This window comes from Canis lupus, chromosome 21 (assembly GCF_048164855.1).
Source record: "Canis lupus baileyi chromosome 21, mCanLup2.hap1, whole genome shotgun sequence".
Lineage (NCBI taxonomy): Eukaryota > Metazoa > Chordata > Mammalia > Carnivora > Canidae > Canis > Canis lupus.
The window spans coordinates 44729838-44874016 of record NC_132858.1 but is presented as its reverse complement, the minus strand read 5'-3'; the positions used below and the strand labels follow the sequence as shown (position 1 = coordinate 44874016).

The 144179-nt window shown below is 38.8% G+C and overlaps 3 long non-coding RNA genes and 3 gene segments (V, D, J or C); 4 read left to right on the top strand and 2 right to left on the bottom strand.

Moving 5' to 3' along the window:
* The first annotated feature begins 20826 nt into the window (after positions 1-20826).
* Positions 20827-36223, top strand: LOC140613127 (T-cell receptor gamma chain C region DFL12-like). The segment is given in 4 exon segments: positions 20827-21528; positions 29889-30218; positions 33485-33532; positions 35981-36223. Coding segments are annotated over 3 exon segments (315 nt in total).
* Positions 36224-58055: 21832 nt separating this feature from the next.
* Positions 58056-85447, bottom strand: LOC140613124 (uncharacterized). Of its 3 annotated transcripts, none has more exons than XR_012014258.1 (5): positions 85002-85447; positions 80184-80945; positions 77335-77458; positions 76251-76462; positions 58056-58550 (listed from the first exon to the last, which is right to left on the bottom strand). It is a non-coding gene; the product is annotated as an uncharacterized lncRNA (long non-coding RNA). The 3 variants fall into 3 exon arrangements; XR_012014256.1 differs by lacking the exon at positions 58056-58550 and adding an exon at positions 68865-69134; XR_012014257.1 differs by lacking the exon at positions 58056-58550 and adding an exon at positions 68865-69134 and having other exon boundaries at positions 85307-85447.
* LOC140613125 (uncharacterized) lies at positions 78028-81525 on the top strand. Its single transcript, XR_012014259.1, has 3 exons — positions 78028-78564; positions 79426-80259; positions 80369-81525. It is a non-coding gene; the product is annotated as an uncharacterized lncRNA (long non-coding RNA).
* Positions 85448-90468: 5021 nt separating the features above from the next.
* Positions 90469-118932, bottom strand: LOC140613126 (uncharacterized). The gene is made up of 5 exons (XR_012014260.1): positions 118592-118932; positions 116361-116414; positions 106475-106604; positions 92748-92848; positions 90469-90912 (listed from the first exon to the last, which is right to left on the bottom strand). It is a non-coding gene; the product is annotated as an uncharacterized lncRNA (long non-coding RNA).
* LOC140613575 (T-cell receptor gamma chain C region DFL12-like) lies at positions 107120-114548 on the top strand. The segment is given in 4 exon segments: positions 107120-107134; positions 108316-108676; positions 112160-112207; positions 114073-114548. Coding segments are annotated over 4 exon segments (567 nt in total).
* A 10546-nt stretch (positions 118933-129478) lies between the features above and the next one.
* Positions 129479-143849, top strand: LOC140613250 (T-cell receptor gamma chain C region C10.5-like). The segment is given in 5 exon segments: positions 129479-129537; positions 129591-129667; positions 137044-137373; positions 140886-140921; positions 143251-143849. Coding segments are annotated over 5 exon segments (645 nt in total).
* Positions 143850-144179: the final 330 nt, after the last annotated feature.

Genomic DNA, 144179 nt, shown 5'->3' with positions numbered 1-144179 from the left:
TGCCTGCTATTACTTCGCAGTGGAGAGTCAGGGAACAGAAGCTCAGGAAGCTGAGGGCCTACTTCTCAGCACCTTCCTGCACTGGCATCTCTGGGGCTCAGCTCCTGTGGGGGGACATGATCCTCAGTGAGGTTGATGCATCAGCCCTGGATGAGACTCAAGGCCCTTTGCCTTCTACTTGTCCTTAAATACTACTGCATATGGGATTTGGAGTCCAGAGTCCCTGAACCTCTCTTCTCTCATGTGTAAAATGAGGTGGTTTAACTGCTATAATTATATAACTGATTTCTGCATAAGCAAAATTACACAAATAAGATATCACTATGGTCACTACCTTCTTATAAAGGTAGTCAACTTTGGTTGAAAAGGCCAAAAAAAAAAAAGAAAGAAAAGAAAACTAGTATTACTGATTCCACAGCCCCAAACAGGAAAATCCCTGTTGCTGTAAGTGGGAAAGAAGAAAAAGCACTCTGAGGAGGTCTAAACTGAATTAAAGTCATTTTCTTTTATTTTTTTTATTGGAGTTCAATTTGCCAACATATAGCATAACACCCAGTGCTCATCCCATCAAGTGCCCCCCTCAGTGCCCATCACCCAGTCACCCCCACCCCCCGTCCACCTCCCTTTCCACCACCCCTTGTTCTTTTCCCAGAGTTAGGAGTCTCATGTTCTGTCTCCCTTTCTGACATTTCCCACTCATTTTTTTCTCCTTTCCCCCTTATTCCCTTTCACTATTTTTTATATTCCCCAAATGAATGAGATCATATAATGTTTGTCCTTTTCAATTGAATTTTCAAAGTCTATGGAAAGCTTAGTGGCATTAATGTACATGATTACTCAAAGTCTAAATGATCTCAAGGTTCACTAACTCCTCTTTATTCTCTGAGCTTCTGTTTTTGTAGTGGGAGATTTTTAATTTAGACATACCTTCTTTTGAAAGAGCCCAGCTAATGCTCTGACTCTCTATTAAAGGTCTGAGCCTTCCAGCATATGCAGGAAGGGGTGAGGATAGAGGGGCAGAAATCTATCTTGGTCTGTTTGGGGTATGTCTTCATCCCCCATTTTGTCTTCCCCATTTCCTAATACAAGCAAACCCTCTCCTCTTGTGGAATCCTCTCAGGGCCTAACTCCACAGAGCATGACTCTGAGACCTATTAAACTGACTATTAAACTTAGAGGGAAACTAGCTAAATATGAAGACACTCTCAGGAGAAATCAGCCCAAGTCAATTAAATTACAAGTTTTCAACATGATTCCATATGACCTTTGAGTTATACATAACTGGAAGGACAGTAGCCTTGGGCATGGAGCAATCAACCTTATGGTGGGAAGTGAGGGGCAAGCCCAACTTTTGAGACATTTCCTCCATCTGCCCTTCTCATCTTGGCTAAGATGAATTTCACCAAGGACACTTTGGCCACAAACACCGAAGGCAGACCAGCCAGAGGCCAACCAGCCCTCCTGTCCTAAGTAAACATTTGCTAATTAAATAGTTGGGTTTTTTTAAGATTTTATTTATTTATTTGAGAGAGAGAAAGAGAGAGAGAACAGCAGAGGGAAGGAGAAGCAAACTTGCCACTGAGCAGGGAGCACAATGTGGGGCTGGATCTCAAGACCCTGAGATCATGACCTGAGCTGAAGGCCCAGGCTTAACCGACTGAGCCACCCAGGTGCCCCTAGATGGTTGTTTAAATGAATGATTCATAAAAACACCGAACGCTTCTTATTCCAATGGATAACACTGGGTATAGTGGTGACTACATTAATGTCCGTTGAGGTGAGATTGATATTTTGAGTATTAGAGAGGAGCTCACATTACCTATCGGTGGGGGATTTTGCATAGATGAATGCTCAAAATGTCCTGATAATTTGGGCTCAACTCATTTTCTTTCAGTCTTGAGGTGGGTGAGACACAATGAGTTTGAAAAATTTGACTAACATTATGTTATCACGTTAAAGCTGATTAAGTTTAAGGTATCTTAAATATCATGATTTCATAGTAACATCCATTACCAACTGACCATACATAGTAGTACTGTGTAAAAGTTGATGTCCGTTACATCAGACTCACCTTGTAAAAATCACAATTCTAAAAATTGCCTGGTAAACCTGGAAATTCACATTTCTGTTTTGTTTCGGGTACTCTTTATATTCAGCTCTGAGCACAGGTTCACTGGCACAGCCTGGGCCATAGGAATGGGATAACTTTGGAGAGGTCAATATTAAACATTAGAATCAGGAAATTTTTTTGTCACTTCCACATTCCCTAAATTATCTCATAGACACCTTGCATTGCTTTTAAATTTTATTTTAAAATTTATTTTAAAAATAATTCATGGGGTCCTTAGTCTCAGGCCAAAGCAGTGATGGATTATACAGGTATGGCCAAGACTAAGGATCCAAACCATCCAGACAAGAAGAAGGAGGAGCTGCTTAAAAAGCAGGAAGACTAAAGATGGAGCTGTCCCAGCTGCACATTGTCGAGGTGACAGGAGGTGCTGTTTCCAAGCTCTCCAAGAAAGGACTTATTCACAAATCCATCACCTATGTTCTCACCATCATCAACCAGACTCAGAAAGAGAACCGCAGGAAATTCTACCAGCATAAAAGGACAAGCCCAAGGTATGGTATGAATATGTAGCCCAAGAAGACAGGTGCCATGCTAGCTGAACAAACAGGAGGAAAACCTAAAGACCAAGAAGCAGCAGTGCAAGGAGTGGCTGTCCTGGTGGCAAAAGCATGTTGTCAAGACCTGAGCACTGGTATCAATAAAACACAAACTAGTGGAAAAAAAAGAATTCACCTGGCTCGTAATGCTAAAAATAACTGCATATTATTGAGCACTTAGACACCACATGTGAAATTTGATAGTTAGAAAGGCCAATAACTGGCTCTGTCTTGATCATTTTTCTCTCCTCTTCTCAAACAACCTTGGCTTCTTTACAAAATAAAACCTTATTTTCTTTTTCACAATATTAATTCTGCCAATCCATGAGCATGGAATATTTTTCCATCTCTTTGTGTCTTCCTCAATTTCTTTCAGAAGTGTTCTATAGTTTTGAGGGTATAGATCCTTTACATCTTTGGTTAGGTTTATTCCTAGGTATCTTATGCTTTTGGGTGCAATTGTAAATGGGATTGACTCCTTAATTTCTCTTTCTTCAGTCTCATTGTTAGTGTATAGAAATGCCATTGATTTCTGGGCATTGATTTTGTATCCTGCCACGCTACCGAATTGCTGTATGAGTTCTAGCAATCTTGGGGTGGAGACTTTTGGGTTTTCTATGTAGAGTATCATGTCATCGGCGAAGAGGGAGAGTTTGACTTCTTCTTTGCCAATTTGAATGCCTTTAATGTCTTTTTGTTGTCTGATTGCTGAGGCTAGGACTTCCAGTACTATGTTGAACAGCAGTGGTGAGAGTGGACATCCCTGTCTTGTTCCTGATCTTAGGGGAAAGGCTCCCAGTGCTTCCCCATTGAGAATGATATTTGCTGTGGGCTTTTCATAGATGGCTTTTAAGATGTCGAGGAATGTTCCCTCTATCCCTACACTCTGAAGAGTTTTGATCAGGAATGGATGCTGTATTTTGTCAAATGCTTTCTCTGCATCTAATGAGAGGATCATATGGTTCTTGGTTTTTCTCTTGCTGATATGATGAATCACATTGATTGTTTTACGGGTGTTGAACCAGCCTTGTGTCCCAGGGATAAATCCTACTTGGTCATGGTGAATAATTTTCTTAATGTACTGTTGGATCCTATTGGCCAGTATCTTGTTGAGAATTTTTGCATCCATGTTCATCAGGGATATTGGTCTGTAATTGTCCTTTTTGGTGGGGTCTTTGTCTGGTTTTGGAATTAAGGTGATGCTGGCCTCATAGAACGAATTTGGAAGTACTCCATCTCTTTCTATCTTTCCAAACAGCTTTAGGAGAATAGGTATGGTTTCTTCTTTAAACGTTTGATAAAATTCCCCAGAGAAGCCATCTGGCCCTGGACTCTTGTGTCTTGGGAGGTTTTTGATGACTGCTTCAATTTCCTCCCTGGTTATTGGCCTGTTAAGGTTTTCTATTTCTTCCTGTTCCAGTTTTGGTAGTTTGTGGCTTTCCAGGAATGCGTCCATTTCTTCTAGATTGCCTAATTTATTGGCATATAGCTGTTCATAATATGTTTTTAAAATCGTTTGTATTTCCTTGGTGTTGGTAGTGATCTCTCCTTTCTCATTCATGATTTTATTAATTTGAGTCTTCTCTCTCTTCTTTTTAATAAGGCTGGCTAATGGTTTATCTATCTTATTAATTCTTTCAAAGAACCAACTCCTGGTTCTGTTGATCTGTTCCACAGTTCTTCTGGTCTCGATTTCGTTGAGTTCTGCTCGAATCTTTATTAACTCCCTTCTTCTCTTGGGTGTAGGATCTATTTGCTGTTTTTTCTCTAGCTCCTTTATGTGTAAGGTTAGCTTTTGTATTTGAGTTCTTTCCAGTTTTTGAATGGATGCTTGTATTGCGATGTATTTCCCCCTTAGGACTGCTTTTGCTGCATCCCAAAGATTTTGGATGGTTGTATCTTCATTCTCATTAATTTCCATGAATGTTTTTAATTCTTCCTTAATTTCCTGGTTGACCCTTTCATCTTTTAGCAGGATGGTCCTTAACCTCCATGTGTTTGAGGTCCTTCCAAACTTCTTGTTGTGATTTAGTTCTAATTTCAAGGCATTATGGTCTGAGAATATGCAGGGGACGATCCCAATCTTTTGGTATCGGTTCAGACCCGATTTGTGACCCAATATGTGGTCTATTCTGGAGAAAGTTCCATGTGCGCTTGAGAAGAATGTGTATTCAGTTGAGTTTGGATGTAAAGTTCTGTAGATATCTGTGAAATCCATCTGGTCCAGTGTATCATTTAAAGCTCTCGTTTCTTTGGAGATGTTGTGCTTAGAAGACCTATCGAGTATAGAAAGAGCTAGATTGAAGTCACCAAGTATAAGTGTATTATTATCTAAGTATTTCTTCACTTTGGTTAATAATTGATTTATATATTTGGCAGCTCCCACATTCGGGGCATATATATTGAGGATTGTTAAGTCCTCTTGTTGAATAGATCCTTTAAGTATGATAAAATGTCAATGTTACCCAGGGCAATATACACGTTTAATGCAATCCCTATCAAAATACCATGGACTTTCTTCAGAGAGTTAGAACAAATTATTTTAAGATTTGTGTGGAATCAGAAAAGACCCCGAATAGCCAGGGGAATTTTAAAAAAGAAAACCATATCTGGGGGCATCACAATGCCAGTTTTCAGGTTGTACTACAAAGCTGTGGTCATCAAGACAGTGTGGTACTGGCACAAAAACAGACGCATAGATCAGTGGAACAGAATAGAGAATCCAGAAGTGGACCCTGAACTTCATGATCAACTAATATTCGATAAAGGAGGAAAGACTATCCATTGGAAGAAAGACAGTCTCCTCAATAAATGGTGCTGGGAAAATTGGACATCCACATGCAAAAGAATGAAACTAGACCACTCTCTTTCACCATACACAAAGATAAACTCTAAATGGATGAAAGATCTAAATGTGAGACAAGATTCCATCAAAATCCTAGGGAAGAACACAGGCAACACCCTTTTTGAACTCGGCCATAGTAACTTCTTGTAAGATACATCCACGAAGGCAAAAGAAACAAAATGAACTATTGGGACTTCATCACGATAAGAAGCTTTTGCACAGCAAAGGATACAGTCAACAAAACTCAAAGACAACCTACAGAATGGGAGAAGATATTTGCAAATGACATATCAGATAAAGGGCTAGTTTCCAAGATGTATAAAGAACTTCTTAAACTCAACACCAAAGAAACAAACAATCCAATCATGAAATGGGCAAAAGACATGAAGAGAAATCTCACAGAGGAAGACATAGACATGGCCAACATGCATATGAGAAAATGCTCTGCATCACTTGCCATCAGGGAAATACAAATCAAAACCACAATGAGATACCACCTCACACCAGTGAGAATGGGGAAAATTAGCAAGGCAGGAAACAACAAATGTTGGAGAGGATGCGGAGAAAAGGGAACCCTCTTACACTGTTGGTGGGAATGTGAACTGGTGCAGCCACTCTGGAAAACTGTGTGGAGGTTCCTCAAACAGTTAAAAATATACCTGCCCTACGACCCAGCAATTGCACTGTTGGGGATTTACCCCAAAGATACAAATGCAATGAAACGCCGGGACACCTGCACCCCGATGTTTAGAGCAGCAATGGCCATGATAGCCAAACTGTGGAAGGAGCCTCGGTGTCCAACAAAAAATGAATGGATAAAGAAGATGTGGTTTTTGTATACAATGGGATATTACTCAGCTCTTAGAAACGACAAATACCCACCATTTTCTTCAACGTGGATGGAACTGGAGGGTATTATGCTGAGTGAAGTAAGTCAGTCGGTGAAGGACAAACATTATATGTACTCATTCATTTGGGGAATATAAATAATAGTGAAAGGGAATATAAGGGAAGGGAGAAGAAATGTGTGGGAAATATCAGACAGGGAGACAGAACGTAAAGACTGCTAACTCTGGGAAACGAACTAGGGGTGGTGGAAGGGGAGAAGGGCGGGGGGTGGGAGTGAATGGGTGACGGGCACTGGGGGTTATTCTGTATGTTAGTAAATTGAACACCAATAAAAAATAAATTAAAAAAAAACCTTATTTTCTCTCCTGATTCCCATTAACTCTCTTCCAAGTTATAGACAAGGTTCCTGCTTGGGAGATCCCAGAGTAGCTTCTTGACCACAGTATGTCTTTTCCTCTGTGTAGGATAGACACTAAGTACTACAGAGAGTGGCACAAATACTCACTCTTCTTATTAACACTGTACTATGACACTGTAGTATATGGCTTTCTTTAAGTCTCTTGTTCACGTGCAGATGCAAGAATGAGATGGTCTCTAATAGACTTGCACACAGTATTGCTCAAAACTATAGTTTCTTTCAGGAAAGTTGTTTGGGACTTTTATTGTCTGAAAGCACAATTTACTAGCTTTCTTGGAACAGGTGCTAAAAAATCAGCCTCATGTGATCTTCACTTGGGACTAAGAAAAGATAGACTTTCAAGTAGGACTCTGTGTGTCCCCTTAGTTGGGGACACAAAGTTCTTTCCCAAAAGAAAGGCAAGGATGCTGAGGGACAGGAAGGGTGGATCCTCTGAAACCTGTTTTTTCCTCAGGATCGACACTCCGTGTTTCTCCATACTGGTCTGTGCCCTCTTAGGCTAATCCCTATGGGTTCCACTAAGGAGAATCTTTGCTCTGATTGCTATCAAATCTTGGCCAATCAAAGTTGAAGTTCAAAGAACCATCACTATGTCACCTGACACAAACATTCCTTCTTGGGCATTAGATTTCCAAGCATGTGGATCTGAGGTCCTGGGAGCAAAGAAACAAATATTTCCAGTGAGTTAATTAATATGAAAGGGAACAGGCACTCTCACCTGCACCTCTTAGTTCCTGAGCATAAACCTCTGGTTCTGGGGTAGATGGCACCATATGTTGGCTCTGGGGAATGATGCACATCATCTGTCAGGGAGGCATCTTGAGCTCTCTCTGCTCCCACTTCTCAGTCTCCTGGTGATGCTCTAATGACTGCTTCCAAGCAGCACCCAGAAGATAAGGAAGACCATAGATGCAGCCTATGAGGGTCTGCCTCATAATACTTGGGACAAGGTAAAGAGAGATAGCAGTCCATATGCAGGAGCAAAAGGGATAAATCAAGCAGATGATTAAATGAGTGAGTTATGTTTGTTCCAAATTTAGCAAAACAATTTGAGACATAGGGGGAAGATTATATCTAATTTGTTTCATTTCACTCTCCACAAAGCCACCAAGTCCCATGTCTAACAGAACAGGATGTGCCCTGTTCCTTTGGTAACAAAACAGGAAACAGGACTAGAGTTGAGAGATTATCATTAAATTCTGTGCTTTTCTAGTTGATAAACTAAGAAAGAGCATGTAGATTATTTGTAATGCTTTTGTTCTTTGGTTAAATAATGGATTCTCTGGTATTTGTTGACATTAGGTAAGTCAACACATAAGTCAAATAAAATAAGTAATATAAAAGAGATCAATGTGTAGATATATGATTATACTGCTTTATGAACCAGTACTATGATGAATCCAATTCTGCATTCTTGATGTTCTTTAATACAATAAGCAAGTGTATAGTAGTGAAACAACTCCAATTCTTATTAAATAATTGAGCCTAGAGAAATGCCTGCCACTTTCATAATGTCAACAAAAATTCAGCCTCATACATTTGTTATACTTGATTTATCCCTTCTGACCTTCCTTAATCTACTTTCCTGCCATCTATGAGTCAACTTTTAACTATTTCAATCACAAGTTGATCATTCCTAGCTATAGTAATTCTGTTGCCTTTATTTTTTAACTTCTAAATTAACTAGTTATAAAATAATTACCAAAAAAATCTGTAGTTATATTCTGGAAATAAATGGTAGTATTAGCATTTGCACTTCAAGGGTTAACGGATTTCTTTGACTCTACAATCTGAGAAGTTGGGATTTAAAGGTAGAGAATCATTTGTGAGTAATATAAAACACCATGGGATTGAAGCCAGGCCAGCTACTCAATACTCCCTGAAGGTGTCCATGGTGGGAAAATGGTGAAGTTAATTAATGTTGCATTCAAAATTTGAAACACTAGATGTCTACCAAAAATAGTGACTTCAAGGAATAAGCTTGAAAATACTAACTTGAAAAAAAATAAAACAGCAGAGTATTGTATATGTGGTCAGCTCTCAGATATGTGAATATGTATATTAATAAAATCAAGGTAAATTTAAAAGTTATGCTGAGTGAAGTAAGTCAATCGGAGAAGGACAAACATATGTTCTCATTCATTTGGAGAATATAAATAATAGTGAAAGGGAATATAAGGGAAGGGAGAAGAAATGTGTGGGAAATATCAGAAAGGGAGACAGAACATAAAGACTCCTAACTCTGGGAAACGAACTAGGGGTGGTGGAAGGGGAGGAGGGCAGGGAGTGGGGGTGAATCGGTGACAGGCATTGGGGAGGGGCACTTGACAGGATGAGCACTGGGTGCTATTCTGTATGTTGGTAAATTGAACACCAATAAAAAATAAATTTATTTAAAAAAATAGTGGTAAAGCCTGTGATGGACAATTTTTACTTCCTTGAACTTTTTCTGATTTTTTAAATGTTTAAAATGACTTCCTATAAATTTGTTATAAAGATACACACTGTAAAATGTTAAATTTATACTTACCTATAAATTTCAGTTATAAAAGTATTCATAAGTCTATAATAAAACTAAAAGTATAAATGAGTCTATATATAGAGATGATCACTTAAATTATATATGTATATGTAATTTAAAATTATGCATGTATATAATTTCATATTTGCACATAATCATATAATTTTATATCTATCTATTTATCTACTAAGCTGTAGGGGAAAACCCTGAGAAAACAGTGAAAATAGACTTGCCTACAGTGCTATAATAATGGAGGCATTTATTATTTTTATATATTTCCCTTTCCACAGAATTTTTTTATTGAGTTCTCATTTACTTATCCAAGCTCCCACATGTACCAGCTGTGAAAGTTAACATCCGTTTGTTACATTTCTCTCATTTGTACAGCAGTGACTGTAATAATATCAGCATCTTAAGACTGTTGAGAGACAGTGCCTAAAAGATAGCAAGTGTTCAAAAAATAGTAATATTAATGGTGTCTATTCCATGCCAAAATTACTTTTAGAAGTTCTTCAAGTATTGAGGTATATTTGAGACAGACAACAAGGTTTAGGCAGGTTTCAAGCCACTATCCACTCTACACACAAGTCTACCTGGTGTTATCCAAAACAAGTGAAAGATAGAAATTGAAATTTGGATTTTGTGAAGTTGTATCTGTGTTGAGATGTTCAAATTAAGTTTTTAAATCTATCCTACTGTTTGTTAATTTGGTATCCAAATAATATCAATAAAAATTACAACAATGGATATAAATATTGAAAAATACTGCAATGTCTCACATTTCTCTGTCCTGAATCCACAAAGTGAAGGGTTTTACATTGAACAAAAGGATCTTCTCATTTGTTCTGTATAAACAACTGAGAAGGACAGGGGTTTAAAAAGGAAAATTAAGGCAATCTCTGCATCATCACCAACACATCAACCAACGCTGTCTCCCTTGATCTTCTGGGCACCCATGGGTGTCCTGTCTGTCTGCAGCCAGCACAGAAGAGCCCTAGGGAACCACGTGACCCACGCAAGTCAGGCCACACCCTTCTCCCCCTGACCTGAACTATCTGGTCATTAAGTTCTTATTTTCCTGTCTTCTCAGGAAGATGTCATTGCCAGAAACATTCATCTCTTCCCTCTGAGCTCATAGCTGCTCCTAGTCCTTTCAATTTTTGATGAGAGAGCAAAGAAATTATTTAATGGTGCATATTTATATATCAGGTGTATAGAATTTCTCTTTTTGATAACAGTTTGGTTTTTACACTTTAAGTAGGAGTAACCTGAAATGTTAATTTTCCAGATAAATATATAAAAAGTCCAAATACTGTGTAAGATGATATCTACCCACTTGTACCAGTTAAAACACACCCTGATATATATTTAACAACAATGTCATGTGCTCAAGTTCATTTAGGTTCTGTAGCCAAAAACAGTACTCCCAGGTTCATTTTGCCTTGATATAAATTCACAGGAAAGGAAAATGTGGGTATTTACTATTGTGCCTGCTACAAGCATAGTATAGAGGTGTCCATAATGAAGGATAGTCAGATGAAAGACAGGCAGGAATAAGGGGTGCTGCCTTAAGAGGAAACCACCCTTAAAAAGATTTTGTACCTCTCTGGAGGGAGCCCACCACCTTTTCCCACCTGAACAACTACATGTTAGATAGATGAGCACACAGACAAAAACCTGGTTAGTTGACAGGTGCATGGAGGGTTAATCAGATTAATACATCAACCAACAAGCTCACAAAAACCACTAGACTTAGAAATTCTGGGGGCAACTTTCCCAGGTCCCCTTCCTCTTTGAGAGCTTTGTACTGTCGCCCAACAAACTTTGCTTTGCTACACACCACTCTTTGTCTGGTCTACCTCTTCATTCTTGGAAGTGGTGTAACCAAGAACTGTGGGCATTAAAGGAAAAAGAAATCCTGCAAAACCCAGACAACCCACACAGAGCCTCTTCTCAGGTTTGTGTCAACCTGAGCAGACCTCATTGGCTCGTTCTCAGGGCTGACCAATGTAAACTTGCATTATATTCACACATTAGGACCTACAGAATCCAAATCATGTGCTCTTTTTTTCCTTAACTGTCTAGAGATTTCATGAACATTTAACATTGCTCAGATCCAAAGAGGAAACCATTAAGTGCCAGGAAACATGCTGCTGTGCTGATAATATATATCACAATTGTGATATATATATATATATATATATATATATATATATATATATCACAATTCTCTCTCTCTCTCTCTATATATATATATATATACATAAAATCATCACATTTTTACAGTATAATATTGATTTTGTCCACTGTGATATGAATAATCTGAGACTTAGAGAGATGAAATAACTTTCAAATCCCTCATCCCATCTTTCTTCATCTCCATCAGTTCATCTGCAGCCATTCAGCATTTATTTGCTCTATACACACTGGAGGAGAATGTGGACAGGAGCTCATACCTTCTCCTACCCTGAAGAGTATAGATTATTTCACACTGTAGGATCAGGCTACAGCCCAAGCAGCATACTTCCCTCTGTACAAGCCTCAGATCCTCCAGGGCAGGGGGATGGACATTAGTGATCACAGAGTAAGGTGGAAAATCCTATCAGGACCCTTTTCCCCCAAGGTTCTGCTGTGAGCCTAGAGAGGACTGCAGAGGCCATTTAATCAGAGCTGCTGCTCTTTCTTAGGCACTGTTCTAAATCCCTTAGATATAATCTAGCTCATCCTGTGACAACACTGTGACATTGGCACTGTCATAATTCACATTTTATAGATGAGGAGACAAAGGCATAAGGACATTATTTACTTTGTGGTCACAGAGTTGCCAAATGGAGATAGAGGGCTGGTTTCTGGCTCAATTTCTGTCCTTGTACACAGAGTACTATTCTGCCTCTGAAATACAAGCAGTAGAAATGGCATTTACTCTGTTGTTTCTACAGCCAAAGAGAAAACAAACTGTCATTCACAAGATAATTACCGAAGCAGATAGATGAATATCTATGCTGAGTCAGAATTTGAGCATTGTCTTCCTAGAATAAGTCTAAACATGTTGGCTGATTGGACTTTCAAATCATAAAACAATAAGCTACAATAGCAAACAATAAAACAGTATAAGAAAGAACAAAATATAAAACAAAACCCATAACATAGTATTTTCTTTTTTAAAAAATAAAAGAAATAAATTTAAAAATAAACCTTTTATTTTTAGACATTTATAATAGGACACTTGCCCCTGACACTGAAACACAGCCATGCCTATTCATTTCATAACTGTCTATAACTTCTTATGAGCTATATAGCAGAGTTAATGATTAATCACAACAGAGATCTTAAAGTAAAAAAGCTTAAATAAAATATTGTTATCTGACTCTCTATTAAAAAATATTTGCCAGGCTCTGCTATGCAACATAAAGTTAGGGAATGAGTTTGCAACTATAACTAAAACTCAGGATGCAATAAGAAAAAGATAATGGTAAATTACTACATGGAAATGAAAAAAAAAAAGCTTGCATAACAAAAAGCAGCAAAAGTTAAACCAAAGGACAAATTATAAATCATTAGGAAAGAGTTGCAACCTGTAAAGCACATAAAGGCCAACTACCTCCAATATAAAAATACATTTTAAAAATGGAGGTAAAATATTTAAAATACCTATAATAAAAAGGCAGAAGACATGAAAACCCAACTTATGGAGAGAAACATAAAAATAGCCCTTAAAGATATAAAAAGATGATCAACTTCACTTATAATAAGATAAAGATCAATTAAAACTACATTAAGATATCATTTCTCACTCATGAGATTTGCAAGAATTTAAAATTTTGACAATACATTCTGTTGGTGAAGCTGTGGGGAAAAGCAGGCACTCATACATTGATGGTAAGGATGAAAAATACAATCGTTTTGTGGGGAAATTTGGAAATATCTAACAAAAGCTCTTATGCATTTACCCTTTAACCTAATAAAAGCACTTTTAGAAACTTAGTCTAAAGGTACAACTTTCAAAAATGTGAAAATATATATGGACTTTCATTGTGTAACGGCAAAATGTTGGAAATGACAAAAATATCCAAATATAGAGAGATTGTTTGAATAAATAATGGCACATGCACATAAAGGAGGGCTAAACACCATAAAATAGAATGTGAGATGTAAAATCAATTGTAATTATAATGGCAATTCACAACTGGAAAGTGAAATTTTAGAAATAGTATCATTTACAGTAGCAACAGCAACAATATAAAAAAACCTCTACAATATTTAGAGGTAAATTTAACCAAAATGGGAAGGATTTGTATGCTGAAAACAATAAAACTTTATTGACAGAAGTCAAAAAAGAACTAAATAAATCTAGAGATATACTATGTTCATAGATTGCAAGATATACCATGTTCATAGTTACAAAGTTAGACATTCTGCAAACTGATAAATATATTCAATGTAATCTCAACCAAAATCCCAGGAGTGCTTTTTCTAAAAATCAATAAACTGTTTGCAAAATTTATATGGGAAGACAAAAAACATAGTATTGCCAAAATAGTTTCTTTTTTTAATAAATTAATTTTTTATTGGTGTTCAATTTATCAACATACAGAATAACACCCAGTGCTCATCCTGTCAAGTGCCCACCTCAGTGCCCATCACCCATTCACCCTCACCCCCCGCCCTCCTCCCCTTCCACCACCCCTAGTTCGTTTCCCAGAGTTAGGAGTCTTTATGTTCTGTCTCCCTTTCTGATATTTCTCACACATTTCTTCTCCCTTCCCTTATATTCCCTTTCACTATTATTTATATTCCCCACATGAATGAGAACATACACTGTTTGTCCTTCTCCAATTGACTTACTTCACTCAGCATAATACCCTCCAGTTCCATCCACGTTGAAGCAAATGGTGGGTATTTGTCATTTCTAAGAGCTGAGTAATATCCCATTGTATACAAAAACCACATCTTCTTTATCCATTCATCTTTCGTTGGACACCGAGGCTCCTTCCACAGTTTGGCTATTGTGGACATTGCTGCTAGAAACATCGGGGTGCAGGTGTCCCGGCGTTTCATTGCATCTGAATCTTTGGGGTAAATCCCCAACAGTGCAATTGCTGGGTCGTAGGGCAGGTCTATTTTTAACTCTTTGAGGACCCTCCACACAGTTTTCCAGAGTGGCTGCACCAGTTCACATTCCCACCAACAGTGTAAGAGGGTTCCCTTTTCTCCGCATCCTCTCCAACATGCCAAAATAGTTTCAAAAAGAGTTTAAACACTATTAAGCTACAATGGTCAAGATAGTGGGGGTATTTGTGAAAGCATAGATACATAGAAAAGACAAACAGAATCCAGAAATAGAGTAACACATAAATGATTAGCTAATTCCTAACGCAGATGCCAGGAAAATCCAATAGACAAAGAATAGAGTTTTCTACAACTGGTTAAGAAAAATTTTTCATGTATGTAAAACAAACAAAAAAACTTCTACCCATACTATACATCATATACACAAATTTAAAAATGCATTGGAGGCCTAAAAGTAAAAACTAAAACAATAATACTTCTAGATGAAAATATGGAGAAAATCTCTGTGACTTGGGTTAGGAAAAGATTTCTCATACAAGACACAAAAAGCAAGAGTCATAGGAGCTCCTGGGTGGCTCAGCAACTGAACACCTTCCTTCTGCTCAGGGCATGATCCCAGGGTCCTGGAATCAAGTCCCACATCAGGCTCCCTACTGGGAACCTGCTTCTCCCTCTGCCTGTGTCTCTGCCTCTGTGTCGCTCATGAGTAAATAAAATTATGCTGAGTGAAGTAAGTCAAAGAAGGACAAACATTATATGTTCTCATTCATGTGGGGAATATAAATAATAGTGAAAGGGAATATAAGGGAAGGGAGAAGAAATGTGTGGGAAATATCAGAAAGGGAGACAGAACATAAAGACTGCTAACTCTGGGAAATGAACTAGGGGTGGTAGAAGGTGAGGAGGGCGGGGGGGGTGGGAGTGATTGGGTGATGGGCACTGGGTGTTATTCTGTATGTTGGTAAATTGAACACCAATAAAAAATAAATTTAAAAAAATCAAGAATAATAAAAGAAATATGTGGTCTATTGCATTTCCTCAAAATTAACATTTCTGTTCTTCTCAAAACTGAAAATTGAAGGAAAATAGAAATTTCAAAAAAATGGAAAGAAAAGCCACAGGTTCAAAGAAAACATTCTCCATATATATATCAGAGGAAAGGTTGATGTCCAAACTACAGAGAGAAGTCCCAAGACTCAATAATGAGAAAAGAAATCCTGTTTAGAAATTGGAAAGGTATATAATGGGAATTTGTGCAGAACTCAACTGAAACTTACTTCTCTTCTTTTTTTAAAAAAAGATTTATTTATTTATTCATGATAGACACACACACAGAGAGGCAGAGACACAGGAGGAGGGAGAAGCAGGCTCAGCCCAACACGGGACTCCATCCCGGGACCCCAGGATCCCGCCCCAGGCCAAAGGCAGGCGCTAAACCGCTGAGCCACCCAGGGATCCCCTGCTCTTCTTCTTTTGATAGAAGAATTTTAATGTAAATAGCAATTTACACTAAACAAACTAACAACAACAACAAAAAAGGAAAAGGACACACATGTGCTCAGAGATGTGGAGAGTTGGCAATGGCACAGCTCTCATCTTACTGTAACATCCAAAAAAGCAAGACACACTGAAATTTGATACTTTGTTTGAACCCATCAGATAACTAGGGTTTCAGGGTTAATGACTTACACAAAAACTGGAAATAGAAAGGCACTTGCAGGGAGAAACAGAATGCTCACCTTGGACAGATATTGTCAAACACATTCATCTGGTAACAAGACTAAAGTGGACATTTTTAATGAAACAGTAAGAGCTGAGTATAGACTAGTGGAAGAGTGTAAACCCTGGGGGACCATATATATGAGGTACTTCCTATCACCTTTTAAGCTTCTTCTCCAGGATCTCCATAAAATTCTTGCAGGGAATATCAGGGACAATTCAGAGAAAGCTTCCCAGGAGGGTATGAACAGCTACTGCTGAAATCCACCCAGACCTCATCTACCTCAATCATCACTGTAGGAAACAAGTGACTTCACCTGCAAGGGAAGGTGCTGGTGGAATCGCACTGCAGATAAGAGAAGGCAAAGGAAGTGACCACTGAAACTGCTCAGAACATCTCCCCTCTCTTCAAAAGTAACAAATTTTCACCTGCAGAAGAATGGGCATCAAAACTACAGCCTGAAGTAGGTGGGTACTTACTGCAGTTGGGGGAGGGGGACAAGGATTTAAAATATTCTACCGGTGTGGGTGCCTGGGTGGCTCAGTTGGTTGAGCATTGGACTCTTGACTTTGGCTCAGGTCATGATTTCTGGATCCAGTCTGTGTTGGGTTCAACGCTCAGTAGGTAGCCTGCTTTGGATTCTGTTTCTTCCTCTCCCCCTTCCCCTGCTCATGCTCTCTCCCTAAAAAAAACAAAATCTTTTAAAAAAATTAAATAAAATGTTCTACCTCTGAAAAAAAAGAAGCAGGATTACTTGTGAAAGTACATCCTTAAGACCCAGTTTCACTGTATCTGGTTAAAATTGAGACTTCATAAAAATATCAGAGAATGTCTCCTTTCCTGATCTTTCACCCCCATGCTAGCAATTCTTGAGTAAAACTAACAGTGAAATAGAGCTAAGAGAGCTCCAAGAGACCTTTCTTCGGGAGCAGAACAAAGACTCAAAGACAAGTGAAGAGACAAAGACAAAGTACAACTAGAGAAATTTTAAGTGTCTGAAGTCACAACAACAAATTTCACAATTTCACAACTTACCAAACTTCAAATCCAGTCTAACTCCTGACCAGTGAACCCAAACCCTCATACTAAAGGCCTAGCAAGAAAGATGCATAAAATATGTTTACCTCAGTATCTTCTACACCATACAACATGTTCAGCTTCCAACCAATAATTTCAGAGGCATACAACAAGTCTAGAATAAAGACAGTCTGATGACACAAAGCAATCACCAGAACAGACTGAGGCATTACCTAGATGTTAGAACTATCAGGGAATTTAATATAACTATGATTAACATGTTAGAGACTCTAATCTAATAGAAAAGGTAAACAATATGCAAGATCAGACAGATAATTTTAGCAGAGAGATTTCGAGAACCAAAGGAAATGCAAGAAACCAAAAGTACTTAACAGAAATGAAGAATGCAATGAATGGCTCACCAGTGTATTTAAGAGATATAAAGAATTGGCACAAAGACAGGCCACTAGAAATTACACAAACTGCAATGGAAAGACATGAGAGAGAGACAGAGACAGAGACAGAGACAGAGAGGCGGGATGGAGGGGACAGAGAAAGAGAGACAGAAAATCAGAACTCTCCTCCTCCCTTCTCCCACTCTGATTTGAACCAATAAAGGAACAGTCCTTTAATAAGAAATGGCTTCTTTACACTAATATCATTGGATGGTAACAACCACATAATGATGTGAGAAATCTGCTGATAAACTGACTTAGAGCCCTGTGTTGCAGGATGTTTTAGGGTAAATGCTGTGGGCCCCTTCTCTGCAGTCTATGAGTCTTTGCTGTGTGTTCAGAGCACCACTTCCTCTTACTAAACCAGCCCTCAGATTTGCTCAGAGATCAGCCCGGTGTTCAGTCACCTCTGACAAGAGCTGGTAGGATGCTGCTCCTAACACACGTTATCCTTGTGACATCCCTGTGGAGCTGTAAGTGGCTTTACCCATGGGGGATTTCATTTCGTGAAGAAAGCTGGCAGAAAGAATGGGCAATCAAGTCAGCCCATAAGGGCAGAAAAAAGCCCACATGGCCATTCACCTTAGGCTGATAAATTACACCATGACCTTGAATTCTTCAGGAAGAACATGTGAACCTCAGACCCCAAGCTTTTCATCAATAGAGAACAATGAACACTATTTAAAATAAATGTCAAAATTTTGCTGATGCTTTTCTTTTTCTTTCAGACACCAAGGCAGACACTTTAATAACCCAACTCATGCCATCCGTTATCAAGAAGCAAGGCAACACAGCATTTTTAGAATGCCAAATAAAAACAGGTGCCTTTAAGAAGAATGTATATATACACTGGTACCGACAGAAGCCAGACCAGCCTCTACAACGAATTCTGTATATTTCCTCGAATGAAAATGTGGTCCACGAACAAGGTGTTAGTGAGGAAAGATATGAAGCCAGGAAATGGAAGCAGGATTTGCCTGCGAGTCTCAGGATACACCGAGTTAATGAGGCAGATGCTGGGCTGTATTACTGTGCCTGCTGGGATACACCATATGGAAATGCTCCACTGCCACTGAACAAAAACCCTCCCACAACTCCACACCCCTGCAAACACTTACATGCTCCTTTCTACCTTCCAGAGGGACCTGGCTACTATCTATACAGGGCTTTCTCCTGCATTTGTGTCCTCGGGAAGGTCTGAGCTAGGAGTCCAAGGATGCAATCTGTGTTGTTTCTTTCAGTAGGTCACTTTATTATCTACCTCTCTGGGGTCTAGGCTGGCTTTTGTTAGTGACTTAACTGGTATCCTAGTTAGTGTCCTACTTCTCCATTTATGAAAAGTTTCTGAGAAGGAAAGTCAAATCCAGCATGCAAAATGGTGTGCTGACTTGGAAGGAAGGAAGGAAGGAAGGAAGGAAGGAAGGAAGGAAGGAAAGATAGATGATAAATAGATAGATGAGAGATAGATAGATAGATAGATAGATAGATAGATAGATAGATAATAGATAGATGATAGATAGATAGATAGATAGATAGATAGATAGATGATAGATAGATAGATGATAGATAGATAGATAGATAGATAGATAGATAGATAGATAGATAGATGATAGATAGATGATAGTCTTTGGAGTAACATGGACCTGGATTTGAATATCTGCTCAGCACTTAACTGAGAGCATAATTCAGAAAAGTTACTAAATCTTTCTCATAGGGTTGCTGGGGATTAAAGAGGTTCCATACAGGACAGATCTAGCACAGGGTCAACATATCATGGAGTTCTTTCCCATTACAACTAATTGTTTCACTGAGCCATCAAAACTAACTGTAGCATTTAAAAGTCACATTTTACATTGTTCTCCAAACAATAGCAAAATTTCCTTTATTTCGAAAAGCTAAGAATTGTGAATGGGAAAATAATTGAGGATAATAAATCAAAGGATAATTTACCTCCAAGAATTTTCTTTCATTCACATCAGAGCACAGGAAACATTCTAGCATCTAAAGCAACAACTACAATAATTGTTAATATTCACCAAACCTTGGGAACTTTCTGCAAATTACTGATGTATAGAATGTACGTATTTCTGAATAAAATTGTGGAATTATTGTCTCACTTGTTACTATATAAAGTAATAAGAATTTCTTCCAATTCTCACAACAGCCATATAGCTTCCTACACTCTCCAAACGTATGGTGGAAAATCTATAACTCAGTGTGAAAAAGAGCTCAAGGATAGGTGTGTTTGGAGCAAAACCTAAGGGAAAACTTGAGGGTGTTGCTCCAAAGGGTAAGATAACAATGAATTATTATAACAGGGGATTTAGATGAGGTCTTATGACATCTGATAGTTTTGTTTTGTTTTTTTTAACCACGAACATAATAACACTGAGACAGAAAGTGAGAAGGTCTTTCATTGGTTCTAAAGCAATCTTCCTCCTCAGTCCCTGCCTCTAAAGAAAAGGGGCTGCCACTGCCTCATGCCCCATCTTGGATTCCATTCTGATTAGTCACTGGAAATGCCATCCCCATGAACTTATGTGCCTTTGCCTTGGATTTGCAGGTTGACTATACCTTTTTTATGCTTTTTCACTGTTAACTTCTTCAAGTGCCTTTGAATTTCCTCTCTTGCTTTTCAGATGGAAACACCAAAATGAGAACCTCTCAGAATCAACTCTCTTTTACCCCAACATCAGACACAACAGTGCACGTACAGTGCACATACTGTTGCACTGTTGCAAGCAGTCTGAGGTTTTCCTGGAGAAGGCCACTGTACCCACCAAAAGAAGGAGAGCCCCTGAAATAAATCCTATATAGCCCAACCAATATTCCCTGTATGACTAGCGCAATTCTGGCTTGGACACTGATAAGAAAGACAACAGAATCTTGTACCTGATAATCATTGAAATCCTCATGTCCAATGAAACCACCTGCTGTTGTGCCTGCTGAGATCTCACAATATCACAAAGTCAGAAGGGACTTGTAAGAAAACCTGAACTCCTTTCTCACTTAAGCAATCAAAGCAGACCTTTTTCTGCTCTCTTAATCAAAGGTTCATAAAGTCTTGGAACAGGAAGAGCCCTTTGGACTTACATAGCCCAATGCCCACACAACAAATGAGGACATGGGGACTGAAGGATGGCAAATGCCTTGTCCAAAACTAGTTAACCTCAGAAGTAGAGCTGCACATGCATTTCTGAAGAACATAGAATAGCTTCCAAGAAGTTTTTTCTTTCAACATTTCAGAGAAATGGATTTTGTTTTGAAATTTTGGTTTAAATAGGAATCTATTATCTCAAGGGAGATAGATTTCTACAAATTTCTTTTTTATTCCAGGAACAATAATGTTGCTACACAAATTAGTTTCTCGTTTTGCCTTGTGTGGTAAAGAATCATGTTGCCAAGTCGTAAAAGTAGCCGATTTTAAAAATGGAGAACACTGTTCACATTTCTTAAGTATATTTCTGTTGGCATATTTGTATTTTTGGTTACTGAAGGTTTCCTCCTTTAAAAATACAATCCCAAATTACTAACAGAGCAGGTCCGGTGTTTGTGAGAACAGAAGGGCTTTTTCCTTTGATGCAACCTCTGAGAAGTTTCACACACTTGAACACCTGGAAATCAAAATCTCTTAATTGACTGAATACTTTTCCTGGTAATGTAGATAAGTAGTTGGTTGATCAGTTACCCCCAATCTCTTCATCTTTTTTCTTTTGCTCTTATTGTTTCTGTTTCCTATCAGCACTTCACAGAAAAATTTATAAAATGTCAGATACTATGAAGCCTATATTCAAGGATTTCCAAGGGAACCCAGATCAAATTGCGAGGTTTTTTTTTTCTACCTACTGGTCATGCCATGAAGCTCAGGAGAAGGCTGACATTTTTGTAGAACCTCCAACCAGTGTGATAACTCAGGCTGGATCAAGATATTTGGAGAAGGAACTAAGCTCATAGTAACACCCTCAGGTAAGTAACTTTGTTTTATTTAAACCCTGTGACCGAAGCTTTTTAGAAAGAACAATGTAGGATCACCTCATCATATGGACAGTAATTTTGCAGCCACTGGGCCCTCTATATGGAAACACAACTACTTTGCAAATGGTTTATTTACTTCCGTGTTTGCAAGCAGATTAAAATTCTACTTTTAGAAAATACCTGCACTGTAAAATATATTCAGGATTGAAATTAAGATATTTTGAGAACTGTGTCTACTAACCATTACTGTGAGTTATTGGTTCAACATGCTTTTCTTGTAGACAGTCACTTACGTGAGAAACACTTTAACTCCCTCTAGTATTAATACTGCCCCTTTCTTAATGAGTAGTGCTTCTTTCTCTAATAACCTGCAAAATCGGTATGACTGCTTTGATCTCTTTTTAAGTGCAGTGCAAAAAAATTAACTCCTACAGTAAATGACTATAGAATATCAATAAATCCCACTTATTCTTATTACTATAGCATCTTAGAGGGGAGGCTGAGACTAGTCAAAATTTGGGCTATTATTATTCTTGCGATATTGCCTAGAGATCATCCATTTTAATGGAATTTGTGAGCTCAGTAAACCATTTCAGCTACAGAATCCATGAAAAGAGTCTTGATGCTTTTACATTTTCATCTGCTCATTTATTGTCTTAGCAAATATTTATTGAAGACAGTTTCTGTGATGGACAATAGAGATAAAAGGGTGAAGAAGACAGTCCCAACACTCAAAAAACTTCTAGACTGGAGGACACGTACTCTAGATTTTGGTCATTGGGCCCCAAATTTTTCGGCTTGTGGCTGCCAGAGACACAGAACATCTTAGATTCATGAGCTCTTTTGCTTTCTTCATTTATGTAACACCTATTGCTCATAAAATTCATATATTTGTTGGAAGAATTTGATAAAATGGCCTTAAATCATACCAGTAGAGGGAATAATAATAATAGGTAAGATTTGTTAAGGGCCAGATACCATGCTGACTAGTCTAGTGCATTATTTCATTCAACTGCCCTATACAAAAAATCCTCTTGATCCGTTTCACAGATAGGCAAACTGAGGTTTGGAGAATTTCATTTATTTGCCTAAAGTCATGGCTGGTTACTCTGGCAAAGACTGGGATCCAAGAGAGACTTGCCCACTCCAAAAAGCATGGCCTCAACCATTATGTGTTATGAGAAACATTAGGCCGTATTTTTTTTTTAAGATTTTAAGAAAGAGGGAGAGAGAGTGCACATCATTTAGTAAGTAGCAGAGGGGAGGGAGAGGGAGAGGAGAAAGAATCTGAAGCAGACTCCATACTGAGTGCGAGCCCAACATGGGACTCCATCCTAGGACCAGGAGATCATGACCTGAGCAGAAACCAAGAGTGGGATACTTAACCGATTGAGCCACCCACGTGCCCTAGGCCATATTTTTATATTCTGATTGTGTAGCCTGACATTTTAAGTAGACTCTTCACCTGAATGCTTAACTAGTAATAGCTCATAATTTGTATTACTATTCATGTGGAAAAGAATGCTTCTACTTCTAATCATGGCATTAAAATTGCTTCTCTTCTCCACAAAAGATCAAGCAAGTCATGTTGAATATGCATTTATTAAAATTTCTTTTTTTTAATTTTTTTATTGGAGTTCAATTGGCCAACATATAACATAACACCCAGTGCTCATCCCACCAAGTGCCCCCCTCAGTGCTCGTCACCCAGTCACCTCAGCCCCCCACCCACTTCCCCTTCCACTACCCCTTGTTCATTTCCCAGAGTTAGGTGTCTCTCATGTTTTGTCACCCTCACTGATATTTCTACTCATTTTCTCTCCTTTCCCTTTATTCCCTTTCATTAATTTTTATATTCTCCAAATGAATGAGACCATATAATGTTTGTCCTTTTCCAATTGACTTATTTCACTCAACATAATTCTTAGGGTATTTCTAAAGGACAAATCCTTCTGACACCAATGCATTCAGTCTTCTTTCTGTATTGGCATCAAACTGACTGGAAATATTGAAGCTGGCAAAAGGATGGGAGCAGTTGCACTGCATGCAGGACTCAGCTACATAACTCAAAGTTGCCTTTGCACTCATGCTAGAACAACTTCAGAAAGACCAAATCAAATAGGATCCTCTGATGGGCAGCTCGGAATTTTACCCTGGAATCAATACCCTGGAAACTGTTACGGCAATTTCAGGTTCAAAGGAACAGTCTTTCAGGATTAAATAGGTTAAAAGAGATCATCATTATTTCAGACTCTGTAACAACTCATCAGGTCTTGTATCATTGGAGATTAGATTCTGGAAACTCACTTTACAATCAAACCAGATATCCACCCCTCAATACATAGAGATAAAATAATCCTGTAAAAATATTGAATATTAATTTATTAAATACTCAAATACATTATTTCTATTTTTTCTTCTTTGAAAATTAAATAAATAATAACTATAAATTATATTCTAGAAAAAGAACTGATATTATAGAAGAAAACCCTTTAAGGGAAGAGATTAAACGTTCAGGAAAATAGTCAGAAATTCAGACTCTCCAACCGTTGTGAGTAAAATGAGAAAGATGGAACCAAGATGCCCAGGGAGAGAGGGGTCAGTTCATCAATTCATATCTAATGTGGTTTTGCTTGAGCTTCATCGTTGTTTAAAATTAGCAGAATTTGGGGGTCCTCAGTGGCTCAGTCGGTTAAGTGTCCAACTCTTGATGTGGTCTCAGGTCATGATCTCAGGGTCTTGAGACAATTTATTTCCTTGCCTGTTGGTCATGCCTCTCTCCCTGTCCCTCTGCTCCAACTCCCTGCTCTCACTCTCTCACTTTCTCTCTCTCTCTCTCAGAAAAAAAAAAAAAAAAAAAAAAAAAAACCTTAGCAGAGTCCTTTTTTATAAATTTATATAAATGTTGAAAAAACGTGGGCACAATTTTAAAAGAGGCACAAAGGGAGTTTTTTGGAAAAGCCTTTTAGACAGTGAGTGGGTATGGCTGGAACAGCAACAAAGTGATGGGTCCTGACACACAGCTCAGGGTTACAGGTAAATTTTCTTTACATTCTTCCCTATAAGGTAGGGAGGGGAGGCAAATAATACAGGGGCTGCAGGCTAGGTGCTGGTGCTGGCTCAGAATTCTAGGATTTGATTCCAGTTTGGTCACAGGTAGTAGCATGATCCTTGGAGAAGTTGGTGACTTTGTCCCAGTTCTTGGAGGTAGTTGCTGCCTGAGCAAGCTTGGAGGACATTAATTAACAAGGAGCTAACTAGCTAGAGCAACTGCAGGTCCCTAAAAGGAGGATATGTTAGGTGTGCTTGGGATTTCTGCATTGAAAGTTTTGTAAAGAAGATTGTATATGTTATTCATGTGATTCGAAAAATAACCAATGGAAAAGAATGAACAAAAATTATTAAACTTTCATTCAGTCAGAGGATGATTACTATCAACTATCAAAATATTTAACTATGCAACATATTCAAGAATATGCTAGGGTTTTTTTCCCCCTTAATCTCAGTCTAGTAAATTGGTTCATTCTTCATTAGCTTTTTTTAAAATAATAAATTTTTATTGGTGTTCAATTTCCCAACATACAGAATAACACCCAGTGCTCATCCCATCAAGTGCCCCCTTCAGTGCCCGTCACCCATTCACCCCCACCCCCCACCCTCCTCCCCTTCCACCACCCCTAGGTCGTTTCCCAGAGTTAGGAGTCTTTATCTTCATTAGCTTTAAAGATGAAATTTTTCCTGCATGAAGGTTAACATCTTAGAAGGATGTTTCTAGAGTACTAGGTCTAGTCAAAAGTTTTCAAAGAATCTTCATAAAGGCAATAAAACACTGAAAAAATGAAAGACATATATTTAGTTTTCCTTACTAGTTGTGATCAGGGGCACACATGAATACACAAATTGAAAAGGAAGTTTCTGTTGCTCTTTTTTCCAACTGACTACATAGTCAATGTAAATTCTAGCAATCAAGTTTAATAATGGTGGCACAGTTATAATTCATGAGGACCTCAAAAGATGTTTTCGAGGACAGTATGGTGCAGAGAAAAATATGGACTGTGAATCTATATCTATCACTTTCTGTATAATCATCCTTTAGTAAATAAATTTTGATTAACTGGCTATTGCTTTCTTAAAATTATTAAAATAATATACGCTTATTATGGAAAAATTGGAAAAGGGAAAAAATAAAGAAAAATTAAAATTTTATAGTGACACTGTTATTGTTAACATTTTGGCTTTCCATCTATTCATTTATCAATATAACAATAATCTAAAGTGAATGGTGATAGGAGTATATGAAATTAAATATAGAAATAGCTATCATAAAAAACAGGACATGATCAGTGATAAATAATGTCTATTCTCCAGAATTCAAATGAACACCACTGGAAATTTTTATGAAAGCAAGAGTACAGAAAAATATATTTATTACAGGTCACTTTAGAACAAATGGTCTAATTTGTGGAATACTTCAATTTCTTTTTTTTTTTTTTAATACTTCAATTTCTAATATTCATTGTCACCTGCTTCTAAAAATGATGAGAGTGTAGGGGTGCCTGGGTGGCTTAGTTGGTTGAGCATCTGACTCTTGACTCTTGATTTCAGTTTGGGTCATGGTCTCAGGGTCATAGGATCAAGCCCTGCATCAAGCCGCCTGTCCAGCCACAGGTCAAGCCCCATGGTTGGCTTCACACTCAGCGAGAGTCTGCTTATCTCCCTCTTTCTTCCCCGCTCAAGCACTCTACTTCTGTCTCCAAAATAAATAAATAAATAAATAAATAAATAAATAAATAAATATTAGAAAAAAATTTTAAAATGATGAGAATATAATAAGTATTGTCTCAAATATTGTTACCCTGAGTATAAGGTGGTCTCTCATTTTTCAGTGGAAATGTCCAGATATAAAGGAAAAAAGGAAGAGGTTTTACAGCCTGAATATATAAACTTATAGTCATATGGATAAAAGTCAAATATTCACTCACATATTTAATATCTTAATTGAATTAACCTACAAAGTTAAAAATTATATCAATGCAAACATCAGTTGAGAAATGCTACTTTTGTTTTGTTTTCACTAAATTCCATTAAAAACTTTTGTTCAGGCTCTCCACACGCATCTAAAACATCTACTTTAGAACACATTTCTGAGTTGTCTCAGAGTCTGAGTGTCTGTTTTTGGATCACATTACGATAAGGTCACCAGATACACTATTTGAATATAAAATTACCCACTTAAAATTTTTTTGAAAAATATTTTTTCATTTACTCCGGTATTGTATATTTTGCAATGCAAGCATAATGTGTAGAGACTTTTGTTCCAAGTAATATTTAACAAATCCATATTAAACTTCCTTATCGTCCTTTAGTAGAACAACCTCTAAAACTAGCATTGAGATTTTTCAGGTTGTTATCTTGTCAAGTAGTATTGTTTGATCAAAGTTGAGCATTAGAAGTGCCTCTTTAAAGTGAGAGATTGCCCAAGGAAACATAAGGCAACCCTGTTGAAGGATAATTGGGGGAACAAAAGACTTGCCTTATGCCCTGGCATTTCAGTGTGTTGAATTCTGTATGTTTTGCATCTATATTGCAGTGTGGAATTTGCAAACATCTCCTATTTTTCAAATAGACTTTAAACCACCAAGCTCTGGGGCAGAAAAAGAAACAAGCTCTAATGCACAAACTATTTCTCATTTATTTAAACTACTTCCAAAATCTATTTGAGAAGAGTTAAAATGAAATACACAAGTAGAGTTAGACAATAAAATGAAAATAGAAGATCAAAAGCACTAAGGAAATCAGATGAAAAAAGACCTGTGATTATCTAGCAAGAAACACAGGATAAAATTTTATGTTCAAAGATAGGAGGTATGTGGTGGAGTACATACTTTATATTATCTGAGAAAATGAAGCACACCAAATATTCAAATTTGTTATGTCTTTCCCACCAAAAAAATTAGAAAAAGACTTCAATGTATGAGTCTCTTAGGGGGAAATGTGAAGTGAAACAGTGGGCATTGGCTTCCACGGCCATTTTATAAAATGGAAGAAATGGTCTTTAAACAGTGCATTTCATGCTACCACTGCATCATTACCATGGGCACCATGACTTTTAATGTATTCACAGATGGTGACCTCCAGCAGACATGGTTAGACATCAACAAGTCTGGCCCTCATGCTCATAGTTATCAGAAAAAGTTTAAACTTTTTAACTATAGTTAGAACTTTAAATAAATTTAGGAATGTCATAAATTTGAAATATATATTTAAATATGAAACTGCTCTAATTATTTACTTAATAAAAGAAAAATAACAGAAAAATAGAGAACAATTAAATAAACATTAATATGGAGGTTTGAAATATCACACTTGCACTTGAAAATGTAGTTGATATTTGGTAAACTTAAATAGAATTCACACTGGTACATCTTAATAAAATATAAATAACTCAGACAATTTAATTCCAATGTACTTTGTGATTATGCAAATGAATGTGTATAAATATATTGGACAGGTTTATTTATCTTGGAATCTAGTTTCTAATTTATGCATCATAAAAATTATTTTGGCCATAAAAATAATTGTTAATAAGTTTAAAAAAGTATGTTGAAAGAAAAACCATGTCATATTACTATCCAAAATATACCACTAACCATATATAATAAAGTGCACTATTTTAATGCTCAGCTAATATTCCATTGAGAAAATTGTGGAAGTTCAAGATTCATTTTATCCTGGAAAGAATAAAATATCAAGAATCTAACTAAAGAAAAGTAACAGGATGTAAAATCAATGTGTTACCGTCCAGAAACTTTTTGATTTCATCATTTGATTTTCAATTTCTTTACAATAATGAATCAGAACTATTCCTATTAAAAAAAACACACCAAGGTTTCTAATATGAAAATTAGATTATTTAATATGTTGAGTAGAGGCTAACATTATGTGAATATCATGCACAATTGAAAAACTAATCTCCTTTATCTAACACGCTTTTTACATTAAAAATAAAGTATATGGTTGGAGAAATATACAGTATCTTACTATTATAATCAATAAAATACTATTTGCAATCCAAGCAAGATGTATAAACTTAAAATAGGTACCTTATGGCCTAATTCTGTTTATAGAATGAATAAATTTCAACATTTGTTTACTGATCAGGAGCTTTGCTACACAGGGAGAAATTCTCAAGATTTTTTTCCTAATATATATATATATATATATATATATATATATATATATATATATATATTAGAGAGTGTCACAAGCCACCCCCCAAAATAATTTTTTCCTTTTCTTGCCAAACGAGAAATTTAGCTCCTCTTTTCTAAGGAAATTTCCCATTGATACTAAACTAACTCCAAACTAGCCCAAAGAGAATATTAGTAAAACACTTGGGTTTCAGGTGGAAATAAATTTTAGAAGGGTTCTAACATTTATTTTAATCATTAATAGTAAATGTAGAATCAAGTAACATACCAGTGTTCAAGTGACATGTCCTTTAAAACTAATGATATTTTGTTATATATTTTGACATTATGTCTGCAACAAACTCTACAACCATACACCTAATATTACACCAGTTATATATGTATTATGTTCAGCAGGAGAAATCACAGATACTGTGGCATTCTAAAAAAACGTTTATCAGCTGTCAAGGGCAGATTCAACTTTAAAGGGAGACTCAGAGTCAAATTTGGTGTCTTCTTAGTCACACATAAGTTTCAAATGATATTTCAATATAAAATTTGCTTTCAGTGAACATTTTCCAAAGCAAAACAATATTCTGATATGTGTCCTTACTTAACAAGGTTAATATAGAAGTATTTCTGAAAAGAATAAGTTTTCTAATAGTAGTTTTGGAAATACTGCTCCTTTGCTTCTAAATATGAGGCACTGTAAATAATTGGGAGGTGCAGCTTTAAACATTAATCTACTCAAAATCCTCAAGTGGTTCAGATATGAGATTGAAATGTTTTGAAAACAGAAATCAAGTAGGAGACCTCCATCACTTCAGCAGTGTGCATGGGATCCATATTTGAATATCTAAAGGTCAACTTGATAGAGTGTCAAGTACACATGGAAGTAGATTCCCATTCAAAAAGTGAGTGTGTATTGTTTCCAAAAAATCTCACATTTCAATCCATACTCTGCTACTGGACAAGTTACATGACTTCTTGAACCTGTTTTCCCATTGAAAATAAGAACAATTAGTATCTCCTATCCCATTGTGGATGAAAGATGTAAGCACTAATTCTAGGGCAAATTTCCTCTTGTGCTTGGTGGTTCCAAACCACATAATGTTTGTGTTGCTCTAATAATGTTTTAATTGCTGTTACACCTCTCCACAGATAGAAACCTTAATGTAGGCACTTCCCCCAAGCCTACAATTTTTCTTCCCTCAATTGCTGAAACAACACTCCACAATGCTGGAACATATCTTTGTCTTCTTGAGAATTTTTTCCCTGATGTTATCAAGATAGACTGGAAAGAAAAGAATGACAAAACAGTTCTGAAATCCCAGCAGGGAGATACCATAAAGACTTATGACACATACATGAAATTCAGCTGGCTGACCGTGACTGGAGTGTCAGTGAATAAAGAATACAAATGTATCATCAAACATGAGAGGAATAAAGGAGGAGTTGAACAAGAGATTCTATTTCCTTCACAGAAAAAAGGTATGTATATGTATATATAAACACAACCTTCCATACCCTTTTTCCAAAGGAAATATCCCACCTTTTCTGTCAGATATTAATGAAAAAAATTGAAACTTTTCTTTAATGTTTTTATGTTTAATGGTAGCATAGATGTTCTGTTATTTCCCCCAAAGAATCAAAGTAGGATGGGCTTTGGAAAATACAGAGAAAAAGAAAAAGACTAATTTCCTTAGCCTTTCTCAGCCTCAGTTTCATCATCCAAAACATGAAAATCATCACAATGATGTTTTTAAAGTTATTGTATGAATTAAACGAAATAATACACATGAAAGCACCTAGCAACATCACACACAAGAGATGCTCTAGAAGAGAACCATCTTTAATTATCTCACTTGATCAGGAAATAAGGACAATTATACATCTTTCAGGGATGTTCTACTCAGTAGTCAAGGTGCTTCTCACTTTAATTTTGCTGTACTCAAAATATAACTCATTAACAATGAGATATAGGCTACAATAATATGGTTGCTGAGGTGTTAGTACAGTCTTGTATTTCTCAGATTTGAATTTTATATACCACCCTAAGGTGAAATTTGGTAAGTAAAGATTGGGTGAAGCTAACATGTACAAACATTCATCCATTCTACACATGAATATATTCTTTACCATTGGTAAATGCTGCTCAGCAAACATTTCTTGCAGTTCTAGCATGTGCCAGGCCTGGAAGGGATGCAGGATGAACTACTCTCCCAAGGAGGATCACTACAGTAGAGAGAATACACTTTTCCTAATCACTCAGGGTCACTTGTGATTCAGGCATTGTGACCCAAACTAATCTCATTGGTGCAGATACTGGATATATTTCCACAGTGTGGGCAGATGGATGTGCCCTGGTCTCGCTGTGATCTAGTAACCTCTAGACTGAAAAGTCAAGTCCTGAGCAGGAACATCAAAGACCAAAGCCCCAGAGGGCCCATAAGAAGGAACCAGTTAGAGCTTTTCCCTGTGTTTCACAAGCCCTTGGGAACCAGTGGGAAACAAACAGTTAACAAAACATGCAAAGACCTTTGCTGTGTACCACTATGAATTGCTAAACTAAATCTTTATCTTCTTGGATCCTTTATTTTTCCAATGATCAAATTAGAGTGGAACACTTATCTTTGCTTTGTCTGGCATGTGATGAATAGAAAGTGCAGTGTCAGTGAAAATGTTTGGTTTTGAAAACATGACACAGATACATTCATCCTTTTGTTTAATGTATTAATGTATATCCTATCCTAAATAAAACTGAGTTTACAAACAACCCTAATTTTTTTTTTTATTTCTGTAGCTAAGAAACAGGAGACAAATGAGCAAAGCACAAGTTTAATGTAACCACTGGGCTGTAGTCCTTTAGGGATTGATTGTTATAGTGATCAAAGTAAAAATATACTATAGTAAATTCCATGGTGATTAGAGAAAAGGGAGAAATTCTTATATATGATGTATTTTACCTGAGAATTAATTCCTAGAAGGAATATCTTCCAAGATCTTCTCATAGGAACAAAGTTAATGAGGGCATTTCTGTTAATGCCTTTCGTCAGCAAACTTCTAATGCTCTTTCTTGTAAGTTTTTTGTTTGTTCTTTTTGCTTTTGATGAAAGCTAAAAATATATAGTACATGGAAGCCCAAATCCATGAAGTGATCTCAAAGAGAGAAAACTAATCTGATCCAAGTTTTAAGCAAACTTAATTGAGAAAGAGAACTTAGCCTACACCACACAGATTTTTATTTGAGAGATTGCTACCTTAATGTTTTTCAGTCGATCAATGCATGGTGATGGATGTTTATTTCCCTTTTAATGAGCAAAGCCACTGTATGAAAAAGAAAGAGACTTTTAAGACACTTAAAAGTCAATTCCTGAAGATATTTTAACATCTAAACCTGACTAGATGAACATTTTTATTTTTTGGATTTACCCCAAAGCCTATAGCTCAGATTTATTTTTTTAAGAGTGTACCAAAATAAGATTGTGTGGAGTGAATAATGTGCACAACAGAACCATATCTGTATGGACAAGGACACATTGAGCAGAGAAAAGATAAATCAAAACCAGTTGAGACTTTCTTCCTCCATCCAACAGTCAATGATCTTTTTAAGGATTCTTGTCTTTGTATGCATGTTGGGTTTTTGTTTTTGTTTTTGTTTTTGTTTTACACTGTAGAGAAATACAACCTTCAACTCAGTTTTATATATTCAGAAAACTATGATTATTTCTTGGCCAATCATTCTATCCCTGGAAAGATGTGCATGAAATGCTGAACTTCTGTAATAAAAAGGTCATTTGCTAAGAGTAATTAACTAACTGTAAGAGATGATGTCTGAGAGTCCACAACGGTGGAATTATGTATGATTTCTATGGATTGTTTTACAAGGTATTTTCCACATACTCTAGTTCATCTAAACCCTCACAATGGTCCTTTGAGTGCTGCCTTTGCCGGTCACTGGTAAGACTCCCAATAAGTTACTTAGACACTATAAACTTTACTTTTTTGAGTCTAACACGGAGTCCTCCAAAATACAGTTTACATCCATGTCATTGGGGGATCAGATGACGTAATACATGTGAACCTTTCACAAAGTTCCTGGCACAGGAAAATCACTCGATAGATACAGGTTATCATTAGTATCATTATCATGTCTACAAATACCACCACTCCAGAAAATCATGTGCAGGAGCTGAGGATACTGGGAACATGCATGATTTGGAAATATCAGGCTGCTTTCTTTTGCTAAGGTGGGGAATTTACCTAATCCAGACTCCTTCTGACTTATAAGATTCTACTGTGGATTCCAGGGTTGGATGAATTCATTTTGGTAGCAATCCTTCATGTCAGCAGTGGGTGCTGAGGACTGAACGGTATCCACTGTTTCTGGCTATTTTTCCTTTCAATAAGTATTTTTAGAACACCTTCTTTGCAGCAGGCACTGGACTGGGAGCTATGAGCACAGACAGAAAACAAGTCTTAGATATTGCCCTTCAGTTGTGAGAAAAAAAGATAAAATGAATCATTCATGAACTTCAACATCTTCATGTGCAGAAATACAATATATGAATTGATCTACTGAACTACACAGATCAGACCAATCATTTCTGGAATCATGGGGCTCATATTAGTAAAGGCTCTATCCTCTGGGTTGACAAATTCTATCTGTTGTCTATCTATCCATCTATCCACAACACAGACATATTAAAAACAATGTATATGAACCATTGAATCATACTTGCTCTTATTTCTTTTAGAGCTCACTGCTATTACCTCCGCAAAACCTTCTATGAGATATGAAGATGGTAAGTTTTTGTCTATGTTTGCCTTTATGTTACACTACAGCATTTTTTTCTCCTGATCAACTTGACATTTAAACTTCCCTGGTGTCAGGGTGAAATATCAGAATGGCTGGATCTTGCAAAATAGACTGAATCATATTTTAAATCAATTCATCATTTCTCAGGAGTCATCTTTGCAAAGTAAATGCTGGTTTGGGTGTGAAAGAACTATAAATTAGGAGTTCAGTGATGTGCTCTGAATTCTTTCAGCAATGGACTTCATATATTTCTGTGGCCTTTGTTTCTACCGATTGAGGAAAACATGATATCAGGTTGTTTCTAGAGGCTTTTTAATAAGTCTTTATTCTTGCTGGTAGTTAATAACATGAACTGACACTGAAGTTCTTGTACAAAAGGCATTGTGCTGCACTGAGTGCATTTTGTTTAATTCTCTTAATACTCACTATGAAGGATTTTATTCTTATTTTACACACGAAGACAGTGAGCTAAAATTAGTTAAGTTCCTTGCACCACATCACACAGTGAGATCTGGAGCTTTAACCCAGACTGTCTGAGCCAACAATTCATACACTTACTCAGTTTTCTATTCTTCTTCTAAGCTTTTGTCATAGAGTATGAGATCCCAAAGCCAAGGCACTGAGACAGATACACATATGGAGAGGGGTCAGTACAGTTTCAAATGCCATAGACTGGACATTAACCCCAGTCTTTTAATTATTAGTTGCATGGATATGAGTATAGTAGTTACATTTCCTGAGCCAATCAGGAATAATAGGAATAACACCTCACTCAGTTATTGAAGATATAATGTCACATATGTGGAACATCTATCATAGGGTATATCATTTAGCTGATACATTGTAAGTACTAGTTTCTGGCCTTTTCTTCCAAAATATGTACCAAGAAAGCACAAGGAACTTTGGCTCTTGTCCTGCTTATCTGCTCTCCATGTCCAATATCAAGGGGCTTCTAAACCTTAGCTAACATATTATTTGACCAACGACAAGAAATTATGAGTACAACACCACTAGAGGTCCTTTTCCATGAAGGGCTAATGATTCTGGAATTCTGAATATTTGGAGATAAACATGTAAAACAATATTCCACAGGAACAGACTCAGCCTGGTGGCTCATTGAGTAGCTAATCTGGCCCAACATCTCTGGCATTATTTCTTGGTATCATATTTTTCCTGCAAAACCTCAAAGGATAGTAAATGGATAGGATATAGGATAATAAATTATCCTATAACATCATAGCTACAATTAAGGTATTCAGTAAAGACAAAGGAATGACCTTCTCAAGTTGCAGAGAATTTGGATTAGCACCATTCTTGCACTTTATTTTATTATTTTTTAAACTTTTAATTTAAATTCCAGTTATACAGCGTAGTATTAATTTAAGGTTTAAAATATAGAGCTTTATCACTTCCATACATCACCTAGTATTCATCACAACTAACCCTCTTACTGAAACCTCCTACCTACTCTACTGCAGCACAACCACATTTCCATTGATTGTTCCCCTAAAAGGAATCTCAGCAATGTATAAGGTGTAATAGCTAAGATGCTTCTAAATTAGCAATCCATCTTTATATTGATGCTTAACTCTTTGTTGTCGGGGGTATTTATTACACGTGGACATACAGAAATACAGAGTAAGTAAGAATGTGTTCTTGAACATTATGTGCTGGGATTAAAATCTTGCTTGTGGTACTTACTAATTGTATGACATCAGGCAACTTAGTTCTCTGTCCTCAATTTATTTGTAAAATAGCAATGAAAATAATAATCTCCAAGGTTGAAAAATTAGAGAGTGAGACAAACCATAAGGGACTCCTAACTCTGGGAAACAAAGGTTGCAGAAGGGGAGGTGGGTAAGGGAATGAGGTAACTGGATGAGGAGCACTGAGGAGGACACTTGACAGGATAAGTGCTGAGTGTTATACTATATGTTGGCATGTAGTATATGCCATATGTGAATTTAAATGCCATATATGAAATTAAATTTAAAAATGTAAAATTAATATTGAAGCTTTGCCTACAAACCTCTCAAATTAGAGGCCTGGCATTTAGTTAGTGGTTAAGGCATATTAGCTATGTTGTTATTTACAGATGTTGTGGGGGTGAAGAAATGGTAAAAGCTATTTTTAACCAATTTTTTTCAGGCTAACTCATTTATCTAAGACATATCCTTACTTTTTAATACTTTAGAATGTTCTAAATGATCTTCTCAGAGGTTGTTTATTGACTCAACCTGCAAGCTGGATTCTGAGTTATTTGGTATTGATGCTGGTGGTAGTATTGATGATGTAGACATTTACTGTTGGGTTGTGCTGATGTGAGAGGTCCTTTCAATCTAGATCATCAAAAATGTATAATGTGAGCCCCTCCCCCGCTAATAAGCCCTAGTCTTCAAAAGAACAGGTGAAACTAATAAGTGACTTCTTTTAGACGTCCTGCAGCTGCAGCTCATGAACACCTCTGCCTACTACATCTACCTCCTCCTCCTCCTCAAGAGCCTGGCCTACTCCGTCGCGATCACCTTCTATCTACTTGGAGACCAGCATTCTGTGGCAATGGGAAGAGTTCCCTAACACACGGTGACACCAAAGGTCCCCTTTTTCTCCATTGGCTATTGTGGCGAAAAGTGTCTGCTGAGGATCTAGTGCAGCTTTCTCTCTGAGATTGGATTATTTCAGCTCAAATGTGTCTTTTCCTATTGAGAAATTATTGCAGAATAGGTATACAAATCACTGGGCAAACAGAAACTTTCACTCTGTAGCAAGAACAAAATCTGCCATGACTCAGGGGCGGGGCCAGGGGGCCATTCCTAGGGGCTTCAGCGCTGCTCTCTCCTCGATGTCCACCAGCAGCTCAGCCACTCAGTACCCATACCTCAGAGTTCAACCAATACACAGCTTCCAGCTACATCTCCAAAGGGTCTTTAACCAAATAATTGCTTCAAATCCTTTTATTTTACACATTGGGAAGCTGGCATCTTTGCTACCTCTACTATTTTTGAAAATAGGCATAATAAAAACAATCAAAAGTCTACTTTTGCATCTGTGTTCTTTCATTTGGTGCAGTCTAACTGAGATTCTGAAGTAAGGGACAACATGACAACTGAGTTTTCAAAATCAGCAGTGGTTGTAATAATGGTCAATTCCAAATTTCTAATTCTTTCCCTGACATAGTCCTTATTATGACTTCTTTGAGGCACTGGCACCTGAGAGCCACAGCCAGTGATGGTGCCCAGGTTATTTCTCCTTCAACAGTCAGCTGATTCAGACCCATTTCATTTAAGACACTCTAGTGGCAACAGTATAACATAAACGTCTGGCAGCTGTGGTCAAAACTATACCAGTGTTTCATGGGCACCACATTTCTTGATCTCACAAGAATCCCATGAGAACTGCACTAACACTGGAAAGCTAGAGTGATGGAGGGTTTAAATGGTTGGACTTGAACCCCAAGTTCCTGGGTTTAAATCTTGGTTCTATAGCTATTTGAACTCTCTATGCCTTAATTTCCCCATTTGCAATATTAAGATACAGTGTTCCCGGTCTCCTGGAGCTGTGTGGATGGGATGAGTTAACTTTGCTGGGCACATGCCAGCCCTCAACATCATTAGCATCTACAGTTGGCAGCTCTAATCTCTAAATAATAGATAACACACCTCCTCTCACACACTCACACACAACTTCGAAGTATGCACTAAGATTTACAGGCAATATCATAGCACCATTTTCAACAGTCCCCAGTTAAGTCAAAAGCCTAATAAGAAGCTAAAAAAAAAGTAAAATAAATGATACTGCATGTGGACCACTATTCATTTACACAAAAATGTAGATTATTGAAGAAATGGAAAATTGATCAGTGTTGTTGAAAGGGTGGCTGGCTGGCTCGGTCAAGGGAGTGAGCAACTCTTGATCTTGGAATCTTGAGTTGGAGTTCCACACCAGGGATAGAGATTATGTAAATAAATGAAAACTTTAAGAAAAAAAAAAGTGTTGTTGAAGAACTTTGCATGGCAGGACCTTACTAAAAGTGTTGGATTATACCTTCACATAGTTCCAGAATCAAAACACTGTAAAAATTGAAAAACAAAACCTTGCTCCAACCACTGTCTCTAACTCCCCACAACTTACATGTTACACTTTTCTTGTCCATCCTTTCAGTTTATTTAGGTTAATACGAATTTAGATATAAAAAATAAATAAATGCAAAAAAAATTAAATAAATAAATGCAAATAGATCTAATTTTCTTCCTTCTAACACACAAACAGTAGTAATATATATTATTCTGCATATCTTGATCACACATCCTTGTGCTATTTTCATGTCAATACAAAAGAACACTTAGCTGCACAGTATTTCATTGGTGACTATACACTTTATAAGATATGTTATTCACTTCCCTGTGATAGACCAGTGGATTATTTCCAGTCTTTACTATTATAAAATATGCTGAAATTATAATATTGTTTTATGCCACTCTGATGGAGTTATTGGTCATTTTAACAGGTATTGTCAGCTTACCCTGATAGATCTAGCACCATTGTGCACTTCTACCACAATGTAGGTAGATGTCAGGACACTGTTATCAAACATCACAATTTTGCTAATCTGACATGTAAAAAGTAGTATCTCATCATGGTATTAGTTTGCTTTTCTCTAATGAGAATAAGCATCTTTTCATACATTGAATCCATTTATATTTCTCTTTTTGTGCAATATTTGTCCAGTCCTTTGAACATAGTTTCTATGTGCAGTAATACTACCAAGCATGACACTCATTTATATGTGTGTGTATATTTGTACAAACATGAAGGTAAACAAAATGTTCATTGTATGGTTATTGGGTAAAGAAATAAATGACTATTCATTTCTCTCCTTTTCTAATGATTCCTTTTAAAGTAAAATATTTTATATATTAGAATAAAATGTCTCATTTAAAATTCAGAAATTAGAGAGCTTATTTATTTATTTATTCATGAGAGACACACAGCCAGAGGCAGAGACACAGAGAGAGAAGCAGGCTCCTCACAAGGAGTCTGATGCAGGACTCGATCCCAGACCCCAGGATCATCACACCCTGAGCCAAAGACAGGCACTCAACTGCTGAGCCACCCAGGCGTCCCCAGAAGGATCTACCTTTTTATTTACAATCAACATCAGTTGCTATGAAACAGGAGCATTTGGAAACCAAATAGAGGTTCCCATGCGGAAATAACAGACCCACCAGATACAAGGAAGAGGAAATTTAATTTTGATCTGCATTTTGATTCTCAAGAATATGATCAAACCTACTTAGGACAAACAACTGGGCCTCTACTTAGACTCTGGAACTGCTTCTGCATGTGGAAAGGACGGAGGCACAGAGGGGAAACCAGCAAATGATGGAAAGCTGAGTGGGCTGATATCCCTGCTGGGGCTCCTAGACAGTGTCTCCTTCGGTTTCCAACTCCTCAGCACCTTCTTTCCCCAACTGGATCTGGGCTGCCCTGGACTGGGATGTGCAGAGAGGGGGAGGGTGGTGGTGCCAGAGATGGTGTGAGTGGCAGGAGGGTGTTGATGTGAGGACGGTGCTTTATTTTCTCAGGCTTGTTTTATCTATGTGCTCTATCAAACATGGTTGATTCGTGGAAAATGCTTGAGGTCAAACCGGTCTCTGCTAGTTGGGGCTGTGGAAGAGGTGGCCCTAGCGTTTGAAAGATGAAATAAGGACAGTTAAACCACAGCCAATTTTGCTCACTTCCAATAGGCCACAGCTAATGGAAGGAAAATATTCAACACACACATGATCTTGCTATCATACATACTCTTATGCTATGAGTAATGGGTTCCCCTATTTTGTACCACGTTCATTCCAAGTAGCTACTATGTGAGTTGGGATCCTCTGACCAGGACCGTTGACACACTTCACCCTCAGTCCACTCTGATGACACTGTTCTCAAGAAAACAGCACACAGACTTCTTGTAGTGTTAGGTGATCCCAGACATTCCACCAGAGTCTATTCTTTTCCATGGTAGGTGATTCACCAAGTCTCATTTTGTCAGTGTAGGTAGGATGACATGAGACCTCTGCCCATGTCATGAGGTCTCATGCCAACATGAGACTGTTGGCATAGGCAAAGTGTACACATCACAACAGCAGGTGCTTCTCTCCTCACAAGATAACAGACATATGGAGGCCCTGAGTTCAACTGTGTAATTGAATGTCACAGACTGAGTCATCTCAGTCCCTCTAAAGGGACAAGTGACTACAGAGTCAGGCTGAGCAAGGCTCAATAGAGACATGCACATCAAGTAAGTGTGCTGGGGGTGGAGCAGAGGACCACCCTGTTCAGCAATGTGTGCACAAAGAGCAAATTCCCCCACTCCCACCCCACCTGAGCATGGTACACAGATGGTGCCCAGTCCTGGGACCCAATCTGTCCAGTACTTGGGGAAACAAACTTCTATTGCTGAGATTGCCAACGTAGGCTTTCACAGTCTGACTTCACAACACTTTCCCACCATAGACTTCACTCCTGTTAGTCTGTGCTTAAGAGCCATCTTCTGGGTGAATCTTGGCCTCCATGAGTAGAGGCCTCATGCTACTGCTTCAGCCCAGCATGTGTGGAAGAGAGGGTAAATTATACACTCACATCCAGCTTAGGCATCATCTGTGGGCCTGGTGTTTATGGGACTCCACTCCTGAGGTAGGATATTCTAACTGTGGCCACGCCACTGAGTTCTTGATATTTGGGTCCAAAGGTCAGAAACTGTAGACCCTCCTCACCTCTTTCTCCACATTAAGAAACTCTTTCTGGTTAAGCCTCAACCTCTCATATCCTTCTTGGTGGCACTCCTGTCATTTGGTCATTCCAGAACAAGCACAGATGGAATCACTCTAACAGCACAAATAAATGGTCAGTTTCCACCCAAGACAGCACCACTGCCATTACACACAAGTGAGGTTTTTTTGAAGGACACAATGAATAGTGAAGGAAAACTAATAGACACGCTGCCTTCCTGTGAAGCATTAAGGTAAATATTCACGTTTGGAAGAAAGAGCTCACAGTATAATTTATCTCATTTTAATTCAAATTAGTGAAACACTATTTTTTAAAAATTAACCAAACAGAAAGGAAAGATGATGGCAATGATTTCAAACTGTGGGTTCAAAATAAGTCTTACACTATTTCAGAACCATACTTATAAAAGAAATGTGCTATTTCATAATGAAAATAATACCAAAATATCTGGTTACACTGTGCATGTGTTCTCATTCCCTCCTTGCCCCATTCGGTAATTCCAATGCTTCAGGCCAAACACATGATGCAAAACAAGAGAAGCAAAATGAATCCTGTTGATATGTTGGAGTTTACCACTTCTTAAAATTGTACAAAGAGCCCATAAGTGTGATTTAAAAAACACAAGGGAAATGAAGGATGTTAAATAAGAAATACAAAAGAAATATAAAAACACGAAGCAAAAAATTCCAACCTGAAAGGGAGACAGAACGTAAAGACTGCTAACTCTGGGAAACAAACTAGGGGTGGTAGAAGGGGAGGAGGGCGGGGGGTGGGAGTGAATGGGTGACGGGCACTGGGGGTTATTCTGTATGTTAGTAAATTGAACACCAATAAAAAATAAATTAAAAAAAAATTCCAACCTGCATATCTAAATAAAAAGATATTTTCTTCAGGCGCCTTAGTAGTGTGTTCAATTAAGCATCAGATTCCTGGTTTCACCTCTGGTCCCGGTCTCAACACCTGGGGATAGAGCTCCCCCACTGGGATCCTCAGTGCAGAGTCCGCTTAAAGATTTTCACTCCCTCTGCCCCACCCCATAGCATTCTCTCTCTAAAAAGAAATAAGTAAATCTTTAAAAAAAAAAAAATATTTTGCATCATAAAAAAGTGTTATTCCAATGTAGTAAGAAATCTTTGGATCCGGAATACAGCACAAGACTTTGCTCCAACTATTCATGAACCGATAAGACTCCGTCTCACTGAACACAGGATGGATCATCACATTATCTTACCAGCCACAGGCAGGTCCTCAATGTACATGGATCTGTACAATGTCTATGAGGTATTACAATAAATAAATTCTTTATTAGCCATGCATTCAAGTCAGCAGTGGACGTCTCCTTCAACTTTCAATAGGGAGACCCCAGCTGTAGTCCTGTTTTGTTTTTGTTTGTTTTATTTTTGTTTTTACCTCCAGTGACTTTCAGTAATGGCTTTTCACACTTAGAAAAAGAGAGAACTCAAAAATATTTGAGATGTACAGTTAAAGAGGAAATGCTACACTTTGCCTTATGTCTTTATGAGAAAGTGTGTGTGCTGAAGATGGGCTGTTATAGACACAAAAAGAACTGGGTGTGGCTACATAAGAATTTATTTTAAAGTATTTTAGAATTTGACTATTCACATGCCCCCTTCTTTGCTGTGTCTCGATCACTAAAGCAGAAAGTCTGGCCAGGGCCTGTGAGCCTCTGGGGATGCAGGCATGGGTCTCATTTGCAGCCTCTCTGGCTGCCTCTGGAGCCAGTCCCCACCTGTACAGGCCCCACCCCACTGTTCTGAGCTGGTCACCACTTTCTTCCTGTCTTCACATAATTAGGCAGAGTTGTTTCTACTATGATTCTCTTTGTGCCTATCTGCTTGCATTTCTGAGGTTGAAGAGCTTTGCTTGATGATTTGAAGGGATTGAACAGACCCCACCTCGAGACCCATCGCTTACTGCTCTGACTGGATCACATGTTTCATCTCGGAGGCTCCACAGCACTTGGGGGACATCTGGGTGCAGGACAAAGACAGACCCTGGTACCAGGGTCTGAGTGGAAGAGCTGGAGCCTGAGTCTCTGCCACTTGCCGCTGTGCCACCTGGGACAGTCACTCACCATTCTAGTCCCACATTCTCAGATGTAAACCAAGACGCCAATGGTTCCCACATCTCACAGCACTGCTCCCCTCATAGCACACTTCGTTGAACAACACCTGACACAGAGCCATTCTGACTGTGTAGACAAGATGCACTCAATCTTACTGTGTAGGAATTTGGGTGGTGATGAGAATAATGTTGGTGGTCACTTTGTTGTGTATACAAATATGGAGTTGTAATGCTGTACTCCAGAAACTTCTATAATGTTGTATGCCAATTTTACTTCAATAAAACAGAGAAAGAAATTTGGAACTCTAACTTATTTTTCAGACTTCAAAAATTCATACCCCAAAAATTCAATTTTTTACCATGCAAAAGAATGGTAAGAAATTGTACATGAAGAACATATAACCTTAAATTCATGTGAATGAGGCAAATCTGCTGTACACTTGTACTTATATCCTTGAATTTTACCTTGAGTCTACTCAAAGAAACAGTCCAATTTTAACTAATTTGTTTCAATAGAGAAACAAATTAAAGTAAGTTTTAAAACAGCATGGTTTTTTACTGTCCTGCTTTTTCTCCGGATTTCCTTCAGATCCTACCTAGTTGAGAAGAAGAGAAGATGTATCACTGTCCATTCAGGAATAATATAATTTATTTAATATTACAATATAAGTGCATCAAATTTTAAGACCTCTGGAGATACATGGGTTTAATCCTCAAGAGATTTAGCTTAACAAAACTGTAACTGTAAAATAAAGTTTTACTTTATTTCTTGTAGGAGGAAAACCTTTAAGAGAATCTATAACTCATGCTAACCTGTCAAAATGAATGTCACTTCTATACTACTAAAAATATTTATATTGACTAAGAATTATTATCTACTGCTATTCTTCCCCACCTCCTGGCTGACCCAGCTTGCATATATTTTTCAAATGCAAATGCCTGTGAGCTTTGGTACAAATAATCTAATCTAATTGTTTTTAAAAGTTGCTGTACCCAGTGAATGAAAGTGGCGAAGACTTCCCAATGTCAAGGGGGATGCCAGATGGTCACTGTTACATGCTCTTGCCTGTGACCACTGCTACAAACATTGTGAGTCATGCCTCATGAGCCTTATATTGATAGTATGTTTGACCCTGCTATCTCACTCTAATATTTCTTAGGAAATATTTTTAACGAAATATTTTATTTCCATTATGTACACTTTTCTCCTAAAAATCATAAAGTCTAAATGTGTGAGAGAAGAAAAAAAAGTTAAATGATTATCATATTTCCACAAAATATTTTACATTTGCTTAAAATTATATTCATATAATTTGGGACGGCATGGAAAATGCAAATTTTATAAAGTAAAGGCAAATATGTAATGAAAAAAAGTGTATATATCACAGGATCATACTTATGATAATAAAAAGTAAGGATACATATGCAAATCAGAAAGACAAGAAGAAAATAACCAGGTGACTTAAATCATTTCTGGATATTCCAAAATTTCTACAGCAAACGGACTTCATAATTTTTAAATTATAATTGTTAAAACAGGGTGTAAATAATACCAGCAGTATGGCCATGATTATGTGAAATTACAATCACAAAACCAGCAGGAGACAAACTGAACTGTCAACGCTGATGGGGCCACAGAGTTAGAAGGACAGGTTCTTCAATTGCTGTTCTGTGCACATTTTTATAAAAGGCAAGTGTTACTGTCAGGGAAGGGACACAAAACAGGAGCAGTGAGAAGACAAGGGAGTGGGTGAGGGATGGAGCCTCCTCACACAGAGGAGGCAGCCTGCTTCACAGCTGCTTTCCTCAGGTCAGATAATATGACTCAAAGAGGACAGTTTGTTCTTCTGAAAATATCTGCCTGCATTATAGGCAAGAACAAGTCTGGTACAGGTAATGAATAGCAGACAATGTTAGGAAAGATCGTGTCCCACTTTTTAACCTCATAAATGTCACAGAGTTCAGATTAAATTTGTGGCAAAATAAATAGACCAGGATATCACTATCAGAAGGCTCCACTTGCCAACCTGTTAAACTGTTGTAAATCTTAAAGACACTAGGATAGAGTAAATGCCTTCTCACTTGGAAATGAGTCTGAGGAAGACTGTCACACACACCACGTCTTTCTGTTTCTGGGCTTCCTCTCCACATGTCAGGCTAATGGTATTTGAGCTATAATAAGCCTCCATGTCTTGGAACTGTGTCTGTGTCCTAACTAAAGACAAACTTTTTTTTAATTATAAATTTATTTTTTATTGGTGTTCAATTTGCCAACATACAGAATAACACCCAGGGCTCATCCCGTCAAGTGCCCCTCTCAGTGCCCATCACACATTCACCCCCTCCCCCCGCCCTCCTCCCCTTCCACCACCCCTAGTTCGTTTCCCAGAGTCAGCAGTCTTTATGTTCTGTCTCCCTTTCTGATATTTCCTACCCATTTCTTCTCCCTTCCCTTCTATTCCCTTTCACTATTATTTATATTCCCTAAATGAATGAGAACATATAATGTTTGTCCTTCTTCGATTGACTTACTTCACTCAGCATAATACCCTCCAGTTCCATCCATGTTGAAACAAATGGTGGGTATTTGTCATTTCTAATGGCTGAGTAATATTCCATTTATACATAGACCACATCTTCTTTATCCATTCATCTTTCGATGGAAACCGAGGCTCCTTCCACAGTTTGGCTATTGTGGACATTGCTGCTAGAAACATCGGGGTGCAGGTGTCCCGGCGTTTCATTACATCTGTATATTTGGGGTAAATCCCCAACAGTGCAATTGCTGGGTCCTAGGGCAGGTCTATTTTTAACTCTTTGAGGAACCTCCACACAGTTTTCCAGAGTGGCTGCACCAGTTCACATTCCCACCAACAGTGTAAGAGGGTTCCCTTTTCTCCGCATCCTCTTCAACATTTGTTGTTTCCTGCCTTGTTAATTTTCCCCATTCTCACTGGTGTGAGGTGGTATCTCATTGCGGTTTGGTTTTGTATTTCCCTGATGGCAAGTGATGCAGAGCGTTTTCTCATGTGCTTGTTGGCCATGTCTGTCTTCCTCTGTGAGATTTCTCTTCATGTCTTTTGCCCATTTCATGATTGGATTGTTTGTTTCTTTGGTGTTGAGTTTAATAAGTTCTTTATAGATCTTGGAAACTAGCCCTTTACCTGATACGTCATTTGCAAATATCTTCTCCCATTCTGTAGATTGTCTTTTAGTTTTGTTGACTGTATCCTTTGCTGTGCAAAAGCTTCTTATCTTGATGAAGTCCCAATAGTTCATTTTTGCTTTTGTTTCTTTTGCCTTCGTGGATGTATCTTGCAAGAAGTTACTGTGGCCGAGTTCAAAAAGGGTGTTTCCTATGTTCTCCTCTAGGATTTTGATGGAATCTTGTCTCACATTTAGATCTAGGATTTTGATGGAATCTTGTCTCACATTTAGATCTTTCATCCATTTTGAGTTTATCTTTGTGTATGGTGAAAGAGAGTGGTCTGGTTTCATTCTTCTGCATGTGGATGTCCAATTTTCCCAGCACCATTTATTGAAGAGACTGTCTTTCTTCCAGTGGATAGTAAAGACAAACTTTTAAATAAAATAAAAAGACATGTATGCTTTGCATAATTTAAAAGTGAAATCTAGCAAAGACTTCTGGCTATAGTCAAGTGAGGTTAACAAATCTTCTACTTAAAAATAATATATAAAATTAGACATTAAAACAGCAAAACCAGTCATTTCAGCCCTTAGTAAATGTCACAATAAGCTAAGAAGTGTTTGTGCTTGAAAAGCTGCAAAATTCATGGAACAACAGTGGTGCTCTTGCCTGGAGCTGATCCTATTCTTCACCCACTTCTCAATATCCAGCTCCATGGAATGAAACTTCTAGATAGGACAGGCCATGAGGACTAGCAGTAAAATTGTACAGTGTTAGAAAGCTCAGGTAATTTGGAATGGGGAATGATGTGATGGAGAGCTGACAATATCACTGGTGTGCAAGCAGGAAGGCCAGGGGCTCTGCTGGTTTGCAGTTGTGGTCATGGCTGCAGCAAGCATGTGCATAGTTGAAGCTTTACGCATGCTTAGCAGAAACCTAAACAAACCCAAGCCAGCCAAACACTCCTAGCAAACCCCTAGGCCATAGGCATATGTAAACATGAAGAGACTCACAAAATACATAATCTGGGTAAGACTCAAAATTGCCTAAAATATGAATATGCTACCCAGTACACACACCATAATGATTTGGCAGAGGATGGAAGTCTTAATCAAAGTTCTTGATCACAATCCCTATCTAATTGTGGCTACTAGTAAGCTATGTAGGCAGAGGGTGATCCCCAAGAAGATAGGCTGAAAAAAATAAACAATTAAAAAAGAAAACAAGAGCTCCATGAATAGGCACATATTGCAGGGGATATAATACCACAGATTTACCTCAAGCAACATTGTTAGTACACAAACAGCAATGAAAACAAATTTGGGGGGGGGGAATCACAATCTAGAATTGCTGGAAAAATTTGCAACAAAATATTTTTCAAGAAAAAATTAACAAGACAGGCAAAGAATCGCAAATGTGTGCCTATTACAAGAGGAAAACCCCCCACAACTCAACTCAAACCGTCCTTGAGCATGCCCAGACATTTTCTGTAGCAGAACAAGACTTAAACACAGCTATTAGAAATATGTTTTAAAAAACATAGAAAACCATGTTTAAAGAATTAAAGGAAAGTATGGCAATAAATCAACAAATGGAGATCTAAAGAAGGAGACAGAAATTACAAAAAAGAATAGATTTTTTTAAAAAAAAATCTGAAATAGCAAAGCATTACAACTGAAGTGAACTATTCACTAGAAGGCTTTAAGTGAATATTCTAGTTGGCAGAATATAAAACCTTAATAAAAGAGGATTTCCAAAACCTGATATACGGCTTCTTTGAAAACCCATAGCTGACATCACCCTTAATGTTGAAAGACTGAATGCATCCCCCACAAAACAAGACAGGGATGTCTGCTCTTGGTACTTCTATTGAATTTGGTATTAAAAGTTCTAGAAAAAAATGAATATATCTAAGAGATTGCAAAGGAAAAGTTAAAATGTCTTCATCCACAGATGACATGATTCCATGGCTACTACACACAAAGATACACTATTCAAAAGTAGAACTCATAAACACGTTTAGCATTGACACAAAGTGCACATTCAAAGTACAAAACATCAGTTGGATTTATATACACTAACATGAACAACTTGAAAATGAAATTAAGGAAATAATTCTATTTACAATAAACCCGAGGGGGAGGGGCAAGACGGCGGAAGAGTAGGGTCCCCAAATCACCCGTCTCCACCAAATTACCTAGAAAACCTTCAAATTATCCTGAAAATCTATGAATTCAGCCTGAGAATTAAAGAGAGACCAGCTGGAATGCTCCAGTGAGAAGAGTTCGCGCTTCTATCAAGGTAGGAAGACGGGGAAAAAGAAGTAAAGGAACAAAGGCCTCCAAGGGGGAGGGGCCCCGCGAGGAGCCGGGCTGAGGCCGGGGCGAGTGTCCCCAGGACAGGAGAGCCCCGTCCCGGAGACGCAGGAGCTGCACCGACCTTCCCGGGCGGAAAGGGGCTCGCGGGGAGGTGGAGCAGGACCCCAGGAGGGCGAGGATGCCCTCGGGCTCCCCGGGACAGTAACAGCAACTGCGCGCCCAGGAGAGTGCGCCGAGCTCCCTAAGGGCTGCAGCGCGCACGGCGGGACCCGGCGGGACCCGGAGCAGCTGAAGGGGCTCGGGCGGCGGCTCCGCGGAGGGGGCTGCGGGGCGGGAGCAGCTCGGGGGGGTTCAGGGGCGGCTCCGAGGAGGGGGCTGCGGGGCGGGAGCGCGAATCCAACAGCGCAGGCCCCGGAGCACAGGGCGCCGGGACACAGCCCAGGATCCGGCCTCCCCCGGGACAGGCAGAGGCCGGGAGGGCCCAGGACAGCGAGGACGCTCCTGCCCCACCTGAGCAGATCAGCGGCCCCGCCCGGAGCCTCCAGGCCCTGCAGACGGAGAGCTCCGGAGTTCCTGCCAGAGCTGAATCCAGGGCTCCAGAGCTGGCCCCGCCACTGGGGCTGTTCCTCCTGCGGCCTCATGGGGTAAACAACCCCCACTGAGCCCTGCACCAGGCAGGGGCACAGCAGCTCCCCCAAGTGCTAACACCTGAAAATCAGCACAGCAGGCCCCTCCCCCAGAAGACCAGCTAGACGGACAACTTCCAGGGGAAGCCAAGGGACTTAAAGTACACAGAATCAGAAGATACTCCCCCGTGGTTCTTTTTTTTTTTTTTTTTTTTTTTTTTTTTGTTCTGTTTTGTTTGGTTTTGCTTTTTGATTTGTTTCCTTCCCCCACCCCCCTTTTTTTTCTCCTTTCTTTTTCTTTCTCTTCTTCTTCCCTTTTTTTTTCTTTTTCGTTTTTTTTCTTCCTTTTTTTTCTCTTTCTCTTTTCTTTCCTTCTTTCTCTCCTCTCTTTTTCTCCTTTTCCCAATACAACTTGCTTTTGGCCACTCTGCACTGAGCAAAATGACTAGAAGGAAAACCTCACCTCAAAAGAAAGAATCAGAAACAGTCGTCTCTCCCACAGAGTTACAAAATCTGGATTACAATTCAATGTCAGAAAGCCAATTCAGAAGCACTATTATACAGCTACTGGTGGCTCTAGAAAAAAGCATAAAGGACGCAAGAGACTTCATGACTGCAGAATTTAGAGCTAATCAGGCAGAAATTAAAAATCAATTGAATGAGATGCAATCCAAACTAGAAGTCCTAACGACGAGGGTTAACGAGGTGGAAGAACCAGTGAGTAACATAGAAGACAAGTTGATAGCAAAGAGGGAAACTGAGGAAAAAAGAGACAAACAATTAAAAGACCATGAAGATAGATTAAGGGAAATAAACGACAACCTGAGGAAGAAAAACCTACGTTTAATTGGTGTTCCCGAGGGTGCCGAAAGGGACAGAGGGCCAGAATATGTATTTGAACAAATTCTAGCTGAAAACTTTCCTAATCTGGGAAGGGAAACAGGCATTCAGATCCAGGAAATAGAGAGATCCCCCACTAAAATCAATAAAAACCGTTCAACACCTTGACATTTAATAGTGAAGCTTGCAAATTCCAAAGATAAGGAGAAGATCCTTAAAGCAGCAAGAGACAAGAAATCCCTGACTTTTATGGGGAGGAGTATTAGGGTAACAGCAGACCTCTCCACAGAGACCTGGCAGGCCAGAAAGGGCTGGCAGGATATATTCAGGGTCCTAAATGAGAAGAACATGCAACCAAGAATACTTTATCCAGCAAGGCTCTCATTCAAAATGGAAGGAGAGATAAAGAGCTTCCAAGACAGGCAGCAACTAAAAGAATATGTGACCTCCAAACCAGCTCTGCAAGAAATTTTAAGGGGGACTCTTAAAATTCCCCTTTAAGAAGAAGTTCAGTGGAACAGTCCACAAAAACAAGGACTGAATAGATATCATGATGACACTAAACTCCTATCTCTCAATAGTAACTCTGAATGTGAACGGGCTTAATGACCCCATCAAAAGGCGCAGGGTTTCAGACTGGTTAAAAAAGCAGGACCCATCTATTTGCTGTCTACAAGAGACTCATTTTAGACAGAAGGACACCTACAGCCTGAAAATAAAAGGTTGGAGAACCATTTACCATTCAAATGGTCCTCAAAAGAAAGCAGGGGTAGCCATTCTTATATCAGATAAACTAAAATTTACCCCAAAGACTGTAGTGAGAGATGAAGAGGGACACTATATCATACTTAAAGGATCTATTCAACAAGAGGACTTAACAATCCTCAATATATATGCCCCGAATGTGGGAGCTGCCAAATATATAAATCAATTATTAACCAAAGTGAAGAAATACTTAGATAATAATACACTTATACTTGGTGACTTCAATCTAGCTCTTTCTATACTCGATAGGTCTTCTAAGCACAACATCTCCAAAGAAACGAGAGCTTTAAATGATACACTGGACCAGATGGATTTCACAGATATCTACAGAACTTTACATCCAAACTCAACTGAATACACATTCTTCTCAAGCGCACATGGAACTTTCTCCAGAATAGACCACATATTGGGTCACAAATCGGGTCTGAACCGATACCAAAAGATTGGGATCGTCCCCTGCATATTCGCAGACCATAATGCCTTGAAATTAGAACTAAATCACAACAAGAAGTTTGGAAGGACCTCAAACACGTGGAGGTTAAGGACCATCCTGCTAAAAGATGAAAGGGTCAACCAGGAAATTAAGGAAGAATTAAAAACATTCATGGAAATTAATGAGAATGAAGATACAACCATCCAAAATCTTTGGGATGCAGCAAAAGCAGTCCTAAGGGGGAAATACATCGCAATACAAGCATCCATTCAAAAACTGGAAAGAACTCAAATACAAAAGCTAACCTTACACATAAAGGAGCTAGAGAAAAAACAGCAAATAGATCCTACACCCAAGAGAAGAAGGGAGTTAATAAAGATTCGAGCAGAACTCAACGAAATCGAGACCAGAAGAACTGTGGAACAGATCAACAGAACCAGGAGTTGGTTCTTTGAAAGAATTAATAAGATAGATAAACCATTAGCCAGCCTTATTAAAAAGAAGAGAGAGAAGACTCAAATTAATAAAATCATGAATGAGAAAGGAGAGATCACTACCAACACCAAGGAAATACAAACGATTTTAAAAACATATTATGAACAGCTATACGCCAATAAATTAGGCAATCTAGGAGAAATGGACGCATTCCTGGAAAGCCACAAACTACCAAAACTGGAACAGGAAGAAATAGAAAACCTTAACAGGCCAATAACCAGGGAGGAAATTGAAGCAGTCATCAAAAACCTCCCAAGACACAAGAGTCCAGGGCCAGATGGCTTCTCTGGGGAATTTTATCAAACGTTTAAAGAAGAAACCATACCTATTCTCCTAAAGCTGTTTGGAAAGATAGAAAGAGATGGAGTACTTCCAAATTCGTTCTATGAGGCCAGCATCACCTTAATTCCAAAACCAGACAAAGACCCCACCAAAAAGGACAATTACAGACCAATATCCCTGATGAACATGGATGCAAAAATTCTCAACAAGATACTGGCCAATAGGATCCAACAGTACATTAAGAAAATTATTCACCATGACCAAGTAGGATTTATCCCTGGGACACAAGGCTGGTTCAACACCCGTAAAACAATCAATGTGATTCATCATATCAGCAAGAGAAAAACCAAGAACCATATGATCCTCTCATTGGATGCAGAGAAAGCATTTGACAAAATACAGCATCCATTCCTGATCGAAACTCTTCAGAGTGTAGGGATAGAGGGAACATCCCTCGACATCTTAAAAGCCATCTATGAAAAGCCCACAGCAAATATCATTTTCAATGGGGAAGCACTGGGAGCCTTTCCCCTAAGATCAGGAACAAGACAGGGATGTACACTCTCACCACTGCTGTTCAACATAGTACTGGAAGTCCTAGCCTCAGCAATCAGACAACAAAAAGACATTAAAGGCATTCAGATTGGCAAAGAAGAAGTCAAACTCTCCCTCTTCGCCGATGACATGATACTCTACATAGAAAACCCAAAAGTCTCCACCCCAAGATTGCTAGAACTCATACAGCAATTCGGTAGCATGGCAGGATACAAAATCAATGCCCAGAAATCAATGGCATTTCTATACACTAACAATGAGACTGAAGAAAGAGAAATTAAGGAGTCAATCCCATTTACAATTGCACCCAAAAGCATAAGATACCTAGGAATAAACCTAACCAAAGATGTAAAGGATCTATACCCTCAAAACTATAGAACACTTCTGAAAGAAATTGAGGAAGACACAAAGAGATGGAAAAATATTCCATGCTCATGGATTGGCAGAATTAATATTGTGAAAATGTCAATGTTACCCAGGGCAATTTACACGTTTAATGCAATCCCTATCAAAATACCATGGACTTTCTTCAGAGAGTTAGAACAAATTATTTTAAGATTTGTGTGGAATCAGAAAAGACCCCGAATAGCCAGGGGAATTTTAAAAAAGAAAACCATATCTGGGGGCATCACAATGCCAGATTTCAGGTTGTACTACAAAGCTGTGGTCATCAAGACAGTGTGGTACTGGCACAAAAACAGACACATAGATCAATGGAACAGAATAGAGAACCCAGAAGTGGACCCTGAACTTTATGGTCAACTAATATTCGATAAAGGAGGAAAGACTATCCATTGGAAGAAAGACAGTCTCTTCAATAAATGGTGCTGGGAAAATTGGACATCCACATGCAGAAGAATGAAACTAGACCACTCTCTTTCACCATACACAAAGATAAACTCAAAATGGATGAAAGATCTAAATGTGAGACAAGATTCCATCAAAATCCTAGAGAAGAACACAGGCAACACCCTTTTTGAACTCGGCCACAGTAACTTCTTGCAAGATACATCCACGAAGGCAAAAGAAACAAAAGCAAAAATGAACTATTGGGACTTCATCAAGATAAGAAGCTTTTGCACAGCAAAGGATACAGTCAACAAAACTCAAAGACAACCTACAGAATGGGAGAAGATATTTGCAAATGACATATCAGATAAAGGGCTAGTTTCCAAGATGTATAAAGAACTTCTTAAACTCAACACCAAAGAAACAAACAATCCAATCATGAAATGGGCAAAAGACATGAACAGAAATCTCACAGAGGAAGACATAGACATGGCCAACATGCATATGAGAAAATGCTCTGCATCACTTGCCATCAGGGAAATACAAAACCAAACCACAATGAGATTCCACCTCACACCGGTGAGAATGGGGAAAATTAACAAGGCAGGAAACAACAAATGTTGGAGAGGATGCGGAGAAAAGGGAACCCTCTTACACTGTTGGTGGGAATGTGAACTGGTGCAGCCACTCTGGAAAACTGTGTGGAGATTCCTCAAAGAGTTAAAAATAGACCTGCCCTACGACCCAGCAATTGCACTATTGGGGATTTACCCCAAAGATACAGATGCAGTGAAACGCCGGGACACCTGCACCCCGATGTTTATAGCAGCAATGGCCACGATAGCCAAACTGTGGAAGGAGCCTCGGTGTCCAATGAAAGATGAATGGATAAAGAAGATGTGGTTTATGTATACAATGGAATATTACTCAGCTATTAGAAATGGCAAATACCCACCATTTGCTTCAACGTGGATGGAACTGGAGGGTATTATGCTGAGTGAAGTAAGTCAGTCGGTGAAGGACAAACATTATATGTTCTCATTCATTTGGGGAATATAAATAATAGTGAAAGGGAATAGAAGGGAAGGGAGAAGAAATGTGTGGGAAATATCAGAAAGGGAGACAGAACGTAAAGACTGCTAACTCTGGGAAAGGAACTAGGGGTGGTGGAAGGGGAGAAGGGCGGGGGGTGGGAGTGAATGGGTGATGGGCACTGGGGGTTTTTCTGTATGTTAGTAAATTGAACACCAATAAAAAAAATTTTAAAAAAAGAACATCATACTATGAAAAAGAAGCCGCATGCAAAAAAAATGACATATTCTGCAGTTATATAAATTTTCCATAAAGGTCAAATTTTCTTTTTTCAAAGATTTTATTTATTTATTCATGAGAGATACACAGAGAGAGGCAGAAACATAGGCAGAGGAAGAACCAGTCTCTATGCAGGGATCCTGATGTGAGACTTGATCCAGGACCAGGATCACTCCCTGAGCCAAAGGCAGACGTTCAACCGCTAAGACACCCAGGCATCCCAAAGGGCGAATTTTCAATACAGAAAGCAGATCCTGATTTACCTGGGACTAGAAGTAGGAGTGAGGACTAGCTGGAAATAAAGAAACATCTTAGAATGATAAAAGTGCTCTAAAATTACACACCGTGTTGATTTAAAAAGTAAAAATTTACTAAAAACCATGCAATCACACATTTACAATGGATGACCATGCTCTGCAAATTATACCTCACAAAAAAAAACTGTTTTGTTTTGTTTTTTAATTAAGGTTAGGTAATATCCTTAGCCATAATGTGTTAATACTTTTCAACACTGTGTTCCAATCTACGCACTGTACACGAAGTCACTATATAATGATCATCTAATTAGGAGCACTGCTGAGAGATAAAGGCGTTCCCGACACTGGCATGGGGCCTTGAGAGTTAGCCAGACTGTTCCAGGCAAACCAGCGTGTATGGCTGGTAATGTGTAGACAGTGTCAAATTCTAATTTCAGCATCTTCATCCACATATGCTTAGCACAGATAATATTAAGCAATTGAGCTATTCAATTGCAATTTTAAATCAGTCTTCCCATGAGTCAAGGGGTGACCAACTGCTCTTTCCTCAGCATCATGACTGGTTCATTTCAGCTGTCTGACCACACATAACACCTTTAACTCAGTTTTCTAAGAAGATTCTGCCTCCTCGTCCTTCCATCGAATACACAGGTAAGCAGAACACAGTTAGACCAACACGCAAAACTGCAAGCAAACCCCCTTCATATTCTTTAAAAGTAAATCTAACAAAAAGGTGCTAATTTATCAAGTCTCTAAGATATTAAAATTCAAGCCATTTTTTACAAGAAAAAATGCAAATATTTTAATTTTTGGCGAGTCTCATGTTTTTCTTCTCTTCTTTTCATCCATTCCTTCCACAGCTATAAATCTACTGTGTGCCAGCACCACAGTAGGTGTAAAAGAAAGAAAGTCAGGAGAAGGCAAGCTGCCCCCAGATGCCCTCTTCTCCACCAGGAGCCAACCAGCGCCGCATCAGTTCCAGGGCAGCAGAAGCACAGATGCCTGTTCTGTTAAATTTTCAGCCACTTGCCTCCTGAGCCAGCGGTGCTTTAGAGTAGTCTTCTGTCCTCAGCACATTAATTCCAATTACAGTTTTTGAGTATAATTCTTTCCTAACTTGAAGGTCAGACAATGAAAATATAATACAATAAAGTAAGTCACTTTGAACACTCCTTCTCTCCTACTACACACTTGCATTTTGTCTTGAACAAAGCAGCTTCCCAGCAGAGCACCCTGACCAGGTTTGTCCTACTTCAGCTCCATAATCCAATGAAATGGAAATGCTCCCAACACCACTAGGTGGGGGTGAAAGTCAGAGCCAGTGGATTTGGAACTGTAAATCTGATTCACAATGATGTCTCCAGAGGTTTTCCTCCCATTATTATCCTGCTGCTCTGAAATTCTAGTTAAGTGAACACATTACTCCTGATACTTTTATTAGTCTTAGAAAATAAACGCTATGCAAAAACATGCATGAAACTGTGAACTTCCTTTCTTCCAAAGAACAAGTCCTACGACCTACAAAAAATTCTCCTTGTAATAAGCCTCATATTGAGGTATACAGAGTTTAATACTTCTGAGGTTTCGCTAGCTGAGAAATTAATTTTCTGCAAATTCACATCTGTATTTCATCTAACTCTATGCTTTCCTGTTTAACCTACATTTAGATGCAATATCAAGAGTCCAGAATATCATGTTACTTGGAGTTCCCTGATTCGCTGGGTCCCATTGCTGTGTCTCTGATCACTCACATGAGTCTTTCTGCCTGGAATCTGCTGTACCGTCGTGTGTGTGTGTGTGTGTGTGTGAGTTCAATTACTCACTGAGCTCAATGCTGGGAATACAATAATGCAGTCTCTAACTCAGGTACCCATCTGCATGGTAGGAACAGCCGGGTCAGCGCTGAGGGCAGGGAGCCAGCACAGATGACAGGGCTGTGGGAGAGGTTCCTAAGGAAATGCAGAGAACACCCTCCCAGCAGCCCCGGGGTGGGGGTGGGGTGGGAGAAGCCTTCTCTCCTGTGAGTGGACAGTAGGGCTGCAGAGGAACAGTGGGAAGGATAGAAAAGCAAGCTGAGCAATGGCCTGGAGGCTTTGGCTCATGACATCTTCAGCAAAGCTAAAAAGGGAATACAAGGAGACAGACAGGGTTGGACAACTGGTAAGTGAGGTCAAATGGTGCTTTCTGGAAGGCTGAGGACCCATGACTTCCTTGATCCTTTCCACAAGTGAAGGCTTTTGCACAGGGAAGATGTGATCAACACTGTGTTTCCATTAATACTGAAAGGCCGCACATGGATTAGCTGTGAGCATGGACTCCAGCCCTGAGCCGGGTTCAAATCCTAAGTCCATCTCTTACTCTTTGTATGACTTTGCACAAATTTCCCTCTCTGTGCCTATATTTAATCATCTCTAAAACAGGGTTAATGAGACTTTCAAGTCCTAGACTGGCTTCAGGAACCAATGGAACAAGGCTAGTGTTCTATTTCACATGGGGCTCTGGTGGGGCTGGGACAGGGTGACTGTGGCAGGAGGTAGGAGGCTGGTGCAAAAACCGAAGCAGGAGATGCTGAATGGAAGGTGGAAAAGCAGGAGTTGGGACAATGATGAGACATAAGAAGCAGAAATCCAGAGGGTGGACATGGCCCAGTGAGCAATGGGACAAGAGCCCCTGAGAAAGGGCGGGTCTCTAGGGAGGCTCTGGTCTCCATCACCAGCAACCAGGTAGACAGAGCTCCATCCTCACAGTGGGGTCCTGGAGGATGGTCAGGTGAGGGCATGACAGGTAATCAGAGAACATCCAGCCCCTTCCCCTGGTCTGCCTGTCTTCTGAGATGCAGAGGGCACATCACAGGGCCTGTGGCCCTCAGAGACATTTATTTTACACTATGGGTCTCACCACGGGTCCCACAGCAAGACCAGGTCTCAGTTACTTTCCTGTCTCCATGCCTGCTGTGCTCCATGTCTGCTCAGTGTTCTGAGAGCAGAGGGAGGGAGTAGAGGGAGGGAGGACTGGGCTTTTGAGTGATGAATGAAAACACAAATGACAATCACGTTTTTTACCTGCTTCAGATTCAGGAGGGAATAAAACTAAAAAAAAAAAAAAAAAAGTATTTTGAAATCTCTTGACAAAAAACCTGTTTTGTTAATAAGCTATGAACAGTTCCAACTAGTTTTAAAAATTGCCTGTTGGGATCCCTGGGTGGCGCAGCGGTTTAGCGCCTGCCTTTGGCCCAGGGCGCGATCCTGGAGACCCGGGATCGAATCCCACGTCGGGCTTCCGGTGCATGGAGCCTGCTTCTCCCTCTGCCTATGTCTCTGCCTCTCTCTCTTTCTCTCTCTGTGACTATCATAAATAAATAAAAATTTTTTTAAAAAATTGCCTGTTATTCATATGATTCCTTGACTCAGTATTTATGGCATCTCTCCTTGGGGAACACCGTCCTCCCTGCAGAAATCAACAGCATCATCACAACCAAAGCCCAAAGCAAATCTAAATTCCCGGTCATGTCAGACAAATGGCCTAAAGTATGGATTTCAGTAGAGAAATGTAATTTGTAAAGCACAATAGCCTTTTATAAATGTATAAAACATTATAGGGCTGCCTGGGTGGCTCAGTGGTTGAGCATCTGTCTTTGCCTCAGGTCGTGATCCTGGGGTCCTGGGATCGAGTCCCACATTGAGCTCTCTGCTTCTCCCTCTGCCTGTGTCTCTGCCTCTCTCTCTCTGCATTTCTCATGAATAAATAAATAAATAAAATCCTTAAAATAAAATAAATAAAATAAATAAAACATTATTAAGATGATTTTTTAAAAAGCTATTCAATAAAAAGGTGCCCACAGATAAGAAAGGAATTTAAAAAGCACAGAAAAGAGGAGGAAGCCTGAGGTGGGAGCTCAGCAAACTCACACGTGGTGACAGGGACCATCTCAGAGAGGCTCAGGGCCCCAGGGGAGGCAACGCTGAGAGAAGTTGGGGGAGCACTCGGCCTAATATGCTGTAGACCATGAAAATACAGGCTGTTGTAAACTGTTTCATTCATCCCGTGTTCTGCTGTATTATTTCTTCTGAACTTGGTTAAATCACATAAACTTTCAAGCCTCAAGCCTCAGTCACGTTAATAGTTGACGTGCTTTCAATCAAGTCAATTTGATGTTGACACACAATTACAGAAGCAACTTCCATGAGCTCTCCCTGCCCCTGCTCCAGGAAAGGTTTCATAGAAGGACAGAGGGCACAGCACAGAATTATCTTGATCTGATTCAGGTGTTTTAAAATTTCCTCTTGAATAATAATTATGCCCTTATAGATCTCTGCTCTGTAAAAAAAAAAAAAAAAAAATGGAAAAAAAAAACCCGGAAAAAAAAAAGAACATTTACAGGGTTATTTAATTTATCCTCCACTGTTCTTTGGGAACATATTCATGGTTAACTTTCTCTAGGACATAAGACTTTTTTTCTTAGGCAGAGGTGGCTGAGTGGCTCAGTCAGGTAAGTATCTGCCTTTGGCTTGGGTCATGAACTCAGGGTCCAGGGTTGAGCCCCACATCGGGCTCCCTGCTCAGCGGCGAGACTGCCTCTCCCTCTGCCCCTGGCCCTTTGCACTCTCCTTCACTCACTCTCTCACAGGAAAATAAATCAAATAATTTTTAAAAAGCCTTTTTTTTTCTTCTTAGGGCAAACCAAGCCGGATGCGTGACCGAGCATAATCACAGCATGTGTTGAGATGGCCTGGGTCTCTGCACGGAGCCTGGATCATGTCACCAGCAGGAGGGCAGGTGCGGCCCCTGGACTTCCACTCACATCATCCTGCAGAAGATTCCAGCCCAATAATGAACCTTGCAGCTCAGTCCGTCATGGGGATTTCCTGGTCAGTGTCCAGGGAGCTCCCAGCCCATAGGGAGGTGATAACTGCCTGGGAGGGCTCAGGATCCCACAGTGCTAGGAACCCCTCCGCTCCTCGCAGGAGGATGGGGAAGCTAAAGGGGGCTGAGCACTTGTCTGGCTGGCTGCCCCCCTCCTCCACCATTCATGCAGAGAGGTGCTGGCTGTTTCTGTGGCTGGGATGTCCTTTCCCCCAGGGCTCCCACATCTTCTGAGGAAGCCTGGCCTTATAGCTCGAGAGAGGACCACATTCTCTCACCAGCCTGTCATCCACCTGCTCGGGATTTCTGCTGGGCCCACTGAGGGATGGAGCCCCGATGTCCCCCTAACCCTGCCAAGTGTGTCAGATCATGACTTCCAGGCTCTTCCTTCTAGAAAATGTGGGAGGCTGTACTGTACCTGTGACAGGATTGCTCTGGGAGTAAAGGGCACTAGTCACTGCTGTCATCAACTGACAGACACATCATCCAGCACCATTCGCATTAGACCTTTTACATTGGGAGGAACCTGCTCCCAAAGATCCCTGTCTGAGCCAGAAGCTCCCAATGCCTGGAAAAGCTCTGCCCACACCACTCTGTCCCCAGCCCCTGAACCGACACTGGCCAACATGGGCGTCTCCGTGGCTCCCGACCCCACTGGCTGCTGGTGCTCTCCCTCCTCCCAGGGTCTAGCAGGCCACTGTGTGTGTGTGTGGGGGGGGGGACCGAGTTTTGTCCCCACAAGGTCCAACCTGCAAAGGCACTGTCCCCACAGAAGGGACCCCTGAAATGCAGAGCCGGGGCTCCCCCTAGTGGTTAGGGAGCCCAGGGATCATCCCACAGGACCTGGGCCTAGTCTCTCCATCCCCCCAACTAGGACTCCTAGCACCATGACCCCTGACCAGGGTGATACCAGCAGGAGCCTGACAGAACAGGGATCAGGGGACATGGGGTGTCAAGCTCTGTGAGTATAAACACAGTTGCAGGAACAGTATTTTAGCAAATCACTACACACACACACAGGCACGCTCACACACACAACCATACACACCCTGCAGCCAGAGGGAGCTTCCTGGAAGAAGAGGCATTTTACATTCTGATACTTATTAGGTTTATAGGCTGACATTAAGTGCCAGGAAGTACTAACATCTATGTTCACCAAAAATGACAACTTTCATAAACAGTGATTTCTTCTCACAGCAGTCACATTTCGGGGCCACTTTTGGTAAGTTTATATTTGTTTGAACAAAATTAATAGATCATATAGAATAGGAAAACCCAATCACTGGCAAAATGTTTATGGAAAAGAATTCTTAATATCTTTCACCTGATTACTCTTTTTTTCCCTATATAATTCTGTGTACAATATAAGCTGACCAGAAATGAACATTGTTAGACTTCTGAATTTGGTAGGTGTTTGTGATTCATGGTTTCAATTCTCTTGGTAGATTCCTGACTTTGATAAATATTGATAGGGAAATAGCTCTTACTGACCCAAGATTTTTCCAGGGTCTAATTTATAGGCTGTGCAATTTGGGAGCTCCTCCATTCATACCTGTCTGTAAGATCCCTACATGAAATTAACTTCTTCCAAAATAAATGGTGCTTATTTAGTTATCTGGTCCTGGTTCAGAGCCTTTGAAAAACATTTCCACACCAAATAAGAGTCATCAAAATATTTACTTCAGAAAATTTCAAGATCCTTGATCATCCAAAGCCCTGAAAAAAAAGGATGAGGGGGAGGAGGATGGGAAAGTGGCCTTCTCCAGAAGTGTCCACAGAGATGGTTTGGGTTTTTTGTTTTGTTTTAAGATTTTATTTATTTATTCATGAGAGACACAGAGATAGAGATAGAGGTAGAGGCACAGGCAGAGGAAGAAGCAGGCTCCATGTAGGGAGCCCGATGCATAACTCGATCCCAGGACCCCAGGATCACGACCTGAGCCAAAGGCAGATTTTTCTTTTCCACTCAGTGGATTTCTAGAGGATATGTGGTTACCACTGTGAAAGTTCTTTCCACCTCTCTCTCCCCCAGCTACTCTGACTCAAGTTCTGAGGTCACCAAACCATTGTAGACACATCCCCGGGCCCTATGTTGGTGAATCTGTAGCAATGTTTTATTCCAAATGGCCTTGACCCAGCAAGTCCTACCCACGCCCACTCTTGGTGTTTTCAGATTTCTCTTTCAAACCCAGTGGCGCGTGGACCTTCGAACAGTTCCAAGACCCTTAAAAAAAAATCACATGAAGCAAGCCTGTGGTTTTTATTAAACAGATAGCTAGCTGGCATTCCCAGCAATACCATGAAGAGATTCTTGACTTATATCTGAGTGGTGCTTATAATTGCCAAGCAGGCCCTCTCTCAATCTGGATTTTTAACAATCCCTCCGCACAACTGGAGCCCTGGGCTCCGTGCACCATGCTGTCACACTGCTGTCACCTCGGCCTCCTGCTCCTGACAGGGCGGTGACAGCGTCGGAGGGAAAGCTGCTGAGAGATCAGAGAGGGACAGAGGGCTGCGCTCAGCGATGATGCCGCCCGAGTCACCTGGAAGCCTTCCACCGGAGCTGGTGTGCCTTCCTGAGGCCTCACGGATCTTTCCAGAAGAAAGACATTTTGCACTTTTTTCATTAAGTCTGGCAACCCTATGTGAGGCTGATTTTTTACATTAGGAGGAACAGAAAACCTCTGACAAACTGAATTACTATGTGCACCAGTGCATGTGCTCATGCACACACAAACATGCACACACACACATCCATTTACCTTTGAGAAAAGCCAAAAGCGCACCAACATCACTGATCCAAATTTCTTCTAATAAAGCAGGTTCAATGATTGTCAAATTCACTCACCTTTTTAGAGGAGTCCTTGGTGAAGAATGTCTAAGAACCTGTCATTATCTGTTGACCGAGAATACTCATGTGCACCTGAGATTTTATTTTCAAGGGTTATAAACTAGGGTTAATGTTTGAAAGGCACTTGACCCCCATACCTGACATGTCCTGGGTGCTCTGATATAGTGACTGAGTTTGAAATGCCAGATCCACCTGATGAGAGAGGCACACAGTACAGAGGAGGGGTGGGGGATTTAATCCTGCCTCAGCTGCTCATAGTCCTGTGATACTGAATGAGTCACTTGCATTTGGGGAGCTGTTTTTTCATCTTTAAAGATGAGGAACAATGAGCTTCTGTAAGGAAGGTTTTCCTTTTCTTGGGGAAAGACTTTCCTCTGCAGTTGTCCTTCTAGTTGGATTTGGAATCAAATTGATATGAGCCAGATTAAAAGGAGAAGATCAAATTAAATAGAAATACATATGAGGGGGTCCACACAGACATGGAAAGTCCCAAAACAATGAGGCAACAGGCAGCTTATAAGAGCTAAGAAGAGAGGTAGGGTCTAGGACACAAGGGGTCCAGGAGCAGGAATGTGAGAGGAGGTGTTTAGAGGAACAAGGCTGCAGATGATCCCTTAAGCAAAGGGGAGTCTCTATTAATAGGTCTCTTGCTGCCACAGGCTCTCCTTTCCAGTATAAATTTTAGCAGTTCAGGGAGAGGCACAAGCTTTTCCTGCATCTGCTAGGTTTTGATTTTTTAACTTAAAATAATCTTCATGCCAAAGTGGCCCATCAAGGTCAACCTTCCCCGGTCCCCACATTTTTCATCTGTAATTGTCAAAGTTTCTGTGATTCCTTAGCAAAGTGTGATTCCCCAGCACACTACTTATAACTGGGTATTAATAATGGGGTTACTCATTTAACAAAAGACAATGGATTTTTTTAACTTATTTCAGTAAAATGTGTTATAAAGGTATAAGATGAATATACAAAAAAATATTTTATCCACCATCTCCTTATAAAAACATATGGATGGCTTTCCTCTTTTGGCTTTTCTAAGCTTGCCCAATTCACTAAGAGATGACATCATGTGGACATCGAATTTATCTCATGGGACCTAGTGAAGAAGTCAAACTGCATTGAATCTCAGACTTTCCCATGGTCAGAAGGGAGCTGTCCCAGGTGAGGGAGAGCAGGCCAGCCTCTCAGAGGTTAAATGAAAAGGTTGAAGCTTCAGCACCTGGCTCTTTGCACAGGGTCTGCCTGAGTCCACACCTGCTCTGACCCACCTGCCTCTCCCCTGGGGCTGAGGTCTGGGGCCATCAGAGCAGTTGTATTCATGGCAGCAGCAGGATGACCTGGGAGGACAGGAAGTACTGCTCCCTCCACAGCCACCTGATTTCTCTTCCTGGAGACCCTCCACTCTTCACAGCGGGGTTGAGGGAAGCCTTAGCTAATCTTTCTGTGCTGATCAAGAGTTTTCTGCTAATAATAATTAAAAGTGTATCTCTTTTAGACAAATAAAACTGTTCAGCAGCACTTACAAAAGTGCACAGATGCATCACAGCAGGAAGAAAATAGAGGACAGGAAAATAATTGTCACTGATGAAATGCATTTCCAGGGCCAGAATGGATCCTCTACACTCTAGGTTGTCAAGTCAGCAAATCAAAACTTCAAGGACTTTCCTGTCCCTGTAAATGTTGCCCTTGACCAGAAACACAGAATATCCCAGCCAGCCAGGCCACAAACATCAAGAATCTGTAATGATTTCCCATGTATACATAAGATCAGATATGCAACCCCAGCCCATCAACCTAACCCATATACTCTATCCTTATTCCCTGACTGACTTACTAGCCTTGTAAGGAAATCCTTGACCTCCCAGCTCATCCATCCTGTTGCCCTTGGGTTACTTCTAAGGTTCTATAAAACTCCCTCTTGCCTAAATTCGCAGGGGCAGAGTGTTCCACTGCTTATGAGGCCCTGAACTCCCCAATCCATGGATAGTTCTCTTTGAATAAAGGACATCATACTCTACACACTGAATTGTTTTACTCTTGTCATTTGACACACCCAGGAGAGTATTTGGCTGGAGGTTTGGAACAGATTTCATTATATACTAAGGGTGATCATAGATGTGAGCCAGTAGATATTGAGTCTTTACTTTCAGCAGTGTCTGAATAAAAATGGTAACAGTAATTGAGAGAAAAAGAATTTTGAATGCTGACAACATAAACCAAAATTTATTTTCATAAAACAATAGATGGTCATGGATTATCCCCCAAAAGTAGGATTTTCCTATTGATAGAAATCTAGAAAAATGGGAACAGAAGAGTTCACCCAATTTCTCCCCACCCATATTGTTCAACTTCTATATTCAGACTCTTTCCACCTGTCACTTTGCTGTGCAGATGTCACCCCCATTGTCACTCTTTTCACTTAAAATTTTGGCATAGCTGCCCTAGATGCCGTCTGAGGAATATCTCAAAGGAATATTATTTTAACAGAATATTCTAGTCAACACTTAACCAACTCAGCACAACCTCAAAGCCTGCATTTTGGAACACTTGAGCCTTAAATCTTGGTGATAGCCCACCATATCTGTCCTCCCTTCAGGCTGACAGGCTATCATTAGCATAATTAATTGATATCACAATACCCATGAGGTCCTGGTAAACAGGGCACAACTACAAAGGAATTTCGCATTTAGGTGGAAGTCAATACGACTTTTATTTTTCAAATCTTCATTTCAGAACCTTTTAACAGTTGATCCTTCCAAGGCCCTGCCTTAACCATTTCTGAGCATCTAACACTGGAAGTACAGTACCTGGTCCTGCCCCCTAGAGTGCACTGCCCCCTAGTTCAATGCAGGCTTCTTCTTTCGGACACACACACACACACACACACACATCAGATTTTTCCATAACTGTATATTCCCTATAATTCTACACTATGAGAACCCCAGAAATTATCTACAGCAATCGGTCCAGTTTTGAGGTGAACCAACCCCCATCATTTCTTGAGCACTTTCTATGCATCTGGGACAGGCTACATGCTTTGCTTGCATTCCCTGCTCAGTCTGCCTGCAACTAAATGGGGTCCCTTTTGACAGATAAGGAAAGGAGGAGAAATGCTTGCCCAAGACTACATAAGAACCAAGTTATGTTAGGGAATTTAAATCTTCTGATGAGCCCTCTGAGAGAAATACTCCAATTTACCTCAGGATGTCTGTTGCCTTTTTAGCAGGGATCTCTGCTCTGTACTTGTCCCTGCCTCGCGAGCAGTCTGCACACCGATTGCTCCATTAGTATCAAGACCATTTGAAGCTTGAGATTTGTGTCCAGTCAGACCTGGCTAACATCACCACCTAATTCCTTTTACCCATACTGCTTAGGAAAAGTTGCTTAAAATACCAGCAAAAGCTTTGCCCATTTTAAAGGAAGGGAAGTAACATTCATCTCACAGGGTGATTTTCGGGATTCAATCAATGAGCAGAAACCATTTAGTATGTGCTCAGGTGTAGTGATGTCCAAGGATTGTTGTTGTCACTGGTGCCCTCGCTGCATCAACATTCCTCAGTGTTTCTCAACATCCTGGCCATAGATGGTCCCTCATCGCCCCCCTTGTGATCAGAAGTATCCCTGCTCTCTGGCCCCTCCCTCCCTCCCGCCTCTCTCTAAAGTACCTGCAAGTACCTCAGGGAAACAGAGGCTCAGACTCTAACCTGCCTCTGCCACCACCCAGGCAGTCTCCTCCCAGCAGGTACAGACTTAAGGTCACCCCAGACTTCTGTCTCCCTGTTAGGACCAGAGTCATGCTGTCCTGTGCATTTTCCTGTTTCCAGGTAAGTCTGGACTCCCTCCCAGGTGCAAGGCATAAGGGCTTCCTGAGGCTCTGACCACCACTGCCTCTTAGTGGTCCTCAAAGGCAGCCATGCAGTGATCAGACTTGAGTGAGGCTATGGTCCTGTTGCCCTGCCCACTGCTACTTACTTTGCAGCTGAGAGTCTGAGAGCAGAAGTAAAGGAAGCAGTAAGGTTAAATTCTCAGCACCCTCCTGCACTGGCATGTCTGGGCCTCAGCTCCTGAGGGGGGGGGACATGATCCTCAGGCAGGTTGATGCATCAACACTGGATGAGACCCAGGGACCTCCACCTTTACTCTTCAACTCTACTCCATATGGGATTTGGGGATCGGATTCCCTGGACTTCTCTTCTCTCCTCTGTAAAATGAGATGATTTAACATCTACAGTTGTGTGACTGATTTCAGTGTTAAAACAAAATGGTACAAATAAGATAAAACTATGTTCACTACCTTTTTATAAAGTTAGCTGGGTAAAAAAAAAAAGTAATGAACGAGAGAAAGAAAGCAAGTATTACTGGTTCTCTAGCCTGATCAAGAAACTCTTGCTGTACGTGGGGAAGAAGTAATAGCTCTTTGAGGAGGTCTAATTGAATTAAACCCATTTTCAGTTGAAATTTCAGAGTCTCTATACTGCTCAATAGCATTGGTAACTATGATTAATCAAAGGATATTCTAAATGATCTCAAGGAAATCGGTCCCTTAGGTTCACTAACTCCTTATGTGTCTCCTAGAGCTTCTGTATTTGTGGTGAGAAATTTATGATTAAGAAAGACCTTTAAAAAAAAAAGGAATGCTTTGGTTGCACTCCCATCATTGTTGGCCAGTACCCTTTTTCAGTTACTCATTTTTATAGAAATTATATTTGGGTTTGTCACTGGAAGACAAAGAGGCAACTCAACTATGAGTTTTGTTGGGTGTATAATCTGAAAAACAAGCAAACAGACAATAAATAATTATTGACAGATCTGGAAGGAATTAATGTGATTAGTCACTGATCAAGATGTATGTCTGTCACTCACATAATGATTTGTGGACTTCAAAAGCCAGCAGTGAAGTTTGTACTTTTTGTAATAACAGTTAGTATATGTTGGTAATGGAAATATGGAATATACTGTTAAGAGCATGGTATTATTTCACTAAACTGTGGTAACTGAAATTCATGCATATTGAAACAGGCAAAGCTAGGATTTTCTGTATATTTTTATATATCAATATGCATGCATTTATGTATGCAAGTTTCTTTAAATATGACAAGACTTGTTTTAAAAAAATGTAAGACAAAAAAATAATGCAAGACAGATGGTCCTAAAAATTAGTTTTGATCTTTATCCATTCCCCCTTGAAAACTGCCATAACAGGTGTGGTGAGACAGCAATCTGGAGTGTCAGAGCATATGACAGGAGCACCTTGCCTGGACAACTGCTCCTTGGCCACTATCAACATCAAATAAAGATGTTCTGCATGAAATAAAAAAAAAGAAATGCCTTCTTATGAAAGAGCCCAGCTAACACCCTGACCCTCTACTGAAGGCCTCGGTCAAGGCTAAGACCTCCAGCATGTGCAGGAAGAGGTAAGGGTAGAGAGATAGAAACCTATCTTGGTCTACTTGGGGGATGTTCCACCGTTTGGTCTTCCCCGTTTCCTAATACAAGCAGGCCCTCTCCTCTTGTGGCATTCTCTCAGGGCCTGACTCCACAGAGCAGTGACTCTGAGACCTATTACACTTTAGTTAGAGAGAAACTAGCTAAATATGAAGACACTCTCAGGAGAAGTCAACTCATGTCAATTAAATTATAATTTATCAAGATGGGGGATCCCTGGGTGGCTCAGCAGTTTAGCGCCTGCCTTCGGCCCAGGACGTGATCCTGGAGTTCCGGGATCGAGTCCCACATTGGGCTCCCTGCATGGAGCCTGCTTCTCCCTCTGCCTGTGTCTCTGCCTCTCTCTTCTCTCTCTCTCTCTCTCTCTCTCTCTGTGTGTCTCATGATTAAATAAATAAAATCTTTAAAAAAATTTATCAAGATGATTCCATAGTACCTTTGAGTTACACACAACTGGAAAGACAATGGTCTTGGGCATGGAGCTATCAACCCTTTGGGGTTGGTGGTGTAAGTTCAACTTTCCAGGCATTTCCTCCACATGCCCTTCTCCTTTTGGCTAAGGTGAGCTTCACCAAGGACACTTTGGCCACACACACCAAAGGCAAACCTTCCAGATGCCAACCAGCCCTCCTGTCCTAAGTAAACATTTGTTAATTAAATGGTTGTTTAAATCACTGATTCAGGGGCTGCCCGGGTGGCTTGGCAGTTTAGCGCTGCCTTGGCCCAGGGTGTGGTCCTGGGGTCCCAGGATCGAGTCCCACATTGGGCTCCTTGCGTGGAGCCTACTTCTCCCTCTGCCTATGTCTCTGCCTCTCTCTGTGTGTCTCTCATGAATAAATAAATACAATCTTTAAAAAATAAATAAATAAATAAATATCACTGATTCATAAAAACACTGGAATAATCTTATTTGAATGTAAAGCACCAAGTTCAGTTGGTGACTCCTCTGTTGAAGTGAAATTGATATTTTGACTCTTACTAAGGGGTTCACATTGCTTCATGGTGGGGGATTTTGCATAATGGAAGCTCAAAATATTCTGATAATTTGGGCAGAACTCATTTTACTTCATTTCTGAGGTGAGTAAGGACACAATGTCTCTGAACAATATGACCAACATTATGTTATCAAATTAAGGCGGATTAACTCTCAGAGTATTTTAAATATCAGGATTTTCATTAGGTCCATGACCAACTGCCCACAAATACTAGTATTTTGGAAAAATTAATGGCTATTTACCACAGACTCACCATGTAAAAAATCACAGTTCAAAAAATTACTTGGCATACCTGGAAATCCATGTTAACTGTTTTGTGTCAGGTGCTTTTCATGTTCAGCTCCTAGAACCAGCTCAGGGACACAGCCATGATAGAGGAAAGGGCACAACTTTGGAGAGGTCACCTCAGCACATTAGGACCAGGATAGTTTTTTCTGTCACTTCCACATACCCTAAATTGTCTCATAGAAATTTTGTATTATTTTTTAATTTTATTTTAAAATTTATTCTAAAAAGAATTCACGAGGCTTCTTGGTGGCTCAGTGGTGGCTCAGGTCTTATTCTGGTGTCCTGGGATTGAGTTCCACCACTGTCAGGGAAGGAGCCCTGAGCTGACTCTGCTCCCACTTCCCAATCTCCTCCTGATGCTCCTATTGACTGCTTCCAAGAAGCACCCAGAAAATAAGGAAGACCAAAGATCCATCCTATAAGGGTCTCCATCTTAAGGGCCAGGGCAAGGTAGAGAGCCTTGGTTCATGTAGAGGAGCAAAAGGAAGAAATCAAGCAGATGGTCAAATATGTGAGTTATATTTGTCTGCAAATTAGTAAAACAATTTAGAGAGTAGGGGGGAGATTAAATCTAGTTCATTTCATTTCACTTTCCACAAAGCCACCAACGTCCCATATCTAACAGAACAGGATGTGCCCTATTCCTTTGGTAACAAAACAGGAAACTTGACAAGTGTTGAGTGATTATTATTAAATTCTGTGCTTTTCTGTTTAATGAACTAAGAAAGGAGTTTGTGGATTATTTGTAATGCTTTCATTCTCAGATTAAATAATGGATTCTCTGGTATTTGGTGACTTATTCAGTAAGTCAGTAATACATAAGTCAAATAAATAATATAAATGAGATCTAGGTGTAAATAAATGACTTATGAATAAAAATTTTTGATGAATCCAATTCTGTGTTCTCAATGTTCTTTAATACAATAAGCAAGTATGCAGTAGTGAAAAAAAATCTCAACTACAAAACAATTGGGACTAGAGAAATGGCTGCCACTTTCATGTCAACAAAATCTGCCTTCCACTCTTGTGTTAATTGATTCATCTTTTCTGTAATTTCTTAAACTACCTTTTTTCCACTTTTGTGTCAACATTTAAGCATGCTTCAATCACAAGCTGATCATTTCTAGCTACTGTAGTTCTGTTGCCTGTATTTTTTAACTTCAAAATTGAAGTTACAGAGTAATTACCAAAAATGCCATTATATTCTGGAAGTAGTAGAATTAGAAATTTGCAGCCATTTGAAACTAGAACTAAATCACAAGAAGAAGTTTGGAAGGATTTCAAACACATAGAGGTTAAAGGCCATCCTGCTAAAAGATGAAAGGGTTAACCAGGAAATTAGGGAAGAATTAAAAAGATTCATGGAAACTAATGAGAATGAAGATACAACCATTCAAAATCTTTGGGATACAGCAAAAGCAGTCCTGAGGGGGAAATACATCGCAATACAAGCATCCATCCAAAAACTGGAAAGAACTCAAATACAAAAGCTAACCTTGCATCTAAAGGAGCTGGAGAAAAAACAGCAAATAGATCCTACACCCAGCAGAAGAAGAGAGTTAATAAAGATTCGAGCAGAACTCAATGAAAAAGAGACCAGAAGAACTGTGGAACAGATTAACAAAACCAGGAGTTGGTTCTTTGAAAGAATTAGTAAGATAGATAAACCATTAGCCAATTAAAAAGAAGAGAGAAAAGACTCAAATTAATAAAATCATGAATGATAAAGGAGAGATCATCACCAATACCAAGGAAATACAAACGATTTAAAAAACTTATTATGAGTAGCTATACGCCAATAAATTAGGCAATCTAGAAGAAATGGACGCATTTCTGGAAAACCACAAACTACCAAAACTGGAAGAGGAAGAAATAGAAAACCTGAACAGGCCAATAACCAGGGAGGAAATTGAAGCAGTCATCAAAAACCTCCCAAGACACAAAAGTCCAGGGCCAGATGGCTTCCCTGGGGAATTCTATCAAACGTTTAAAAAAGGAGCCATACCTATTCTACTAAAGCTGTTCAGAAAGATAGAAAGAGATGGAGTACTTCCAAACTCATTCTATGAGGCCAGCATCACCTTAATTCCAAAAACAGACAAAGACCACACCTTAAAGGAGAATTATAGACCAATATCCCTGATGAACACGGACGCAAAAATTCTCAACAAGATACTAGCCAATAGGATCCAATAATACATTAAGAATATTATTCACCATGACCAAGTGAGATTTATCCCTGCAATGCAAGGTTCAACACTCATAAAGCAATCAATGTGATTCATCATATCAGCAAGAGAAAAAACAAGAACCATATGATCCTCTCAATAGATGCAGAGAAAGCATTTGACAAAATACATCATCCATTCCTGATCAAAACTCTTGAGAGTGTAGGGATAGAGAGAACATTCCTCAGCATCTCAAAAGCCATCTATGAAAAGCCCACAGCAAATATCATTCTCAATGGGGAAGCACTGGGAGCCTTTCCCCTAAGATCATGAACAAGACAGGGATGTCCACTCTCACCTCTGCTATTCAACATAGTACTAGAAGCCCTAGCCTCAGCAATCAGACAACAAAAAGACATTAAAGGCATTCAAATTGGCAAAGAAGAAGTCAAACTCTCCCTCTTCACTGATGACATGATACTCTACATAGAAAACCCAAAAGACTCCACCCAAGATTGCTAGAACTCATACAGCAATTCGGCAGTGTGGCAGGATACAAAATCAATGCCCAGAAATCAGTAGCATTTCTCCACACTAACAATGAGACTGAAGAAAGAGAAATTAAGGAGTCAATTCCATTTACAATCTCACCCAAAAGCATAAGATACCTAGGAATAAACCTAACCGAAGAAGTAAAGGATCTATACCCTAAAAACTACAGAACACTTCTGAAAGAAATTGAGGAAGACACAAAGAGATGGAAAAATATTCCATGCTCATGGATTGGAAGAATTAATATAGTGAAAATGTCAAGGTTGCCCAGGGCAATTTACACATTTAACGCAATCCCTATCAAAATACCATAGACTTTCTTCAGAGAGTTGGAACAAATCATCTTAAGATTTGTGTGAAATCAGAAAAGACCCCAAATAGCCAGGGGAATATTAAAAAAGAAGACCATAGCTGGGGGCATCACAATGCCGGATTTCAGGTTGTACTACAAAGCTGTGGTCATCAAGACAGTGTGGTACTGGCACAAAAACAGACACATAGATCAGTGGAGCAGAACAGAGAATCCAGAAGTGGACCCTCAACTTTATGGTCAACTAATATTCGACAAAGCAGGAAAGACTATCCACTGGAAAAAAAGAGTCTCTTCAATAAATGGTGCTGGGAAAATTGGACATCCACATGCAGAATGAAACTAGACCATTCTCTTGCACCATACACAAAGATAAACTCAAAATGGATGAAAGATCTAAATGTGAGACAAGATTCCATCAAAATCCTAGAGGAGAACACAGGCAACACCCTTTTTGAACTTGGCCACAGCAACTTCTTACAAGATGCATCCATGAAGGCAAGAGAAACAAAAGCAAAAATGAACTATTGGGACTTCATCAAGATAAAAAGCTTCTGCGCAGTAAAAGAAACAGTCAACAAAACTAAAAGACAACCTACAGAATGGGAGAAGATATTTGCAAATGACCTATCAGATAAAGGACTAGTTTCCAAGATCTATAAAGACCTTATTAAACTCAACAGCAAAGAAACAAACAATCCAATCATGAAATGGGAAAAAGACATGAAGAAAAATCTCACAGAGGAAGACATAGACATGGCCAACAAGCACATGAGAAAATGCTCCACTTCACTGGCCACCAGGGAAATACAAATCAAAACCACAATGAGATTCCACCTCACACCAGTGAGAATGAGGAAAATTAACAAGACAGGAAATCACAAATGTTGAAGAGGATGCGGAGAAAGGGGAACCCTCTTGCACTGTTGGTGGGAATGTGAACTGGTGCAGCCACTCTGGAAAACTGTGTGGAGGTTCCTCAAAGAGTTAAAAATATACCTGCCCTACGACCCAGCAATTGCACTGTTGGGGATTTACCCCAAAGATACAGATGCAATGAAACGCAGGGACACCTGCACCCGATGTTTATAGCAGCAATGTCTACAATAGCCAAACTGTGAAAAGAGCCTCTGTGTCCATCGAAAGATGAATGGATAGAGAAGATGTGGTCTATGTATACAATGGAAAATGACATTAGAAACGAAAATACCCACCATTTGCTTCGACGTGGATGGACCTGGAGGGTATTATGCTGAGTGAAATAAGTCAATCGGAAAAGGACAAACATTATATGTTCTCATTCATTTGGGGAATTTAAAAATTAGTGAAAGGGAATAAAGGGAAAGGAGAGAAAATGAGTGAAAATATCAGTGAGCGTGCCAAAACATGAGAGACATCTAACTCTGGGAAATGAACAAAGGGTAGTGGAAGGGGAGGTGGGTGGGCAGTTGGGGTGACTGGGTGATGGGCACTAAGGGGGGCACTTGGCGGGATGATCCCTGGGTGTTATGCGATATGTTGGCAAATTGAACTCTAATAAAAAAAATTTTTTTAAAGAAATTTGCAGCCAATGGGCCAACAGATTTCATTGACTCTACTTCTATTCTTTCCTTAGTCAATTAAAAACAAAGAATTCATTAGTTTCTGTGTACAAAGGTGAATGTGCAGCCATTCCGTCAAGGAGTGGAGTTCCATATGAAAATGAAAACACATAATGTAATGAGGTGATAAGAACATATGACAGCTATTGGTAATTGGTATTCCTTATGCACTAGGCACTGTATTAAGTTCTTCGTATACTTTCTGTTCTGTAATCCCAGTAACCATACCTGAGATAGCCATTATTAGTATCATCATCTCAATTTTATAAGTATTTTGTAGTTAGAAATGTGATACTTGGAAAAATTAAGTCCTCTGATAATGAACAGCAAATTGGAATCTGACTCCGGATCTGTCTAATGACAGCATCTGAGCTCTCGATCCAGAGTGATGAGCAAAACAAAACAAACACACAATTTTTTGAGGAAGACATGTTGGGGGAAATAGAATTTAACCTTCCATACGATTAAGTTTTTCTTTTCTTGATCTGAAGCATATTCCATTTCCCGGAACCACACAAAGTTATTAACATTGATCCCTGTTCTATGAACTTAGAGACAATCTGCAGATGATTTTCTGCAAAGACTATTATGCAATCATTTTTTTCTGACTTCTGGATCCCTAGATTTTTTCTCCAGGAAAGATAGGCATAACAAAAACTGTTTATTGAGCAAAAGAAAGCATTGAGATGGAAAACAAATTGATGCTCCTTGATTACTGTCTTTGGAGCTGCATTCCTCCACTCTCTGCCCACTGATGTGTACTGTACAGAAAACTCTTCATATGTGAATGGACAAGAGAGTAAAGGACCTCCAGGTCAATCATGGTGACTGCATTGAGAAGTTGATTTGATACTTTGCTTGCTGAATATGGGTGCGTTACATCCTTCTTAATTCCTTTTCTGAGTTTATATATTTTCATAAAAGGGACTACAAGAATATTTAGAATCAAAATATTGTTTAACAAAGTCTTCCTTGTTTTCCAATAATAATAAAAATATAACTTTAAAGCTTCAAAGGAACATATTTCCAGGCACAGATGGACTTTGTGTCTATTATCATTTTTAGCATGATAGCATAAATTAACTTTCTGAAGGACATTTACTACACTAATTATAGATGTAGAAACTCAGACATGAACAATTAAATAACTCAGCTGACATCCGAGGGGGTAAGTAGTATAGAAGAGTGCCTATTTTTATAGGTCAATAATAATATTCACAATAACGTTTTAAGGACTTGATGTATTTCAAAATATGAAGTTAACTAAATGGGTTAAGTGGTAGAGGAGGAAGTTTGATTATCTCTGTCAATTAAAAATATTCTCATAGATAATTTAAAGACCTGCAATATTGCTCACAATAAGAAGTGGTTAACTTTATTTGGTTAAAATTAAGAGAATAAAAACCAAATATGAAAAATCTCCCTTAAAAATGTTATGTTTAGGGGCAGCCTGGGTGGCTCAGTGGTTTAGCTCTGCCTTCAGCCCAGGGCGTGATCCTGGAGACCTGGGATCAAGTCCCACGTCAGGCTCCCTGCATTGAGCCTGCTTCTCCCTCTGCCTGTGTCTTTGTCTGTCTCTGTCTCTCTTTCTCGTGAATAAATAAATAAATAAAATCTTCTAGAAAAAAAGAGTCTCTCTCTCTTTAAAAAAAAAAAATATATATATATAACTGAAAGCATTCCTATTTCCATTTTTAAATATGCAGAGTGATGCCTGGGTGGCATAATCAGTGAAGTGTTGGACTCTTGGCTCAGGGCCTGATATCAAGGTCCTGCAATCCAGCCCTACATCCAGCTCAGAGCTCAGCATGGAGTCTGCATGGGATTCTCTCTCTCTCTCCTTTTGCCCCTCCCCCCATGTATACACAGGTGCACTCTCTTGTCTCTCTCTCACAAATAAATAAATATTTTACAAATTATAAATATGTAGCAAATGATCAAAGTAAAATTAAATGATGGGTGCTTTGTATTGTCATTTTTATAATTCATTTTTATAAGAATTTCCTTATGGAACTGTTACTTATATGTGTTTTCTTATTTCCTGTCTCTGTGTCTTTGTAGGAGTTCCTTATCTTTGCCACAGTCCTCATTTGTGAAATGGAGATTAATCATAACAGCTATTTCATGGGCCTACAGAATGTATTACATAAAATAATGCAAGAAGGCATTTACAACATTGCCTCAAAAACTGCAAGGCCACAATGGACTTTAGACTTTAATAGATATTAGCTATAAAGCTGACCACTCTACTCCACATAACATTGCTTTGAAAATTATCCCGTCTGTGACATCCTGCTCATGAGACAGTTCAAGGGACAGAGCGAGTAGAAGTCTGCTTTCCAGAGACTGCTCAGACTCATGTATCCCCAGCAGTTGTAGTCTAGTCCCTTTGTAGAGACACCTAAATTAAATATAAAATTTGATTCTTGTGTATTAATCTAGCTGGTGACATTTCAGTCAACTTTAAAAATGCTTGTGCACAAAGCATACTCTGTAACCTCATGAGATATTTCACTGTCTGAGTTCTGTTGTGCTATGTTACCAAGGAGTTCAGGTTGGGTTTCACATCCCATTCCCAGAACAACTGCAAATCGGAGAAAGACAGACATAGGGGCCAAAGCCAGCAGGCCTGTCCTCATGTTCCTGAGCAATGCTTTTACAGTTTTGGATTCCAGAGGGAATGGCTAAGTGGATATGAGCCATCCTACTTAATCCAGATGAACCTATTCAAAAGGAATTTCTTTCCAGATCTCCTGATTGGGATCCCTCTTACCCAATCTGCCCAACATTCATGGGGAGGATGCCACAAAATGCTCATTTCCTTCGTTGATTATGAAGAACCCAGGAAACTGTCTAAGTCACCACTTTTTCTGAGAAACCTGAACCAGCCCGCCCATCTGCCAATGACATGATAAGTGCTGTTAAGAGGGACCTCACTTCTTACCTTTTTGCTGGGGATCCAGCCAGGCCAACAGGATACTACTGCTGGAAGCGGTCATCATCTTACCCCTCTGGGCTTGTGAGTTGTCCCCAAGTCATGTCAGTCACAGAAGAGATTCAAGAAACTCTTTATTGTTGCCTTTCCTATAATATTTGTTCATGGAAATTTCTCTTCTTTGCTTGCAGTTGGCCTTGGGCAGGTGAAATTGGAACAACCTGAAATATCAAATTCCAGAGCAAGAGATAAGAGTGCCCACATATCATGCAAGGTAGTCACTGAGGATTTTAACAATGAAGTTATACACTGGTACTGACACAAACCAGATCAGGAGATAGAATATCTAATATTGGTTCAAACAAGCTCTACTCAAGTTTCTTTAGATGTGAGGAAAAACAAACTTAAGTAAAAATGCTCCTACTTCCACTTCAACCTTGAATATAAATTTCTTAAAAAAGGAAGACAAAGCCATGTACTACTGTGCCTGCTGGAATAGGATCCACAGCATCAGAGTTGCCAAGAGAAGCTGCACAAGAATCATCTTCTGGTCTGACCCACCCACATTCTTCTCAATATGAGAAACCACAGAAGCTGCACAGCTGGGTGCCCAGCCTGAGCCTCTCCCTCTGCATTATTTTCTGAGCTTTCAGGGAGACTTCATAGACTCCCACATGATATCAGCAAAGATAATGTATATATATAAACATTTTGATATTGTTTCCTTCAAAATTCATTTTCTGGGAACTCTGAAAATACATCATATACGGTTAAGAGAAAAATCATTTTGTCTGTTAACTGACTTTAGAGGAAGAGATTTTTAGTACTTGAATGGTTCAGAAGGAAGACAGGAAGGGGTATATATTTTACATAAATGTCCCTGTTATTATTACCTTCTTATTTTACTTCTAGGCATTACAACTCCTCAGAGTGCAATGATCTGTCAAATGTAACAATTGGATGCCTTTTAATAGTGTCTGTGGCCATCCTGAAGGAACCTACTGACCATGAAATCCTCTAGTAGACAATCAGCTATTTCGAGGAAAGGAGAGAGTAAAGTAAAAATCCTGTATCCTAGAAGTAGAAGCAGTACCTTACTCCACATTCAAGATCCATACTGGGACAAAACCAGGATTGAGCCATTGGAACTTGCCCCTGAGCAAATCAAGTGCCTCCAGCATGATAGATATGCCTCTAAGACTTTGTTTTCCAGGGTTCTACAAAGCAAATTAAAGATCCTGATTAACGACCAGATGGTTAAAAGGAAAGATAATGCAATCTCTCTACATGTCTAAAGAAAAGAAAGGTAATGTCCATCACAAATCAATAAAACAAAAATAATTTTGAGGACCAATTTATTTGATTAGTCACTGGATGATTGTGAATTTTCAAGAAACAGGGAAACACACACTGTAAAAACTCCTCTCCCACAGCTTTAGAAACCACTTTCAAAGGATGAGATAAATCCTTTACTTCACAAAAATAATGGTACTTTTGGTAACATGTTTATCTGACCATTTAATTGCCATGCCAGCAGTTTACCCCTGGTTCCTGAGATCATGAAACACACTCATTCTGTTTCTCATTCTAAGAATCATTGGCCCTATCAAGTGCAGAGATGCTATGGAAAGCAGAATGAATTCCTCCCACAGCAGTGTCAACCCCTTCCCAGCAGCAAACTCAGGATCCTGTGTCCCACACCTTGTCCATTATGACTCATAATTGTGGTAGGTCCCCAGTGGTAAGGCCCCAAGGGATGGGCCTCACCTCCCCCTCTACGCCTACACAAACAATGGCAAGAAGACGCCAGAATGAAATATAGAGTCAGAGAATATAAACCCTTTCTGGAAAGAAATGAATGAAAAGAGAGATTAAGCTCCTCCCAATCTCTGTGCTAAATACTTAATGCAGATTATTTAATTTAATCCTTAAAACAATAGTGCAGAATATGATCCACATGGCCATATGTGGATTAATCTCAGGCGATGGAGCCACCCTGATTTTTCAACACACAATAATCATGAAACACTACAGTGATGAGCAATAGGAAAGGGGGTACCTTATCTACACGGTTTTGAAGTACAGGATAGTTTATAAAGAAGAACATGTTTTTCTTGAAGAATTATAAGTAAAATTTACAAATTTACTGAAGGACAAATGAAGTCTGCCCTGGTCTGGACCTTGGCAGGCATTTCTAAGGTGTGCATATTAACCTACAAGGGGATACTCTGGTTTCTCTTCAGATCATATAAATCTTTCACCTTTTTACCTCCAAGGGGTCCACAACATGTAGCACCAAGAGAGGACTTGACCAGGATGAAAGGTAGAGTCAGTATTTTCAGCACCCCTGCCATCAATAGTTTGGGATTTTTACATTTAATAACAAATTGTTTATATTACAGTTTAAAATATACCTGCATAATAAATAATAAAATAGAACTGTATAGATGACATGTAAAATGATTATATATTTATATTATCCCATGTAATACTATTACTACCTATATCTACGGATAAAAGGAAAACTAAAATAGTATAATTAAACACATTGGCAATAATGGTTGGAAGAGAGTGTCTGCTAATTATGCCCATGCGCAGCAACCCCCAGTTTTGTAAATCAGTTTTCATTTAAACTCGGCCTTGGCCATATGCTTACAAATTGCCTATAGCTGTCATTATACCACAATGGCAGAGCTGAATATTTGCAACAGGGGCCCAAAGCCAAGATGTTGATCTCTTCGCCCTCTACAGAAAATATTTAACAATCACCTCCCTAGAATTATATACTGTGGAGTGCACTTATTTTTATTTCACATTTCCCTATTCCTCCAAGTTTCCTCAATGACCCTTTGTTGTTACATAGCCACTCCACCCATATTATCTGTCTTCCTCTGGATAAATTGTTTAAACTCTCATTCTTTTTCCTCAGTTGGAAAAGGAAAATATAAATATATTTACCTAGAGGAACTGTCAAGAGGACTTACTTGCAGAATACATATAAAGTTCTTACAAGTGCTTGGAGCATGCCTCATGCTCACTCTCCTTAGGCATCCTTTGATTATATGGGTTATTATGGCATATTTGAACATAACAAAATATAGAAACAAAACTGTACCTTATTATTTGCTTCAACTTTTTATTTTAAATAATAGAATAAATGAAAATAGACCACTTTTCCTTTCAGACATTTCTAGTAGAACACCTGCTGCTGACATTCCTGGAACACAGCCATGCCAATGCATTTCCTAACTGTCAATGACTGCTTTTGTGCTACAATGGCAGAGGTGGTAAATCACAAGAGAGATCTTAGGCCAAACAGTCTAAATAAAATATTTGCAATCTGGCCCTGTACAGAAAAATGTTGGCAGCGTCTCTGTGCAAAATGAGTAAAGGAATGAATTCATAGCTATCACTAAAATTTAAGATACAAGAAGAAAATATATTGCTATATTTTACTGCATGAAAATGAAAAAAAAACTTGCAATGCAAAACGCAGCATAAGATGAAGCAAAAGACAAATGACAAACCATGAGGAAAACTTGCAACTTGTATAGCACATAATGGTCAACTATCCTCAAAATAAAAATCCATTCTAAAAATGGAAGTAAATCACTTAACACATCCTGTAGGAAAGTAGCAAAAGATGAAAAGCCAATTTATGAAAAGAAATATAAAAAATAGTTCTTAAAAATATAAATAGAAGTTCAACTTCACTTTTAATAAGATAAATATTAATTAAAACTATATTGAGATACCATTTCACATTCACAAGATTGAATAAAAATAATAACCTCGTGAAGCTATGGGAAAAACAGACATCTCACACATTGCTACTAAGGATGCAAAATACAACACTTTTGTGAAAGAATCTGGAAACCTGAACCAGCCCCGCCTTCCTGCCAATGCCTGACAAGTTCTTTTAGCAGGGACCTCACTTCTTACCTTGTACCCTGGGGAGCTAGCCAGGTCAACAGGATGCTACTGCTGGAAGTGATCATCATCTCATCCCTCTGGACTTGTAAGTTGTCCCCAAGTCATATGAGTCTACAGGAGAGACTTGAGAAATTATTTATTGTTGCCTTTTCCCATATCATTTGTTCACTGGAGTTTCTCTTCTTTGCTTGCAGTTGGCCTTGGGCAGGTGAAGTTAGAACAACATGAAATATCAGTTTCCAGAGCAAGAGATAAGACTGCTCGCATATCATGCAAGGTGATCACTGAGGATTTTAACAGTGAAGTTATACACTGGTACCGACACAAACCAGATCAGGAGATAGAACATCTAATAATGGTCCAAACAAGCTCTACTCAAGCTTCTTTAGATGGGAGGAAAAACAAACTTGAGGCAAGTAAAAATGCCGTTACTTCCACATCAACTTTGAGTATAAATTTCTTACAAGAAGAAGACGAAGCCATGTACTACTGTGCCTGCTGGAAAGGATCCACAGCATCAGAGTTGCCAAAAGAAGCTGCACAAGAATCATCTTCAGGTCTGACCCACCCACATTCTTCTCAATATGAGCAACCACAGAAGCTGCACAGCTGGGTGACCACTCTGAGCCTCTGTCCCTTGGCAGTATTTCCTGAGCTTTGCAGGAAGACATCATTGGTTCTGCTCAGTGAATTCCACATGATATCAGCAATGATAGCATATGTATAACCATTTTGATACTATTTTCCTTGAAATTCACTTGTCTGAGAACTCTGAAAATACAAGGTGGTTGGTTCAGAGAAAGCTCCATCTGTCTATTAATTCATTTTAGAGAAAGAGATTTTTAGTACTGAATAGTTCAGAAGGAAGACAGGAACGGGTATATGTTTTACATAAGTATTTCCTTTTATTACTATTCTCTGATTTTAGTCATAGGCATTAAAACTCCACATAAGTGCAATGATCTGTCAAACATAAAAATTGTATGTCTTTTATCAGTAGTCTGTGGCCATCCTGAAGGAACCTACTGACCATGAAATCCTGAAGTAGACAATCAGCTTTTTGGGGAAAGGAGAGAGCAAAGTATAAATCCTGTATCCTAGAGTTAGAAGTAGCACCTCACTCCACATTCAAGGATCAATACTGGGACAAAACTAGGATTGAGCCATTGGAACAGGCTCCTGAGCAAATCAAGAGCCTCCAGCATGGTGGATATGTCTCTAAGACTTTGTTTTCCAGGGTTCTTCAAAGTAAACTAAAGATCCTGAATAAGGACCAGATGGTTAAAAAGAAAGATAATGCATTCTCCTTACATCTTTAAAGAAAAGAAAGGTAATGGCCATCACAAATCAATAAAACAAGAAATAATTATGTATAATTGAATTCTGTGATTAACATCTGGATGGTTGTGAATTTTCAAGAAACAGGGAAACACACAGTGTAAAAACTCTTCTCCCTCAGCTTTAGAAACCATTTTCAAAGGATAAGATAAATACTTTACTTCACAAAAATTTGGTACTTTTCATAACATGTTTATCTGACCATTTGATTGCCATGCCAGCAGTTTACCCCTGGTTCTGGAGATCATGACAACACTTTCATTATGTATCATTCTAAGAATCATTGACCCTATCAAGTGCAGAGATGCTATGGAAAGCAGAATGAATTCCTCCCACAGCAGTGTCAGCCCCTTCCCAGGGGGCTAACTCAGGATCTTGTGTCCCACACCTTGTCCATTATGATTCATAATTGTGGTGGGTCCTCAGTGGTAAGACCCCAAGGGATGGGTCTCAATAGAGACTTGAGACCTCCCCCTACACACCTACAAAAACAATGGTAAGAAGATCCCAGAATGGAATATAGTGTCAGAGAATATAAAACTTTTCCAAAAAGAAGTAAATAAAAATTGGGTTTAAGTTCCTCACAGTATCTGTGCTAAATATCCTATACAGATTACTTAATTTAATCCTTAAAACAAGAGTGCAAAATTTGATGGCAAGGCCACATGGGGACTGATCTCAGGCAATGGAGCCACCCTCACTATTCAACACACATTAACCATGAAACTTTACACTGATGAACAATAGGGAGAGAGGTAACTTATCTAGGAGGCTTGGAAGTGAAAAAATACAATGTAGCTCTTTGAAAATATGTTTTCTGAAAAAATATACATAAAATTTATAAATTTACTGAAGCACAAACCAAGTCTGTCCTGATCTGAACCTTGGCAGGTGTGCATTCTAACCTCCAAAGGGTCCAGAACATGTAGCCCCATGAGGACTTGATTGAAATGGAGGGCCAAAGTTAGAGTCAGTATTTTCAGCACTCTTGCCATCAATAGTTTTGGGTTTTTACATTTAGTAACCAATTGTTTTTATAACAATTTAAAATATAACTGCATAACAAAAAATACAGTAACTGTATAGATAACAAGTAAAATGGATATATATTTATATTTTCCCATGTAATAGTATTACTATTTAAACCTCCAGAAAAAAAGGAAAACCCAAAAACTGTAATAAACCATATTGGCAATAGTGTTTACCTTGGAACAGGAAGACTGCTAATTTTGCCCATGCCCAGCAACCCCCAGTTTTGTAAATAAGGTTTTATTGAAAGTTGGCCTTGACCATATGCTTACACATTGTCTATAGCTGTTCCTGTACTACAAAGGCAGGGCTGAATATTTACAATGGAGATCTACAAATCCTAAAATATTCAGCCTTTGTTACATATCCACTCCCCCTCCATATTAACTGTCTTCCACAGGATAAATTGCTTGACATATCTTTGATTCTTATCCTTCACTTGGAAATAGAAAATATAAATATATTTACCTGGAGGAACTGTCGAGAGGACTTACTTACAGAATACATATAAAGTCTTACAAGTGCTTGGAGGATGCCTAATACTCACTCTCCATAAGCATACTTTGAATATATGGGTTATTATGGCATATTTGATCATAAGATAACAAAATACAGAACCCAAACTATAACTAAATCTATGCTTCAATCTTTTATTTTAAGTAATAGAATAAGGAAAAAATAGACCACTTTTCCTTACAGACATTTCTAACAGAACACCTGCTGTTGACATGTCTGGAACACAGCCATACCTATGTATTACCTAACTGTCAATGACTGCTTTTGTGCTACAATAGCAGAGGTGGTGAATCACAGGCATCTTACATATTGCTGGTAAGGATGCAAAATACAACCCTGTTGTGCAGGAATTTGGAAATATCTAACAAAAACTTTTATGCATTTATAATTCAACCTAGGAAAAACACTTTTTGAAATTCACTCTTGAAGCTACAGTTTCAATACTATGAGCAAGTATATGCAAAAAGCTTCATTTGGTAATGGCAAAATCTTGAAAATAACATATCAAAATATAATGGATTTGATTGAATAAGTTATGACACATGCACCTAATGTGGGAGTATACACTGCTATATAGAATGTGAGGTGTAAAACCACCTGTAATTTATCTAGTGGCAATTCATAATTAGAAAGTGAAATTTTAAAAATAGTATAATTTACAGTAACAACAATAACTATCAAAAGACCTCTATAACACAGAGAGATGAGATGAAATTTAACTAAGCATGGGAAGGATTTCCATGCTAAAAACAATAAAACATTATTGACAGAAGCCATAGAAGAACCAAATAAATCTAGAGATATACCATATTCATAGATTGGAAGACTCAATAGTGATAAATGCATTCAATGTAATCCCAACCAAATTCCCAGAAGAGCTCTTCATAGAAATCAACAAACTGGTTGCAAAATTTATATGGGAAGAGGAAAACATAGCATTGCCAAAACAGTTTTGAAAAGTACGTAAAATGCCATGAAACTACAATGGTCAAGACAGTGGAGTATTGGTGAAAGCATAGACGCATAGATAAGAGGAACAGAATCCAGAAATAGGGCAACACATAAGCACTTAACTAATTCCTAACAATGATTGGGAAATCCAATGAAGAAAAGAGAGACCTTTCTCCACTGTTTATGAGACAACTGAACTTCTGTGTAGAAAATAATAAATTTCAATGCATATCAAACACCACATACACAAACTAACTAAAAACAGATACTAGAACTAAGTTTTGTGATTCCTTAGCAAAGTATGATTCCCCAGCACACTACTTATGACTGGTTGTAATAATAGAGTTACTCATCTAACAAAGACAGCTGATTTTATTAACTGTTTTCAATACAATGTATTATAAAGGTAGAAATTGAAAATAAAAGGAAGAATATTTTATCCACATTCTACTCATTGGAATGTATTGATAGCTTTCCTCTTTTGGGTTTTCCAATCTTGTCCAGTTTTCTAAGAGTTCACATCATGTGGACATCCAATTTATTCCATGGGACCTAGTAAAGAAGTCAAACTGCATTAGATTTCAGATTCTCCCAGGGTCAGAAGGGAGCTGTCCCAGGTCAGAGAAAACTCACTGATGTCTCAGAGGTTAAATGAAAAGGTCCAAGTTTCATCACCTGGCTCTTTGTACAGGGTCAGCCTGAGTCCACACCTGCTCTGACCCACCTGCCTCTACCCTGGGGCTGAGGTCAGGGGCCATCGGAGCAGTTGTATTCATGGCAGGATGACCTGGGAGGACAGGAAGTACTGCTCCCTTCAGAGCCACCTGATTTCTTTCTTCCTGGGGACCAGGAGGTCTTGCTCAGAACCCTCCACTTTCCACATGAGGGTAGAGGGAAAGCCTTAGCTACTCTTTCTGTGCTGCTCAAGAGTTTTCTGCTAATAGCTTTTAAATGTATTCCTTTTAGACTATATAAGTTTTCAGCACCACTTACAAAGTGCACAGATGCACCACAGCAGGAAGAGGAGTAGAGGACAGGAAAACAATTGTCACTTGTTGAAATGCACTTCCAGGTCCAGGGTGGACTCTCTATTCTCTGGGTTGTCAGATCAGCAAACTAAAACTTAGATACTCTCCTTTCCCTGTAAATGCTGCCCTTGATCAAAAACAGTCTATCCCAGCCAGCCAGGCCCCAGACACCAAGAATATGTAACGTTTTCCTGGTTCTACATAAGATCAGATACGCAACCCCAGCCAATCAAACTAAGCCAAATACTCTCTCCTCATTCCCTGACTGACCTGCCAGCCTTGTGAAGAAATCCCTGACTTCCCAGCTCATCCTGGGCTGCTTCTAAGGCTCTACAAAACTATTTCTTGCTCTGAATCCCTGGGGCAGAGTGCTCCACCACTTATGAGGCTCTGAATTCCCCAATCCATGGATAGTTCTCCTTTGAATAAAGGACATCACATTCTAGAATATACATTGTATATTATTTTGTCATATGACACACTCAAGAGAGTATTTGGCTCGAGGTGTGAGACAGACTTCATTACACGCTAAGGCTGGTCATGACCAAAAGTTGTTGAGTCTTTGCTTTCAGCAGGGTTTGAACAAATGATAACAATAATTAAGAGAAAAATACTTTTGAAGGCTGACAACACAAACTAAAATTTAGTTTCATCAAATAATAGATGGTTGTGTATTATTCCCCCCTAAATAAGATTCTCTTATTGGTAGAAATCTAGAAAAATGCAAAGAAAAGTGTTACCCAATTTCTAAGCACCCACATTGCTCAACATCTATATTCAGACTCATTCCACCTGTCATTTGCTGTGCCGATGACAGCCCCACCGGCTCACTCCTTTCCACTTACCACTTTGGCCCAACTGCCCTACACCTGATGAGGGCCTGAATGATGGCTCTGGAATATTCTTTTAACAGAATATTCTAGTCAACACTTCACCAAGTCAGTATAACCTCAAAGCCTGCATTTTGGGGCATTTGAGACTTCAATCTTGGTTATAGTTCAGCATATCTGTCTTTCAGTTTTTACCAAGAGGAGGAGCTCAGAAGCTAGGTCTGGTGGTGGGTGTGAAGGACCCAAACTTCCTGCCCCGGCCAACCCTTCCTGACCGTCTCCACTGCTTTCTTCTTCCAGGCTGACAGGCTGTCATTAGCATAATTTCCGTAACTACACCCAAAAGGCCCAGGTATACTTTCACATTTCCTTGGCAGTCAATACTACTTTTATTTCTCAAAGCTTCATTTCAGATGCATTCCTCAGCTGACCCTTCCTGAGGCCCCGCCTTTATCATTTCTGAGCATCTGACACTGGAACTGCAGCACCTGGTCCTGCTCCCTGGTCTGCACAGCCCCCCTGGCTCAATGCAGGCTACAGACACACATACACACACATGCACCTATTTTCCAAGACTATAATAGTTCTTATAATCCTACACTATGAAGACCCCAGAAATCATCTACTGCAATCAGTCCAGTTTTAAGGTGAAAGCATAACATTTCTTAAGTATTTTCAAAACTACAATGAGATACCACCTCACACCAGTGAGAATGGGGAAAATTAACAAGGCAGGAAACAACAAATGTTGGAGAGGATGCGGAGAAAAGGGAACCCTCTTACACTGTTGGTGGGAATGTGAACAGGTGCAGCCACTCTGGAAAACTGTGTGGAGGCTCCTCAAACAGTTAAAAATATGCCTGCCCTACGACCCAGCAATTGCACTGTTGGGGATTTACCCCAAAGATACAAATGCAATGAAACGCCGGGACACCTGCACCCCGATGTTTATAGCAGCAATGGCCACGATAGCCAAACTGTGGAAGGAGCCTCGGTGTCCAACGAAAGATGAATGGATAAAGAAAATGTGGTTTATGTATACAATGGAATATTACTCAGCTATTAGAAATGACAAATACCCACCATTTGCTTCAATGTGGATGGAACTGGAGGGTATTATGCTGAGTGAAGTAAGTCAGTCAGAGAAGGACAAACATTATATGTTCTCATTCATTTGGGGAATATAAATAATAGTGAAAGGGAATATAAGGGAAGGGAGAAGAAATGTGTGGGAAATATCAGAAAGGGAGACAGAACGTAAAGACTGCTAACTCTGGGAAACGAACTAGGGGTGGTAGAAGGGGAGGAGGGCGGGGGGTGGGAGTGAATGGGTGACGGGCACTGGGTGTTATTCTGTATGTTAGTAAATTGAACACCAATAAAAAATAAATTAAAATAAATAAATAAATAAATAAATAAATAAATAAATTTCTTAAGTATTTTCTATGCATCTGGGACAGGCTACATGCTTTGCTCATATTCCCTACTTACACTGCCTGTAACTAAATGAGTTCTCTTTTGACAAATAAGGAAAAGGAGGAGAAACAGCTTGCCCGAGACTACACAACTCTCATGTTATGTTAGGGCATTTAAGTCTTCTGATGAGCCCTCTGGGAGAAAGGCTCTAATATAGCTGCTCCCTTTTCAGCAAGGATCCCTGTTCTCTGCTTATCCCTGCCTCCCAAGCATACTCACTGCTCCATTAGTACCACGAGACCATTTGACGCTTGAGATTTGTGTCCAGTAAGAACTAGCTAACATCCACACCTACTTCCTCTTAGGCATGCCACATTGGAAGAGTTACTTAAAATGCCAGCCAAGCCTTCCCCATTTTAAAGGGGGGGAGGGAGTAGCATTCATCTCACAGGGTGATTTTCAGGATTTAATCCAACAATGAGCAGAAGTAATTAGCGCAGTGCTCAGGTATAATCTATATCCAATGAAGGACTGTTGTCACTGGAGCTCTGCTTGTACCACCATTCCTTAGTATTTCTCAGTGCCCTGAGTACTGATGGTCTCTCACCCTCCCTTGTGGTCAGACCTAACCCTGTCCTCTGCCCCTCCCTCCTCCCACCTCTCTCTCACCAGTACCTGCGGGTGCCTCAGGGAAGCAGAGGCTCAGACCCTAACCTGCCCTCTGCAGTCTCCTTTCAACAGGTGCAGCCTTGAGGTCACACCAGGCTTCTGTCCACCTGGTAGGACACAGGGTCATGCTGTTCCAAACACATTCCTGTTTCCAGGTAAGTCTGGACTCCCTCCCAGGTGCAGGGCATAAGGGCTTATCCTGAGGCTCTGGCCACCACTGCCCCTTAGTGGTCCTCAAAGGCAGCCATGCAGTGATCAAACTTGAGCAGAGGCTATGGTCCTGTTGCCCCGCCCACTACTAGTTACTTTACAGTGGAGACTCGGAGCAGAAGCACAGGAAGCAGTAAGGCTAACTTCTCAGCACCCTCCTGCACTGGCATGACTGGGGTTCACTGTGGGGGGACATGATCCTCAGGCAGTTTGATGCATCAACTCTGGATGAGAACCAGGGCCCTCACCTTCCACTTCTGCTTGAATTCTGCTTGAATGCTACTCCATAAGGGATTTGGGGATTAGATTCCCTGGACTTCTTTTCTCTCGTCTGTAAAATAAGATGATTCAACTTCTACGATCGTGTGACAGATTTCAGTGTTAAAACAAAATTGTACAAATAACATAGCACTGTGTTCATTACCTTCTATAAAGTTAGGTGATTAATAAGAAAGAAGAAAGAAAAAGAAAGAAGAAAGAAAACTGGTGTTTCTGTTCTCCAGCTCCAAACAGGAAAACTCCTGCTGAATGTGGGGAAGAAGTAAAAGCTCTTTGAGGAGGTCTAGCTGAATTAAACCCATTTTCAATGAATTTTCAAAGTCTACATATGGCTCAATAACATTGGTAAATATAATTAATGAAAAGAAATTCTAAATAACTGAGACAAAATTGAACCCTCGGGGACACTCACTCCTCATCTGTCTCCATGAGCTTCTGTTTTTGATCCGGGAGATTTATGATTAAGAAATGCCTTCTTTTATAAGAGTCCAGCTAACACCCACAGACACATACTCTTTTGAAGGCCTGGATCAAGGCTATGACTTCCAGCATGTGAGGAAGGGGTAGAGGTGGAGGCGCAGAAATCTTTGTTGGTCTGTTTGGGGGATGTTCCTCCATTCCGTCTTCCCCATTACCTAATACAAGCAAACCCTCTCCTCTTGTGGCATCCTCTCAGGGCCTGACTCCATAGAGCAGTGACTCTGAGTCCTGACTATTACACTTTAGTTAGGGAGAAACTAGCTAAATATGAAGACACTCTCAGGAGAAGTCAGCTCATGTCAATTAAATTATAATTTATCAAGATGATTCAATAGTACCTTTCAGTTACACATAACTGGAAGTACAGTGATCTTGGGCATGGAGCAATCGACCCTATGGGGGGCCGTGTAAGTTCAACTTTCGAGACATTTCCTCCACATGCCCTTCTCCTTTTGGCTATTTTGGCTAAGGTGAGCTTCACCAAGGACACTTTGGCCACACACACCAAAGGCAAACCATCCAGAGGCCACCCAGCCCACCTGTCCTAAGTAAACATGTGCTAATCAAATGTTATTTAAGTTGCTGATTCATAAAAACACTGGAATCATCTTATTTGAATGTAAAGCACCACGTTCAGTTGTTGACTCCCTTAGTGTCTGTTGAAATGAGATTGATATTTTGATCTTACTGAGGGCTTACATTACTTCATGGTGGGGGATTTTGCATAATGGAAGCTCAAAATATTCTGATAGGGATCCCTGGGTGGCGCAGTGGTTTAGCGCCTGCCTTTGGCCCAGGGCGCGATCCTGGAGACCCGGGATCGAATCCCACGTCGGGCTCCCGGTGCATGGAGCCTGCTTCTCCCTCTGCCTATGTCTCTCTCTCTCTCTCTCTCTCTCTCTCTCTCTGTGTGTGTGTGACTATCATAAATAAATAAAAATTAAAAAAAATATTTTGATAATTTGGGCATAACTCATTTTACTTCATTTCTGATGTGGTTAAAGACACAGTGACTCTGAACAACATGACCAATATTATGTTACCAAATTAAGGCTGATTAAGTTTCAGAATATTTTATTTTATTTTTTTATTATTTTTTTTTAAGTTTCAGAATATTTTAAATATCAGTATTTTCATAGGTCTATTATCAACTGCCTGCACATGCTAGTATTTTGGAAAAATTCATGGCTATTACCTCAGACTCACCTTGTAAAAATCATAATTCTAAAAATTGCCTGGGACATCTGGGAATCCATGTTGACTGTTTTGTGTTGGGTGTTCAGTCACGAGAACCTGCCCAGGGACACAGCCTGACAGAGGAAGAGCACAACTTTGAAGAGGTCACCTAGGTACACTGGGATCAGAATAGCTTATTTTATGTCATTTCCATATTCCCTAAATTATCTCATAGAAATTTTGTATTATATTTGAATCCTATTTTAAAATTTATTTTAAAAGAATTCACATGATTCTTAATATTGAAAATCTCTGCATATTACTCAGCACTTAGACACCACATGTGAAATTTGTTATTTTAAATTCCTGTAACTGGCTCTATCTTGACCACTTTTCTCCCCTCTTCTCAAACCTTGGCTTCATTTAGAAAACAAAATTTTATTTTCTCTCAATTCCCATTGCTCTCTGCCAAGTTAGAGACAAGGTTTATTCTTGGAGAGCTCAGAGTAGCTTCTTGACCAGACTGTCTTTTCCTCTGTGTAGGATAGATACAAAGTCCTAAAGAGAGTGGCACCAAAATGCCATCTTCTTATTAACAAAGTACTGTAATTTCTTGCTTGATGTCTTGCAAGATGTCTCTTGCATCCCCATGCATATGCAGGAATGAGATCACATCTAGCAGAACTGCACACAGTGTTGCACACAGGCAGTTTCCTTCAGCAAAGATGTTTGGCACCTTTATTGCCTGAATATGTGACCTCCTAATTTGGGGAAATGTTGCTAGAAAATCATTTTCATGTGATCTTCACCTGGAGACTGGCAAAAGATAAAATTTCAGTTAGTACTCTGTGTGTCCCTTTCTTTGTGGGCACACATTTCTCTCCCAGTCAAATGACAAGCATGGATGCTGAGGGGCATAAAGGCTGGGTTCTCCGAAACCTTGCTTCCCACCCAGGATGGACACTCCTGGTTTCTCCACACTGCTCTCTGCCCCTTTGGCTAACCCCCATGCATTCCACTAATGGACATCTTTGCTCTGATTGCCAGCAGATCTTGGCCATTCAAAGCTGAAGTTTAAAACCATCACCATGTCACCTGACATAAGCATTCCTTCTTGGGCATTAGATTTCCAAGCCTGTGGAAACAGAGCTCTGGGAGAAAAGAAACAAATTCATTCAGTGGGTTAGTTGGTATGAAAGAGAATGACCTCTCCCACTGGCCGGCCCCTCTTAGTTCTGAGTATAAACCTCCAGCTCTGGAGTAGGTGCCACAATATGTTGGATGCAGTTTGATGCTGCCAACCCAAAGCCACTGTCAGGGAGGGACCCCTTAGCTGAATCTGCTTCCACTTCCCAATCTCCTGCTGATGCTCCCAATGACTGCTTCAAAGCAGCTCCCAGAAAATAAGGAACACCATAGATGCAGCCCATGAGGGTCTGCCTCTTAAGGTCCAGAGCAAGGTAAAGAAAGGTAGATGATTCTTGTAGAGGAGCAAAAGGAAGAAATCAAGAAGATGGTCACAAAAGTGGGTTATGTTTGTCCCCAAATTAGTAAAATAATTTAGGGCGTAGGGGGGAGATTAAATCTAGTTTGTTTCTTTTCACTTTCCACAAAGCCACCAAGGTCATATCCCTAACAGAACAGGATGTGCCCTATTGCTTTGATAACAAACAGGAAACTCGATAACTGTTTAGAGATTATCATTTAAAGTCTGTGCTTTTCTGTTTGATGAGCTAAGAAAGGAACTTGTGGATTATTTAAAATGCTTTTGTTCTTAGATTAAATAATGGATTCTCTGGTGTTTGATGACTTATTCAGTTAGTCAGCCATACATAAGTTAAATAAAACAAATAATATAAAAGAGATCCATGTCTAGATAAATGAATTATGAATCAGTATTTTGATGAATGAATTCTGTGTTCTCAGTGTTCTTTACTACGTAAGCAATTGTTTGGGAGCTCAAAAAAATCTCAAACTCTTATTAAATAATTGAAACTAAAGAAATGCTTGTCACTTTCATGACAACAAAATCTGCCTTCCACACTTATATTGATAGATTCATCTTGGGCAGCCCAGGTGGCTCAGCGATTTAGCACCACCTTCAGCCCAGGGCCTGATCCTGGAGACCCGGGATGGAGTTCCACGTCAGGCTCCCTGCGTGTAGTCTGCTTCTCCCTCGGCCTGTGTCTCTTCCTCTCTCTCTCTCTCTGTCTCTCATGAATAAATAAATAAAATCTTTTTTTTTTTTTAAAAGGACTCTGAATCCTGTCTGTCACATCCCAGTCCTAGATCAACAGCAATTCATAGACATAAAGGCCAAACCCAGCAGGCTGGTCCTCATGTTTCTGAGCCAAGTTTTTGCAGTTTGGATATCAGGGGGAATGGCTGAGTGAGTGTGAGAACCATCCTATCTAAGCCAGAAGGACACATTCATACCAGGAATTTCTTTCCAGATTTCCTGATGGGAGCCCTCTTACCTCATCTGCCCAGCACTCATGGGGCACAGGAAGCTCCAAATTGCTCATATCGGTGACAAATCATGAAGAACTTCAGAGAGCTTACTAAGCCACCACTTCTTCTGAGAAACCTGAACCAGCCCACCCTCCTGCCACTGATCTGACAAGTCCTGCTAAAGGGATCTCACTTCTTACCTTGTGTCTGGGGATCCAGCCAGGCCAACAGGATGCCACTGCTGGAAGCGGTCATCTTCTCTTCCCTCTGGACCTGTGAGTTGTCTCTAAGTCACATCAGTCTGCAGAAAAGACTCGAGAAATTATTTATTGTTATCTTTTCCCATATCATTTATTCATGGAAATTTCTCTTCTTTGTTTGCAGTTGGTCTTGGGCAGGTGAGGTTGGAACAACCTCAAATATCAATTTCTGGAACAAAATATAAGAGCATTAACATATTATGCAAGTTGCATGCTCAAAACTTTAACACTAAAGTGATACACTGGTACCGACAGAAACCAGAGCAGGACATAGAACATCTAACATGGGTCCAAACAAGCGCTAGCAAAGTCCCATCTTTAGATGGGAGGAAAAACAAACTTGAGGCAAGTAAAAATGCTCTTACTTCCACTTCAACTTTGAAAATAAATTTCTTACAAGAAGAAGATGAGGCCATGTACTACTGTTCCTGCTGGAGTAGGATCCACAGCATCAGAGTTGACAAGAGAAGCTGCATAAGAACCATCTTCAGGTCTGACCCACTCACATCCTTCTCAACATGGGCAACCACAGCTGTGTACCCAGCCTGAGCCTCTCTCCCTTGGCAGTATTTCCTGAGCTTTGCAGGAAGACATCATCAGCTCTGCTCAGACAGTGAATCCCACATAATATCAGCAATGATGGCATATGTATAAGAATTTTGATACTGTTTTCCTTGAAATTCACTTGTCTGGGAACTCTGAAAATATAGGGTGGATGGTTCAGAGAAAACTCCATTTGTTTGTTAACTCAATTTAGAGGAAGATATTTTTAGTACTTGAATGGTTCAGAAAGGGTATACATTTTACATAAATATTTCCCTGTTATTGGGTTATTTCTGATTTTACTCATAGGCATACTATTCCTCAGAGATGCAAAGATCTGTCAAATGTAAAAATTGGTGCCTTTTGTTAGTGTCTCTGGCCATCCTGAAGGAATCTAGTGACCATTAAATCCTGAGGTAAACAATCAGCTATTTCAGGGATAGGAGAGACCGAGGAATAAATCCTGTGTCCTAGAGGTAGAAAGAGCACCTGACTCCACATTCAAGGATCAATACTGGGACAAAACAACCACTGCTCCATTGGAACAGACCCCTGAGCAAATGAAGTGCCTCCAGAATGGTAGATATATACCTCTAAGACTTTATTTTCCAAGGCTGTACAAAGAAAAATAAAGATCCTGAATAAGGATTAGATGGCTAAAAGAAAGATAATACACACTCCCTACATGTCTAAAGAAAAGAAAGGCAATGTCCATCACAAATCAATAAAACAAGAAATAATTATGTATAATTGAATTCTGTGATTAACATCTGGATGGTTGTGAATTTTCAAGAAATAGGGAAACACACAGTGTAAAAACTTCTCTCCCACAGATTTAGAATCCACTTTCAAAGGATGAGATAAATCCTTTACTTCAAAAATTTGGTACTTTTGGTAACATGTTTATCTGACCATTTAATTGCCATGCTGGCAATTTAACCCTGGTTCTTGAGATCATGACAACACCTTCATTCTGTATCATTTTAAGAATGAGGAGACCTTATCAAGTGCAGAGATGCCATGGAAAGCAGAATGAATTCCTCCCACAGCAGTGTCAACCCCTTCCCGGGGGCAAACTCAGGATCTTGTGTCCCACACTTTGTCCATTATGACGCCTACTTGATTTGGGTCCCCAGTGGGAAGACCTTGAGGGATGAGTGTCAACCTGGCCTCACCTGGCCCCTAACACTCCCTAACACCCCTAAGAAGACCCAGAATGGAATATAGTTTCAGAGAATAAGAGCCCTTTAAAGAGAAGTGAATGAAAAGAAGGATTAAGCTTCTCCCAGTCTCTGTGCTAAATACTTTATACAGATTATTTCATTTAATTCTTAAAATAACTGTGCAAAATCAGATTACTGTGGACACATGAGGACTAACCTCAGGAGATGGAGCCACCCTGACTATTCAATATACATTTAACCATGAAACATAATACTGATGAGCAATAGGGAAAGGGATACCTTATCTAGGAGGCTTTGAGTGACAGGATCCTCTGTAACTGTTAGGAAACATGTCTTTTTTGAAGAATTATAAGTAAAATTTATAAATTATTGAAGGACAAACCAAATCTGCCCTAATCTAGACTTTGATAGGCAATTCTAAGGGATGCATATTAACCTCCAAGGGCCCAGAACATGTAGCCCCAAGAGAAGACTTGATCAAGATGGAGGGCTAAAGATAGAGTCAGTATTTTTAGCACTCTTGCCATCAGTATTTTTGGATTTTTACATTTAATAATAAATGTTTTATAAAATAGTTTAAAATATAACTGCATAACAAATAATAAAATAAAAGTGTATAGATGACATGTAAAATGGTCACGTATTTATGTTTTCCCATGTAATAATATTACTACTTATATCTCCAGAAAAAAGCAAAACTAAAAAACTATAATTAACCACATTGGCAATAGTAGTTACCTTGGAACAGGGGTCTGCTAATTATGTCCATCCCCAGCAACCCCTGGTTTTGTAAATAAGGTTTTATTGAAACTTGGCCTTGACCATATGCTTACAAATTATCTATAATTGCTCTTATGCTACAATAGCGGAGCTGAATATTTGCAACAGAGACCCACAAAGCCTAAAATTTTTATCTTTTCGCCCTCTACAGAAGATATTTGTCAATCGCTTCCCTAGAATAATATACTGTGGAGCGACACTTATTTTTATTTCACATTTCCCTATTCCTCAGAGTTTTTCACTGACCCTTTGTTACATATCCACTCCCCCCCCCCCATATTAACTGTCTTCCTCTGAATGAATTGCTTAACATGTCTTTGAATCCATTTCCTCACTGGAAAATGGAAAATATAAATATATTTACCAGGAGGAACTGGTGAGAGGATGAACTCATAGAATACATATAAATTTCTTACAAGTGCTTGGAACATGCCTAATGCTCACTCTCTTTATGCATACTTTGAATATATGAGTTATTATGGCATATTTGAACATATTATAACAACATATTTTTTATTTAAATAATAGAATAAGTGAAAATAGAGTACTTTTCCTTTCAGACATTTCCAGTAGAACACCTGCTGTCGACATTCCTGGAACACAGCCATGCCTATGCATTTCCTAACTGTCAATGACTGCTTTTGGGCTAGAATGCTGGAAGTAATGAATCACAAGAGAGACCTTAGGGCCAAACAACCTAAGTAAAATATTAGTTATCTGGCCCTGTACAGAAAAATGTTGGCTGCACCTTCCATGCAGAATGAGTAAAGGAATTAGTTCATAATTATCACTAAAATTCAAAATACAATAAGAAAGTACATTGATAAATTTTACTACATGAAAGTGAAAATAAACCTTGCTTTGCAGAAAGCAGCATAAGTTAAATCAAAAGACAAATGATAATATTTGAGGAAATATTTGCAATGTGTAAAGCACATAATGTTCAACTGTGGTAAAAAGAAGAACACATTTTAAAAATGGAAGTAAATCATTAAAATCATTAAAAACCTTCTATAGATAAATAGCAAAAAACATAAAAAGCTAATTTGTGAAGAGAAATATAAAAATAGTTTTTACATATATGAATACATGCTCAACTTCACTTTTAATTAGATAGATGTCTATTAAAACTATAGAGAGATACCATTTCCTATTCATGAGAATGAATAAAAGTGAAACATTCTGTTGGTGAGGCTGTGGGAGAAAATTGGCGTCTTACAACATATTGCTAGTAGGGATGCAAAATACAACCCTTTCATGGGGTAATTTGGTAACAAAAGTTCATATGCATTTACCTTTCAACCTAGCAAAAACACTTTTTGAAATTACTCTGAAGGCACAGCTTCAACACTATGAGCATATATAGGCACAAAGATATTCACTGGGTAACTGCAAAATGTTGGATATAACACAGCAAGTTTGATTGAATAAATGATGGCACATGCACCTAATGGAGGAATATACACTGTAAATAGAATGTGATATGTAAAGCCACTTGTAATTTGTATGCTGGCTATTCACAATTGGAAAATGAAATTTAATAAATAGTATCACTTACAAAAACAACACTAACAATTAAAAAAAACTCTATAATACATAGAGGTGAAATTTAACCAAAAATGGGAAGGATTTGTATCCCGAAATCAATGAAACTTTAATGACATAAGCCAAAGAACAACTAAATAAATCTAGAGATATACCATGTTCATAGATTGACTCAATAGTGATAAATGCATTCCATGTAATCTCAACCCAAATCCCAGAAGAACTTTTAGAAATCAACAAACTGGTTCCAAAATTTATATAGGAAGAGGAAAACATAGCATTGCCAAAACAGGTTTGAAAAGAAGTTAAACACTTACTAGGAAGCTACAATAGTCAAGACAGTGGGATATTGGTGAAAGTATGGACACATAGATGAGAGGAAGAGAATCCAGAAATAGGGCAACACGTAAGTGGTCAACTAATTCCTAATGAAGATGCCAGGGAAATCCAAAGAACAAAGAATAGACTTTTCTACAACTGGGTATGAGACAATTGTTCATCTATGTAAAAAAACAATAAACCTCAATCCATACCAAACATCACATACACAAACTAACTAAAAACAGTTTCCAGGACTAAATGTAAAAACAAAAACAATAACACTTATAGATGAAAATACAGGAGAAAATCTTTGTGACCTTGGGTTAGCCAAAGATTTCTTACATAGGACACAAAAAGTAAGAATCCTAAAGGAAATGTTTGATGATTTGCACTTCCTTAAACTTACAATTTCTGTTTATCTCATGACTGCAAATGGAAGGAAAATAGAAAAGGGAGAGAAAAGCCAGATTAAACTAAAATATTGTTCAAATACATATCAGAGAAAATACTGAGCTCCACAATACAGAGAGAAGTCTCAAGACTCAATAATAACAAATGAAACTCAGTTTAAAAATTACAAAGAGCTATACTGGGAATTTGGGCAGAACTCAAATTTACTTCTCTTCTTTTGATAGCAGAACTTTAAGGTAAATAACAATTTACACAAACAAACAAACAAAAACTAGGAAAAAGGACCCCAATGTGCTCAGAAGTGTAGAGAACATGGCTCCCATCTTAAACAACACCCCAAATAGCAGGACAACCTGAAATGTAATACTTTGTTTGAATCAATTGAATAGCTGAGATTCAGGGTACTTTACCTAAACAATAATTGTAGACACACAGGCACTTGCAGGGAGAAACGGTAAGTGAGCATTTGCTAACCTTGGACAGATGTTATGGAACACATACACCTGGTCACAAGATTAAAGTGTAAATTTCCAATGGAATATTAAGAGCTGGAAAAGTGTGAAACCTGAGGGACCATATGTAAGGTATTTCCTGTCACCTTTTAAGCTTCTTCTCCAGGATCTCCATAAAATTCTTGCAGAAAAGATCAGGAAAAATCCAGAAAAGGCTTCCCTGTTGGTGTTATAAAAGGGGGAACAACTACTGCTGAGACCCACCCAGACCTCACCTACCCCATCACCACTGTAGGAAACAAGTGACCTTATCTGGAGGGGAACGTGCTGGTGGAATCTCATTATAGTTGAGGGAAGACAAAGGAGAGGACCACAAAAAATGTTCCCCAGAAATGTTCAAAAATAACACATTCATCTGCAGAAGGATGAGCATCAAACCACAATCTGAAGTAGGTGCTTACTTATTGTGGTTGAGGGAGGGAGACAGGATTTAAATTTTAAAATTTTCTACCTCTGGAAAAAAAGGCAGGAATATCTGTGAAGGCCACATCCTTAAGACCTAGTTTCGCTGTACCTGGTTAAAATTGAGACTTAATAAAAATATCAGAGAGCATCTCCTGACCTTTCACTCCCATGCTATAAAACCTTGAGTAAAACTAAAAGTAGAATAGACCTCATAGAGCTTCAAAAGACAGCCTTTCTCAAAAAAAAAAAAAAAAGACTTTCTCTGAGGAAGAGTACAAAGCGAAGACTCAAAGACAAGTAAAGAGAGAAAGAAAAGTTACAACTAGGAAATATTTAAGTGTCTGAACTCTGAAAACAATAAATTTCAACCCTGATAACTTAGCAACTACAAGCTTCAAATCCAGTCTAACTTCTAACTAGTTAACACAAACTCCCATGCTCAAGGCCTAGCAGGAAAAGTGTGCTCATTTCAAGCACAAAATATATTAACCTCAATATCTACTATACAAGACAACATGTCCAGGTTCCAACCAAAAATTTCAGAAGCATACAGTAGGTCAAAAAGAAGTGCAGTCTGAGGACACAAAGTAATCACCAGAACCAGATAGAGACATGACAAAGATGTTGGAACTATTAAGGAATTCAAAATAACTATGTTAAAGGTTCTAACCTAATAGCAAAGGTAAACAATATTCAAGATCCAAGAGAGAGCTTCCAAGAAGCTTTTTCTTTCAACATATCAAAGAACTGGATTTTTTTTTCAAATTTTTGGTTAAATAGGAATCTATTATTTCATGGAAGATAGATTTCTACAAATCTATTCCTTCATTCCAGGAATAATATGTCACCACACAAATTATTTTCTCATTTTGCATCATGTGGTAAAGAATCATGTTGTTAAGTTATAAAAAGTCATTAAGATGAAGAACATTGTTCACATTTCTCAAATATATTTCTGTTGACATGTTTGCATTTTTGGTTACTGAAGAGTTTCCTTCTTTAGAAATACAATCCCAAATTACCAATGGAGCAGGTCTGGTGTTTGTGAGAATACAAGAGCTTTTCCTTTGATGCCTTTTCTGAGCAATAGAAAGAGCTAGAAAGCAATAGAAAGAGCTAGATTGAAGTCACCAAGTATAAGTGTATTATTATCTAAGTATTTCTTTACTTTGGTTAATAATTGATTTATATATTTGGCAGCTCCCACATTCGGGGCATATATATTGAGGATTGTTAAGTCCTCTTGTTGAATAGATCCTTTAAGTATGATATAGTGTCCCTCTTCATCTCTCACTACAGTCTTTGGGGTAAATTTTAGTTTATCTGATATAAGGATGGCTACCCCTGCTTTCTTTTGAGGACCATTCGAATGGTAAATGGTTCTCCAACCTTTTATTTTCAGGCTGTAGGTGTCCTTCTGTCTAAAATGAGTCTCTTGTAGACAGCAAATAGATGGGTCCTGCTTTTTTATCCAGTCTGAAACCCTGTGCCTTTTGATGGGGTCATTAAGCCCGTTCACATTCAGAGTTACTATTGAGAGATATGAGTTTAGTGTCATCATGATATCTATTTAGTCCTTGTTTTTGTGGAATGTTCCACTGAACTTCTTCTTAAAGGGGAATTTTAAGAGTCCCCCTTAAAATTTCTTGCAGAGCTGGTTTGGAGGTCACATATTCTTTTAGTTGCTGCCTGTCTCGGAAGCTCTTTATCTCTCCTTCCATTTTGAATGAGAGCCTTGCTGGATAAAGGATTCTTGGTTGCATGTTCTTCTCATTTAGGACCCTGAATATATCCTGCCAGCCCTTTCTGGCCTGCCAGGTCTCTGTGGAGAGGTCTGCTGTTACCCTAATACTCCTCCCCATAAAAGTCAGGGATTTCTTGTCTCTTGCTGCTTTAAGGATCTTCTCTTTATCTTTGGAATTTGCAAGCTTCACTATTAAATGTCAAGGTGTTGAACGGTTTTTATTGATTTTAGGGGGTGATCTCTCTATTTCCTGGATCTGAATGCCTGTTTCCCTTCCCAGATTAGGAAAGTTTTCAGCTAGAATTTGTTCAAATACATATTCTGGCCCTCTGTCCCTTTCGGCACCCTCGGGAACACCAATTAAACGTAGGTTTTTCTTCCTCAGGCTGTCGTTTATTTCCCTTAATCTATCTTCATGGTCTTTTAATTGTTTGTCTCTTTTTTCCTCAGTTTCCCTCTTTGCTATCAACTTGTCTTCTATGTTACTCACTCGTTCTTCCACCTCGTTAACCCTCGTCGTTAGGACTTCTAGTTTGGATTGCATCTCATTCAATTGATTTTTAATTTCTGCCTGATTAGCTCTAAATTCTGCAGTCATGAAGTCTCTTGAGTCCTTTATGCTTTTTTCTAGAGCCACCAGTAGCTGTATAATAGTGCTTGTGAATTGGCTTTCTGACATTGAATTGTAATCCAGATTTTGTAACTCTGTGGGAGAGAGGACTGTTTCTGATTCTTTCTTTTGAGGTGAGGTTTTCCTTCTAGTCATTTTGCTCAGTGCAGAGTGGCCAAAAGCAAGTTGTATTGGGAAAAGGAGAAAAAGAGAGGAGAGAAAGAAGGAAAGAAAAGAGAAAGAGAAAAAAAAAGGAAGAAAAAAAACGAAAAAAAAAAAAAGAAGAAAAAGAGAAAGAAAAAGAAAGGAGAAAAAAAGGGGGTAGGGGAAGGAAACAAATCAAAAAACAAAAAAAAAAAAAAAAAAGAACCACGGGGAGTATCTTCTGATTCTGTGTACTTTAAGTCCCTTGGCTTCCCCTGGAAGTTGTCAGTCCGTCTAGCTGGTCTTCTGGGGGAGGAGCCTGCTGTGCTGATTTTCAGGTGTTAGCACTTGGGGGAGCTGCTCTGCCCCCTGCCTGGTGCAGAGCTCAGTGGGGTTGTTTACCCTGTGAGGCCCCAGGAGCAACAGCCCTAGTGGCGGGGCCAGCTCTGGAAACCTGGATTCAGCCCCCGCAGGAACTCCGGAGCTCTCCCTCTGCAGGGCCTGGAGGCTCCGGGGCGGGGCCGCTGATGTGCTCAGCTGGGGCAGGAGCGTCCTCGCTGTCCTGGGCCCTCCCGGCCTCTGCCTGTCCCGGGGGAGGCGGGATCCTGGGCTGTGTCCCGGCGCCCTGTGCTCCGGAGCCTGCGCTGGTGGATTCGCGCTTCCGCCCCGCAGCCCCCTCCACGGAGCCGCCCCTGAACCCCCCCGAGCTGCTCCCGCCCCGCAGCCCCTCCGCGGAGCCGCCCCCGAGCCCCTCCCCGAGCTGCTCCGGGTCCCGCCGGGTCCCGCCGTGCGCGCTGCAGCCCTTAGGGAGCTCAGCGCACTCTCCCGGGGCGCAGGTGTCTGTTACTGTCCCGGGGAGCCCGAGGGCATCCCCGCCCTCCTGGGTCCTGCTCCAACTCCCCGCGAGCCCCTTTCCCCCGGGAAGGTCGGTGCAGCTCCTGCTTCTCGGGGACGGGGCTCTCCTGTCCTGGGGACACTCGCCCCGGCCTCAGCCCGGCTCCTCGCGGGGCCCCTCCCCCTTGGAGGCCTTTGTTTCTTTATTTCTTTTTTCCCGTCTTCCTACCTTGATAGCAGCGCGAACTCTTCTCACTGTAGCATTCCAGCTGTTCTCTCTTTAATTCTCAGGCCGAATTCATAGATTTTCAGGATAATTTGAAGGTTTTGTAGGTAATTTGGTGGAGACAGGTGATTTGGGGACCCTACTCTTCCGCCGTCTTGCCCCTCCCCCCCCAGCAAACATTTATTAAGGACAGTTTTGGTGCTGGAAGCTAAAGGTAAAAGGGTGATCAAGACACAGTCCCAACACTCAAAAAGCCTCTAGTCTAGAGGACAACTGTTCTGGATTGTGGTCATTGGACCACCTATTTTTCCACTTGTAACTTCCATGGACACAGAATGTCTTGGATTCATGAGTTCTTTTGTTTTCTTAATTTATATAAAAAATTACTTATAAAATCCACATATTTGGATTTGGTAGAAGAATTTGATAAAATGGACTGAAACCATCTCAGTAAAGAGAATAATAATATTAGCTAAGATTTATTGAGGACCAGATACCATGTTAACTAGTTCCAGTGCGTTATCTTATTTCTCAACAGCCCTATACAGAAAAGTCTCTTATTGCATTTCACAGACAGTGAAACTGAGGTTTGGAGAAGGTCAGTTATTTGCCTAAAGTCACATGGCTAGTTACTATGGCAGAGAGTGGGATCCAACAGAGATTTATCCATTCCAAAAGGCATGGTCTAGACTATTAAGTGATACTAAAAACAATAGACCATGTTTTTATATTCTGATATTTACTGTTCTGTAGCCTGAATTTTTAAATAGATAGTTTAGCTGAATTCTTTATTAGTAATAGCTCATAATTTGTATTACTACTCATGTGGAAAAGAATGCTTCTGCTTCTAATCATGCCACTAAAATTGACTCTCTTCTCTACACAAGATCAAATAGGTCATGTAGAATATGCATTTACTAAATTCTCACAATGTGCATCCCTGGGTGGCTCAGTGGTTGAGCGTCTGCCTTTGGCTCAGGTCATGATCCCGGGATCCTGGGATCCAGTCCCACATGAGGCTCCCTGTGGGGAGCCTGCTTCTCTCTCTGTGTCTCTCATGAATAAATAAAATGTTTAAAACAAAATAAATTCTCACAATGTGATTCTTATGGTATTTTTTATAAAATGACAAGTCTTTTTGACACCTTTGTATTCAATCTTCTTTCTGGAAGAAAGAAGAATTTTGCTGGAAATATTGAAGCTGATGGAATTGGAGTAGTTGTACCATATGCATGATTCAATTACATAACTCAGAGCAGCCTTCCCACTCATGCTGGGGCAGTTGCAGAAAGACCAAACCAAATGGAGTCCTCTGGTGGAGCAGCTCAGATTGTAAATCAGCTCAGATTGTAAATCAAAACTGCTAGATATTTTCAAGTCCAAAGGAGCATTCTTTTAGGAATAAATACATTAAGAGATCATCATTAAAATTTCAGACTCTATAACAACTCGTCAGGTCTACTATCACTTGGAATTAGATTTGGAAAGAGCTTACTTTACAATCAAACAAGATATCCACCCCTTAATGTATAGAAATAAAATAATATCTGTAAAAATATTGAACACTGATATAGTATATACTCAAATATATTATTTCTATTTTTGTTCCTCTTTGAAAATTTTAAAGAAATAATAACTATAAATTACACTCTAATAAAAAAGTGACATCAGAAGAAAACTCTCCAAAGCAAGAGTTTAGACAGTTCAGGAAAATGGAGAGAAAAGGTAAAATCATCATCTCTAACACTTGTGAGTGAGATGAGAAAGAGAGAAGAACCAGACTAGGCAGAGAGGAGTCAGTTCACATCCACTCTTTAAAAAAAAAAAAAAAAAAAAAAGCATTATTTATTATTTATTTTAGAGAGAGTGAGAACAGGGGAGAGGGGCAGAAGAGAGGGAGAGAGAAAAAATCTAAAGCAGATCCAGTGCTGAGCTTAAACCACAGCTTGGTTTCAGGACCCTGAGATCAAGACCTGAGCTGAAATCAAGAGTTAGGCTCTTAAATGATTGAGCCACCAGAGGCTCGAGTTCATATCCATTCTTGACGATGTTCATGTCTAATGGGATTATGCTTAAGTTTCATCTTTGTTTAATGTTAGCAGGGTCCATTTTTAATATATTTATATAAATACTGAAAAAAATATAGGCACAATTTTAAAAGAGGCATCACAGGGGTTTTTTGTAAAAGCTTTTCAAACAGTGGGTTGTTTGACTGGAGCAGAATCAAAGTGTTTGGTCCTGGCACAAAGCTCATGGTTACAGGTAAATTTCTTTACATTCTGCCCTATAACTAGGGAGGGGAGGCAGATTATACAGGGGTTGCGGGCGAGGTGCTGGTGGTGGCTCAGAATTCTAGGATTCAATCCCAGTTTGGCCAGAAGTAGCAGCAGGATACTTGGAGAGGTTAGTGACTACATCCTAGTCCTTTAGCTAATTAGCTAAAGCAACTGAAGTTCCTTAAAAAGTGTAGATGTTAATTCATTTGGGATTTCTGTGTTGAAAGTTTTGTAAAGAAGTTTGTATATCTTATTTATTTGATTTCAAAAATAACCAATGGTCCCCCCCAAAAAAAAATAACCAATGGAAAAGAATGAACAAAAAACTGTTTATGCAATATATTCAAGAATATCATAAGGTAGGGGTTTTTTTTCCCCCTGAATTCAGTTTGGTAAATTTGTTCATTCTTCATTAGCCTTAAAGATGAAATTTTGCCTGAATGAGGGAGAACATCTCACAGGAATATTTCTAGAGCACAAGGTCTTGTCAAATAATAAAAATATTTTATATTTTTAAGATTTTATTGATTTATTTGAGAAAGAGAGAGAGAGAGAGAGAGAGAGAGAGAGGATGAGCGGGGGAGGGGCAGATGGAGAAGGAAAAGAAGCAGATTCCTTGCTTAGCACAGAGCTCCATGTGGGGTGACCCTAGGATACTGAGATCATGACCTGAGCAGAAGTCAGATGCTTAACCAACTGAGCCACCCAGGTGCCCCTCATATAAAAGTTTTCAAATAATTTTAACAAAGGTGATAAAACATTGAAAACATGAAAGAAATGATGTATTTAGTTTTCCTTAGTGGTTGTGATCATGGACACAAATGAATTCATAAACTGAAAACTAAGTTTCTGGTGTTCTTTTTTCCAACTCACTACATAAGCAATGTAAAGTCTAGCAATCAAGTTTAATAATGGTGACACATATAATTCATGAGGTCCTACAAAAATGTCTTCTAGGAGAGTGTAGTGCAGAAAAAAATATGGATTGTGAACCTAGATCTATCATTTTCCATATAATCATCCTTTAACAAATGCATTTTGATTCACTTCTCATTGCTTTCTTAAAATTATAAAAATAATACATTACTCATTATTGAAGAAATTGGAAAAGAAAAAAATTAAAATTTTATAGTGACACTTGTTACTGTTAACAATTTGGATTTCCATCCACTCACTTTATCAATGTAACAACAATATCAAATGAATTATGATAAGAGTATATGAAATTAAATACGGAAATAGCTATCGTTAAAATTGGGAAATGATCTGTGATAAAGAATGTCCATTCTTCAGAATTCAAATGACCACTCACTGGAGATCTTTATGATATCAAGAGTACAGAAAAATATATTACTAATTACCATCTAGTCTGAGGATCATTTTAGAACAAATTAATTTTGGAATACTTCAGTTTCTAAGACTCATTGTCACCTGCTTCTAAAAATGATGAGAATGTAGCAGGCACTGTCTCAAATATTATTAGCCTGAATATAAGGTTATCTCTCCTTTTTAAGTGGAAATATTCCAGACATAAAGGAAAAAGGAAGGAGGTTTTGCAACTTGAGTATATAAACGTATAACGATCCAGAAAAAAGTCAAGTATTCACTTGTATATTTAATCTCTTAATTGAATTATATCTAAAAGTTAAAAATTATATCAATACGAACATCAGTTGAGAAATACTGCTTTTTTTTGCCCTCAGTTTCATTAGAAAATTTTGCTCTATCTCTTCACATGCATCTCAGACTTTAGAGAAATTTCTGCCTTATCTTAAGGTCTGAGTGTCTGCTTTGGGATCCCCTTATGATGTCACTGGATAGTCTATCTGAAGACAAAATTACCCACTTACAAAGTTTTTTAAAAACATATTTTTTATTTACTTTGGTATTCTATATTTTGCAATGTAAGCAGAACATGCAGAGACTTTCATTCCAGGTAATATTTATCAAATCCATATTAAACTTCTTTATTGTCTTTTACTAGCTCTACCTCTAAAACTAGCATTGAGTTTATTTCAGTTGATATCTTGTCAAGTAGTATTGTTTGTATAGTAGAGCATTAGAATATGAGAAGCTAAAACAGAAGGCAACTTCTGTTTCATGAGGTATAATGTTGGGAAAGAAAGCCTTACCTTATGGTCTGGCATTTCAGTGTGTTGGAACTACACATGTTTTGTGTCTATATCACAGAGTGAGATTTGGAAGCATCTTCTGCCACTTTTTATGTCATCTTTGAGATAGACCTCACCAAACTATGAAGCTCTGGGGCAGAAAAAGAAACAAGCTCTGATGCACAAACTATTTTTCACTTATTTATTGCACAAACTATTTTTCACTTATTTATTCTGCATATTTCCAAAATCTATTTGAGAAAACTTAAAATAAAATACACAAGTAGAGTTAGGCCATGAAATAAAAATATAAGATCAAAAGCACTAAGGAAAGCAGAGAAAAATGGCCTGTGACTATCTAGCAAGAAACACAGAGTAAAATTTTATGTTCAAAGGTATGAGAAAAATATGGAGTACATACTTTATATTATCTGAGAAAATCATGCACACCAAATCTTCAAATATGTTATGTTTTTCCCACCATAAAATTAGAAAAGGATTTCTCTAGAAGAAATGTGAAGTGAAACAATGGGCATTGGCTTCCACAGCCATTTTGTAAAATGGAAGAAATGGTCTTTAAACAAATGCATTTCATGCTGTCACTGTGTCATTGCTATGGGCACCATGACATTTAATGTCATTCACAGATAGTGACCTCCAGCAGACATGGCCAGACACCAAGTTTGGCTTTCATGCTCATATTTACCAAAAAAAAAAAAAAAAAAGTTTAAACTTTTTAACTATAGTTACAACTTTAAAGTTAGAGATGTCATAAATTTGAAATTCATATTCAAATATGAAATATCCCTATTTATTTATAAAAGAAAAATAGAGAACAATGATATCAACACCAATATAAAAATTGAAATATTACACTTGTACTTGAAAATGTACTTGACATTTGGTAAATTTCCATAGAATTCACACTGCTGCATCTTAAGAAAATACAAATAACTCAGGCAATTTAACTCCAATATATTTTATGATTATGCAAATGAATTTGTATAAATGTGTTAGGCTTATTTATTTTTGAATATGCTTTCTATTATACGTATTATAAAAATGATTTTGGCCATAAAATAACTGTTAATAAGTTTTAAAAAGAATGTTGAAGGAAAAACCATGTAATATAGCTACCCAAAATATAGGCACTAACCATATATAATCAAATACACTATTTTAATGCTCAGCTAATATTCCATTGAGAAAATTGTGGAAGTTCAAGATTCATTTCATGCTGGAAAGAATAAAATATCAAGAATCTAGCTAAACAAAGTAACAGGAGGTAAAATCAATGTGTTACCATCCAGAAACTTTTCAATTTCATCATTTGATTTTCATTTATTTACAATAATGAATCAGAAGTATTCCTATTAAAAAAACACACCAAAGTTTCTAAGATGAAAATTAGATTACTTAATATATTGACTAGAGGCTAACATGTAAATATCATGTACTATTGAAAAAATTAATCTCTTTTATCTAACATGCTTTTAAATTAAAAATAAAGTATATGATTGGAGAAACATACAGTATCTTACTATTATAATCAATATTTGAAGATTTAAAGGTCAACTTGTTAGATTGTCAAGTACGTGTTGAAGTACATTCCCATTCAAAAAGTGAGTGTATACTATTTTAAAAATCTCACATTTTAATCCAAACTCCACCACTTAATAGCTGTGACTTTGAGCAAATTTTTGACTTCTTGAACTGGTTTTCCCAATAAAAATAAGAACTATTAGTATCTCCTAACCCACTGTGGACAAAGGCCACGATAAGCCCTAATTCTATGACAAATTTCCTTCATTTCACTGTGGTTGGTGGTTCCAAACTACATGACATTTGTGTTGCTCTAATAGTGTTTTAATTGCTCTTCCACATCCCCCACAGATAGAAGCCTTGATGCAGACAATTCCCCCAAGCCCACCACTTTTTTCCCTTCAATTGCTGAAACAACACTTCACAATGCTGGAACGTATCTTTGTCTTCTCGAGAATTTTTTCCGTGATGTTATCAAGATAGATTGGAAAGAGAAGAGTGGCAAAACAATTCCACAATCCCAGCAGGGAAACACTATGAAGACTAAGGACACATTCATGAAATTCAGCTGGCTGACTGTGATGGGAGCATCAATGGATAAAGGATACAAATGTGTCATCAAACATGAGAGAAATAAAGGAAGGGTTGATCAAGAGATTCTGTTTTCTTCCCAGATAAAAGGTATGTGTATGTATGTGTGTATGTGTATATATCTTTTTTCAAAGGAAATACCCCGCCATTTTTTGTCAAATATTAATGAAAAGAAACAAATAGAAATCTTTCTTTAATGCTGTTACCTTTAATGGTTACATAAATGTCCTGCTATTTCCCCAGAGAATCAAAGTAGACTGGGCTTTGGAAAATATAGGGAAAAAGAAAAAGACAAATTCCCTTAGCCTTTCTCAGCCTCAGTTTCATCATCGAAAATTATGAAGTTTACAGTGGTGCTTTTAAGGTCATTATATGGACTAAATGAAAAAATACACATGAAAGCACCTACTAACCTCACACACCATAAATGTTCAGAAAAAGAGTCCACATTTGATGATCTTATTTGATCAAGAAACAAAAACAATTATACATTTTTGGGGAATGTTCTATTCAGAAGTCAAAGTCTCTTTCATTTTAATCTAGTCTAACCAGGTACTACCCATCAATGAGTGGATTACAAAAATACTATTCATTTGAGGGAGCTGGATCACAGTTCAACAAAAATAGTAATTTGGTTGCTGAGGTTTAAGTTTGTCTTGAGTTTCTCAGATTTGAATTTTATATACCACCCTAAGGTGAAATTTGGTAAATAAAGATTGGGTGAAGCTAACGTGTACAAAACATTCTTCCATTTTACACAATGAGTATATTCTTTACCATTGGTAAATGCTGCTCAGCACACATTTCTTGCAGTTCTAGTGTGTGCCAGGCCTGGAAGGGATGCAGGATGAACTACTCTCCCAAGGAGGATCACCATAGTAGAGAGAATATACTTTTCCTAATCACTCAGGGTCACTTGTGGTTCAGGCACTGAGACTCAAACTAACCTCTTTGGTAGAGATACTGGACATATTTAGACAGTGTGGGTAGATGGCTGAATGTGCCCTGGCCCCCCTGTGCTCTAGTAACCTCTAGACTCAGGAGTCAAGTCCTGAGCATGAACATCACAGACCAAGGCCCCAGAAGCCCATAAGAAGGAACCAATTTGTTCTTTTCCCTGTGTTTCACAAGGCCTTGGGAAGGACCAGAGGATAAACACTTAACCAAATATGCAAAGACCTTTGCTGTGTACCACTCTGGATTGCTGAACTAAATCTTTATCTTCTTGGATCCTTCATTTTTCCAGTGATCAAATTTAGAGTGAAACAATTATTTACTTTTTCTTTCTCCTGGCATTCGATGAACTGCAAAAATAGCGAAAATGCGTGGTTTTGAAAACATGACATGGATGCATTTATTCATATCTTTATTGTATTTATCCATATTTTCCTAGAAAAACTGGTATTAGATTACAAACAGCCCTAATTTTTTTTTTCTACACCTAGGAAACAGAGGAGACAAATGAGCAAAGCACAAGTTAATGTAACCACTGGGCTGAAGTCCTTTAGGTATTGATTTTTATAGTGATCAATGTAAAAATATAGTAGGTTGCATGGTGATGATTATCCAAAAAGGAGAAGTTCTTGTTTATGGTGTGTTTTACTAAGTAATTAAATTTTGAAAAGAATGTCTCTCAAGATCTTCTCATAGCAACAAAACTAATGAGACCATTTCTGTTAATGCCTTTCTACAGCAAATTTCTAATGCTATTGCTTGTAAGTTTTTTTGTTTCTTGAAGCACAATCAATGAAGTCATTTTGAAGAGTGAGAAACTAATCTGGTCCAAGTTTTCAACCAACCTTGGTTTAGAAAGTGAAACTAGGGATCCCTGGGTGGCACAGCGGTTTGGCGCCTGCCTTTGGCCCAGGGCGCGATCCTGGAGACCCCGGATCGAATCCCACATCAGGCTCCCGGTGCATGGAGCCTGCTTCTCCCTCTGCCTATGTCTCTGCCTCTCTCTCTCTCTCTCTGTGACTATCATAAATAAATAAAAATTTTTTAAAAAAAAGAAAGTGAAACTAGGTTACATATAAAGATTTAATTTGAAAAATCGTTGCCTTAATGTTTAAACTTCAAACAATACATGATGATAAGAGATTTTTATTTTTCTTTTGGTGAGCAAAGCCACTGTATGGAAAAGAGACTTTTAACACACTTAAAAGTCTGTTCTTGAAGATATTTTAACATCTAAAAATAATTATATGAACATTTTTTATTCTTTGGATTTATCCCAAAGCTTATAGCTCAGAATCACTTTTTAAGAACATACCAAAATAAGATTGTGTGGGGTGAATAATTTGCATAACAGAACCATATTATGTGCACAAGGACACATTGAGCAGAGAAAGGATAAAACAAAGCATGTTGGGATTCTCTTCCTCCATTCAACTGTCAATGATCTTTTTAAGGATTTTTGTCTTTGTATGCATGTTGGGTTTTTGGTTTTGTTTTTATTTTTGTGAGTTTTTTTCCCACTGTGGAGGAATACAATCCCCACCTCAGTTTTATATATTCAGAAAACTATGATTATCACTTGGTCAATCTTTCTGCCTCTGGGGAAAAAGTACAACGAAATGCTGAGCTTCTGTAATAAAAAAGACATTTGCTAAGAGTAATTAAGATACTGGAAGGGATGATATCTGAGAGTCCACAATGGTGGAGTTATGTGTGATTACTATGGATTGTTTTACAAGATACTTTCTACATGCTCTAGCTCATCTAAACCCCCATAATGGTTCTTTGAATGTTGGCTCTGCCAATAACTGGTATGACTCCCAAAAAGTTACTTAGACACTATAAATCTTACTTTTTTGAGTCTAACATGGAGTCCTCCAAAATACAATTCACACTAGTGTGACTAGAGGAACCGATGACATAATACATGTGAGCTTTTCACATACTGCGTAGCACAGTAATAATCACTCAATAGATATTGACTTTCATTAGTATCATTGGCATGTCCACAAATACCAGCACTTCAGAAAAACATGTGCAGGAGCTGGGGATACTGGGAACATGCATTATTTGTAAATGTCAGGCTGCTTTCTTTTGCTTAGGAGAATTTACCTATTCTAGGCTCCTTCCAAAATGTAAGATTCTGCTGTGGATTCTAGGGTTGGATGAATGCATTTTGGTAGCAATCCTTCATGTCAGCAGTGGGTGCTGAGAACTTGACAGCAGCCACTGTTTCTGGTTATTTTTCCATTCAACAAGTATTTATAGAACACCTCCTTTGCAGCAGGCACTGGGCTAGGAGCTCTAAGTACAGACGGAAAACAAGATAGTCTTAGACATTGCCCTTAAGTTGTGAGAAAAAAAGAAAAAATGAATCATTCATGAATTTCAACATTTTCATGTGCAGAAATAAAATATATGAATTCATCTACTGAACTACACAGGTCAGACAAATCATTTCTGCAATTGTGGAGCTCATATTAGTAATGGCTCTATCCTCTGTGTTGAATAATTTTATCCGTCAGTTGATCGATCAACCTATCAATCTATCCAAAGCACAGATATATGTCAATTAATGGATATGAACAATTGAATAATACTTGCTCTCATTTCCTTTAGAGCTCACTGCTATTACCTCAACAAAATATTCTCTGAAAGATAAAAATGGTAATTTTTTGTCTATGTTTGCCTTTATGTTATGCTATAGGATCTTTCACCCCTGATCAACTTAACCTTTGAACTCCCCTGGCTTCAGAATGGCTGAATCTTGCAAAATAGACTGAGTGATATTTGAAGTCAATTCATCATTTTTCAGGGGTCATGTTCACACAGTAAATGCTGACTTGAGTATGAAAGACTGTAAATTAGGGGTGCAGTGATGTGCTCTGAATTCTTTCAACCGTGGATTTCATTCACTTCTGTGTCTTTGCTCTTGCTGGTAGTTAATAACAAGAACTGACACTGAGAAGTTCTTGTGCAGAAGTGTTGTGCGGCATTGTGAGCGCATTTTGTTTAATCTCTTAATATTCACTGTGAAGGATTTTATTCCCATTTTGCAGATGAGGGCAATGACCTAAAGTTAATTAAGTCCCTTGCATCACACCACACAGTGAGATCTGAGGCTTCAACCCAGACCATCTGAAAAAAAAAAAAAAAAGGCTCACACACTTACTCATTTAGCTGACACATTGTAAGCACTAGTTTCTGGATCTTTCTCCCAATACATGCACCAAGAAACTATAAGAAGCTTTGGCTCTAGTCCTACTCATCTGCCCTCCATGTCCAGTATCAAGGAGCCTCTGGAAGTTAGCTAACATATTACCTGACCAAGGGCAAGGAGTTATGAGTACAGCACCACTAGAAGTCATTTTCCACACCAAAGGCTAATGATTCTGGAGTTCAGACTCTTTGGAGATAAACACATAAAAGAAATTTCCACATGAAAAGACTCAGCCTGGTTTGTTGCATAGCCAGTTATTAATTATTTCTTGATATCATGTATTTTCTGCAAAACCTCAAAGGAAAAAAGATAAAATTATCCTCTAACACCATAACTAAAATGAGGGTATTCAGGAAAGACAAGGGAGTAAGTTTGACCTCCTAAAGTTGAAGAGATTTTGGTTTAACTCTTTTCTTCCACTTTATGTTATTTTGTTATTTTTTAAAGTTTTTATTCAAATTCCACTTGGTTAACATACAGTGTAATATTAATTTCAGGTGTACAGTATAATTATTTAATATTTCCGTACATCACTCAATGCTCATCACAACTAATGCCCTTTTTAGTAAAACCTCCCACCTACTCTACTCTGAACACTACCAAATTTCCATTGATTGTACCCTTGATAGGAATCTCAGTAATGCACAAGATGTAGTGGTGAAGATGCTTCTAAATCAGCAATTCTTCTTTATATTTATGCTTAAGTCTTTGTTGCCAGGAGTATTTATTACACGTGGAGGTATAGATATACAGAGCAGGTAAGAATGTGTCCTTGAACATTATGTGCTGGGATTAAAATCTTGCTTGTGGTACTTACTAATTGTATGACATTAGGCAAATTAGTTCTGTGTCCTCAATTTATTTGTAAAATGGCAATTAAAATAATAATCTCCTAGGTTATTGAAAAATTAAGTAAGATTACAGCTTTTCACACAGACCTGTCAAATTAAATGTCTGGCATTTACTTAGTGGGTAAAGCATATTTGCTAGATTATTACTTACAGACATGGTAGAGATGAGGAAATGCTAAAAGCTAACTTTCAATAATGTTTTTTTCAGGTTAACTCATTCATCTAATATATATCCTTACTTTTTAAGACTTTGGAATGTTCTAAGTGAATTTCCCAGAGGTTGTTGATTGATTTGGCATACAAGCTGGATTCTGAGTTATCTGGTGGTGGTAGTGGTGGTGATGGTATGGGAACATCCCTTCAACCTGGGTCATCAGAAATGTATGATGTGACCCCTCCCCATTAATAAGTCCTACCCTTCCAAAGAACAGAAAGTGAAACTAATAAATGACCTTTTTTAGATCCCCTGCAGCTGCAGCTCATGAACACCTCTGCCTACTACACCTACCTCCTCCTCCTCCTCAAGAGCCTGGTCTACTCCGTCGTCATCACCTTCTATCTGCTTGGGAGACCAGCATTCTGTGGCAATGGGAAGAGTTCCTAACACATGGTGACACCAAAGGTCCCCTTTTCTCCATTGGCTATTGTGGCTAAAAGTGTCTGCTGAGGATCTAGTGTGGCTTTCTCTTATTTCAGTTCAAGTGTGTCTTTTGTTAGAGCCATTACTGTAGATTGGGTTTACAAACCACTGGGCACACAGAAACTTTCACTCTGTAGCAGGAACAAATTCCGCCATGACTTACGCATGGGGCCAGAAAGCCATCTCCGGGGCTTGAGCGCTGCTCTCTCCTTAACGTCCATCAGCTCCTCAGGCACTCGACAACCATGCCTCTGAGTTCAGCCAACACACAGCTTCCAGTTGCATCTCCTGAGGCTCCTTAACCAGATAATTGCCTCAAAGCCCTTTATTTTACACATCTGAGAGCTGCCGTCTTTGCTACCTGAATTTTGTACTGCTTTTCATGATGAGAACAATAAAAACAATCAAAAGTCTACTTTTGTATCTGTGTTCTTTCATCTGGTGCAATATAACTGAGAGTCCAAGGTAAGCAACAGCATGACAACTGAGCCTTCACATTCAGTGCTGGTTGTTATATTTCCAATTCTTGCCCTGAGATGGACCTTATAACGCCTTCTTTGAGACATTGGCCCCAGGGGAGTCATAGCCAGTGAAGGCCTAGGTTATTTCTCCTTCAAAGATCAGAAGAAAAAAAACAAAAAACAAAAACAAAGATCAGAAGATTCAGACTTACTTGGTTTAAGACACTCTGGTGGTGACTGTACAATATGTCCCATGACTGGTGGGTATGGTCAAAACTTGACCAGTATTTCACATGCACTATGTTTCTGATCTCACAAGAAACCCACGAGATCTTCACTAACACTGAAAAGGTAGAGTGGTGGAGGAATTAAGGGCTTGGATTCTTAACACTAAGTGCCTGGGTTTAAAATCTTGGTTCCATATCTATTTGAACTCTCTGTGTCAAAATTTTCCCATATGTAAAATGAAGATACATTGTGCCCTGTCTCCTGGAGCTGTGTGGATGGGATGAGTTAACTTTGCTGGGCACATGCCAGTCCTCAACATCATTAGCATCTACACTGGCAGTTGGCAGTTCCACTTGGGAAACAATTGATAACACACCTTCTCCTATACACTCACACAGACCTTCAAGGTATGCTCTAAGATTTATATGCAATACCATAGCACCATTTACAACAGTCCCAAATTAAGTCAAACACCCAATAAGAAAGAGAAAAAAATAAAATAAACAACATTGTATGATGGACTAGTATGTATTTACACAAAAATGTAGGTTGTTGGAAGAAATTGAAAATCAGAAAGTGTTGTTGAGGAGATGGCTGTCTGATTCAGTGAAGGAGTCTTGATGTTGGGGTCATAAGTTAGAGCCCCACATGGGTGTAGAGATTGGTGTGCAGAGATTGGGTGTAGAGATTACATAAATAAATAAAAACTTTTTTAAAGATTTTATTTATTTATTCATGAGAGACCAGCGAGAGAGAGAGGCAGAGACACAGGCAGAGGGAGAAGCAGGCTCCATGCAGAGCCTGACGTGGGACTGGATCCTGGGTCTCCAGGACCACACCCTGGGGTGAAGGTGGTGCTAAACCACTGAGCCACCCGGGCTGCCCAATAAAAACTTTTTTAAGAAAAGAAAGTGTTGTTGAAGAAATAGACATTATAGGACTCTAATAAAACTTTTAGAATATACCACATAGTTCCAAAATTTAAACACCCTAAAAATTGAACTACAAAATCTTACTTCAACCACTGTCTCTGCCTGCCCTCAACTTATAGGTTACACTTTTGTTTCTCACCCATCCTTCCGGTTTTTACTTAGGCAAATATGAATTATAGATATAAAAATGAATAAATGCATATAGATATAATTGTCTAACACACAAGAGTAAAGACATACATTATTGTGCACTTCTCACTTATACATCCTTGTGCTCTTTTTATGTCAATACAAAGGAACACTTAGGTGGCTTCACAGTATTGCATTGGTCACTATATACTTTATAAGATACTTTATAAGATCAGTTCCTTGTGATAGGCCAATGGATTACTTCCAATCTTTTACCGTCATAAAATATACTGAAATTACATTGTTTTATGTCACTTTGGACGTGGTTACCGGTCATGTTGGTAGGTATTGCAGCTTACCCTGATAGAGATAGCGCCGTTGTGCACTTCCAAGATGATGATGTCAGGACAGTGCTGTAAAACATCACAATTTTGTTAATCTGACAGGTGAAAAAATAGCATCTCATCATGGTCTTAGTTTGCTTGTCTCTGATGAGGATAATCATCTTTTGATACATTGAGTCCATTTCTATTTCTTTTTTATATGCAATATTTGTCCAGTCCTTAGACCATGATTTCCAGGAGTAATAACACTAACAAGTATGACATTCATTTATATGTGTGTGTATATTTCTACAAACATGAGTATAAAACAAAATGTTCAATGCCTGGTTGGTGAGGGAAGAAATAAATGATGGTTTGTTTGTCTCCTTTTCTAATGAATATTTTTGAAGTAAAAATTTTTACATATTAGAATAAAACAATGTCTCATTTAAAATTGGGAAAGATTTTTTTATTTACAATCAGCTTCAGTTTCTGTGAAAACAGATTCTGTTGGAAACCAAATAGAGGTTCCTATGTGGAAACAACGTAATACCCACTGGATGCAAGGAAGAGGAAATTTAATTTCGATCTACTTATTGATTCTTAAGAATTTTATCAGCTTCTTTGGGACAAATCACTGGGACTTTACTTAGAGCTCTGGAACTGTTTCAGCATGTGGAAAGCACAGAGGCACAGAGAGGAAACCAGCAAATGATGGAAAGCTGAGTGGGCTGATATCCCTGCTGGGGCTCCTAGGCAGTGTCTCCTGTGGCTTCCGACTCCTCAGTACCTTCCTTCCCCAACTGGATCTGGGCTGCCCTGGATTGGGATGTGCAGAGAGAGGAAGAGGGTGGTGGTACAGGAGACAGTGTGAGTGGCAGGAGACCACTGGTGTGGTGATGGAGCTTTATTTTCTCAGGCTTGTTTTATCTATGCGCTCTATCAAATGCGGTTGATTCGTGGAAAATGCTTGAGGTCAAACCGGCCCCTGCTAGTTGAGGCTGTGCAAGAGGTGGCCCCGGGGTTTGAAAGATGAAATAAGGACAGTTAAACCACAGCCAACTTTGCTCACTTCCAATAGGCCACAGCTAATGGAAGGAAAACGTCCATCTGCACACACATGCTCCCGCTGTCAAACACATTCTTGGGCTGTGAGTGAGGGGTCCCCTGTTTTATACCATTGTTCATTCCAAGTAGGAGCCACATGAGTTGTGATCATCTGACCAGGACTGTTGAGACACTGAACCCTGAGTCCCCTCCTATGACACAGTTCTGAAGAAAACAGCAGGCGACTTCCTGTAACACTAGGTGATCCCTGACATTCCACCAGGATCTGTGTTTTTCCATGGCAGAGGATTCACCAAGGCTCCTACTTTTGATCTCATTTTGTCAGCGTAGGCAGGGTGACATGAGACCCCTGCCCATGAAGCTACTAGCACAGGTAGACTGTGGATGTCACAACAGCAGGTGCTTCTCTCCTCACAAGAACACAGACATATGGAGGCCCTGAGTTCAACTGTGGAATTGGATGTCATAGGCTGAGTCTATGTCCCTCTATAGGGACACATGACTGCAGAGTCAAGAATAATCAAAGCAAGGCTATTTTTTAAATTTTTTAAATTTTTATTTAAATTCAGTTAATTAACATATAGTGCATTATTAGTTTCAGAGGTAGAGCTCAGTGATTCATCAGTTGTATTTAACACCCAGTGCTCATTACATCACATGCTCTCTGTAATGCCTATTGCCAAGTTACCGCATCCCCCATCGCCCTCCCCTCCAGAATTCTCAGTTTGTTTTCTACGGTTAAGAGTCTCTTCTGGTTTGTCTCCCTCTCTGATTTCATATTCTTTTATTTTTTCCCTCCCTTCTCCTATGCTCGTCTGTTTTATTTCTTTTTTTTTTTAAGATTTTATTTATTTATTCATGAGAGACACAGAGAGGCAGGCAGAGACATAGGCAGAGGGAGAAGCAGGCTCCATGCAGGGAGCCTGATGTGGGACTCAATCCCAGGACCATGAGATCATGCCCTGAGCTGAAGGCAGATGCTCAACCACTGAGCCACCAGGCATCCCCTCTGTTTTATTTCTTAAATTCCACATACGAGTGAGATCATAATTGTCTTTCTCTGATTGACTGATTTCGTTTAGCTTAATACCCCTGAGTTCCATATACATAGTTGCAAACAGCAAGATTTAATTATTTGATGCCTGAATAATATTTCCATTCTGATAATAATATTCATTCTGACTGGTATTAGATGGTACCTCATTGTGGTATTGATTTATACTTCTCTGATGCCAAGTGATGTTGAGCATTTTTCGTAATCTGTGGGCCATTGTATGTCTTCCTTGGAGAAATGTCTGTTCTTGTCTTCTGCCTATTTCTTAACTGGATTATTTGTTCTTTGGGTGTTGAGTTTGACAAGATCTTTATAGATTTGGGGCACTACCCCTTTATCTGATAAAATATTTGCCAATATCTTCCCCCATTCTGCAGGCTGTCTTTTGGTTTTGTTGACTGTTTCCTTTGCTGTGCAAAAGATTTTATCTTGATGATGTCCCAAAAGTTCATTTTTGCCTTTGTCTCCCTTGCCTTTGGAGACATATCTAGCAGAAGCTGCTCTGGATGAGGTCATAGAGGCTGTTGCCTGTGTTCTACTGTAGGATTTTGATGGACTCCTGTCTCACATTTAGGTCCTTCATTCATTTTATTTTATATATGGTATAAGAAAATGGTCCAGTTTCATTCTTCTGCATGTGGCTGTCCAATTTTCCCAACATCATTTGTTGAAGAGACTGTCTTTTTTCCTGGATATTCTTTCCCACTTTGTCAAAGATTAATTGTCCATAGAGTTAAGGGTCCATTTCTGGGTTCTATATCCTGTTCCATTGATCTATGTGTCTGTTTTTTTGTGCTAGTATCACACTGTCTTGATTATGACAGCTTTATAATAGAGCTTAATGTCATGAATTGTGATACCAGTAGCTTTGGTTTTCTTTTTCAAGACCCCTTTAGATATCTGGGGTCTTTTCTGATTCTATGCATATTTTAGGATTATTTGTTCCAGCTCTGTAAAAAATGTTGATGGTGGGGATTGAATTGAATGTATAGATTGCTATGGGGAGCATAGACATTTTAACAATATTTGTTCTTCCAACTCAAGAGTATAGAATGTTTTTCCATTTCTTTGTGCCTTCCTCAATTTCTTTTATGAGCATTCTGTAGTTTTTAGAGTACAGATCCTTTGCCCATTTGGTTAGATTTATTCCTAGGTATCTTATACTTTTGGTGCAGTTGTAAATGGGAGAGTTCCTTCATTTCTCTTTATTTTTTTTTAATTTTTTTTTTATTTATTTATGATAGTCACAGAGAGAGAGAGAGAGAGAGAGGCAGAGACACAGGCAGAGGGAGAAGCAGGCTCCATGCACCGGGAGCCCGACATGGGATTCGATCCCGGGTCTCCAGGATCACGCCCTGGGCCAAAGGCAGGCGCTAAACCGCTGCGCCACCCAGGGATCCCCATTTCTCTTTATTTTATCTCAGCATTAGTATACAAAAATTCCACTGATTTCTGTGCACTGATTTTATATCCTGCCACTTTGCTGAATTCCTGTATGAGTTCTAGCAATTTCAAGGTGGAGACTTTTGGGTTTTCCACATAGAGTATCACATCATCTGCAAAGATGTGAGAGTTTGACTTCTTTGCCAATTTGGATGCCTTTTATTTCTTTTTGTTGTCTGATTGCTGAGGCTAGGACTTCTAGTACTATGTTGAACAACAGTGATGAGAGTGGACATCCTTTTTTTTTTAATTTTTATTTATTTATGATAGTCACAGAGAGAGAGAGAGAGAGAGAGAGAGGCAGAGACATAGGCAGAGGGAGAAGCAGGCTCCATGCACCGGGAGCCCAATGTGGGATTCAATCCCAGGTCTCCAGGATCGCGCCCTGGGCCAAAGGCAGGCGCCAAACTGCTGCGCCACCCAGGGATCCCGAGAGTGGACTTCCTTGTCATGTTTCTGACCTTGAGGGAAAAGCTCTCGGTTTTTCCCATTGAGAATGATGTTTCCTGTGGACTTTTTGTATATAGCTTTTGTGATATGGAGGTATGTTCTCTCTATCCCTATACTGGAGAGAATTTTAATCAATTAACAGTGCTCTACTTTGTCAAATGATTTTTCTGTATCTGTTGAGGGGATCATATGGTTCATTACTTTCTTTTATTAATGTAGTGTATCACATTGATTGATATGTGGATGTTGAGCCCCTCTTGCAACCCAGGAATAAATCCCACTTGGTCATGATGCATAATCCTTTTAATGTACTGTAGGATCCTATTGACTAGTACCATAGAGATAATTTTTGCATCCATGTTCATCAGGGATATCCATCTGTAATTCTCCTTTTGGGTAGGGTCTTTCTCTGGTTTGGGGATCAAGGTAATCCTGGCTTCATAGAAAGAGTTTGCAAGTTCCTTCCACTCTATTTTTTTGAAGCAGCTTCAAAAGAATAGGTATTAATTCTTTTTTAAATGTTTGATAGAATTCCCCTGGGAAGCCACCTAGCCCTGGACTCTTTCTGGGAGATTTTTGAACGCTGTTTCAATTTCCCTGCTGGTTATAGGTCTGTTCACGTTTTCCATTTCTTCCTGTTTCAGTTTTGATTTGTAAATCTTTAGGAATGCATCAATTTCTTCCAGATTGCCTAATTTGTTAGCATATAGTTCCTCATAATATGTTCTTATAATTGTGTTTCTTTAGTGTTGGTTGTGATTTCTCCTCTTTCATTCATGATTTTTTTTAATTTGGGTCCTTTCCATTTTCATTTTGGTAAGTATGGCCAGTGCTTTATCCATCTTATTAATTCTTTCAAAGAATCAGCTCCTAGTTTCATTTGTCTGTCCTACTGTTCTTTTGGTTTATTTTTCATTGATTTCTGCTCTAATCTTTATTACTTATCTTCTCCTGCTTACTTTAGGCTTAATTTGCTGTTCTTTCTCCAACTCCTTTAGGTGTAAGGTTAGGTTGTATATTTGAGACTTTTCTTGTTTCTTGAGAAAGGCTTGTATTGCTATATACTTCCTTCTTAAGACTGCCTTTGTGGCATCCCAAAGGTTTTGAATGGTTGTGTTTTCATTTTCATTTGCTTCCATGAATTTTTAAAATTCTTCTTTCCCTGGTTGACCCATTCATTTCTTAGTAGGATGCTCTTTAACCTCCATGTATTTGTGTTCCTTCTACATTTCCTCTTGTGGTTGAGTTCAATTATGAAAGCACTATAGTCTGAAAATATGCAGGGAATAATCCCAATTTTTTGGTACTGGTTGAGACCTAATTTATGACCCAGTATGTGATCTATTCTGGAAAATGTTCCATGTGACTTGAGAAGAATGCATATTCTGTTGCTTTAGGATGGAATTCTATGAATATATCTGTTAAATCCTTCTGGCCCAGAGTGTCATTCAAAGCCTTTGTTTCCTTATTAATCTTCTGGTTAAATAATCTGTCCATTGCTGTGAGTGAGGTGTTAAAGTCCCCTACTATTATTGTATTATTATTAGTGTGTTTATTTAGCTTTGTTAATAATGGGTTTACATAATTGGCTGCTCCCAAGTTTGGAATATAAATATATATAAATGTTAAATCTTCTTCTTGTATAGACCCTTTAAGTATGATATAGTGTCCCTCATCATCTCTTATTAAAGTCTTTGGTTTAAAATCTAACTTGTCTGTTATGAGAATTGCTACCCCAGCTTTGTTTTGAGGTCAATTAGCATTATAAATGGTTCTCCACTCCCTCATCTCCAATCTGGAGATGTCTTTGGGTCTAAAATGAGTCTCGTGTAGATAGCATATCAATGTGTCTTGCTTTTTTATCCAATCTGATGCCCTGTGTCTTTCGATTGGAGCATTTTGCCCATTTACATTCAGAGTAACTATTGAATGAATAGTTACTATGAATTTAGTGCCATTGCATTACCTGTAAAGTCACTGTTTCTGTATATTGTCTCTGTTTCTTTCTGGTCTGTTAGTTTTGGGCACCCTCTTCACTTAAGGGATCTCCTTTCATATTTCTTGCAGGGCTGGTTTGGTGATCACAAATTCTTTTAGCTTCTGTTTGTCCTAGAAGTTCTTTATGAATAATACCCTTGCTGGATAAAGTCTTCTTGACTGCTTATTTTTCTCATTTAGCACCCTGAATATATCATGCCAGTCCTTTCTGACCTGCCAGCTCTCTGTGGATAGGTCTGCTGCCAGTCTAATGTTTCTGCTAAGGACCTTTTGTCCCAAACCACTTTCAGGATTTTCTTTTTATCTCTGAAATTTGCAAAGTTCATTATTACATGTAAGGTGTTGACCTGTTTTTGTTAATTTTGAAGGAAATTCTCTGTGTTTCCTGGACTTGAATGCCTGTTTCCTTCCCCAGATTAGGGAAGTTCTCAGCTATGATTTTCTCAAATATACTTTTTGACTCACTCCATTCCTCTTCCTCTGGGACCCCAATTATTCTAATATTTTTTCACTTTATAGTATCACTTATCTCTCAAATTCTCCCCTCATGATCCACCAGTTGTTTATTTCTCTTTTCCTCGGCTTCTTTATTCTCCATCATTTTGTCTTCCATATCACTGACTCTTCTGCCTCATTTATCATAGCAGTTAGACCCTCCATTTCTTATTGCATCTCAGTAATACCCTTTTATTTTGACCTGTTTAGATTTTAGTTCCTTTATTTCTCTATAAAGGGGTTCTCTAGTGTCCTCTATGCTTTTTTGAAGCCCAGCTATTATCTTTATAATTCTTATTCTGAAATCTAGCTCCAACATCTACTTTTATCCATTATGATTAAGTCCCTGGTAGTTAGTGCTGTCTCTTGTTCTCCTTTTTGGGGTGACTTTTCCATCTTGTCATTCTGTCAAGAGAAGAATAGATGAGTAATAGAACAAAAATGGCAACAAGCCCCCCAAAAATATACCCTAAACAAATCAGAAGAGACCAGAAACCAAAAAAGAAAAAAAAAGAAGAAAAAGGGGAAAAAAGAGAATATAATCAAACAGATGACTAGAACAAAGGAATACACTAGATCATGGGTGTATTTTTGTCTGATTGTTAGAAGAGATTAGGTCCCAAAATTGTAAAGAAAGAAAAAATTTATATATATATAAATATATATATATATCCCTTAAAATATATATATATCCCTTAAAATCGATTTAATAAAAGAGTTGATAAAATAAGAAATTAGTTGAAGGGACACCTGTGTGGCTTAGTAGTTAAGCATCTGCCTTCTGCTCAGGGCATGATCCTGGAGTCCCAGGATTGAGTCCCACATCCAGCTCCCTGCATGGAGCTTGCTTCTCCCTGTGCCTGTGTCTCTGTCTCTGTCTCTCTCTTTCTCATGTATAAATAAATAAAATCTTTAAAAAAAAAGAAATTAGGGGATCCCTGGGTGGCTCGATGGTTTAGCGCCTGCCTTCAGCCCAGCGGGCGTTATCCTGGAGACCCAGGGTCGAGTCCCATGTCGGGCTCCCTGCATGGAGCCTGCTTCTTCCTCTGCCTGTGTCTCTGCCTCTCTCCTCTGTGTCTCTCATGAATAAATAAATAAAATCTTTTAAAAAATAAAAAAGAAAGAAAGAAGAAAGAAAGAAAGAAAGAAAGAAAGAAAGAAAGAAAGAAAGAAAGAAAGAAAGAAAGAAAGAAAGAAAGAAGGAAGGAAGGAAGGAAGGAAGGAAGGAAGGAAGAAAGAAAGAAAGAAAGAAAGAAAGAAAGAAAGAAAGAAAGAAAGAAGAAAGAAAGAAAGAAAGAAAGAAAGAAAGAAAGAAAGAAAGAAAAAGAAAGAAAGAAAGAAAGAAAGAAAGAAAGAAAGAAAGAAAGAAAGAAAGAAAGAAAGAAAAAGAAAGAAAGAAAGAAAGAAAGAAAGAAAGAAAGAAAGAAAGAAAGAAAGAAAGAAAGAAAGAAAGAAATTAGTTGAAAAGGATAAAAGATTTTGAACTGAAAGACTAAAGAATCCTGAGGGGAAAAAAACATGAATTCAATATACTATTTTCCCCTAGCAGTGGAGTTTTACTGCTCTGTATGATGGGTAAACTTGGCAATAGCCAGATGTTCTTGCTAATCTTCTGGGGGAGGGGCCTGTTGCACTGATTATCAGGTGTCTTTACCCCAAAGGGATTTGCACCACCCCCTTGCCAGGTGGGGCCAGGCTCAGTGTAAGCAGCTCCAGATTGCTCTTTGTGGCTTGTGTTCCCGGAAGCCTTTCCACACCACTTTGGGATATGGAAATCAAAATGACGTTGGTTGTGCACCAGATCTCCAGCCCCAGAGCTGGGAACTCACACCTGCCCCTCCTCCTCATTGTGCTCTCAGGGAAAAGCAGTGAATCACTACTGTCTCGCTAGTCCCGTTCAGCACTCTGCACTCACCCAGCCTGTGACAAGCATTTCTATCTCAAGCACGCAATCCCATTTCAAGTCTCCAAACCCTGCAGGCTCCTGCAGCTCCCACTAATGCCACTCCTCCCAGATGAGAAGGGGAAGGGGATCTTGCCTGTTGTGTTGCTTGCTGGGCCCCTGCTCAGAGAGCAGATGCCCAACTATGCTGCTGTTTCTGGTTTCTGGCTATCCCAAGCTGAGAGCCCACTCCTGGGCTCACTGATTGCAGCAGGTTTCCCTGCTCTAATGTCTGGGAACTCTGCTGTAGACACTCGTATTCTTTCTGTGACCCGGAGGATCCTGAGACACACTCTCCCACCTAGGATTTGGCCCCCTTTGCTACCTGAGCACCTGTCAAGCCAGGGTGTATCTCACCAAAGCTGGACTTCTAAAAGTTCTGATTTCATACCCTGGTGCTCTATCACTTTCCAGTGCTGGCTGCCAGAGGTTCTGTCCCCACATGGTCTCTCTTCCAATATATCCTCCCAGATTCCCTTCTCCACACCTCCTACCTTACACAAAGTGGTCGCTTTTCTATTTGTAGAATTGCGGCTATTGCTTTCTTGGCTCTCAGATTGAGTTCACAGGTGTTCAGAATGATTTGATGCTTATCCAACTGAATTCCAGGGAGCAGACAAATCAAGGGTCCCCTATACCTCCACCATCTTCCCTTCCCCCGAATAGGGCTTAATAGAAGACATGCACGTCAGAAATGTGTGCTGGGGGTGGAGCAGAGGAGGGCTGTTCAACAATGTGACCACAAAGAGTAAGTGTCAGCAGAAATCCCACCTGGTCATTCAAACTAAGCTGACAAATTTTGTCATGACCTTGAATTCTTCAGGAAGAAAATGTGAATCTCAGATCCCAAGCTTTTCCTTAATAGAGAACAAATGTGTACTATTTTAACAAATGTCAAAATTTCACTGATCATTGCTTTTGTTTTTCTCTCACATACAAATGGAAACACTTTAATAACACAGCTCATACCATCTATTACCAAGAAACAAGGAAACACAGAACTTTTAGAATGCTGAATAAAAACAGGTGCCTTTAAGAAGTATATATATATATATACTTCTGTAGGTACCAATACAGTATATATATACTGTATTGGTACCTACAGAAGTCATACCAGCCTCTACAACAAACTCTGTATATATTTCCTCAAATGGAAATGTGGTCCATGAACAAAGTGTTAGTGAGGAAAGATGATACGAAGCCAGGAAACTACAGAGGGATTTGCCAGCAAGTCTCAGGATACACCGAGTTAATGAGGCAGATGCTGGGCTGTATTACTGTGCCTGCTGGGATGCACCATATGGAAATGCTCCACTTCCACTGAACAAAAACCCTTCCACAACTCCACACCCCTCTAAACATTTACATGCTCCTTTCTACCTCCCAGAGGGACCTGCTCACTCTCTAAACAGGGCTTTCTCCTACATTTGTGTCCTCAGCAAAGCTTGAGGTAGGACTTTCAGATCCAGCCTGTGACATTTCTATTGATAAGAACACTTTATCATCTATCCCTACCTCTCTGGGTCCTAGGCTGGCTTTTGTTAGTGTCTTGATTTTTTTACTTCTCCATTTATGAGGAGTTTATTGGGAAAGAAGCCAAACTCAATGTGTAAAATTGTGTGCTAACGAAAGAAAAAGAAAGAAAGAAAGAAAGAAAGAAAGAAAGAAAGAAAGAAAGAAAAAAAGAAAGAAAGAAATCTGAATTTCAAATTCCTACTCAGCCACTTAACTCACAGCACCATCCAGGAAAGTTACTAAATCTTTCTCATAGGGTTTCTGGGGACTACGGGAGGTTCCATACAGGACAGTTCTAGCACAGGGTCAACACATCACTGTGTCCTTTCCCATTACTACTAAAATGCTTCACTGAGCCATCTCAGCTAACACAGGAGCTCAGGGACTCTTGAAAAGTCACATCTTACATTATCCTCCAAACAACAGTAAAGTTTGCTTTATTTTGAAAAGCTAAAACTTGTGAATAGTAAAAGAGTTGAGAATAATAAACCAGAGGATATTTTTGCTCCAAGATTTTTCTTCATTCACATTAGAATATAGAAACATCTGAAGCAATAATTACAGTAATTTTAATATTCACCAAACTGTATGAACTTTCTACAAACTACAGATCTATATGTATAAAGTTGTATGATTATTATCTCATTTGTTATTATACAGTAATTAGATTTTAATAACATTATTACACTTTTAATTATTGCACATTACACTTCTGCCTAATGTGAGATTATTATCTCATTTGTTATCATACAGTAATAAGACATTTCTTCCAGTTCTCATGATAGGCATAGAGCTACCTATACTATCACTTAGAATGAAAAGGTGCTCAAAGATAGGTGTGTTTGAAGCAAAACCTAAAGGACAACGCAAGAATGTTATTACCAAGGAGGAGATAATAATGAATTCTTACGACATAGGTGTTTTGGTGAGGTCTAGTGGGATCTGATAGTTCTTTATACCAGGAACATAATAAAATGACACTGAAACAGATCATAATGAGATCTTTCCTTAGTCCTAAAGCAAACCTTCCTCCCCCATCCTTGCTTCTGGAGAATAAGGGGTGTCACTGCCTCCCCAGTCCTGATGTATACCCATCTTGGAGAAAATTCTGAGTAGTCATTGGCAATGCCAACCCTATGGATGCACATGTGTCTTCAGCTTGGGTTTGTAGATTGAGTAAACCCCTTTCTTGTCTCTTCACTGTTTTTATGTCCACTGTCAACTTGTTCAAATGGCTCTGATTTCTCTCCTTTGCTTTTCAGATACAGATAGCAAAATAAGAATATCTAAGGATCAAGTCTCCTTTAACTAAAGATATGAGGGAATGGCCCACATAGGTTGCAAACTGTCTGGGGTTTCCCTGGAGCAGCCTATTATGCATGGCATTAACAAAAAGAAGGGGAGCCCCTGAAATGAATCCTATATGGTTCAACCAATATTATCTGTAAAACAAGCCCAATTCTGGCTTGGACACAGATAAGAGAAACAACAGACATTTGCTTCGATGTGGATGGAACTGGAGGGTATTATGATGAGTGAAATAAGTCAATCGTAGAAGGATAAACATTATATGGTCTCATTCATTTGGGGAATATAAAAAATAGTGAAAGGGAATAAAGGGGAAAGGAGAAAAAATGAGTGGGAAATATCAGAAAGGGAGACAGAACATGAGAGACTCCTAACTCTGGGAAATGAACTAGGGGTAGTGGAAAGGGAGATGGGCGGGGGGTGGGGGTGACTGGGTGATGGGCACTGAAGGGGGCACTTGATGGGATGAGCACTGGGTGTTATTCTATATGTTGGCAAATTTAACACCAATAAAAAATAAATTTATAAAAAAAAGAGAGAGACAGCAGAGTCTTTTGCTTGATAATCAATAATGTCCTCAAGTCCAATTAAGTCACCTGCTATTGTGCCTGCTGAGATCTCACAATGTCACAAAGTCAGAAGGGACCTGTAAGAAAACCTTCTCTTTTACTAACACTCAACTACATCCTCACTTGTTCAACCACAGCAGACCTTTCCTACTCTTTTTTTTTATGATAGTCACACACACACAGAGAGAGAGAGAGAGGCAGAGACACAGGCAGAGGGAGAAGCAGGCTCCATGCACCGGGAGCCCGACGTGGGATTCGATCCCTGGTCTCCAGGATCGTGCCCTGGGCCAAAGGCAGGTGCCAAACCACTGCACCACCCAGGGTTCCCACCTTTCCTACTCTTAATCAAAGTTTCATAAACTCAGAATAGGAAGGGCTCTTTGGACATACATAGCTCAATGGCCACACAACAAATGTGAGATGTGAGAACCCAGGGATGGCAAATGCCTTGTCCAAAGCTAGTTGACCACAGAAGTACAGCTACACATAATTTGCTAAAGATCATAGAATAGCTCTCAAGGGGCTGCTTCTTTCAATGTATCAGAGAACTGGAATTTTTTTCAAATTTTGCTTTAAATAAGAATCTATTATTTCAAAGAGGATAGACTTCCACAAATTTCCTCTTATTCTAGGAAAAATAATGTCATTACACAGATTATTCCCGCATTTTGCATTATGTGGTAAAGAATCATTTTTTAAATAATAAATTTATTTTTTATTGGTGTTCAGTTTGCCAACATACAGAATAACACCCAGTGCTCATCCCGTCAAGTGCCCCCCTCAGTGCCCATCACCCACTCACCCCCAGCCCCCGCCCTCCTCCCCTTCCACCACCCCTAGTTCGTTTCCCAGAGTTAGGAGTCTTTATGTTCTGTGGTAAAGAATCATGTTGGTAAGATGTACAAGTACCTGATTAAAAAATAGAAAACATCGTTCACATTTCTCAAGTATATTTCTGTTGGCATGTTTGCATTTTGGTTACTGAAGAGTTTCCTCCTTCAGAAATACAATCCCAAATTACTAACGGAGCAGATCTGGTGTTTGTGAGAACAAAAGGGCTTTTCCTTTGATGCAATCTTTGAGCAGCTGCACACAATTGAACACCTGGAAATCAAAACCTCTTAATTCACAGACTACTTTTCTTAGTAATTAATATAAGTAGTTGGTTGACCAGTTACTCCCAATCTCTCTTTCTTTTTTTTCTTTTGCTTTTATTGTTTCTGTTTCCTATTGTTTCTGTGATTACTGCCTCATTGGAAAACAGACACTGTTGTCAATTAATGTGAGGAAAACTTACAAGATATCAGATGCTATGAAGCCTATATTGAAGGACTTCCAAGAGAATCCAGAAGATCAAATTGCCAGTAAAAGGTTTTACTGTTGGTCATGCCACAAACCTCAAGAGAAGGCTGACATTTTTGTAGAAGCTCTAACCACTGTGATAACTCAGTCTGGATCAAGATATTTGGACAAGGAACTAAGGTCATAGTAACTCCTCCAGGTAAGTAACTTTGCTCTGTTTTGACCTTGTGAATGAAAACCTGATAGCTGTTTTTTAGAAAAAATAATGTAGAATCACCTCAGCACATGGACAGTAATTTTGCAGCTACGGGTCCCTCTACATGGAAACACAACTACTTTTCAAATGGTTTATTTACTTTTCTACATGTAAGCAGATTAAAATTCTACTTTTAGAAAATATATGCATGCACTCAAAAATAGACTCAGGCTTGAAGTTAAAATCATTTTTAGGACCGTGCCTACAAATTGGTTGTGTGTGCTATTCGTTCAAGATGCTTTTCTTCTAATTGGTCTCTTAAGTGAGAAACACTTTGATGAAGTACCTCTAGTATTAATAGTGCTCCTTTCTTAATGATAACATGTTTCTCTAATAACATGCAAAATCTAAGTGATTACTTTTGATGTCTTTAACAGCAGTGTAAAAAATTTAACTCTTACAGTAAATGACTATAGAACATTAATAATCCCATTTATTACTCTAGCTAGGGGGAGGCTGACGCTGGTCAAAATTTGTGCTACTGCTAGTCTTGGGATATTACCTAAAGATGGTCCAGTTTAATGAAATTTGTGAGCTCAGTAAACCACTTCAGCTCCAAAGAGTCCATAAAAAGAGTCTGTCTGCATGGTTTTACACTTTCATTTGTTCATTTATTGTTTCAGCAAACATTTATTAAAGACAGTTTCTCTGCTGGATGCTGGAGATAAAAGGGTGAAGAAGACACAGTCTCAACACTCAAAAAGCCTCTAGTCTAAAGGGCAATTATTCTAGATTGTGGCTTCATTGAGTCCTATGTTGTTTTGGCTGGTGGGTGTGAGAGACACAGAACATCTTGGATTCATGAGCTCTTCTGTTTTCTTAATTTATGTAATACCAGTTGCTTATAAAATCCATATATTGGGACGCCTGGGTGGCTCAGTGATTAAGCGTCTGCCTTTGGCTCAAGGAGTGATCCTGGAGTCCCAGGATCGAATCCACATCAGTCTCCCTGCATGGAGCCTGCTTCTCCCTCTGCCTGTGTCTCTTCCTCTCCCTCTCTCTCTCTCTCTCTCTCTCTTTCTCTCTCTCTCTCTCTCTCTCTCTGTCTCTCATGAATAAATAAAATCTAAAAAAATAAAATCCATATATTTTGTTTAGTGGAAGAATTTGATAAAATGGCCTGAAACCATCCCACTAAGGAGAATCATAATAGCAGCCAAGATTTTTTGAGGAACAGGTCTTAGTGCATTTTCTCATTCCTCAACAGCCCTATATGGAAGATACTCTTATTCCAAATTCACTGATGAGCAAACAGGCTTGGAGAAGTTCAGTTATTTGCCTAACGTCACATGGCTTTTTACTATGGCAAAGAATGGGATCCAACAGAGACTCGTCCATGCCAAAGAGCATGGTTTAGACTATTATGTGGTATTTGAAACATTAAGCTGTAATTTTATATTCTGATATGTACTCTTTTGTAGCTTGACCTTTTAAATAGACTCTTTACATGAATGCTTAATTAGTAATAGCTCATAATTTGTATTACTACTCATGTGGAAAACAATGATTCAGCTTCTAATCATGGCATTAAAATACCTCTCTCCCTCACACAAGATCAGGTAAGTCATGCCGAATACACATTTATTAAATTCTCGCAGTGTGATTTTTTGGGTATTTCTATAAAAGTACAAGTCCTTTTGACATTAGTGCATTCAATCTTCTTTCTGTATTGGCAACAAATTTTCTGGAAATATTGAGAATTTTTGCATCCATGTTCATCAGGGATATTGGTCTATAATTCTCCTTTTTGGTGGGGTCTTTGTCTGGTTTTGGAATTAAGGTGATGCTGGCCTCATAGAATGAGTTTGGAAGTACTCCATCTCTTTCTATCTCTCTGAACAGCTTTAGTAGAATAGGTATGGTTTCTTCTTTAAACGTTTGATAGAATTCCCTAGGGAAGCCATCTGGCCCTGGACTTTTGTGTCTTGGGAGGTTTTTGATGACTGCTTCAATTTCCTCCCTGGTTATCGGCCTGTTCAGGTTTTCTATTTCTTCCTCTTCCAGTTTTGGTAGTTTGTGGTTTTCCAGAAATGTGTCCATTTCTTCTAGATTGCCTAATTTATTGGCGTATAGCTGCTCATAATAAGTTTTTAAAATCGTTTGTATTTCCTTGGTATTGGTGGTGATCTCTCCTTTCTCATTCATGATTTTATTAATTTGAGTCTTCTCTCTCTTCTTTTTAATAAGGCTGGCTAATGATTTATCTATCTTATTAATTCTTTCAAAGAACCAACTCCTGGTTTTGTTCATCTGTTCCACAGTTCTTCTGGTCTCTTTTTCGTTGAGTTCTGCTCGAATCTTTATTAACTCCCTTCTTCTCTTGGGTGTAGGATCTATTTGCTGTTTTTTCTCTAGCTCCTTTAGGTGTAAGGTTAGCTTTTGTATTTGAGTTCTTTCCAGTTTTTGGATGGATGCTTGTATTGCGATGTATTTCCCCCTCAGGACTGCTTTTGCTGCATCCCAAAGATTTTGAACGGTTGTATCTTCATTCTCATTAGTTTCCATGGATCTTTTTAACTCTTTCCTAATTTCCTGGTTGACCCTCTCATCTTTTAGCAGGATGGTCCTTAACCTCCACGTGTTTGAGGTCCTTCCAAACTTCTTGTTGTGATTTAGTTCTAGTTTCAAAGCATTATGGTCTGAAAATATGCAGGGGACGATCCCAAACTTATGGTATGGTTCAGACCTGATTTGTGACCCAGTATGTCGTCTATTCTGGAGGAAGTTCATGTGCACTTGAGAAGAATGTGTATTCAGTTGTGTTTGGATGTAAAGTTCTGTAGATATCTGTGAACTCCATCTGGTCCAGTGTATCATTTAAAGCTCTCATTTCTTTGGAGATGTTGTGCTTAGAAGACCTATCGAGTGTAGAAAGCGCTAGATTGAAGTTACCAAGTATAAGTGTATTATTATCTAAGTATGTCTTAACTTTGGTTATTAATTTATTGATATACTTGGCAGCTTGCACATTCAGATCCTCTTGTTGGATAGATCCTTTAAGTATGATATAGTGTCCCTCTTCATCTCTTACTACAGTCTTGGGGATAAACTAATTTATCTGATATAAGGATGGCTACCCCTGCTTTCTTTTGAGGACCATTTGAATGGTAAATGGTTCTCCAACCTTTTATTTTCAGGCTGTAGGTGTCCTTCTGTCTAAAATGAGTCTCTTGTAGACAGCAAATAGATGGGTCCTGCTTTTTTATCCAGTCTGAAACCCTGAGCCTGTTGATGGGGTCATTAAGCCTATTCACATTCAGAGTTACTATTGTAAGATATGAATTTAGTGTCATCATGATACCTATTCAGTCCTGTTTTTGTGGATTGTTTCCTTGGACTTCCTCTTTCTTTTACAGATCCCCCTTAATATTTCTTGCAGAGCTGGTTTGGTGGTCACATATTCTTTCATTTTCTGCCTATCTTGGAAGCTCTTTATCTCTCCTTCTATTCTGAATGAGAGCCTTCCTGGATAAAGTATTCTTGGCTGCATGTTCTTCTCATTTAGGACCCTGAATATATCCTGCCAGTCCTTTCTGGCCTGCCAGGTCTCTGTGGAGAGGTCTGCTGTTACACTAATATTTCTCCCCATGAAAGTCAGGGATTTCTTGTCTCTTATTGCTTTAAGGATCTTCTCTTTATCTTTGGAATTTGCAAGTTTCACTATTAAATGTCAAGGTGTTGAGCGGTTTTTATTGATTTTAGGGGGGAATCTCTCTATCTCCTGGATCTGAATACCTGTTTCCCTTCTCAAGTTATGGAAGTTCTCAGCTATGATTTGTTCAAATACACTTTCTGGACCTCTGTCCCTTCCGGCGCCCTCTGGAACCCCAATTAAACGTAGATTTTTCCTTCAGGCTGTCCATCTTGCTCCACCTCCCCAATTTGCTGGAAATATTGAAGCTAGCAGAAGAACTGGAGCTAGTATACAACATGCATGACTAAATTGCATAACTTAGAGCTGACTTTCCACTTATTCTGGGACAGCTGCAGAAAGACCAAACCAAATAGTATCCAATAGTATCCTCTGATGAGCAGTTCATAACTGTAAATCAATACCCTAGAAACTGTTAAGATAATATTGAGTTCAAAGAGGTGATCTTTCAGGAATAAATAGGTTAAGAGATTATCATTAAGATGTCAGACCCTGTAACAACTCATTTGGTCTCCAGTTAGTGGGGATTGGATTCTGGAAATAGCTTGCTTTACAGTCAAACAAGATACCCACCCCTCAATTTGTAGAAAGAAAAAAAATACCTGTAAAAATATTGAATATTTACTAAATATTCTTTGTTCCTCTTTGAAAATAAAAGAAATCATGGCTGTATATCTCAAGTAAAGGAGTTATATCATACAAGAAAACCTTTAGGAAAGAGATTTCTAAGGGCCAAGAAAATGATGAGAAAAAGTGAAATCATACTCTCCAATTTGTGTGAGTCAGATAAGAAAGACAGACCCAAGCTGCCCAGGCAGAGAGGGGTTATTTCATCAATTCTTGACTATGTTCATTTCTAACGTGATTTTTCTTGAGTTTCATCTTTGCTTAATGTTAGCAGGGTCCATTTTTATATATTTATGTAATATTGAAAAAATATAAGCGCAATTTTAAAAGAGGCACAAAGAGAGATTTTTATAAAAGCTTTTCAGGCAAGATTAGTATGGCTAGAGCAAAATCAAAGCATTTGGTTGTGGCACAAAGCTCAGGGTTACAGGTAAATTTCTTTATATTCCTCAGTATAAGATAGGGAGGCGAGGCAGATGAGGCAGGGGCTGCTGGCTAGGTGCTGGTGCTGGCTCAGAATTCTAGGATTGTTCCCAATTTGGTCACATATAGCAGCAGGATCCTTGGGGAGGTAAAGGACTCTGTCCTAGTCCTTGGGGGGAAGGGTAGTTGCTGTTTGATCTAGCATAGAAGACATTAACAAGGAGCTAACTGGGGGTCCCTAAGGGATGGAGATATTAGGGCCATTTGGGATTTCTGTGTTGAAAGTTTGCTAGAGAGGGATGCCTGGGTGGCTCAGTGGTTGAGCAGTCTGCCTTTGGCTTAGGGCGTGATCCTGGAGTCCTGGGATCGAGTCCTGCATCAGGATCCCCACCGGGAACCTGCTTCTCCCTCTGCCTATGTCTCTGCCCTTCTCTGTGTGTGTCTCATGAATAAATAAGATCTTTAAGAAAAGAAAGTTTTGTAAAGAGGTTTGAACGTCCTATTTATTTGACTTCAAAAATAACCAATGAAAAAGAATGAACAAAAAAATGCTAAACTTTCATTTAGTCAGAGGATGATTAATAACAAGTATCAAAACATTTAACTGTGTAAACATATTCAAGGATGTTATAAGCTAAGTTTTCCCCCTAAACTCAATCTACTATATTTGTTCATTCTTCACTAGCCTTAGAGATGAAATTTTGCCTGAATGAGGGAAAATATATCACAGGGATGTTTCTAGCATACTAGGTCTACTCAAATAAAATTTTCAAGAATTTTCACAAAGATGAAAATTGAAACATTGAAAAAATGAAATAAATATATCTTTCTTTCCTTAGTGGTTGTGATGATAGGCACATATGAATTCATAAACTGAAAAGCAAGTTTCTGGACCTCTTTTTTCCACCTGACTGCCTAATCAATGTATGTTCTAGCAATCAAATTAAACAAGTTAAACAGTGGAATGGCTCAGTCAACCATTCTACTGACAAAATTGTGGAAGTTCAAGATTAATTTTATCCAAAAGAATAAAACATCAAGACTATAGCTAAGGAAAAGTCACAGGGCGTTAAAACGTGTACTATTATCCTGAAACCTTTCAAGTTCATCATTTGATTTTCAATTTCTTAAGTGTAACAAATCAGAAGTATTCCTATAAAAAACAAAATTTCTAAGATGAAAATTAGATTCCTTAATATATTGACTAGAGGCTAAAATTATGTAACTACCATGTACAATTGAAAAATTGATCTTTATTTAACATGCTTTTTAAATTACAAGCAAAGCATATGGTTGGAGATTGTACAGTGCCTTACTATTATAATTAATAAAATACTATTTCTCAAAGCAAGATGTATAAACTTAAAATAAGCATGTTATGACCTAAATCTACTTAAACCATGAATAAGAACTCACTGTTTCCCTGCTGATTTAGTATAAAAATCAGGAGCTTTGCCACCCAGGTATAAATTCTCTTGCATTATCCAGTCCCTCAAAAAATAGAGTATTAAGAGCCCCCCCCTAAAAATTTTTTCTCTTTCCTTTATCAAATGAGAAATCCAATTCCCTTTTTCTTAAGAAATTGAATTATTAAACTAGTCCAAAGAGAAGATAATAAAAACACTAGAAAGAGCTGTGGAAATCAATTTTAAGAGAGTTCTAACATTTGTAATTTCAACCATTAAATCAACAGTAAATGTATAATTAAGTAACATACCAACATTCAAGTGACATGACCTTTAAAACTATGATATCTTGATATATATTTTGACATTTTATCTGCAAGAAACTCTGGAATCATAACTTTTAACACTATACCAGTTTTATGTGTACTTTATTCAGCTGGTGAAATCACAGTATATTGTGGCATTCTAAAACTGTTTGGCAGCTTTTTAGGGCACATTCAACTTTGAGGGGAATTCTAGAAGTCAAAATAAATTATGTCTTCTTAGTTATACTTAAACTACAAATGATATTCCAAAATAAAATGTGCTTTTGGTAAACATTTTCCAAAGCAAAACAAGATTCTGATAAGTGCGTTATTTGATAAAGTTAATATAAAGGCATTTTTGAAAATAATATTTTTTCATAGCAGTCTTGGAAATACTGCCCCTTAGCTTCCAAATTCAAGACATTGTAAATAATTGGGAGGCAGTTATAAACATTGTCCTACTCAAAACCCTGGAGTTGTTCAGATGTAAGACATCTCAGTCTTACAATCAGAACAATCAAGTAGGAGACCTCCATACTTCAGAAGTGCGTATGGGATTCATATCTGAAGATTTAAAGATCAACTTGATAGATTGTCAAGTACACATGGAAGTAGATTCCCATATAAAAGGAGTGTGTACTGTTTAATAAAATCTCATATATTAATCTAGACTCTGCCACTTAATAGCTGTGACTTGAGGCAAGTTATATGATTTCTGGTACCTATTTTCCCACTGAAAATAAGAACAATCAATACCTCATAACTCATTGTGGATGGAAGACTATAATAAGCACTAATTCAATGGCAAGTTTCCTTCATTTCACTCTGTGCTAAGTGGTTCTAAAGTACACAATGTCTGTTTTTCTCTAATAATGTTATTAATTGATATTCCATTTTCCTTCACAGATAGAAGCCTTGATACAGACATTTCCCCCAAGCCCACAATTTTTTTCCCTTCAATTGCTGAAATAAAACTCCATAAGACTGGAACATATCTTTGTCTTGTTGAGAATTTTTTCCCTGAAGTTATCAAGATACATTGGAAAGAGAAGAATGGCCAAATGATTCTGAAATCCCAGCAGGGAGACACCGTGAAGACTAATGACACATTCATGAAATTCAGCTGGCTGACCGTGGCAAAAAAGTCAATGGCTGAAGAACAACAATGTATCATCACACACGAGAATAATAAAGAAGGGATTAATAAGGAGATTCTTTATCGTTCAATGAAGAAAGGTATGTGATATAGAAATAGAAATATAATCTTGCAGTGCTCTTTTTTTGAAGGAAATACTCCAGCTTTTCTGTGAAATATTAATGAAAAGAAACAAATAGAAATCTTTCTAAACTGTTAATGATAGCATAAATGTGCTGCTTTTCCCCCCATGGATTGAAATATTCATGGTTTTGGAACATTAAAAAAGAAAAAGGAAAAAGACAAATTCACTTACCCTTTGTTGCCTCAGTTTTTCATTCAAAATATGAAGGGTACAGTGATTTTTTTTTTTTAGGGTCATTGTAGGGATTAAATGAAACAATGCACATGAAAGCATCTCGCAACTTTGCACAACATAAATGCTCAAGAAGAGAGTCTGTTTTTGATGATCTTACTTGATCAAGACATAAAAACAATCACACATCTTTCAGGAATGTTCTACTCAGAAGTCAAAGCCCCTCTTACTTCAATCTGGTCTACCTCAGGTATAACCTGTCAATGATGAGTTGGTGGCAAAATGCTATTCATTTGACGGAACCAGATCCCAACTCAACAAAAAATAGAATAATTTGGGTGCTGAGGGTTTAGTACGGCCCTGTGGTTTTTAGATTTGAATTTTATATATCACCATAAAGCAAAATTTGGCAAATAAAGTTTGGGTGAGGCTGATGTGTAAATACATTTTTCATTCTACACAATGAACATATTTCTTAACTTTGATAAATGTTGCTCAGCAAAAATTTACTGTAATACTAGCATGTGCCAGGTCTGGAAGGGATGCAGGATGAACCACTCTCCCAAGGAGGATCACTACAGTAGAGAGAACATATTTTTCCTAATCACTCAGGGTCACTCATGATTCAGGTATGGTGTCCCAAATTAAGCTCATTGGTGCAGAGTATGGACATATTTAGACAGTGTGGGCAGAAGGCTGAATGTGACTGGCCCAGCTGTGGTCCAGTAACTCGCTGGGCTGAGAAGTCAAGTCATGAGTATGAACATCACAGATCAAGGCCTCAGAGGACCCATAAGAAGGAACCAGTTTGCACTTTTCCCTGTGTTTCACAAGCCCTTGGGAAGCAGTGGGGAACACGCACATAACAAGACGTGCAAAGACTTTTGCAGCATGCCACTCAGAATTCCTGAAGGTAATCTATATCTTCTTGAATCCTTGGTTTTTCCAATGATCAAATTAGGATGAAACACTTATCTTTGCTTTGTCCTGGCATGTGATGAAGAGGAAATGCAAACATGTCAGTGAAAATGCTTGATTTTGAAAGCATGACATGGGTGTATTTATTCATGTTTATTGCATTTATGTTTATCTTTGCCTAAAATAACTGAACCGATTTTACAAACAGCCCTAATTTTTTATTTCTATAGCTAAGAAACAGAGAGAAGGCAAATGAGCGAAGCACAAGTTTAATCACTGGGCTGAAGTTCTTTAGGTATTAACTTTTATAGTAATCAAAGTAAAAATATACTATAATAAGTTCCATGGTGATGATTACAGAAAAGGGAGAAATTCTTATTCATGATGTGTTTCACATGAGAATTAATTTCTGAAAGGAATGTCTCCCGAAGTCTTCTCCTAGAAACAAAGCTAATGAGGGCATTTCTATTAATGCCTTTCATCATCAAATTTCTAATGCTGTTGCTTGTAAGTTTTTTGTTTGTTCTTTTTGGTTTTGTGAAAGCTGAAAATATATAGAATGTGTAAGTACAAATCCACAAAGTGATTTTGAACAGATAAAACTATCTGGTCCAAATTTTCAACCAAGTTTGATGGAGAAAGCGAATCTAGGGTACACTCACAGATTTTAATTTGAAAAATTGTTAACCCTAATCAAATTGTTAACCCTACATCAATCATTGCATGGTGGAGAGATATTTTTATTTCTCTTTTAATGGGTAAAGCCATTGTATGGAAAAGAAAGGGACTTTAAGACACTTTAAAGTCAGTTCTTGATATTTTAACATCTAAACATAATTATATAGATATTTTATTTCGAGGACTTACCCTAGGGTACCCTAGGTGTACCCTAAAGCCTACACCTCAAACCCATTTTTTTAAGAACACACCAAAATAAGGCTTGTGGAGTGCATCAATTTGCACACCAGAACCATGTCTTTGTGTGGACAAGAACATATCCAGCAGAAAAAAAATAAACCAAAACACCTTGTAACTTTCTCTTCCTACATCCGATGGTCAAAGGAATTTTGTCTTTGCATGTATGTTGGGCATTTTTTTTTTACACTATAGAGAAATGCAACTCTCACCTCAGGTTTTATATATTCAGAAACCTATATTTATTACTCGGTCTATCTTCTGTCCCTGGAAAGAAGTACACTGAAATGCTGAGCTTCTGCAAGGAAAAGGTCATTTGCTAAGACTCATTATGATATCGGGAAGAGATGATGCCTGGAGTCCACAATGGTGAAGTATGCTTGATTTCTATAGATTATTTTACAAAGTACTTTCCACATGCTCTAGCTCATCTAAACCCCGACAAGTGACCTCTGAATGCTGGCTCTGCCAGTCACTGGTATGACTCATGGCTAGTTAATTACTCACTAAAACTTATTTCCTCAAGTCTAACATGGAGTTTTCCAAATTTGTCTCATATCGTTGTCCCTGGGGGATCAGATGAGATAATGCACGTAGGTGCCTAGCACAGTAATAATCACCCAATAGGAATTGGCTTTCATTAGCTTTATTGTCATGTCCGCAAACAGCATCCCCACTTCAGAAGATCATTTGGGAGTTGGGAATAATGGGGCATACACGATTTGGAAAGGTAAGGCTTTCCTCTTTAACTTAGACAGAAATTTACCTAAATCAAACAACCAAACTTCTTCAAACATGTAAGATTTTACTGCGAATTCTAGGCTTGGGCAAATTCATTTGAATTCATTTTATAACAACCCTTCATGTCAACAGTGGGTGCTGACAACTGCACAGAAGCCACTGTTTCTGGTTATTTTTCCATTCACAAATATTTATAGAACACCTATAGTGCAGCAAGCACTGGGCTGGGAGCTATGAGCATAGATGGAAAACAAGATAGTCTTAGACATTACCCTCTAGTTGTGAGAAAAGAGGGAAAAAACCGCATCATTCATGAATTTCAACATCTTCAAGCGCCAAAATACAACGTATGAGTTGACCTACTGAATTACACAGAATCAAATCAAGCATTTCTGGAATTGTGGGACTCATGTTTGTAATGACTCTCCTCTCGGTTATATTTCTCTTTTTTTTAATTTTTTTTTATTATTTTATTTATGATAGTCACACACAGAGAGAGAGAGAGAGGCAGAGACACAGGCAGAGGGAGAAGCAGGCTCCATGCACCAGGAGCCCGACGTGGGATTCGATCCCGGGTCTCCAGGATCGCGCCCTGGGCCAAAGGCAGGCGCCAAACCGCTGCGCCACCCAGGGATCCCTCGGTTATATTTCTATCCACAACATAGACACATGTCAAATAATGATTATAAACATTTGAATAATATTTGCTCTCATTTGTTTTAGAGCTCACTGCTATTAATTCTACAAAAACTGATGATGGTAAGTTTTTGTCCATGTTTGCCTTTATGTTATGTTATAGCATCTTTTCCTCCTTGACCAAATCACCCTTTGAACTCCCCTGGCTTCAGTGAGAAACCTCAGAATGGCTGGCTCTTGCAAAATAGACTGAGTGATATTTGAAGTCAATCCGTCATTTCTCAGGAGTCATGTTCACACAGTAAATACTGGGTTGGGTATGAGAAGACTATGAATTAGGGGTGCAGTGATGTGCTCTGAATTCTTTCAACAATGAAGGAATTTCTGTGGCCTTTTTTTCTACTGACTGAGGAAAACATGGTATCAAGTTTTTTTTTAAGTCTTTCTTCTTGCTGGTAGTTAATTATATGAACTGACATTAAGAGGTTCTTGTACAGAAGGTGTTGTGCTGCACTGTGAGTGCATTTTGTTTAATTTTCTTAATACTCACTGGAAGTATTTTATTCCCATTTTACAAATGAGGCAATGAGCTAAAAAGAATTCAATCCCTGCACCACACCACACAGTGAGATCTGGGGCTTCAACCCAGACTGTCTGAATCAACAATTCACACACTTACTCAGTTTTCTTTTTTTTTTTTTTTTAAGATTTTATTTATTTAATCATGAGACACACACAGAGAGAGAGAGAGGCAGAGGCACAGGCAGAGGGAGAAGTAGGCTCCATGCAGGGAACCTGACGTGGGACTAGATCCCGGGTCTCCAGGATCACGCCCTAGGCCAAAGGCAGCGCTAACCACTGGACCACCGGGGCTGCCCCACTTACTCAGTTTTCTATTCTTCCTCTGTGATGTCATCATAGACCAAGAAATCCCAAAGCCAAGGCCCTGAGACAGGTGCACACATGGGGAATCAGTGTGAGTGCAGGGCTTCCAGTGCCACAGACTGGGCATTAATCCCAGTTCTTTAATTATTAGTTGCAAGAATGCAGGTACAGTAGTTACATTTCCTGAGCCAAGCAGGGATAACAAGAACAACGTTTCACTCAGCTACTAAAGACATAATGTCACATATGTGGAATGTCTATCATGGGGTATATCATTGGCTCTCATCAGACCCTGCTCATATGCCTTCCATGTCCCATCCCAAGGGGCTCCTAGAACTTAGCTAACATATTACCTAGCCAAGGGCAAGAAGTTATGAATACAGTACAACTTGAATTAGCTTTCCACACCAAGGATTAATGATTCTGGAGTTCCTTCGCCCTGAAGATAAAGCATGTAGAAGAAATTTCCACAGGAACAGACTTGGCCTTGTAGTTCATTGAGTAGCCAGTCTGGTCCACCATCCTTGTCATTAATTATTTCTTCATATCAAATATTTTTTTCAAAATCTCAGAGGATATTAAAGACAATTATCCTATTACATCATAGCTATAATTAAGGTATTCAGGAAAGACAAGGGAATGAGTTTGATCTCTTAAAGTTGCAGAGAATTTCAATTAACCCCTTTCTTCCACCTTATTATTTTTTAAGTTATTTAAATTGCAATTAGTTAACATACAGTGTAATATTAGTTTCTGGTGTACAATATAGTGATTCAACACTTCATACATTAGTTGGCGCTCATTGCAACAAGTGCCCTCTTTACTAAAATCTCCCACCTACTCCACTGTGAGTACAACCAAATTTCCAAAGATTGTCCCCTTGTTACAAATCTCATTAATGCATGATGTGTAATGGCTAAAATGCTTCTAAATCAGCAATTCATCTTTATATTTATGCTTAACTGTTTATTGTCGGGGTATTTATTGCACGTGGATGTTCAGAATTACAGAATAGGTAAATGTGTTCTTGGATATTACGTTGCTGGGATAAAATCTGGCTTGTGGGACTCAGTAGTCGTATGACATCAGGGAAGTTGCTTCTCTGTCCTCAACTTATTTGTGAAATGGAATGAAAATAATCTCCTGGGTTACTGAAAAATTAAGTAACATATTAAAGCTTTGCACACAAAGCTCTCAGATTAAATGTTTGGCATTAGTGGTCCATATTAGCTATTATTACTTAGAGACATGGTGAAGAAATAGTAAAAGTTACTTACCACCAGTGCTTTCTTCAGGTTGACTCATTCATCTAAGACCTAATCTTACTTTGTAATACTTTGTAATATTGCAGGTGAATTTCCTGGAGGTTGTTGTTTGACTTGATATACAAGCTAGATTCTGAGTTGTCTTGGTGGTGATGGTGGTGGTGGATAGTTTACTATCAGGTTGTTTTGTTGTTGGGGTGTCCCTTCAACCTAGATCAGAAATGTATAATGTGACCTGTCTCTCATTAATAAGCCTTCATCTTTCAAAAGAACAGAAGATACTAATAAATGACTTCTTTTAGACATACTACAGCTACAGCTGAAGACCACCTCTGCCTACTACACCTACCTCCTCCTCTTCCTCAAGAGCCTGATGTACTCCATCATCACCGCCTTCTGTCTGTTTAGGAGACCAGCGCCCTGTGGCAATGGGAAGAGTTCCTAACACATGGTGGCACCAAAGGTCCATTGGCTTTTGTCGCTAAAAGTGTTTGCTGAGGATCTAACTGGGCTTGCCAAAACCAGAGTTTTGGGTTATTTCAGTTCACATGTGTCTTCTTCAATTGTGTCATTATTGCAGAACAGGTTTACAAACCCCTGGGCAAACAGAAACTTCCACTCTGCACCAAGAACAAATTCTGCCATGACTCAGTGGTGGGGCCGGGGGCCATTCACAGAGGCATCAGCACTGCTCTCTCCTTAATGTCCACCGGTTCCTCCCTCTACCCAGTACCCATGCCTCTGAGTACAGCCAGCATATAGCTTCTAGTCACATCCCCCAGGGCTCTTTAACTGGATAACTGCCTGGAAGCCTATTTACACATCCAGAACCTGCCATCTTTGCTACCTAAAGCTTGTACTGTCTTACATAATAGGCACAATAAAAACAATTAAATGTCGACTTTTGCCTCTGTGTACTATCTTTTGGCGCAATCTGAGAGTCCAAGATAAGGGACCATGACAACTTCCAATTCAGTGCTGGTTGTAATACTGCTCAACTCCACATTTCTACTTCTTGCCCTGAGGTAATCCTTATGATGCTTTCTTTGGGGCACTGGCCCCGGGAGAGCCATAACCAGTGAATATGCCCAGGTTATTTCCCCTTCAAAGGTCAGCAGATTCATACTCATTTAAGACACTCTGGTGGTGACTGATGGGTGACCTCAGACCTTATAGCAGTGTTTCATGGGTACCATGTTTCCTGATTTCATAAGAACCCCATGAGAGCTGC